The sequence below is a fragment of the Nycticebus coucang genome, chromosome 12 (genome assembly GCF_027406575.1).
Source record: "Nycticebus coucang isolate mNycCou1 chromosome 12, mNycCou1.pri, whole genome shotgun sequence".
Taxonomy (NCBI): Eukaryota; Metazoa; Chordata; class Mammalia; order Primates; family Lorisidae; genus Nycticebus; species Nycticebus coucang.
In genome coordinates this window covers 80,144,187-80,268,352 of record NC_069791.1, presented here as the reverse complement: position 1 = coordinate 80,268,352, position 124,166 = coordinate 80,144,187, and the positions used below count along the sequence as shown (strand labels likewise).

Below are 124,166 nucleotides of genomic sequence, written 5' to 3'. Positions count from 1 at the left end.
CCCCTGATGCCCCAGGAGGTACCCGGACAGAGTGGGGGGGGGGGCGCGTGGGAAGGGCGCGGGGAGATGCAGGTGCCGGACAGAGCTCACGTTGGGAGGGGAGTATCTGGGCTGGGGGCCGAGGTCGCGGGTCGGCGCGAGCAGCTTTGCTCCCCCACCCGCACCCCTGTAAATGTGTAAAATGCACCGAGTGTGTCTCCCCTGACCCAAGGGACAACTGGCCTCCCATCTCCCTCCTTCCAGCACCCACTGCCTGCAGGGTTGATTTGCGCCCTTCCCTATGTTTACCAACTGAAGGAGGGCAGGCCATGGGAGACCCCGGAGTCCCAAGACATGATGGTGCTTTCTAGAGAACACAAAAGGAGCCCTAGTGGTTACTCATACCCAATCTCCAGCTGCCCAAGCAATGGGAGAAGGAGCCATCTGCAGATGAGGAGCAAGCCAAATAATAAATAAACGTGTCCACACTCACTGACAGCCGTGGGTCTTCCACTCACTAGCGAGGTGCTGTGATGCACTGTGGCTTCCACTGCTCTTATTTAATGTGTGATATTATCATGTTATCACCCGAAATGACCCTAAATATGAAGGAAGATGGGGCCTTCTGGACACTGAAGAAGAAATCTAGGAGGTGGGGGCTAAGGTAGTGATGGGTCCTGGAGCATGTGATGTATGGAGTCCCAGGACAGTGGACAGAGAGGCTCAGGGAAGCTGGGCTGTGTGAGGATCTTGTGTAATGGTTGGAAACCCTATACTCCAGCATCCTAGGAAACTTGTAAAAATGAGCAAAATTCTAGAAATAGTCTCTGCAATTGAAAGAAAGAGATCCAGTGGTGCTATTCTTTGTGTAGTTTGAGAGAGACACTGCAGGCCAGGGCTCCAGGGCCACGTTCCCCAGCAATTACATGGCTCTGTGTGAGCTCTAAAACTCTGTGTTTTTGATGACTTTTGTCCTTTCTGCTTCAATCTTCTAATTTCTAGTATGGAGCAAACACTTGGTTTGGTATGAAATATCCAGGGAAAAGGATATTTTTCCAAAGCTCCAGAAATGTAAAGTATTATTATTACAAAACAATAGTTGAGTCCTTGATATACACATAGAATGGTTTTTGAGGACCTATGGAATAAACAGAAGGCATTTCCACGTGCTCTAGGTGCAGAAGAGTAACAGTGCTTTTGTACACAGAGCTGTAAACACCTATTTCATTCATTCATTTAATAATTTTGGGTCTTTACTGTGATCCCAACAGTGCACAAGGCCCTGGGTAAGTTCATGTATCTGTATCCTACTTTCTTTCACAAAGGGTTTGAAAGTTGGGAAAAGGCATTGTCTAAATAAAAATACATAGACTTCCACTGGAGTGGAAGAGATGTAATATTGAAAAGTATGCACTGGGAAGACTGGACGTGGTGGCTCCTACCGGTGATCCTAGCACTCTGGGAGGCCAAGGAGGGTGGATTTCCAGACCTCAAGAATTCAAGACCAGCCTGAGCAAGAGTGAGACCTCCGTCTCTGAAAATAGCCAGGTGTTGTGGTGGGCACCTGTAGTCCAAGCTACTTGGGAGGCTGAGGGAAGAGAATTGCTTGAGCCCAAGAGTTTGAGGTTGCTGTCAGCTGTGATGCCATGGTACTCTACTGAGGTTGACAAAGTGAGACTCTGTCTCAAAAAAAAAAAAAAATTTTTATATTTTTATAAAAATTTTTATATTTTTATTTTTTTTATCCCAGTATGTACTGGGATAAAATTTTAGTTGATCTGGAAGAAGTTTGTAGGAAAATTAGAGAGAACTGAAACTGACCTCATTTCTTTCAGATGCAGTTTGATAGAAACCATAATCTGCGAAAGACATTAAGAAAAAAAGCTCAAGCATTTTAGGGGAAACCTTAAGCTTCTTAGGGCACATCTATATCATCATTTTCCTGGTTCTCAGCCAGCCTTGCCTCCAGAACCTTAGCTGGACTAAAGACTAACCTTCACACTTTGCAGATGAAATAGGAGAGGACTAGGTACCTGGAAACTTTAACACACATCTACTGAGCTCTGCTATGGCAGCCCTATGATTGGCGAACATACTTTACCTGCCTGTAGGGGTTTGGGGCCTAGTGGAGTGTGTGTTGACAGAGGAAAATAACTACCAATGTATTGTGCTAGGTGCTATAATAAAGTGTGGCACACCATGAAGGCATGATGAAGGAATATGTCATTAGAATATCTTGGGGGCAAGTAAGGGACAAAGTCACAGAGGAGGGGAACTTGAGTGGAAGCTTCTAGAATTAGTGGATGCTGCTAACCTATATGGTGCCTTGGTGTGAATTAGAAACAGGGCACATAGCTGGGTTAGAGATCACTGTCATCCAATTTCCCTTATACAGTAAACAACCTACACCACCACATTGGGTGACTCTTTGTTTAATGAGCAGAGGGAGAGTGGTAAGCACATGCTGAGCAGAGAAGACAGCAAGGACAAAAAGGTGGTCAGTTCAGGAAGTGGAAGGAGAATGATGAAGGCTGGAATCATGTGACTTAAGAGCTATCAGGGGAAGAATGGGCAGAACTTGGCAATTGATGAGTATGGGAGGAGGAAGGAGAGGGACGATAAAGTGTTCAGTGGGTTCCTAGGGCTTGGGTGACTGAGCAAGTGGTTGGCACCAAACAGACCCAGGAAGACTGAAGATGGAGCAGCCTGCCTCTCATTCCCCTCTGCCTGCCTGAGAGCCGCATGGTTCCTTTCCAGTTTCCTGAGGTTGTCCCCCTTAACATTGGAGGAGCTCACTTCACTACACGCCTGTCAACCCTGAGGCGCTATGAAGACACCATGCTGGCAGCCATGTTCAGTGGGCGGCATTACATCCCCACGGACTCTGAGGGCCGGTACTTCATTGACCGAGATGGTACACACTTTGGGTATGTCTCTCGCTTTACCATCAGCTTTGTAGTCCTAGCCTGGGGTTGGGTATGGAACTTTGGCATCTTCCCTTGTACCTAGAAGAAGAGATAACATATTGATACAATTTACTAAATGTACTTGTTGAACTGGGAAATGTTTATTTTCTTTGCCACAGGTGACAAGGACAGCCAGAAAAATCACAGTTCCACACTGGCTGGGTATTGGCTGGGTACGATGAAATTGCTTCTATCCTAGGCAGTTTTTAAATTTTTACTGGTATTTATTTATTTATTTTTAATTTTTTTTAAATTTATTTTTATTTTTTAGAGATAAGGTCTCATTACACAGCCTCAAACTCCTAGACACCAGTGATCCTCCTGCCTCAGCCTCACAAATAGCTAGTTGCATACCACCATACCCAGCTATCCTAGGCAATTTGAGATCAATAAGTTATCATCTGTGTGGAGAGAAATAGGTGTGATCCCGTCTAGAAGTAGAAGATAGTGTAAAACAGCTTCTCAGAGGAAACCTTCAAATCTAGATTCTGGGGCTCAACATTGCCATGGGGAGGAAGAAAGGCATATAGCAGTGTTTCCCAGACTTACTTCAGTAATTTAAAACACTAACCAAAAGAAGATGAGGGAAGGGCTGACATAGGGTTGCCATCCTTTAATTTGTCAAGAAAAGCCTCTTTTTAGAAAATCCTTCTGGGCTGGGCACAGTGGCTCATACCTGTAATCCTAACACTCTGGGAGGCTGAGGTGAGTGGATTGCTCAGGAGTTCCAGACCAGCCTGAGCCAGAGTAAGACTGCATCTCTGAAAAAATAGCCAGGGTTATGGCAGGGGCCTGTGGTCCCAGCTACTTGGGAGGCTGAGGCAAGAGGATCACTTGAGAACAAGAGTTTGAGGTAGCTGTGAGCTATGATGCCACATCACTCTACCGAGGGCAACAAAATAAGACTCTATCTCAAAAAATAAAATAAAATAAAGAGTTAAAAAAAACTTTTTTTTTAGATTAAACAATCCTTCTGTTCCTGTCATTTTAACAAAAAAAATATGGGAAAACAAGAAGGAAAAAAAATGCAGTCTGGCATAGTGGCATATGCCTGTAGTCCCAGCTACTCTGGAGGCTGAGGCAGGAGGATAACTTGAGTCCAGGAGTTCAAGGTTGGAGTGTGCTTTAATGGCACCTGTGAATAGCCACCATGCTCTATCCTGGACAACACAGTGAGATTCATCTCTAAATATAATGATAATAATAACCTTTCCCAAGAAAGGACTTTTGATATAGGGTGTCCAACCTGTGGCCTCATGCAAACTTTGTGAGGACTGTTTTGCTTATCTGTGGTATTGGATATTACGGAAATTATGCACAGAATTTTTTTTTTTTTTTTTTTTTGCTCATCAGCTTTCATTAATATTTGTGTATTTAATGTGTGACCTAAGATAGCTCTTCTTTCAATGTGGTACAAAGAAGCTAAAAGGTTAGACACCCGTGAATGATCTAAAGATTTTATGTCTCAGTTTCCTTGCTTATAAAATGAAAATAGCTATAGCTGCCTCACAGGCCTATCAATGAGTTTTAAATATAGAGCCTTGGTGTGACTCTGGCCAGGTCGTTTCCCTTCCAGGTGTGTGGCTGGAACTCCAGGCTTCTTAAGTCTAAATTTGGAGATGAAAAAAGAACTTACATTGTCTTTGACCTTCAAATAAATGCCCAGGGAAGCAGAAATTCTCAACTACTACATCTCTGTGCTGACCTCCAAGTAGGACTGCCCACATTATGGGAAAGGGTCATTTTTATCCTCAGAAAGGAGCTTCAGGTCAAATAATTTGCTGTGAAGCATCTGGGTTGCCCCAATGTGCTGTCAGCTGCCTCCAATGCTGAGAAAACAAAAGTGTCACATCGTTCTGCAGAACTATAAAAAGATTCTTGTTTGCAGGCTGTTTGGGGGAGGAAAGTGCTGGACCCAGCTGGCAGCTCCCACAGCACTCCCAGCTGAGCCTTATCCCAGAATCTTGATTTTTAGAGCTCATCAAGGTTTCCTGAAGATCCTAAAGGACTAATTTTAGGAGGGGCCATAGGAAGAGGGAACAGGGTTTGACTCAAGACTGATTGATGTCACCTATGCCCAGGTGACACAGAGGGGAGAGTAACAAAACAGGCAAGGGTGTGGCAGACAGCAGGATATGGTAGCATTCAGACTCAGACCTCTAGATTCCAATGGCCTATGATTCATCCTCAGCAGATGAAGTTGTTGAAGGACTCATAAAATAGGGGTGCGGGGAAATTGGTGCTGTGCATTTCTCTACTGGTACAGTTCATGTATACCCAGCACCTACCATGGACGCTGCTTGGGCCTCCACCTGGGGCAGTATTATGATCAGCGTAACCACACTTTGGTCTGAACACTTCTGCTGAAGCCTGGATCATTGTGGGTATGGGCTTAGAGTCAGCCATGTCTGAATCTGAGCCTCTGGCAGCTGTGGTTGCTTGAGAAAAGCTGTTTCTTAACCTCTCTGGGCTCCATTTATAAAACAGAGATAAGATAACTCATGCTATATAATGTTGAAAGGATGAACTGGGATAACATACATATGGTCGCTGACCCAGATTAATACTTAGACCATGTTTGCTAATATCTTTTTATGGTCGTAGGCTAAGCTATTGTTCCATCAGCAACAGCTTGATCTTAGAGTTTATTCCCTTCCTAGAGCTACCAGTGATGGGTCTGATTACCCTTAGCACTAAAGAATCTGAAAAGTGAGTTAGAAAGACTGAATTTTTATTTTAAGAAAATGCAGTATGGCTCAGCGCCTGTAGCAACAGTGGTTACGGTGCCAGCCACATACACTGAGGCTGGCCGGTTCAAAACCGGCCCCGGGCCAGATAGACAACAATGATAACTGCAACAAAAAATAACTGGGCGTTGTGGCAGGTGCCTGTAGTCCCAGCTACTTGGGAGGCTGAGGCAAGAGAATCGCTTAAGCCCAAGAGTTTAAGGTTGCTGTGAGCTGTGACGCCACGGCACTCTGCCGAGGGCGACATAATGAGACTCTGTCTCAAAAAAAAAAAGAAAGAAAGAAAAATAAAAGAAAATGCAGTATGTGCTTTTATTCAGTCCTGGAGTCAACTTGTTCGGACATTATAGTTAGATGTTAATCTTTTCCATATAGCTACAGAATAATGCTAGTGACAAAGATGTGGAACAGTTAGAACTCTTTCACATAGCTGATGGAAGTGCAGAAATGATACAACCACTTTGTTAAACATGTACCCATCCTGGCTTGGCGCCTGTAGTTCAGCGGCTAGGGCGCCAGCCACATGCACCGGAGGTGGAAGGTTCAAACTCAGCCCAGGCTTGCCAAACAACAATGACAATTACAACAACAAAACAGCCAGGCGTTGTGGTGGGCGCCTGTAGTCCCAGCTACTTGGGAGGCTGAGGCAAGAGAATCGCTTAAGCCCAAGAGTTTGAGGTTGCTATGAGCTATGATGCCACGGCACTCTACCAAGGGCAACATAATGAGACTCTGTCTCAAAAACAAACAAACGAAAAAAGAACCACATGTACTCGTCATCCTATGACTGAACAGTTCTACCCCTAGTACTTACCCAAGTGAAATTGGTGCTTGTGTTCACACAAGGTTTTTTGGTTGTTTTGTTAGAGAGAGGGTCTCACTCTGTCACCCAGGCTAAAGTGCTGTGGCATGATCAAATGAACCTTGAACTCCTGGGCCCTGGGCTCAAGTGATCCTCCTGTCTCAGACTTCCAAGTAGCTGAGACTATAGGTGTGCACCTGTAGTGTGCACACACCTGGCTAACTTTTAATTTTTTGTAGAGAAAAGGTCCGCTGTGTTGCATAAGCTGGTCTCAAACTCCTGGCCTCAAGTAATCCTTCTGCCTTGCCTTCTCAAAGTACTAGTATTATAGGCTATGCCTATATAATACACAAAAAGATTTATATAGGAATGTTCATTGCAGCTATTCATAATAGCCAAAAATGGAAATAACTCAAATGTCCATCAATAGGAGAATGGGTACTTATAGTATATTCATACAATGGTATACTACTTATGTAATAAACAATAAAAATAAATAAGAAACAAACTGTTGTTACATACAACATGGTGGCTAAATCTCAAAAGCATTATGGCTTGGGGGTTTTATTTTGTTTTAATATTTTTTGAAATACAGTCTCACTCTGTCACCTTGGTGACATCCTCTTGCCTCCTCCTCTCTAGTAGCTGGACTACCAGCACCCACCACAGAATCCGACTAGTATTTCTATTTTTGATGGAGATGGGTTCTTGTTCCTGCTCAGATCGGTCTCAAACTCCTAATCTCAAGCAATCCACCTGCCTCGGCATCCTAAAGTGCAAGGATTACACACGTTTGCCACAATGCCTGGCTGTAAAAGCATTATGTTTAAGGAAGTAGCCAGGTAAAAAAAAAACTTAAGAAAGAAAGCAGAGGTATGGAAGAGAATGTACTGTATGATTCTATTAATATGAGTTTCAAGAAAAGGCAAATTTTTGTTGTAGAAGGAAAAAGTTAGAGCTTGGTCAGGGAGTGGTTAGGTGAGTATATTCACACTTAAGTAATTGAACTATATGATTAAGATTTGTACATTTATTGCTGGAGGTGGTGGCTCACATCTATAATCCTAGCACTCTGGGAGGCCAAGGTGGGTGGATTGCTTGAGCTCGGGAGTTTGAGACCAGCCTAAGCAAGAACAAGACCTCATATCTACTAAAATAGAAAAACTTGGCTCAGTGCCTATAGTATAGTGGTTACAGCACCAGCCATGTACACCAAAGCTGGCAGGTTTGAGCCCGGCCCGGGTCAGCTAAATAATAATGACAATTGCAACAAAAAATAGCCAATGGCCAAATGGGAGGCTAAGGCAAGAGAATCACTTAAGCCTAAGAGTTGGAGGTTGCTGTGAGCTGTGATGCCACTGCACTCTACCAAGGGCGACACAGTGAGATTCGGTCTCAAAAAAAAGAAGAAAGAAAAGAAAGAAGGAAGGAAGGAGGGAAGGAAGGAAAGAGAGAGAAAGAGAGAAACAGAAAGAAAGAAAGTTGAGTGTCATGGCAGACACCTGTAGTCCCAGCTACTTGGGAGGCTGAGGCAAGAGGATCACCTGAGCCCAAGAGTTTGAGTTTGCTGTGAGCTGTGATGTTGCCATGGCACTCAGGGTGACAGAATGAGACTCTGTCTCAAAAAAGAAAAAAAGATTTTCCCATGTATTGAATATTAAAAATATATATAAAGGAGCTAGATGTCATATCTTTCCATTATGCCTATAAATACCTATTGATAATATACATAACATTATAGTAGTAATAATAATCATTGATAATAGCAACTATAACACTTATTGAGGGCTTACTCTGTGCTGGGAATTTCCTTAGCTCTTAATTCCCTCATAACATTATGCAACAGTTTTATTATTTTCTCCCATTTTACAGGTGCGGTAACTGAGGCACTGAGGGTTAAGTTCACCTATGCGTGCTTACACAGCTGGCAGTCTGGTTCCAGATTCTGTTTAACCATTATGTGGCATCACCCAGGTCCATTAGCTCCTTCTCACCCACCCTCTTTCCTTCCTGCTCAGAGATGTACTCAATTTCCTGCGCTCAGGGGACCTGCCTCCCTGGGAGCGAGTGCGGGCTGTGTACAAAGAGGCCCAGTACTATGCCATCGGACCCCTTCTGGAACAGCTGGAGAACATGCAGCCGCTGAAGGGGGAGAAGGTGCGCCAGGCGTTTCTGGGACTCATGCCCTATTACAAAGGTGAGGACTCAACTGCCCAGGACAATTGGGATATGAGGGAGGAAGGTTGCAAAGTATCTATCAGGTCTTGGTCTCCATTAGAATATGTCCAGGGTCTGGGATTAATCCAAATTACTCAAGATAGGAGAAAACGTTCTCCCTTCTGAATCACATTGGGAAGATTCAGGTCAAGCTAGACTCACTTTGTCTATGACAGTCAACAAATCTCACTTTCAAAAGGACAGTTCTCATCTTTTTGGTTTCTTTTTGCGCTAGACAACGGGATCATTGTTTAAGTTTGTGCGTTTCATAGACCCACTGAGTGCTTCTCCAGGAAATCTGTCTTATCCCTCCTGTGTCCTGCTGTCAATAGGACTCTCTGTGTATCCTCCCACTACCTTGTCCCACCTCTCCGCCCCAGTGATGGGTGCTGTGTTCACCCCTCCTAGACCATTTGGAGCGGATTGTGGAGATTGCCCGTCTGCGTGCGGTACAGCGGAAGGCCCGATTTGCCAAGCTCAAGGTCTGTGTCTTCAAGGAGGAGATGCCCATCACCCCCTACGAATGTCCACTCCTTAACTCTCTGCGCTTCGAGCGGAGTGAGAGTGATGGGCAGCTCTTTGAGCACCACTGTGAAGTGGACGTGTCTTTCGGGCCCTGGGAGGCCGTGGCTGATGTTTATGACCTGCTGCACTGCCTGGTCACGGACCTCTCGGCCCAGGGTCTCACTGTGGACCACCAGTGCATTGGGGTATGTGACAAGCACCTTGTCAACCACTACTACTGCAAGCGCCCCATCTATGAGTTCAAGATCACATGGTGGTGAGTAGCCCTTAGGCAGCAGAGGCCTGTCAGGGAGGGTGTCCATTCCCCTTGGTGGCTCTGGGAATAAGATCCCTGGAGGGGTGGCTGGCTGCCCCAGAGCTTGCTGAGGTGAGGACAGAGTCCTGAGGCACAGCTCCAAGGGGACAGAGGTCCAGTTGCAGTCTGCCAGCTGTACCTCAGGGTTAGGCCCAGGGCTTGTGGCCCACAGGGACATGGGGCCTGTGCTCAATTGGTCTTTCCTTGAGGCATGGCCATCTTTACTTGAGGCTGATGGGGTCTAGTTAGAGCTTGACCAGAAAATCCAGAGTAGAGCCATTACCAAACTGATGTAGGCGTAATCACTTCCTTAGTTCTGTTCAAGCCCCCTTCCCTGTGCTCAGTATATTGGTATGAACATGGAATATGATGGATGGGGGATTTTCCTGAGTAGCCATCCACAGCCTCTGGCAGAAGAAAAAAGTTCTCTCCCAGTGCACCCTTTCTCCTCCAAGGATGGTCCACCACATTCTTAGGATGTGGAAAGATATCTTTTCCTCTTGGAACATGTTTTTCACCACCTTTTGGGGATTTAACCGTAGTTGCCAAAGCCATGTACCAGGTTGGCCTTAGAAAACCACAATGTTTACAGCCCCGTCTTAGGGCCACAGCTCCCTTGCTTGCAGGGTATCTTCTCACAGGTCTAGAATGCAAATTTCCAAGGCTCCTTTTGAAGATTCCCTAAGTCAAACAGGCAAGATGCCTCCATCTTTTACCTTTGAAATGTAACATCCTTTCTAGAGGCGCAAAACACTTTCTTGGCTGCTATTTCATGTGTTAGAATCCAATTTGTGGTGAACCTCATTGGAAGGGGACCCTCTTTTTAACCCCCATTGCTTTATCCTGCTAACATTCTCCTTCTAGGAGAGTGCTTACCCTGGGAAAGTAAAGGAAGGGCTGGCTGAGAGGCACAGCTATCGTAGGGCTGTAGGAAGACCGCAGCAAACCTCCGTTATATTTTACTCCCCACATTTCAGAAAATGAAAAAGATCCACAAAGATCTGTTCCCACTGCATTTCCTTCTTGTTCTGTCTGCATCCTGGGCCAACTAATCAGGGTATGGACCTGCATCTCCTAAAGGAAGAGCTATGCAACACCACTGACCACAACATCATATTTGTGGGCTGCATTAAGGGTATCTCTCTATAATTAGAATTCCTGGGTATTCTTGAAAGGAGATTTTTTTTCTATGTAAAGAATTAGTGAGAGCTGGGCGTGGTGGCTTGTGCCTGTAGTCCCACCTACTCAGGAGGCTGAGGCAAGCTGATCACTTGAGCCCAGGAATTTGAGGTTACATAGTGTACTGTTTGAGGCTGTGGTATGCTATAATTGTGGCTATGAATAGCCACTGCACTCCAGCCTGGGTAACATAGTGAGACCCCATCTATTAAAAAGAGAGAGAGATAGATGAGGACAGATTCATGGGTCTCTGATCTTCAGGACCAGATAGGTGAGGTAGGGGCAAGGAGTTTGCTGAACACATCTTTGTCTATTTGAGGAAGAGACGGCCAGGCCCTGAGACCTTGGCTGAATTTCTCCATTGACTGAAGGATGGGGAGTCACTGCCCTCTGAGTGGAAACAGAGTCTAGGGTTTGGTTTTGCACTTATGTTACACTTTCATGGGTAGAACAGAGTGGTGGCTGAGGTCTAAGAGGACAGTCATTCATGTTCTATAATACGTACTCTCTCTGTCATTCTCCCATACAAATAAATGGGCTCTCTTCTGGTCCTATAGACCCTGCCTGGAGCTTAGTCCAACAGCTTGGCTCTTGCCTTATTCTAACAGAAAAGCCTTTCATTTAAGTTGTTGTGATTGATGTTACCTACTGCCTAACATGTGTTCATTTTTGACAGCTAATGAGGCAAACTATTGAGGAGGAAGTGCGTGTGCGTAGAGAGCGGATTATTAAGCCCAGCACTTTCAGTGATCTGGCCTCAACCCCTTCTCCTCACCCCTGCTATGGAACATCACAGCCTCTGCTTGTTTAGAGTCCATACCTTAAACAGGGAGAAACTTATTTGCTCAAATGCAAGTCTGCTCATGAACAGGTCTTGAAGGCTTGCCTGGGGTTACTGGGATGCTGTAGGATTCAATATGACACTGTCCCTGTGCCTCTTGCTGGAGACAACTGTGTTTCTCTGTTCCTGGGTGTTGGCCTCACAGTGGTGTGTTCTGTGCCACTGTGGGAGACAAGGCTCTGGGCCAGTAGAGCAGGCAGAGAAAGAACACCGGACAGCCAGCTTAGAGCTCTTTCTGAACGGAGTAAAAACATTCAGTGGCCTAGTTTGGCCATTCACTGATGAGAAGCCAAGGACGGGTTGAAAAGTGCAATTGGTGGTTTGTGGTAATGGCCTTCAAATAAAGGGGTCATCCCCATGGAAGTAGCTTCTCCCACTCTGATCCCTTTCCAGCTCTGAATTTCCAGGCCCAGAGCATCAGAAAGGTTGTGTATGGAAGGAAGGCTCCAAAGGATGAACACTTCTTCCTGATTAAAAGGAAGTATATTTTTCATAGAGTTGTTATGGATAATGACAATAAATGCCTCTCATCTTGACAAGGGGCTAGATGTATTTTGCTTTGAGTCAGACCAGTAGTTATTGATCACACCAAAATGCATGTCTTTGGAGCTTCCTATTCATTTGACCTTTTCCCCTGGCACCATGCTCACTGGTTGGGAAGGTAAAAGTTTTAGGAGATAGGACCACATGATGTAATGCTAGGCATAACAAAATTCAATAAAAATAAATAACTTAATAGTAACTCATAAGACTGAAACAAAACTATTCTGAAACATGTCCCATTCCAGGGAGAGGAATTCTCTTGGTGATGCTCTAAATAGAAGAAAGCCATTGTCATCCTCCTTACTCTACCTCTACCTTATTCGCTAGGTATACCATGCAGAAAGCAGACAGCTGTGTTCTGGAAGTTTCTATTCTTTTTTTCCTAGAGCTCAGGGTATACTTGCAGTTGTCTGAGCCTTGTGCCTCCGGCTAAGTGATACAATCTTCCTGTTCCATATTGCTCACTGGAGGTGTAGGAAATAGATATTTGCAAGACATGGAGTGGGGTGGACATCTGTGATGTGATCTAGGTCTGGGCTGGATCCTACAGAAGTTAAGACAAACAGCTATAACAAAAGAAATACTACTCATGCAGAGCGTTTGATCCCAGTAAGAATTTCAAATATTGTTGTTCCGCATACCTTCTGTCCATATTTGATTCTAATATAAGTGATTAAGCTTTCTTGGGTGCTGTTTTGCTGGGGGTCTTGGTGGGGCTCTTGCATGAAGAACCTGTCTCATGGTCCTTAAAGGAGAGAGGCTTTCTTCATCTGAAGCTGGAGTGTTAGAAACCCGAGTGGGAGAGTCACTTCCTGGAATTCTGGACAAAGCACATATGTGTGTATATATTGGGTGTTGTAATATTAATTGGGGGTTGGAGGTGGAAATGAAAATTGGGTGTAGAAATAGCAGTCACTGCTGGAGTGTGGGAGGTCACCTGGGTCCGTTGTCTTCCTTCTGTACAGTGTTGGTTTCTGTACACAATATAATACTTCCTGTGTTGGTTCATGTACCTGTCTGTGAGCCCTTTTGCACGTGAAACCTCAGTACCCTCAGAGGGCATTAAAGTCAAGAACTAGAACCTTGGTGCTGTGCTTTTCTTTTTTGGAGACTTGCTCTGCCCCCCATTTTGCCAGCAAATATGTTTTAATTTCTGCTTAAAATGTGATATGTTTGAGGAGGTCACACTAAATATAACAGGCTCTTACCTGAGACCAGCAGCTGAACTTCTGCCCTAACTTGATATTAAAGAGAGGTGGGCCCCGTGAAGACCCTTCTGGGGTTACTCTAGCCTTGTCTTTGTTTCAGGTAGGAGTATGCCCACCCCAGCCTAGACAAACAACTCTGGCCTCTTCTGTTAAGAGTTCTCTGAGAGAAGGGACCACAATTGCACAGTCACTTGTGTGGCTCACAACTACGTCAGGAAGTTCTGAAAGAAACCGTTCCTGTCCTATTGCCACTTTTTCAATGGGGAGATGAGTAGCTGTAAACTTAGCCAAAATGGTTAAGACCCTTTCTTCAGCGGGCACCTGTACCCACCTACTTGGGAGGCAGAGGCAGGAGAATCGCTTGAGCCCAGGATTTGGAGGTTGCTGTGAGCTGTGATGCTACAGCACTCTACCCAGGTGACAGCTTGAGGCTCTGTCTTAAAAAAAAAAAAAAAAAAAAAAAAAACCCTTCCTTGAGGAAAATGGGCATAAGTTGCCCTTCCTCTAAAAGCAGAGTTTGATGCTTTCCTGGCTCATGAGCATACTCATCAAGAAACCCTTTGGAGTCACTTCATGAATTAACCCACAACGTTGACTTCTAAAGCACTGGGTAGCTACACCACTCTCCAGTTGCTGCCGTAAGTCTCTCATTATTCTGGCTTTCAAACAAAACACTGCATCATCTGTGCCAAATGTATTTCCTGACCTAATTATTAAGCACACAGTCACACATAATAATAATACGCTAATAGAACATCACAAGTTGAAAACTGAAGGTCAGAGGTGCAATTTCTCCAGGAGTATATAGCTGGTAAGTGGCAGATCCGAGATTTGAGCCCAGAGCCCTTTTCTGAAATCCTCAGGGGTGTTCAGGAGCAGTGTCTTTTTTCCTTTTGGCAGGTCAGTATCCTACCTCTGAAGCTCAGGGTTTCCCCTGCCTAACCTGAAAATATATATATATATTTTTTTTAAGAGACAGGGTCTCACTATGTTACCCAGGCTGGTCTCAAACTCCTAGCCTCAAGCAATCCTCCCTTCTTGGCCTCCCAGATAGCTTGTATTACAGGTGCAAGCTACCACACTTGGGTCTCCTGTGAAGATTTGAAAGGCAGATATTCTAAGAAGGAGTATTAGAAAGTCTTTCCTTAGATGTATGGGCCTTAAGTTGCCCCTAAATGTTAAGGAGATAGATGGTGTCCCAAATGTATTGCCCTCCTTAGTGAGGGATACATGTCTACTAGGTAGAGAAGGGCTCTGTGATGAGTGTTGATAACTGAACAGGTGAGTAATGGGTCCCTGGCTGGACCCTGGGTATGGCAGGATGGTCTGGGATAGCCCAAGTTAATGAGACTCCCACAGTTCTGAAGGTCTAACTGTACAAACATGCTGTGCAGACTGACCATGTGGGGGTGTCTGCCTAGTCCACAACCCTCCTCCAGGGACCCCTGGCCTCAGAAGCATAATAGAATAGAAGGCTCTTTAGTTTAGCTCCGGGGATGCCAGGTGCCTGGCTTGGGGCTCATGACCCTTGGACTCCAGATTGTTATACTGCTAAGTGTCCCTTCTGCATCTTTGTGGCTGACCTCTTAGTTGGCTTTATTTACATTCGATTTTGATTTGCTAAACTTATGCTCCTTTACCTTTTATTTATTTACTTTTAAAGTATTTTGTATCCTTTTATTCCTTACCATTTTTTTGTCATGTACTTTAGCTTAATTTCTCTATTTTTTAAACATAATTTTAAACTTTATTTCTAATATAACTTCTGAATAAAGGATGAATAGGACAACAATGAAGGTAATCATTGCTCTAAGCAAGGGTAATTATGTTCTGTTTTCCCTTCTCCAGTCATCTTTCTGTTTTTTTTGAGACAGAGTCTCATTTTGTCACCCTCGGTAGAGTGCTGTGGTGTTGCAGCTCACAGCAACCTCAAACTCTTGGGCTTAAGCTACTCTGTTGCTTCAGCCTCCCAAGTAGCTGGGACTAAAGGCGCCTGCCACAATGCCTGGCTATTTTTTCTTGCAGTTGTCATTGTTGTTTAGTGGCCTGGACCAGGTTCAAACCTGCCAGCCTTGGCGTATGTGGCTGGTGCCATAACCACTGTGCTAGAGGCCCTGAGCCTCTTCTCCAGTCATCTTTACAGTGACCCTATTAGCTGTGAATTTAGGTACCTCACATTCTTCCTTAGATGAAGACCTGCTTCTGAAATCTAAATGCAAGGGATGGCAGAAAGTATTACTATAAAATTCATAGATCTGGGTTATCTATGTGTAGTATATCCAATGGCCAAAATGTACCCTCTCGCCCCACCACGCACACAAAATAATGATAAGAGTAGCCTTAGAAACAGAGCATTCAATTCCTGGACTGTGGAAGGCTTCTTCCCTCACACACTTGTTCTTCCCGAGGAATGACATGACCTAGACATCCTGGGAATCCACTCCATCCAACCACTTGACACCAAGGGGAGACAGGACTATTGTGCACTGGAAAATAATCCAAACAACTGAGGAGTTTGAACCATACAGAAACACTCCATAACAAGGTCCTGTAATCAGATTATGATGTCAGCCTTCTTTGACTTCTGTATTAACTTGATGTGACCTTCAACAAACCATGACTTATAGAGAATTCTTCTAATTCTTCTAAACCATGACTTACAGAGAAACCTGATTTATTTCCTGAATCATGTGATCTTGGCAGATGGCCCAGCCCCTGTAGAATTTTGAAGTTACCCATACTTTTCTCAGTTATTACCAAAATTGATGTATATCAACCCCAAAGCACCACAAAACCAGGAGTTTGACCCTTATTTTACAAATTCAAAGCCCAGTTGAAGAAATTCTTTAGTTTTTTTGTAAAGGGGGCAGGATGGTATCATGAATAGACTTAAGTCCCTAGAATGTATATCAACCTCTATAAATGCCTTCAGTACAGAGTTTCTCAGCATAACATCCTGATCACCAGTTGTACCTCAGCTGACTCTCCCCCAAAGGCCCATCTGCATGTGCACCTAATGTGTTTACTGTCCCTACTGTCACGATGTCAGCTCCACCTCTCCCCTCTGTTCATGACTGTCCTGTCTTTGACACTTAAAAGCTCTTGGCCATGCCTTGTCTGGCACCTGGGAGCCAGCTGCAGTAGTGGCACAGTGCCCAGAGCTGCCTCTTATTCTCAGGCAGGTGCTCTTTTAACTGACATCCCTAGTTTTCCCAGTCAGATTTCATATCTGGCCTGCTAGGACTTGGAGAACATCTTCAGCTGCTCTTCACAGCAGTAGCAGAGGATCTGTCAGGATCTGTATCCACCTAAGCTCTGGATCTGTATCCATCCTGTAAGCTCTATCTCTACCTCCACAGCAGCAGAGGATGCCTATAGGACTCCACTGAACAAGTTTAGCTTCCTCCTGCTCCACCACAATAAGGGAGAATCTAAATATTTTCCTTGGAAACCATGTTCACAAAAGCTTCCTAACAAGAATATGAACTTCCCTGGTAAGCTGACCACATCACTATTAGCTGAAATGCAGGCTATCATTTTTCACTTGTCATTCCCAGGAGTCAAGGCAGGATGGAATGGCTTCTAGACATATTCAGGGCATGTTTCATCCAGTTGCCCAATTATTTTCTTCAAAGGCAGCTCTCAAAGGAAACTCTCACTGGTCCAGAGAGGCAGAACCACAAGAACTCCTCTCCACAGTCAACTGCAGGAATATCCTCCATCCTACCACTTCTGTAGACTGAGCCTTCAAGCTAGAGAATTCCATAGGAATGGAGTTTATGACTTGATTTTGAACACTAGTCAGTGCTGTTTCCTATTGGGGTGGGAATTTTGACACTTTTTTGGCAGCAGCATGCCTGGTACACTGAATTTATGGATTCAGATCCAAAGGTAGACTTCCCAGACAGTCCAACCAAGGTATCCACATGATAATGGACAATAAAGTGATGTTTCTCAAGTGGAATGTTTTCCAGGTACTCACCTAGGATTTCTGAGATTTATAAGCAGTATTTCCCATTTGTTCATGACCGGATTTCCTTATTTGATCATTCTATCTTTTTGGGAAATGGGCCCACCTGGTCCCTAGTGAAGGACCCAGCATTCCAAAACCTGTGTTTTTTTCCTCCTATCCTGGCCTTACACCAAGATACATTTCAACACCTTGGTAGGGTCACAAGAAGGCACAAACAAGGACAGCCTCTTCCTTGTTTCTGCGTCTCGGTGATGCTGGTATTGGCTGAGGCCAACAACTCTTACAGGTGTGACATTTGCTTCAGGGTCTAGAGGTAGCATTTGAAAGAACCTCTTCAAGGATCTGTATTCACAGTAACCTGGAGCAACTTAGAAGCTTGGCCCACCCAGTAGGGCATGCCACGATTTTCAAACTTTTTAGCTTTAGAAGACCCTGTGTTACATATGTTAGACTCTTGACAGACCAACAGAAATGCTAGCTCTGATTGTGGCTGATGGAGAGAAGCCACAGCAGTTGCAGGTAGGTGCCCATGTGCATCAGAGGCCAGCCAAAACCCGAGCCTCCCAAAGTGGACACTAGAGGGGATTGTGTCTGGTGTCCCAAGAGGGGAAGCTGAACTTAGGTGCTCCTGCTTCACGCATAGGTCATCCCACGTGCCTTTACAACAGAGCTATTCAAAGTAAAAGATGATAGAGTTTAGGTGTAGTGGCTCACGTCTGTAATCCCAGCACTTTGGGAGGCTAGGAGTTGAGTGGAGACCAACCTAGGCAACATAGTGAGACCCCTATCACTACAAAAAAAAAATTAAAAATCAAAAGAATAGCTGGGTGTAGTGCAGGCACCTGTAGTCCCAGCTACTCAGAAGTTTGAGGGAGGAGGATCGATTTGCTTGATCTCAGGAGCCCAAGAATGCAGTGAGCTATGATTACTCACTATATTCCAGCCTGGGTAACAGATCAAAACCCTGTCTCAATAAATAAATAAATAAATAGACATAGACTTCCTGGGACCTTACCTTTGAAATGTAAGATCAATTTATACCATCTCTTTGGGGGATCTTGCTTGTTTTGCATTTGTATTAGAAGAAAGAAACCACACAATAATTTGAATACTTTATATCTTTAATATAAAGAACTGTTCATTCTAATGGTATTGGAGAAATGAGGGACCAGATAATAAAGATAACTATAAAGAATATAGGGGCTGAGCGCAGTGGCTCACGCCTGTAATCTTAGCACTCTGGGAGGTCAAGGCAGGTGGATCACTTGAGCTCAGGAGTTTGAGAACAACCTGAGCAAGAGTGAGACCCTGTCTCTACTAAAAATAGAAAAAACTGGCAGGGTGTTGTGGTGCATGCCTGCAGTCCCAGCTGCTCGGGAGGCTGAGGCAAGAGGATCACTTGAGCCCAAGAATTTGAGGTTGCTGTGAGCTGTGACACCATGGCACTCTACCCAGGGTGACAAAGTGAGACTGTCTCAAAAAAATTATATATATTTATATTTATAGAGGAATATCAGCTATTAGGAATATCAGCTATAAGGAACAGCCACTACTAAGGTTGAGATAGAAGACCCAAGGAATATCTTCCCTCTCTCTCCACAACTGAGATTTAAACCTTGTTGGAGAGAGCATGTCTGTGCTTACAGAATGGCAAAAATGTCAGCAGGGTTCTTAGTTGGAGACGTTTTGTCAGAAGCATTTCACTACAAACCCATCTGAGAGTACTGGGGAAGCCTGCTGGGCACTCTGTGCTGCTGACTACCATGTATTGCAGGAGTTGGGTACTGGACAAGCCGTGTGCACCGAGGGCTTGCACACTGGAACCACCAAGGAAGATGTCTTCCCTCCAACAGTGTCTTACTAGGGCCCTCTACTGACAAAGCCGAGTATCATATCCACTGGCAAAGGAAAAACCATTGAGAGGTCCCAACTCAATTTTTGCAAAGCAGGCAATGAAGAGTGGGAGAATTTGGAGCTGAAATGTAATCACCTAATAACTGTCACATTTATATGCTGATTAATCCCAAATTTATACTCCTTCCCAAGTCTTTCTTTGGCCTCAAGTTATATATATACCCAATCACTTATTAAATATTGCTACTTAAATGTGTACTTGTCATCACAAACTTTATATAGCCAACTAGAACTCTATTTCTGGCAGTGCCTGTAGCTCAGTCAGTAGGGTGCCGGCCACATACACTGAGGCTAGCGGGTTCGAACCCAACCCGGGCCAACTAAAACAACAATGACAGCTGCAACAAAAAAATAGCTGGGTGTTGTGACAGGTACCTGTAGTCCCAGCTACTTGGGAGGCTAAGGCAAGAGAATCACTTAAGCCCAAGAGTTTGAGGTTGCTGTGAGCTATGATGCTATGGCACTCTACCCAGGGTGACAGCTTGAGACTCTGTCTCAAAAAAAAAAAAAAGAACTCTTTATTTCCCCTCCCTTCCCTAAACACCTTCCTCATTCCATCTTCCTATCTCAGGAAACGGTACCACCACTCACCCAGTCAGCAAACACCTTCTCACCTCACCTTTTATTTTTTTGAGACAAGAGTCTCACTATGCCACTTGGGTAGAGTGCTGTGGCATCACAGTTCACAGCAACCTCAAACTCTTGGCTTAAGTGATTCTCTTGCCTTAGCCTCCCGAGTAGCTGGGACTACAGGCACCCTCACCTTTTCTTTTGTAAACAGAGTCTCTCTCTGTGGCCCTGGGTAGAGTGCTATGGCATCATAGCTCATAGCAACCTCAAACTCTCAGTCTCAAGAGCTCCTCTTTCCTCACTCTCCTTTGTAGGTGGGACTACAACCACCTACCACTGAGGTGGCTAGTTTTTCTTTCTTTTTCTTTTTCTTTTTTTTGGCCAGGTTTCAACCCATCATCTCTGGTATATGGAGCCAGTACCCTACTCCTTTGAGCCACAGGCGCCACCCTAAGTTTTTCTATTTTTAGTAGAAATGGGTCTTGCTTTTTTGCTCAGCTGGTCTTGAACTCCTGAGCTCAAGAGTTCCACCTGCCTCAGCCTCCCAGAATACTAGGATTATAGGCATGAGCCACCATGCCTGGCCTCATCTTCTACATATATCACCAAGTACTACTGATTCTATCTTCAAGTTGTATCTTGAATTAATTCACATCTTTGCTTGTCCAAATCACTGTCATCTCCCATTCTGCATTGCTACAAACGCCTCTTGGTTTACTTGGGTCCTTGATGACATCCTCTAACCTATTTTCTAGTACAGTCTTTGAAAGGGGTTAACAATATCCCTATTTAAAGCTCTCTTCTTTTAGATTGGAAGCAGACTTAACCATGTCTACCTCTCCAGCCCATGACACACTTCACTCCGCCTTCCTATCCTCCATGCTAGCCTACAGTTTCTATCTCATGCTTTTATGATTGACATTCCCTCTGCTGGAATGCCCTTCCCCAGCCCTTTTCCCTCACTGTTGGCTTATGTTCTCTTGTGTTCTCTCTCTCTCTCTCCTCCCTCCTTCCTTTCCCTTTCTTTTCTTTCGTTGCACTCTGTCACCCAGGTAGAATATAGTGGCATCATCGTAGCTCACAGCAACCTCAAATGATTGGGCTCAAGCAATCCTCCTGCTTCAGCCTCCTGAGTATCTGGGACTACAGAGCATGACCCCACACCTGGCTACTTTTTTCTATTTTATTTTTTTTCAATATTTATGGTTTTATTTAAACACAAATAGAATGTGCACATGAGCTATCTATTCATTTTCTTCACTGCATAGCCTGGCATTGGGATTGATGACTCTGATGGCCAGCTGGGCTGCTCTCTCCATAATGGCTTTACAGTTCTTGCAGGAAACGCTGTGAGCAGTCTCTGCACATAAGATTGGTTGCACATCAGCAGCACTTCCAGCTCCTTGACATTGTGGATGAAGAACTTCTGGAAACTACTGGGCAGCATATGCTTTGTTTTCTTGTTGCTCCCATAACCAGTGTTGGGCATCAAGATCTGGCCCTTGAATCTTCTCCAAACCCTGTTGTCAATACCTCTGGGTTTCCGCCAGTTACGATTAATTTCGACATATATCGGTCTGACTGGTGCTAGATAAACTTCTTGGTCCTCTTTTTTTTTTTTTTTTTTGTAGAGACAGAGTCTCACTTTATGGCCCTCGGTAGAATGTTGGTAGAGTGCCGTGGCGTCACACAGCTCACAGCAACCTCCAACTCCTGGGCTCAAGCGATTCTCTTGCCTCAGCCTCCCGAGTAGCTGGGACTACAGGCGCCCGCCACAATGCCCGGCTATTTTTTGGTTGCAGTTTGGCCGGGGCCAGGCTTGAACCCGCCACCCTTGGTATATGGGGCTGGCGCCTTACCGACTGAGCCACAGGCACCGCCCTTGGTCCTCTTTTTGACGATCTTCGGCTTCACAAGGTCTGAGGGCGGCCATGATGCCAAATAGGAGATGGCTGCCACCTCTGTAGGTAGCACCAAGGAAGAGCTTTTTTCTATTTTTAGTAGAGACAGGATCTCACTCACTGGCTCAGGCTGGTCTTAAACTCCGGAGTTCAGGCAGTCCTCCTACCTGGGCTTTCCGGAGTGCTAAGATTAGGGGCATGAGCCTGGCTCAATTTCATATACAAGTCCCAGCTCAAATGTCGCATACTCAGGCCTCTGACTACACTATCTCCTTGTACTACCAGATCTCTCAGGAACAAAAAATAGAAAGTACACTTCTTTTTTTTTTTTTTTTTTTTTTTTAAGAGACAGAGTCTCACTTTATGGTCCTCGGTAAAGTGCCGTGGCATCACAGCTCACAGCAACCTCTAACTCCTGGGCTGAAGCGATTCTCTTGCCTCAGCCTTCCAAGTAGCTGGGACTACAGGCGCCCGCCACAACGCCTGGCTATTTTTTGGTTGCAGTTCAGCCGGGGCCGGGTTTGAACCCGCCACCCTCGGTATATGGGGCCGGCGCCTTACCGATTGAGCCACAGGCGCCGCCCAGAAAGTACACTTCTATTACTGTGTATTGCCTCACCCCATCTATTTCCTTCATAGTGTTCATTACTAATAGTAATTATTTGGCTGGGCATGGTAGCTCATGCCTCTAATCCCAGCACTCTGGGAGGCCAAGTAGCTGAGACTACAGGTACCTGCCACAACACCCAGCTATTTTTTTGTTGCAGTTGTTTAGCTGGACTGGGCCAGGTTCAAGCCCACCACCCTTGGTGTATGTGGCTGGTGCCGTAACTGCTGTGCTATGGGCACCAAGCCAACAAATGCATAAAATATTAATATAACTCTATGTTAATGGGCACACATTGTACAGCAATATAATCGTAGCTGAGTCCTGCTACCTGAATTTTTTTGTAATATCATTTACAACAATTACAACAGTAGGAGGGACAAAGATGTAGAGGAGCAGAGTCTTTATATATTATTTTGAATAAATTACCATTATTCAAAATAGGTCTTGTATCAGTTTTTTTTATTGCAGTTCTTGGCCGGGCGAAGTTTGAACCCGCCACCTCCAGTATATGGGGCCGGCACCCTACAGCTTGAGCCACAAGCGCCACCTCTTGTATCAGTTTAAGATGTTTATTGTAGGGCGGTGCCTGTGGCTCAGTTGGTAAGGCGCCGGCCCCATATACCGAGGGTGGCGGGTTCAAACCCGGCCCCGGCTGAACTGCAACCAAAAAACAGCCGGGCGTTGTGGCGGGTGCCTGTAGTCCCAGCTGTTCGGGAGGCTGAGGCAAGAGAATCACTTAAGCCCAGGAGTTGGAGGTTGCTGTGAGCTGTGTGAGGCCACGGCACTCTACAGAGGGCCATAAAGTGGCCCTCTACAAAAAAGACAAAAAAAAGGATGTTAATTGTAATCCCAAAAGTAACCACTAAGAAAATCATTTAAAAGTATACAGAAAAAGAGCAGTGCCCATAGCTCAGTGGGTAGGGCACCAGCCACATACACTGAGGCAGCAGGTATCAACCTGGCCAGGGCGAGCTAAAACAACAATGCCAACTGCAATGACAACAAAAAAATAGCCAGGCATTCTGGCAGGCATCTGTAGTCCCAACTACTTGAGAGGCTGAGACAAGAGAATCTCTTAAGCCCAGGAGTTGGAGGTTGCTGTGAGCTGTGATGCTACAGCACTCTACTGAGGGTGACATAGTGAGACTCTGTCTCAAAAAAAAAAAAAAAAAAGCAAACAAACATATAAAGCCAGAAACAATAGCATGTACCTATAGTCTCCGCTACTTAGGAGGCTGAGACAGGAGTATTGCTTGCAGCCAGAAGTTTAAGGCCACGGTGTGCTATGATCATGTCTGTGAATAGCCACTGCATACTCCAAGCTAGGCAACATAGTGAGACCCCTGTCTCAAAAGTAAATAAATAATTAACTAATAAATTAAAAAGTCCCAAAGCTGGGGTTAGTGGCACTTGCCTGTAGTTCCAGCTACTTAGGAGGCTACAGCAGGAGGATCACTTGAGCTCATAAGTTCAAATTCAGTCTGGGCAACAAAGTAAGGCCCCCATCTCTAAAAAGACAAAAACATGGGTGGCACCTGTGGCTCAGTGAGTAGGGCGCCAGCCCCATATACCGAGGGTGGCGGGTTCAAACCTGGCCCCAGCCAAAATGCAACAACAACAACAACAAAATAGCCACCTTGATTGCACTAATGTACACAGCTATGATTTAAAAATAAAAAAATATTTTTTTCTAAAAAAAAAAAAAAAAAGCCAGATATTGTGATGGGCACCTGTAATCCCAGCTACTTGGGAGGCTGAGGCAAGAGAATCATCTAAGCCCATGAGCTGGAGGTTACTGTGAGCTGTGATGCCACAGCACTCTACCAAGGGTGACAAATTGAGATTCTATCTCTAAAAATAAATAAATAAATAAACAAAAACATATGAGACATATGGAAAACAATTAGCAAAATGGCAGAAGTCTTTCCTTATCAGTAATTATACTAAATGTAAAGGGATTCAATTCTCCAGTTAAGGCAGAGATCAGCAGAAGGTATTAAAAGAAAAAAAAAACATGATTTATCTATATACTGTCTTTATAAGAGATTTGCTTTAGATAAAAAGACCCAAAGATAGGCCAGGCATGGTGGCTCACACCTGTAATCCTAGCACTCTGGGAGGCTGAGGTGGGTGGATTGCCTGAGCTCACAGGTTTAAGACTAGGTCTCGCCTGAGCCAGAGCGAGACCTAGTCTCTAAAGATAGCTGGGTCTTGTGGCGGGCGCCTGTAGTCCCAGCTACTCCAGAGGCTGAGGCAGGAGTTTGAGTTGCTGTGAGCTAGGCTGGTGCCACAACACTCCAGCCTGGGTGACAGAGTGAGATTCTGTCTCAAAAAAAAAAAATCTTAAATTATACAAGACTGAAATCATGCAAAGCATTTTTTATAATCACAAGGGAATGAAACTAGAAATCAATAACAGAGGGAAAACTCAAAAACACACGTAAATATGTGGAAATTAAACACATTCTTAACTAATGGTCAACAATGAAATCACAAGAGAAATTGGAAAATACTTTAAGATTAATGAAAGCAGAAACATGACATACCAAATCATATAGGATGCTGTTAAAGCATGCTCAGAGAGAAATTTATAGCTATAAATATCTACATTAAAAAAGAAGAAAACGGGTGGTGCCTATGGCTCAAGGAGTAGGGCGCCAGTCCCACATGCCGGAGGTGGCAGGTTCAAACCCAGCCCCGGCCAAAAAAAAAAACCACAAAAAAAAAAAAAAAGAAGAAAAGGGGCGGCCCTCTATACCGAGGGTGGCGAGTTTGAACCCAGCCCCAGCCAAACTGCAACAAAAAAATAGCCAGGCATTGTGGCAGGTGCCTGTAGCCCCAGCTACTCGGGAGGCTGAGGCAAGAGAATTGCCTAAGCCCAGGAGTTGGAGATTGCTGTGAGCTGTGACGCCACGGTACTCTACCGAGGGTGAGAAAGTGAGACTCTGTCTCTAAAAAAAAAAAGAAGAAGAAGAAAGGAGCCAGGCATGATGGCTCATTCCTGTAATCACAGCAGTTGGGAGGAGTGCTTGAGGCCAGGAGTATAAGACAAGACTGGGAAACATAGGGAAGTCCCATTTCTTTAAAAAAAAAAAAAGAAGAAGAAGAAAAAGATCTCAAATCTAACAACACAGGCTCGGCACCCGTAGCTCAGTGAGTAGGGCACGGGCCACGTACACTGAAGCTGGCAGGTTTGAGCCCAGCCCCAGCCTGCTAAACAACAATGACAATTGCAACCAAAAAATAGCCAAGCATTGTAGCAGACACCTGTAGTCCCAGCTACTTGGAAGGCTGAGGCAAGAGAATTGCTTAAGCCCAAGAGTTTGAGATTGCTGTGAGCTGTGACTCCACAGTACTCTACCCAGAGCGACATAGTGAGACTCTGTCTCAAAAAAAAAAAAACTAACAATACACATCGAAAATCTAGAAAAAAGAGTAACTGAACAGAAGGCAGTAAATAAAGATTAGAGTGGCAGTAAAGGAAATAAAGAACAGGAAAACAAGAAACTAGAGAAAATCAAAACCAAAAGTTGTTTTTTATAAAGGTCAGGAAAATTGACAAATCTTTAGCTAGATTAACCATGAAAAAAAGAGCAAAGACTCAAATAACTAAAATCAGAAATGAAAATGGGAGCATTACTATGAATTTTACAGAAATGAAATGTCTTATAAGAGACTACTAGGAACATATGTACACCAACAAATCGAATAACCAAATAAAATGACAAATCCCTAGAAACACAAAACATACCAAGGCTAAATCACAAAGAAATAGAAAAACTAGATAGATCTGTAACTAGTAAGGAGAGTAAATCAATAATTAAAAAAACCTCCCAACAAATAAATGCTCTTGACCAGATAGCTTCACTAATGAATTTTGTTAGTCATTTAAAGGAGAACTAATGCCAATCTTTTCTAAGTTCTTTCAAAAAATTAAAGAGGAGGTCAGGCACAGTGGCTCATGCCAGTAATCCTAGCACTCTGGGAGGCCGAGGTGGGCAGATCTCTTGAGCTCAGAAGTTCAAGACCAGCCTGACCAAGATTAAGTCCCCCATCTCTAAAAAATAGAAAAACTAGCCAGGCATGGTGGCACACCTGTAATCCCAGCTACTCAGGAGGCTGAGGCAAGAGGATTGTTTAGCCCAAGAGTTTGAGGTTTCTGTGAGCTATGATGCCCTGGCACTCTACCCAGGGTGACAGAGTAAGACTCTATCTCAAAAAACAAGAAAAAAGAAAGATAGAAAAATCCTCAAGAAAATACTAGTACACTGAATTCAGCAGTCCGGGATTATACACTGTGACCAAGTAGGATTCCTGGAATGCAAGGATAGTTCAACCTACAAAACTCAATTAATGTAATACATAATATTCTCAGAATGAAGGAGGAAAAAAACATGATCTGTATTGGCGCAGTATTATTTGACAAAATTCAACACCTTTTTTTTTTTTGAGACAGAGTCTCACTATGTTGCCCTCAGTAGAGTTGCTATGGCATCACAGGTCACAGCAACTTCAAACTCTTGGGCTTAAGTGATTCTCTTGCCTCAGCCTCCCAAGTAACTGGGACTACAGATGCCTGCTACATCACCTGGCTTTCTTTTTTTTTGGTTGTAGCTGTTATTGTTGTTTGGCAAGCCTGGGCTGGGTTCAAACCCATCAGCTCTGGTATGTGTGGCTGGTGCCCTAGCCGCTGAGCACCAAGCCACCCTTTTTTTTCTTTGAGACAGAGTCTTCACTATGTCGCCCTCGGTAGAGTGCTTTGACATCATAGCTCACAGCAACCTCAAACTGCTGGGCTCAAGTGATTCTCTTGCCTCAGCCCCCAAGTAGCTGGGACTACAGGCACCTGCCATAACACCTGGCTATTTTGTTGTTGTTGTCATTGTTGTTTAGCAGGCCCAAGCTGGATTCAAACCCTCAAAGCCCCAGTGCATGTGGCTGGCTCCCTAACCACTGAGCTACAGGCGCCGGGCCTCAATACCTTTTTGTCAATCAAAAGAATTCAACAAACTAGAACAAAAGGAAACTGCCTCAATATAAGAAAGACCCTATGTGAAAAACCTACAACTAATATACTCAATGGTGAAAAACTGGAAGCCTTTTAACCAAGATCAAGAACAAAACAAGAGGCTCCATGCCTGTGTCTGGTGGCTGAGGGGCCAGCCACATACACCAGAGCTGGCAGGTTCAAATCTAGCCTGGGCCTGCCAAACAACAATGACAACTACAACCAAAAAATAGCTGGTCATTGTGATGGGTGCCTGTAGTCCCAGCTACTTGGGAGGCTGAGGCAAGAGAATTGCTTACGCCCAGGAGTTTGAGGTTGCTGTGAGCTGTGATGCCATGTCATTCTACCCCGGGTGACACCTTGAGGCTCTGTCTCAAAAAAAAAAACAAAACAGAGGGGCGGCGCCTGTGGCTCAAAGGAGTAGGGCACCAGCCCCATATGCCATATTAATCTGAAATTAAAAAAGCAGGGTGGCGCCTGTGGCTCAGTCGGTAAGGCGCCGGCCCCATATACCGAGGGTGGCGGGTTCAAACCCGGCTCCGGCTGAACTGCAACCAAAAAATAGCTGGGTGTTGTGGCGGGCGCCTGTAGTCCCAGTTACTCGGGAGGCTGAGGCAAGAGAATCGCTTAAGCCCAGGAGTTGGAGGTTGCTGCGAGCTGTGTGATGCCACGGCCCTCTACCGAGGGCCATAAAGTGAGACTCTGTCTCTACAAAAAAAAAAAAAAGAAATAAAAAAAGCAAAACAAAACATAAAAATAATTTTTTATATTTTAAAAATTAAAAAAATTAATACCTATTTATGATTTAAAAAATCCAATAAACTAGGAATAGCAGGTAACTTCCTTGACATGATAAAGGCCATGTATGAAAACCTATAGCTAGCATCATACTCAGTTGTGAAAGACTGAAAGCCTTTCCACTAAGATTAAAAACAAGACAAGGTGGCTTGCTTTACCACTACTATTCAACATAACCCTGGACATTTCTAGCCAGATTAAGTAAGCAAGGAAAATAAATAAAATGCATCCAAATTGGAAAGGAAGAAGTAAAATCATCGCTTCTTGCAGATGACATGAAATATTTATCTATGTAGAGAATCCTAAAGAATTCACAAAAAAAGTTAGTGTTAATACACATATTCAGCAAAGTTGAGGATACAAAATCCACACAGAAAAATATGTTGTGCTTTTATACACTATTGATGAGCAATCTTTTTTGTTGTTGTTGTTGTTGCAGTTTTTGGCCGGGTCTGGGTTTGAACCCGCCACCTCCAACATATGGAGCCGGCACCCTACTCCTTGAGCCACAGGCACCGCCCACCCAGCTATTTTTAGAAATGGGGTCTTGCTTTTGCTCAGGCTTGTATTGAACCCATAAGCTCAAGCAATCCACCTACCTTAGCCTCCCAGAGTGCTAGGATTACAACTGTGAGCCACCGTGCCCAGCCTACTATGTAGGCCACCCAGCCCTGGCCAAAAAAATAAATAAATAAAAATAGCTGGGTGTTGTGGTAGGCACCTGTAGTCCCAGCTACTTGGGAGGCTGAGGCAAGAGGATTGCTTGAGCCTAAGAGTTTGAGGTTGCTGTAAGCTATGATGCCACGGCACTCTACTGAGTGCAAAAAAGTGAGACTCTGTCTCAAAAAAAAAAAAAAAGAAAAGAAAAAAGACTTGAACACAGATACTCTGTAATATTGTTGGACAAAATTGAGGAATACACAAGGAAATGGGACGCTTTCCATTGTTCATAGATTGGAAGACTTATTGTTAAATTGTCAGTACTACCCAAAAGTGATCTACAGATTCAGCATAATTCTTGTCAAAATCCCAATGACTTTTCCACAGAACTGAAAAAAAATCCTAAAATTTATATACAATTTTAAGGGACCCAGATTCGCCAAAACAATCTTGAAAAAGAAGAACAATAGCCGGGCGTTGTGGCGGGCGCCTGTAGTCCCAGCTGCTCGGGAGGCTGAGGCAAGAGAATCGCGTAAGCCCAAGAGTTAGAGGTTGCTGTGAGCCGTGTGATGCCACGGCACTCTACCCGAGGGCGGTACAGTGAGACTCTGTCTCTACAAAAAAAAAAAAAAGAAAGAAAAAGAAGAACAAAATCAAAGAACTCACACTTCTCAATTTCAAAATGTATTAGAAAGGTACATTAACAAAAGCAGGGTACTGCTGGCATAAGAATAGACACATTAGGCTCAGCGCCTGTAGTTCAGTGGCTCAAAAAAAAAAAAAAGGAATAGACACATTAATTGTTGTATTATAATTATAATAGAATTGAGAGTCCAGAAATAAACCCACATGGCTATAACCAATGTCAGTGCAACTTCATGCAAATGAATAACACCTACTCAGTTCATTTGCATTGAACTGAGGGATCTGGGGAGGCCAACACCAGCAAGCACTCCTGAAGGAGAAACAAGGGTGCAGGCCTTCCCAATGTTCAACACTGGCTTTTATTGCCATCTCAGGCATGAGAAAATGCAGTACAGTGGCAAGCTTCAAAGAGAGAGTAAAGGTTGAAAAACAAGTAGTTTTTTGTTGGGTTTTTCTTGAGACAGAGTCTTACTATGCCACCCTTGGTAGAGTGCCACAGCGTCACAGCTCACAGCAACCTCAAACTCTTGGGCTTAAGTGATTCTCTTGGCTCAGCCTCCCAAGTAGCTGGGACTTTGGGCACCTGCCACGATGTTTGGCTATTTTATTGTTGTTGTAGTTGTCCTTGTTGTTTAGCAGGCCCAGGCTAGGTTGGAACCTGCCAGCCCCAGTGTATGTGGCCAGCGCTGCCAACAAGTAGTTTTTTTAACTGCATGATAGAGCCTAACTCATCCTGTTTAGTGCACTTCTGTTTTGCCTTAATCTTACCATTGCTAATACATGACTTAGGGTTGGGACAGTATGCTGTGGCTAGTGAGTATTGTTTTCAGTATTCATGGACAACAGTGATTCTTGGCTCTTCCCCAGATTACTCTGTCCCTAGTGCCTAGCACTTTTAACCCTATGCTCTGTCTTACAAGCCAACTGATGTTTGACGGGATGCCAAGACCATTCAATGGGGAAAATAACTCTCTTCAACAAATGGTGTTGGGGAAGCTAGATAATCACATACTAAAGAATGAAGTTGGGGGCGGCGCCTGTGGCTCAGCGGGTAGGGCGCCGAGGGTGGCGGGTTCAAACCCAGCCCCTGCCAAACTGCAACAAAAAAAATAGCCGGGCGTTGTGGCGGGCGCCTGTAGTCCCAGCTGCTCTGGAGGCTGAGGCAAGAGAATCACGTAAGCCCAAGGATTTGGAGGTTGCTGTGAGCTGTGTGACGCCACGGCACTCTACCGAGGGCGATAAGGTGAGACTCTGTCTCTACAAAAAAAAAAAAAAAAGAATGAAGTTGGATGCTTACCTTATGCTATATACAAAAATCAATGCAAAAGGATCAAAAACCTAAGTGTAAGAACTAAAATTGTAAAACTCTTAGATGAAGATATTGCAGGGGTCCTCAAACTTTTTAAACAAGGGGCCAGTTCACTGTCCCTCAGACCGTTGGAGGGCTGGACTATAATTTAAAAAAAAAACTATGAACAAATTCCTATGCACACTGCACATATCTTATTTTGAAGTAAAAAAACAAAACAGGAACAAATACAATCACACGGCTGCATGTGGCCCGTGGCCGTAGTTTGAGGACCCCTGAATAGAGTTAAATTTTTATGACTGAAGATTTGATAATTGTTTCTTACATATGACAACAAAAACCACAGACAACATCCTTGGTGCCTATAGCTCAGCAGCTAGGGCACCAGCCACATACACTGGAACTGGCAGGTTTGAACCCAGCCTGGGCCTGCCAAACAACAATGACTACTACAACGAAAAAATAGCCAGGCATTGTGGTGGGTGCCTGTAGTCCCAGCTACTTTGGAGGCTGAGTCAAAAGAATCACTTAAGCTCAAGAGTTTGAGGTTCCTGTGAGCTGTGACGCCGTGGCACTCTACTGAGAGCAACATAGTGAGACTTTGTCTCAAAAAAAAAAAAAAAAACAGACAACAAAAGAAAACATAAATTAAGACTTCATCAAAATTAAAAACTTAGTGCATCAAAAACACTGTCAAAAGAGCTAGCCAATGGAGTGGGAGAAAATATTTACAAATCATATATCTGATAAGGATTTAATATTCAGAATACATAAGGCTGGTCAACGTGGCTCACACCTGTAATCCTAGCACTTTGGGAGGATGAGGTGGGAGGATGCTTAAGCTCAGAAGTTCAAGACCAGCCTGGGCAAGAGCAAGACCTCATCTCTAAAAATTTTTTTTTAAAAAGGAAAAAATATCTTCAACTCAACAAACAACATAAACACAACAACAAACAACCCAGTTTAAAAGTCAGGAAAGTTTCTGGGTGTGGTGATGTGCACCTGTAGTTCCAACTACTTGGCAAACTGAGGTGAGACAATACCTTGAACCTAGGAGTATGAGACTACCCTTGGTAACATAGTGAGACCCCATCTCTGTTTTTTTTTTAAGTGGGGAAAATATGTGCTATCATCTGAATGTTTACATCACCCCATATTCAATGATTGAAATCCTAACTCCTAAGGTGATGATATCAGAAGGTGGGGCCTTTAGTAGGTCATTAAATCATAAAGGCAGAGCCCTTATGAACGAAATCAATTCTGTTACAAAAGAGGTGTAAGAGAGAGACAGATAGTGTGACAGCACATGAGTGAGTGCACTCTCTGCCTCTTTTCATGAAGTATGAGGGGGACTCAGCAAAAAAAATGCCCGTATCTGGACCTGAGAGTGTGCCTTCATTAGACATGGAATCTGCTGGCTCCTTGGTCTTGGACTTCCCAACCTCCAGGACTCAGAGAAATTTCTGTTGTTTATACTAAGCGACCTAGTATATGGTATTTTGTTATAGCAGCCTGAACAAGCCAAGAAAGGATGTGGATAGATATTTTTCCAAAGAAGATATACAAATGGCCAATAAACATGAAAAAATACCCAACACCAGTTGTTAAGGAAATGCAAATCAAAACACAAAGAGATACTTCATACTTTCTAGGATAGGTATATTTAAAAAATGGAAAATAACAAGTGCTGGAGTCAGGGCCAGGCAGGGTGGCTCACGCCTATAATCCTAGCACTGTGGGAGGCCAAGGCGGGTGGATTTTCTGAGCTCACAGGGGTGAGACAGCCTGAGCAAGAGCAAAACTCCATCTCTAAAAATAGCCAGGCGTTGTGGCTGGCACTTTTAGTCTCAGCTACTTGGGAGGCTGAGACAAGAGAATCGCTTGAGCCCAAGAGTTTGAGGTTACTGTGAGCTGTGACGCCAGAGCACTCTACCAAGGGCAACAAAGTGAGACTCTGTCTCAAAAAATAAATAAATAAATAGTTGGGCATTGTACAGGGAGCCTGTACTCACAGCTACTTGGGAGGCTGAGGCAAGAGGCTCGCTTGAGCCCACAAGTTTGAGGTTGCTATGAGCTATCGAGTCACAGCATTCTACCGAGGGTGACAAAGTCTCAAAAAAAAAAAAAAAAATGCTGCATCTGAGTCACAGCACCAAAAAAAAAAAAGTTCTGGTGAGGATATGGAGTAACAGAACACTTGTACATTCCTGTTGGGAATGTAAAATGGTGACGCCACTTTGGAAAATAGTTCGGCAGTTTCTTTGAAAACTAAACGTAAATTTACCATATGACGCAGCATTTTCTCTCCTAGGTATATTCCCAAAATAATTGAAAATGGGACTTAAATAGATACTTGTATGTGAACGTTCATTGCAGTATATTCACAATATCCAAAAGGTGGGAAAAAATGCAAGCACTTGTTAATGGATGAATGGATGAACAAAATATGGTTCATACATACATAAAATGGAATTTTATTGAGCCATGAGAAGAAATGAAGTTCTTTTTTTTTAATCTAATTTTTTAAACGACTTTTTTTTTGAAACAGTCTCACTCTGATGACCAGGCTAGATTGCTGTGGCATTAGGCTAACTCACTGCAACCTCAAACTCCTGGGTCAAGCAATCCTCCTGTCTCAGCCTCCCATGTGGTTAGGACTATAGATGCCCAGCACAATGCCCAGCTAATTTTTCTATTTTTTAGAGACAGGGTGTTGCTCTTGCTTAGGCTGTTCTCCAACTTCTGAGCTCAAGTGAGCCTCCTGCCTCAGCCTCCCAGAGTGCTGGGATTACAGGCACAAGCCACCAAGCCCAGTCAAAAGGAATGAAGGTTTGATAAATTATACAATATGGATGAATCTTGAAAACATATGTGCTAAGTTAAATATGCCAGACATGAAAGGACAAATGCATGATTTCACCTATATGAAATATGTGGAATATACTAATTTATAGAGACTGAAAGTGGATTCGAGGTTACTAGAGACTAGGGGAAGGGAAGAATGAAGAGTTTTTATTTAACAGGTGCATCGTTTCTGTTTGGGATGATGATAAAACGTTTAGGATGGGTAGTTATGATGATTGGACAGCACTGTGAATGTACTTAATGCTATCGCCCTGTACACTTAAACTTGGTTGCAATGGCAAATGTTGTATTAAATACATACACACATACACATATATATGGTTTATACATATGAAAAAATGTAAAATGATGAGTACTCTATAAGTCTAGGAAGCAGTTCAAGTTTAGGCAGAAATGATAGGAGGCTGTGTAGGATCACTGGTACATGAGTGAGATTTTTCTATGTCTGAGTGGAGCAAATGAGACCAAAAGCCTCTCTGTGCTTAATATTATGGGATTCTGTTAAGTACTCAAGTACTTAAGGGAATCTAAAAATAGTCAAAACTAAAAAAGGCGGTGGGGCGGAGGAAGATTATAATAAAGCCATATAGAAAAATACAAAGAGAAAATAACCATTGCTAACTTTAAAGAGTGCTGTTCCAGATCTCTCTCTGTCTCTCTCTTTGAATTCATACACACAAATAGATAAATCGGCACACACAGTGATTTGCTGACCAACAGATCATCCCCTTCTTATACCTTTTCTGATCAGGTATAAACAGCCCTGTGATTCAGGGTATGCTGATCCATCTTGATTTGGCTAAAGCGAGTAAGATCATCATCATCATCACATCTTTTTCTTTTTAATGGCAAGGGATAAGAATTCATATGCTTGATTTCCACAAAGACCCTCTGGAGTATATCCAGGAACCTAATGTGATTATCTGGGCGGGGAAATGGAAAACAGCAAGTGTTTGGGAGGAGAGAGAGAACAAGATTTGGATGAGCCTTTTCCTCAAAAACAGAAGGGGCACTGTTTTTATAGCATCTGCAAAGAGCTAAACAGACAGAAAGGAAATGTAAATTTTTAGACATATTGACTAAAAACTGCCTTTTAGAATTCCCAACGGACAGGGGTGGGGATGGGGTGCAAGCTACAGACTTCAGTTTCTGCTCAAAAAACCGCATCTGTAGGGCAGAATCACTGACAAAATCATGATCGCCAGTGATAATTCTGTCTGCTGCTTCTGTTATTGGCCTGCGTTTAAGATGAGAGAAGAGGATGCAACAATTTTCAAGTACTCTGTTAATCTGGCTATCGCCAAAAATCTTCTTCACCCCTTCTACAACCCCTAAATAAGCCTGAGTACCTAATTCAATCTGCAGACAGTCTCTACCCCTTTCACTTCTGTGTTGGCCCTTTTTCATCTGGAAAAGTAAAATAAATTTTTTGGTCATTCTATCTTAATCTTTGGAGAAATCTTTCTAAAAACCCACATCCACTAGCTCACACCCTAGCATAAACCAACCTCCTCCACTCAGATCACTCATTCTGTTTTATAGAATGAGGTGTGCTTTATTCTAGAATCACAAAAGCCAATTAAGATCTTTACTTTTTTTTTTTTGAGAGTCTCTCTTTGCCACCCTTGGTAGAGTGCTGTGACGTCACAGCTCACAGCAACCTCAGGCTCCTGGGCTCAAGTGATTCTCTTGCTTCAGCCTCTGGAGTAGCTTGAATTACAGGTACCTGCCACAACGCCTGGCTATTTTTAGAGGCAGGGACTCACTGTAGCTCAGGCTGGTCTCAGAACTCCTGAGCTCATGCAATCCTCTTGCCTCAGCCTCCCAGAGTGCTAAGTTTACTGGCGTAAGTCACCACTGCCAGTCTGTAAATTTATTAATTGGCTCCTTCACCTCTCGTCTAGAACGTAAACTCTTTAGCACAGGTACTTTTGTTTTATGCTGTTATATTCTCAGCCTAGCAGACATTAGGAAGATTTTGAGGAAAGAATCCATTTTTTTTTAACTTTTTTTTTTTTGAGACAAGGTCTCACTCTATTGCCTGGGCTGCAGTGCTGTGGCATCATCATAACTTGCTGCAACTCCTGGGTTCAAGTGATCTTACCACTTCAGCCTCTCATAGCTAGGACTACAGGTCCAAGCCCCTAGACCTCCTAAGAATTAATCCCCACTTTGCAAATAATGAACAAAGACTGAGCTATTAGGCATCCTCATCCATGATCACGAGGCAACAATAAGAAGAAGCAGAGGAGCAAGGACCCCTCTGAGGGGCCTGTGGGAAGCCCCCAATCATGGAAATAAAGGAAAATATTTTTCTTTTTTTTTTGACACAGAGTCTCAAGCTGTTGCCCTGGGTGGAGTGCTGTGAATTCATAGCTCACAGCAACCTCCAATTCTTGGGCTCAAGTGATTCTCTTGCCTCAATTTTTCTATTTTAGTAGAGATGGGTTCTCACTTTTTTGTTGTTGTTTTTTGTTTTTAGCAGGACCAGGCCAGGTTTGAATCCACCAACTGAGGTACATGTGGCTGGCACTCTAACCACTGAGCACTGGTGCCCAGCCAATAAAGGAACATCTTGAATTCCTTCAGGGAACGTTCCAGGTGCTTATCTAACCTTGAAAAGTGATTAGGCAACTTGATAAACAGAAAGATAGTAGTAACAATGGACCTCCAAGCAAGCCAGAGTTATGAGGTATTTTGGTTCCCTATGGAAACTAAAATATGGTATTTTAACATGTGTTCTTGGGTTGTTTTTCAGAAACTCCCACTGGATAGAAAACTATAGATAGGGGATGAACTCTGACCACCATACTTCTCTCTAAATTTCTACCTGAGGGGGGCAAGAGAGTCACATTCATCTTAACATTCCTTTCTGCTAATTCAAGAGTCCCTGAATACACCTCTGACCCTTAGGCCCCTGCTTCAGGATTTCCCACCTTTTGGGGTCAGGCCAATATATAACCTCTGTGTACTGGTTTACACTTTTTTTCTACAACTGCTTTCCTGAAATGTATCCCTGACTTTAAAAACCCTTGCTAGTAAAGGAAATTCATGTCTTAAATGTTAGCAGCCTATTCTCCTTGCATGACATGCCATACAATAAAAACAGCTCCTTCTCCCACTGCAGTTTCCAGCTTCAGTGTCTGGCTTTGCTGTGTTGTTGAAACCTCAAGGGTATTTTGGCCTAGGTTGCACATGGCACAGAGATCTAATTATCCAGACAGGGATTGTCAAGGAAAGGAATTTTTAATACGATAGACTCAAAAGAAGCTGCCTCAAATCTCTCTAAGGGAGATCTGAGTCTTTTAAAGGAAGGGTCACAAGCCCTAGGTCAGGTATGGTAGTAGCTACTACACATACTGGGGCAGGTGGTGGGGCACTGTGAATACTGGCCTTGGGAAGTCTGCCCAAAGGCCTTCAGAATCTTAGCCCTTCGTCTTGCAGAAAATTCACCGTTTCTGTCTGGAAAATTCAAAGGATCAAGTAACTAGTTAAGGGAGAGATTATAAAAAACATAGGGGTCACTGAAATGTGTTCATGGGCCAGTTACAGGTGCCCTGGGTAAGTAGACTCTAGTTCTGTAACAATTAGCAAAGTTAGGATTCTAATTCAGGTCTGCCTCCCAGACACAGTATATTAATTACTTCTCCCTCTTGTGATTACATCTTATGCCACAGAGATGGCATTCAGGATGGAGAGCAGTCGGTGTTTAGCTACGTTTTTAGCATTCCTGAAATGTGAATCAGGAGAACTGGATTCCATTTGTGGCACAACCATTAATACTATGTGACACTTATTTAACTTCTGAGTCTGTTGCGCTCAGCTATAAACATTGCTTTGGATCAACCAATCTCTTTAAGACCCTTTAACTCGAACACTTGTAAATCCCTAAGATCCGTGAAGCGACAGGAGCCATAGTTTGTCATGAGGCCTCCTTCCCACGCGGGCCCAGTGACTCCTACAGGCTTTTCGCTGCCCAGTCTCCCAGCAGCCCGAGGCCAGGGGGGCAGCGAAAGGTAGTGCTGTCCTCGGGCTACTGAGAGTCGGAACCCGAAGTAGGCACTGAGGAAAAGACCGGGAAACGCCGGTTTGTCCGAGGCTCCTGCGTGCCCAAGGTCAGCACCCAGAGTCAGCCTGGAGGCCAACCTCCAACCTCAGTCCGCGGGCGCTGGGAACCGCCGGTAGGAATCAGCCGGCACCCTTCCTCAAGAAGCAAAAGCTCCGGAAGTGACGTCGTGCGGGTGCGCGGCGTGCGTGGCCGGCGGCGGGGCGGGGCGGGGCGTGAGAGGGAGGGCGGGTGTGAGGGCGGGCGTGAGGGCGGGAGCCGACTGTCCAAGCCTAGGACTACACGAGCGACGTGGGGAGGTCGGCGGTCCCGACGCGGTGGAGCCGCTCACCAGGTACGGAGCAGAAGGATCGGGGTTGAGGGAGGCGCCGTTCTCAGCTCCGAGGGCGGGGCCGCAGCGGCGTCTTGGCCGGGGGCTGCGGGGTCTCCCGTCAGCGCCGTCCACCTGGCCGGGGCCGTTTCGCGTCGGTGCCTCCTCCGGTCCTTCGTCCCACTCCCGGACCTCGGCAGCGCGGCCCTAGGCCGTCGCCGGCTCCCCTAATCCTCTTAGTGCCCAGTCTCCCCATGTTAGACACTCGTTGCCAAGTTCTCCACGGCCGGGTCGAACTCCGACGTACTGACGCTTGTCATTTCCTGGCCGCCTCCTGCCACCGGTCCACCCTCCCGGGATGCCTCTTCTGTGTCCTTCCCTACCTCGTCGTCCAGTACGCCGAATCCAAAGGGACAACCTATGGTTGTGGCCGGTTGGGTCGTGCCCGGGGCTGCTCCGAGGACCCCACCAGAACGCATCTGGATTGAAGGCTCGACCCAAACCACAACTGGCTGTGGCAGGAGCGCCGGGAGTTCACTCCCCGGCGTCGGTCTTGGAGTACAGAAACGTCCTGGAGTTGGGAGGGTCCTGGCTTTCGCGGCGCGGGGATTTGAAGATGATTGTTCTAACTTCTCGGTGGCTGAGGGCGAAGTCGTGGGCTAGGATTAGAAGCAGAAGTCCCTGCTTCCAAACCATCTTGGAGGAAAACCGAGGTGATGTCCATTACGGAAGTTTGGGAGGGAGAAAGAGGAAAGAACTCAGCCCGTTTGGAGACGAGGTCATAGGCAGCTGGTGGTGTCTCAGCGTTGGTGACCAATTTCCGTGGTTGGAAAATGTGTTAGTGGCACCACTGGACTCGTTTTGCCTTTTAGATAAGATGTGAAATTTTGCCAGGATGAGTTTACAGCATCACCTGGCGAGTAGGCTTTTTGGCGGAAGAGTTTTTTATTTTTTAGGTTAAAAAAGAGTGCTATTTTTCCCCCTGTATATGAAACACTGCTAGAGAAAAAGTCGGTTCATTAAAACTGTACCGTGAAAGCTTGCCGGTGATGCAAGAAGATTTGTTTATATTAATTCATTTAATAATAAATGACATTTAGCTTTTAAGAGTTACTGGTTCTTTTGCAGAGCATTAAGAAGTAAAGTATTTGAATTTTTTATTTTTATTTTTTTATTTTTAAGGATCTGAATTCGTATTGACCTCCGAAGCAGTCTTGTTTCTTTCTGGTCTCTAGTTAGCTGATGCAGGTGAGGGCAACAGCAAAGATACTTTCAAAACAATGTTAAGTGGTGTGAGCTATGTTAGAGCACTGAAAAGCTGGCCGTTTAGGCCATACTGTTGTGTGTGGAGGGTGGAGGAAGAGATCAGGGAACATTTTCTGAAAGTGTTTTGAAGAGTGAGTAGCCTACAGACTAACAAAGTGGGGTGGGATTGTGGGAGAGGGGAAGAACTATAGGAGAAAAGGCCAATTTACAAGGAGATGTGTATCCTGTTTAATTTACTGTCAGTCTTTGGTCAGAAACATTGAATTTCAAACTTGGCTGTGAGTTTCTGGTTTATGTGTTTATATTAGCTGCAAAGAAAACATCTAGCAGAGAGGACCCATCCCTAAAATGTAGGAAATACCTGTGTAACCTAACACCTGTGATTCAGAATAGAAATGCTACTAATGGCATCTTAGCCCATCAAGAAAGTTATCATGGGCTTGGTGCCTGTAGCTCAACAGCTAGGATGTCTTCCACATACACCAGAGCTGGTGGGTTCGAACTCAAACCGGGCCTGCCAAACAGTGACAACTACAGCCAAAAAATATATATAGCCAGACATTGTGGTGATCTCCTGTAGTCCCAGCTACTTGAGAGGCTGAGGCAAGAGTATCACTTGAGGTTGCTGTGAGCTTTTGTCGCTTTTGTTTTTTTTTTAAGACAAAGTGAAACTCTGTCTTAAAAAAAAAAAATTATCACATTAGAAAGCAGAATTTCACAGTAGCAACAAAACATTTTGAGACTCTTAATAAATGCTCACTTCTATCATAAAGCACTGTAGGAACATTATGTTATTTCATATAACTGAAATGCCTTTATATTAAAGGCAGTTATATTAAATAAACTTGGGAAACAACAGTTAAGTTCTGTTTATCCCACTTATATAAACGTATGTTTTATTTGTTTGGTGTTTAGATGAAGCTGCTAAAGTGCTTTAGAAACAGGTTGTACTTTTATGGCATGATTTTCAAGTTCCCTGTGGAACTCTTGTTTTTGATGACGTTATTGTTAGTAAGACGGGAAGTGTAATATTTATTGTATAGTAGAACATTTTTACTTGTTTCTGCTAGCATAGCTCACTTATTTATAGTTACAAGGAAAGCCAAGAACTGTGATTATGATCAATTAATTGGACATTAAAAGTCAGAAGTTATCAGAAAATATTTGTTCATGAATGGGTAAAATATTACTGAAGAATTTTTTTTTTCTTGAAGGAATATTAACCTTTTTATTTTCCCCAAGTCATAGCAAGGAGATTGCTGAAATTCTAAAGCAAGAATTTTGGGGACTCTAAATTTTGTGCTATCTATGGTGGTGCCTGTGGCTCAAAGGGGAAGGGCACCGGTCCCATATGCCGGAGGTGGCAGATTCAAACCCAGCCCCGGCCAAAAACCACACACACACAAAAATAAATAAATAAATTTTGTGCTGTCTCACCTTAAAGAATGGTTGGCAGTATCCTCTATTCTAGGTACAGAACAACTCATGAGGGGTAATACAAAAATCTTTTTTGGCTTTTTTTGAGACAGTCTCAAGCTGTTGCCCTTGGTAGAGTGCCGTGGCGTCACAGCTTACAGCAACCTCAAACTCTTAGGCTTAAGCTATTCTCTTGTCTTAGCCTCCCAAGTAGCTGGGACTACAGGTGCCTGCCCCAATGCCTAGCTTTTTGTTGTTTTTGTTGTTGTTGTTGTTGCCGCCATTCTTGTTTAGCAGGCCCGGGCTGAGTTCGAACCCGCCAGCCTGGGTGTATGTAGCCAGCGCCCTAGCTGCTGAGCTATGGGCGCTGTCCAGTATAAAAATCTTAAGAACCACTTTTGAAACTAGTATGTGTATATTCAGTTCCCATTCAAAATAAATATTCAACTGTAACTACATTTATGTATTTTAAAATTTAAAATGGCTTTGGGGGGGATTTTTACATAGGGACATATTTATAATTTTCTATATGTTCCATAGTTAAAAATATATAATGAAAGTGTTTTATTTTGGTAGTTCCTCTGTTAGAATTTTCTAATTTTAGGCATAGTGTTTGTTAGAACAAGTTCAGTTTTCCTTTAGAAGGCACTTTTAAACAGAAAAGAAAATGCCTTTAGTAATTGAGCTCATAAAATGTTTATTAATTGAAGAAAATACCTTCTTATTGTTCTATATATTTTTATTTTCTGAGACACGGTCTCACTCTCTTGCCCCAGGCTAGTGTGCCATGGTGTCAGCCTGGCTCACAGCAACCTCAAACTCTTTGGTTCAGGCTGGGCCAGGTGGCTCACACCTGTAATCCTAGCATTCTGGGAGGCCAAGGTGGGTGGGTTGCCTGAGCTCACAGGTTTGAGACCAGCCTGAGCCAGAGTGAAACCTTGTCTCTAAAAAAATAGCCAGCCTTGTGGCAGACGCCTGTAGTACCAGCTACTTGGGAGGCTGAGGCAAGAGAATCACTTGAGCCCAAGACTTTGAGGTTGCTTTGAGCTGTGACGCCACGGCACTTTACTGAGGGCAACAAAGTGAGACTCTGTCTCAAAAAAAAACTCTTTGGTCCAAGTGATCCTACTGCCTTGGCCTCCTGAGTAGCTGGGAGTACAATACTACTATAACACCTGGCTAATTTTTCTATTTTTAGTAGAGTTGGGGTCTGGTTTTTGTTCAGGCTAGTCTTGAGCTCCTGAGCTCAAGGTATCTTCCTGCCTTGACCTCCCAGAGTACTAGGATTACAGGTGTGACCCACCTTGCCAGGCTTATGCTATAATTTTTTAAGTGGAACATATCATTTACTTAGGCCACATCTTGTTCCAGAAAGGAGTCATAATGACTTACACAGATACATGCAACATGCTGTTGGTAATATACAGAGATAAGTGGATGATGAATTCAGAACTGTGACTGAAAAATTGAGATAGAAACAGGAATGAGCTCTGTACACAGAGTACTTGGACTGAAGTCTTGAGTGTTTGCTAGAGAGCCATAAATTTGGCTTTGCTTTTTAGGAGCCAATTCAGAGAGAAATGTCAATTACATGGTTCGGTGACATGTGATATAAGATACCCAGTTTCTCCTTTGGATTCCCAAAGACTCCTTGTTGTAAGAAACTCCTCATCTACATCCTTGGGTAAATACAGCATGCATTCCAAAGGGTTGTGTGTTGAGTTTTACTTTATGTTTTAGTTAAACTCCTCCTTGCCTTATTGTGTAGGTTGGTGACATAAAGTCAAAACATAATTCAGTAAAAGGTTCTGGTGCTAGCAAAATAATGTGATACAAGTACTTAGATCTCTGGATTGATTTAATTTAAGGATATGTTTTAGATTATCTAGATAAGTAGGTGGATTGCACATTCTTCAGGCTGCCTTCCATAAATACTTCTCAGTAGACCTTTTGTAATGAATTTATCATTAGTGGGGCTTGAGTTTGTGCTTCTTGACAGGTTTTCAAGTACATCTATTTTATATTGTTGATTAATCACAAAGCCATGTTTTAACAGGCATGCTTTATCATGAGTAGGGAAATATAAAAATGGAAGAATCTCACAAGGGTACAGATGTGAATGAAAGCCACCTCACCTGCACACAGAGGTGGGTGGAGGGATTACCAAGTAACAGACCTGAGATTCATTTCCAGAAAAAAAGTTTTTGGGATATGAACTCCAGCCCAGAGAGCATTGGCTTGAAAAGCTCATGCACATAACTTTGTTTTGTTTTTTCGAGGAGACAGGGCAGTCTCACTCTCTTGTCTAGGCTAGAGTATAATGGCATCATCACAGCTCAGTGCAACCTAAAACTTGTATGCTCAAACCATCCTCCTGCCTCAGACTCCTGAGTAGGTCAGATTACAGGCACGTGCCACCACATCTGGTAATTTTTTTTTTTTTTTTTTTTTTGAGACAGAGTCTTGCTTTGTCTCTCTCAGTACAGTGCTGTGGCATCACAGCTCACAGCAACCTCAAATTCTTGGACTCAGCAATTCTCTTGCCTCAATCTCCCAAGTAGCTGGGACTACAGGTGCCCACCCAGCTATTTTTTTTGTTGCCATTGTTGTTTTAGCTGGCCCGGGTCAGGTTGACCAGCCTCGGTGTATGTGGCCCATGCCCTACCCACTGAGCTATGGGTGCCACCACCTTCTTTATTCTGCATACTTTAATTCCAGAACAAAATAAACAGAAAAACACAATGTGCAACATCCAGTCCCTGTGGCCAAATTAGGGAAGGAATAGGGCTTGAAGCCTGTGTTTCCTGCCTCAGACACAAGGACAGGCAAGAAAAGAAAAAAAACTAGACATCAACACAGGAAGCCAAGTGGGACAGGGCCACTCAAGGCTGTTGTGGGAACCTTGGGGGCACTAAAAAATGTTTCTAAATAAAAACTCCTAATCTACTTCATGCGAGGTGCATCCTCACATCATCACCCTCAAGAAGTGGCTTCTCATCAGGAAGAGCAGCACTGGGTTCCTCTGCTGTCACTTCAAGCCCTAATTTTTCTGTTTTTTTTTTTTTTTTTGAAAAGATGAACTCTCTCTGTGTTGCTGACTTTGCTCTCCAAGACTTGGCCTCAAGCAGTCTTTCCACCTTGGCTTCCCAAAGTGCTAAGATTACAGGTGTAAGCCATCACATCTGGCTTGTAATTTATTTTTAAGATGGGACCAGATCCACTTATCTTACATGAAATGTCTTGTAAATTATGTCTGTATTTGGCTCAAAGTAAAGTTGTCCGTTCAAAAAAAAATGGTTCAAATTTGTCAAATAACTAGCACAGGCCAGGGATTATACTAATAGAGGGAAAACATCCTTATTCATCCTTACTCAGTAAACAGTGGGTGGAACTGTCCTTGCCTAAATATAGTTGTGTAATGTTGTGGTTCCTTAATTGCATTTCCATAAAGCTTTTGATGTTGTTTTTTAAATGTGTTCCTGAAAAATGAGCTGGGCTAGTGACCAAAGTTTTGAATAGGATGTTATAAGAAGAACACAAATAAGTATAAAAAACAAAAAACACAGCCAGACTTGGCTGCTCTGGAGGCTGAGGTAGGAGGATTACTGTAAGGCTGCAGTGAGCTGTGATTGTATCACTGCATTCTGGCTTGGGCAACACAGCAAGACCCCATCTTTAAAAAAATTGTAAAATATAAAACTATAGCTTAATGAAATAAGATGTCTAAAATTCATCATAGTTGGTATCTCAGGAGATAGTATGCTCAGCTTCTAGATTATATTTGGGTAAATTTATTAGTCATTGCAATAGGGGTTGTATGATAAGCATTTAGATTTTTTCTACAGTTTAAAATGTATGGTTATGAATGAACACACTTTAATACTATTTATGAGAAATAATAAGTTGGCAAAGTACTTTCATACCCATACGTTAACTGCTGATGCTTTTACAAAACTTCCTTATGATGTTACCAAGCTCAGGAAAAAGGATGTTTTATGACAGAGACGATATTGAAATTCAGTGTTTAAGTCCTTTAATATCAGCCGTATTAAGGATACTTTTAACAATTTTCTACCAAGAGCTTGCTTCTGTTTTTAGACATTTTTGGAAGAAGTAGGTAACACAGTGTTTGTTACCTATCAGAGTACTTGTAGGTTGTCTCCTTAAAGAATTTTTGCCTTTGGGCGGCGCCTGTGGCTCAGTCGGTAAGGCGCCAGCCCCATATACCGAGGGTGGTGGGTTCAAACCCGGCCCCGGCCAAACTGCAACCAAAAAATAGCCAGGCGTTGTGGTGGGCGCCTGTAGTCCCAGCTACTCGGGAGGCTGAGGCAAGAGAATCACTTAAGCCCAGGAATTGGAGGTTGCTGTGAGCTGTGTGAGGCCACAGCACTCTACCAAGGGCATAAAGTGAGACTCTTGTCTCTCCAAAAAAAAAGAAAAAAAGAATTTTTGCCTTTTCAGTATTTCAGTCTAGTGACTGAACAAGTTAAAAATAGATGAATGTGTATTTTTCAAGCACTATTATATATATAATATTGATATATTTGTACATATACACATAAAATGGTGCTTGAGAAATAAGTTGGGATTCTCTTGAAGTTAAAAGTTATAGATTCTCACAGAAAAAGTGATCAGCTGGTAGGATTCCAGGCCCAACCAGTTGCAGTCCCAAACATAGCCAAAAATGGTTGTGATAGTGGTTCTGCCATTAGGTCAGTGGAATGCAAAGATTTCAATTTCATTCTTCAATGAATGCTTTACCTGTATTTGGAGAAGAATTTGAATACTAGAAAATACTTTAAAAAAGGGTTTAGAGCCGGGTGCAGTGGCTCATGCCTATAATCCTAGCCCTCTGGGAGGCTAAGGCAGGAGGATTGCTTGAGCTTAGGAGTTTGAGACCAGCCTGAGCAAGAGGGAGACCCCATCTCTACTAAAAATAGAAAAACCGAAGTAGAGGTTTCGCTCTTGCTCAGGCTGGTCTCAAACTCCTGAGCTCAAATAGTCCACTCGACTCAGGCCCCCAGAGTGGTAGGATTACAGACGTGAACCAGCTGGTCCAGCCAGACTCTTAAAGTCTTGATTTAATTTTTTTGTTCCAAAAGCTCTTTCTCATGGTTTCTCTGCCTTAGCAAAGTGTGGCTTCTTAGCCTTTTACTTGAGAATCAGCAAATGTACTTGGGGAAATCATGGCTGTAGACTATCATTTCATTTTTCTATAGTTCCTTCCTCTTTTCAGAATTTAGACCCATTTAGAGTTGGTTACTTCAGTAGCTAATACCTTTAAACAAAGATTTTTTAAAATGAATCTAGAGTTTTCCTAGTTCTCAGCAGAAGTGTTGGTCTGCCACAAGCTACTCTGTCATATTCAGAAAAGGGAATCTCCCACTAGAAATGAAGTCATGAGAAGAAATGAATCTTTTCACAATTGTGGCACTTTCTTTATAGTACTAGTTCTCAAAGGTGGTTTCCATCAGTGTCACCTGGGAACTTGTTACATTCTCAGGTGTTTCCACAAATCTACTGAAATGGAAACTGGAGAGAGACCCAGTACTTTGTGCTTAAACAAGTCTGCTGAGTGGTATTGATATATGCTAAAGTTTGAGAACTGCTTTGTAAGTTTTATGAATATATATATATATTTTAGAGATAGAGTCTCTCACTTTGTCACCCTTGGTAGAGTGCTGTAGCGTAACAGCTCACAGCAACCTCCAGCTCTTGGGCTTAGCCGATTCTTTTGCCTCAGCCTCCCGATTAGCTGGGACTACAGGCGCCTGCCACAACGCCCGGCTATTTTTTTGTTGCAGTTTTGCTGGACGGGTTCAACCCCACCATCCTCGGTACATGAGGCCAGCGCCCTACTCACTGAGCCACAGGTGCTGCCCCCATGCTTTATAAGTTAATTGTTCGCTATTTAATATTTTCCTCGTACCTTCACTGGGCCCTGTGGAGTATATAAGGGGCAAAAGTGAAAGAAACTTTGTCTCTGCAGGTACTTTGTCAGTGGTCTGAATAATTATTTGATTATTGGAAGACATTTTTTGAGTGCCCACTCTTCTGGCACTGTGCTTAGTGCCTGGGAACATGGAGTGGACATGTGAGCAAGTAATTATAAAAGAACATGAGAGTTATAATAGCTATATTTATAAAATGCTGTAGGTACTAGAGAGAATTATTTAGTCAGGGGGAAAATGGAGTCAGATGTTATTTGAAAATGAACAAACAGGAAGGATATAGTAGGTGTGTTCATAAGCAGGATGACCATGCAACCTATTATCCAAAAGAGGCCACTTTTAAGAATCAAAGAGGGGTAGTTTTATGCCAGGATAACAGGCATAGGCTAGGACTGTTACTAATTGGGTTATATGATCGCTCTGTTTGTAAAGGACAAGTCATGCTGTGAACCCAGAGTTTTTTGTCAATTTTTGGAAAATTCATCTCTTTTAATTATTTGTAGAGTTTACAATATTCTGACTGGATAGTGTATTTGCTTCGTAGGGCCATCATAAAAAATGACAGGCATACTGCAGAGATATGGCAAGTAACATGAATTTGTTTTCTAGCACATATAAAAGTTCTCTTTACGTTGTAATCTATGAAGTGTGATAGCATTATGTCTAAAAAACTAGGTACATACCTTAATTAATTTATTTTTTGAGACAGAATCTCAAGCTGCTGCCCTGGGTAGAGTGTCGTGGCATCATAGTTCACAACAACCACAAACTCTTGGGTTCAAGCAATCCTCTTGCCTCAGTTTTTCTATTTTTAGTAGAGACAGGGGTCTTGTTTTTGCTCAGGCTAGTCTTGAACTCGTGAGCTCACGCAATCCCTCTGCTTCACCCTCACAGAGTGCTAGGATTATAGGCATGAGCTACTGAGTCTGGCCTCGTACCTTAATTTAAAAATAACTTTATTGTTAAAAAATGCTGACACTCACCTGAGCCTTTAGTGAATTGTAGTCATTTGCTGGTAGATGGTCTTGTCTTAATGTTGATATCTGCTGACTTTCCATGATGGTGATTGCTGAAGGTTGGGGTGGCTGTGTCTTAAAACAACAATGAAGTTTGCTCCACCAATTGACTCTTCCTTTCACAGAAGGTTTTAGTATAGCACGTGATACTGTTTGATAGCATTTTAACCCACAGTAGAACTTCTATCAAAATTAGAGAAGTCCTCTCAAACCTTGCTGCTGTTTTATCAACTAAGTTTATCACTTTCACTTTTATCAACAGTGTTCACAGCATCTTCACCAGGAGTAGATTCCATCTCAAGAAACTCCTTTCTTTATTCATCCCTGAGAACCATTTCCTCATGCATCAAGTTTGATCATGAGATTGCAATAATTTAGGCCCATCTTCAGGCTTTACATCTAGCTTGGGTTTTTTTTCTTGGTGTTTTGGGTGGGGGGTTGTTTGTTTTTTTGTTTTGGGGGAGGTTTGTATACTATTTCCATCACATCTGAAGATCCTTCCTCCACTGAAGCCTTGCCCTCATCCATGAGGGTTGGAATCAACTTCTCCCAAACTTATGTTAATGTTGATAGTTTGGCCTTCTCAGGAATCAAGAATGTTCTTAATGGCATTTAGAATGGTAAATCCTTTCCAGAAAATTTTCAATTCACTTTGCCCAGATCTGTCAGAGAATCACTGGCAGCTATTGCCTTACAAATATGTATTTCTTTAATAATAAGACTTGAAAGTCAAAATTACTCCAACTATGGGCTACAGAGTGGATGTTGTGTTAATGGCATGAAAACAACATTCATTTCCTTGTACAGCTGCCTTGGAGTTCTTGGCAGACTAAGTGCATTGTTTATGAGTAGTAATATTTTGAAAGGAAGTATTTTCTTTTTTTTGAGCACTAGTTTTTTTTTGTTTGTTTGCTTATTTGTTTGGGGTTTTTGCATTGCTGTGAGATGAGACCACAAGAGCACTAGTTCTTTTTTTTTTTTTTTTGAGACAGAGCCTCAAGCTGTCACCCTGAGTAGAGTGCTGTGGCATCACAGCTCACAGCAACTTCCCACTCCTGGGCTCAAGAGATTCTCTCCCAAGTAGCGGGGACTACAGGCGCCCACCACAACGCCCAGCTATTTTTTTTGGTTGCAGCTGTCGTTGTTTGCCAGGTCCGGCTGGATTCATACCAGCTCAGGTATGTGGCTGGTGCCTTAGCTGCTTGAGCCACAGGCGCTGAGCCAAGAGCACTAGTTCTTAACAGTGGGCTTAAAATATTGTGTCAGCCATGCTAGAGATGTGCTGTCATTCACGTTTGTTGTTCCACCTCTGGAGCACAGGTAGAGTAGTTTTAGCATAATTCTGACAGGCCCAAGGACTTCAGAATGGTAGATGAGCATTGGCTTCAATTTAAAGTCACCAGCTTCTTTAGCCCCTAACAAGAGTCAGCCTGGTCCTTTGAAGCTTTGAAGTCAGGCATTGCCTTCACCTCTATGTGAGGGTCCTAGATGGCATCTTATTTCCAATGGAAGGCTGTTTTGTCTGTGGTGAAAATCTGTTATTTAATGCAGCCTTCAATGATCGTAGCTAGATCTTATGGCTCACAACTTGTGTAGCTTGTAGCAGTGAGTGCTTCACCTTGCACTTTTATGTTATGGAGATTACTTCTTTCCTTAAACCCAATAAACCAATGTCTGTTAGCTTCCAGCTTTTCTTCAGCAACTTCCTTATCTCTCTCAGCCTTCATAGAATTTAAGAGAGTTAGGGCCTTGTTCTGGATTACTCTGGTTTAGGCTTTGGCTTAAGGGAATGTTGTGGCTGAGTTGACCACTCAGACTTTCTCTATGTCAGCAATGCAGTCATTTCACTTTCTTAGCATTCATGTGTTCAGTGGAGTAGTGCTTCAATTTCTTTTAAGAACTTTTCCTGTGCATTCACAACTTTGCTAACTATTTTGGCACAAGAGATCTTGCTTTCAGCCTATCTTGATTTTTGATACGCCTTTCTCCCTAAATCATTTCTAGCTTTTTATTTCAACGCAGAGAAATGTGCCTCTTCCTTTCACTTGAACACTTAAGAGGCCATTATAGTGTTATCAATTGCCCTAATTTCAATATTGTAGTTTAGGGATAGGAAGGCCTGCTGAGAAGGAGTAAGATAGAGCAAAGGCCGATTGGTGGAGTAGTTAGCACACAGACATCTATGGATTAAGTTTGCCATATTATATGGGTGCTGCTCCTGGTGCCTCAAAACGATTATAGTAATAACACCAAAGATCACAGATCATCATAACAAATATAATAATAACAGAAAAGTTTGAAATAGTACAAGAATTATAAAAATGTGACACAGGCACGAAGTGAGTACTTGGTGTTGGAAAATGGCACTCATAAGACCTGTTTGACATGATGGTACCACAAACCTTCAATTTGTAAAAAGTGCAGTATCTGTGAAGAGGTATGCCTGTGCCACAAACTGTATGGCTTAAAACAACACGAATTTATTTTTTCATAAATCTAGAGGCTAGAAGTCTGAAATCAAGGTATCATTTAGGGCCATGCTCCCTCGCTGACAATCCTTGGCATTTCTTGGCTTGCAGCTCTATCACTTCGTTATCTGCCTCCCTGGCCACATGGCCTTCTCCTCTCTGTGTCTGCGTATCTGGGTACCTCTGATGGCCTTCTGATAGATACCTGTAATTAGATTTAGGGCTGACTCTAATCCAGCATGAGCTCATCTTAACTAATTGCATCTGCAAAGGGCTTATTTCTAAATATTAGTAATATGTCATTCACATGTAATGGGGTTAGCACTTCATTCTATTTTTGAGACAGAGTCTCAACTATGTCACCCCTGGTAGAGTGCTGTGGCGTTACAGCTCACAGCAACCTCAAACTCTTGGGCTTAAGTGATTCTCTTGCCTCATCGTCCCAAGTAGCTGGGACTACAGGCACCTGCCACAACGCCCAAATATTTTTTGTGTTGCAGTTGTCATGGTGGTTTAGCAGGTCCAACTCAGGTTTGAACCTGCCAGCTTTGGTGTATGTGGCCAGCGCCCTAACCACCGAGCTATGGGCACTGGGTCTTCAGCCTATATTTTGAAGGGGACACAATTCAACCCACAACAGGTGGGATGATTTTGGTAGCTATTGAAAGGTTCTGGAGTTTAATTGGCTTAAAATTTCATTACTTCATACCGTTTAAGTAATGTTCATTTTGTTGAAAGCTGGAGTAGAGTGATTTATCTCATCTTATGAATATATTTAATATTCAGGAAAATATGTTTATCAGTAACCAGAGTTTCAGTAGGTCATGCAAATTGCTTTTTATTAATAATTTTTACTGTTTTTGATTGTATCACTTTGTTATGGTGTTTTTGGGTTTCAGTTTCCCTGTTCTTTCTTTTCCTTTTCCTCTCTTTTCCCTCTCCTCTTCCATCTTCTCTTGCATCTCTTCTTCCCTCTCCTCCCTTCCTTCCCTTCCTTCCTCCTTCCTTTCTTGAGACAAGGTCTTGCTCTGTCCTCCAGGCTGGAGTGTAGTACAATCAAAGCTCTCTGAAGCCTCAGATTCCTGAGCTCAGAAACGATCCTCCCACCTCACCTTCCTGAAGAGCTGAGACTATAGGCATGTAAAGACAGGGTCTTGCTATGTTGCCCAGGCTGGTCTCAAACTCCTGGGCGCACCAATCCTCCTGCCCCGGCCTCCCAAAGTGCTGGCATTATAGGCCTAAGCTAGCATACTTGGCCAGTTTTTCAAATAGTACATCAGCCTTAGTTTTTTATGTCTAATAGTCAGATGTTCACAAGTAATGTGGTTGATATGGATTCTGATTTTGTTTTAGTCTTTTGGTAGCTGTTTTTTAGTATCATTACTAGTCCAGCTCAGCTATCATTTAATCTTACGTTTTAGATATAAGACACTTCTCAAAAGCTCAAAAACATAATATAAATATTTATTTGATTGTTCCATCTAACAAATCTAAATAATACACTTTCAACCCAGGCAATTGCCTTTTGTTTCTCTTTTTGTGTGTGGCGTATGTGTGTATCACTTTGCTCAGCCACAGCAAATAGTTAAGAGTAAAATGGCTGCAGCAGAGCTAAAACTAAAATTTAACCATTGAAAAAATCAAACCTTTAATGGTAGAGACTACTTTATGTATTGCAATTTGCCATTACTGTAGGTAGAGTTAAGAGAAATTATTTTTGATCAGTTATTTGTCAGATAAATTAACCATTTGGGCAATTGGCTGCTTCCCCAAAAGAGGGGAAGAGAATGGGACCAAACAGACTAGACTAGCCAGATTATGTTTCATGTAATTTTAAGCTATTAGTTTGGATAATAACACGCTAAGATTAGAGTTGTAATTTTGTGCAACTGAAGAGGGTGTGATTTAGTACAATAGACGATTGTTGCCTGGAACTTATTCCTTAAGAATGTTGCACTGCTGGCTCTGCTCATTCCACCAACTATAAACTCTACATTGTATTCCATTGGGTTGATTATCATTTGGAATTATTTGGGCAGGCTGATGTTTGGATACTTTGTTTTGTCAAATTTAACATTGAAACTCTGACAGCAATTCTCTCTGACATTCAAGTTCATTTTGGAAGCAGTATATTTAATTAAATGAAAGTTGGTGAAATTATAATTGCAGATTAGATGCTAAGTCTTGACTGTGTTTTTTTTAATAACATATGAAGTTGAGTACTAAAACATGTTTTTAAAAGTATAGCTATAAATCAAGAGAAAAATATTAATAATGTAGAAGAATGAGGAAATAACATAGACAATAAGTTAACCTTTTTTTTTTTTTTTTTCTAGTTTTTTTTGGCCAGGGCTGGGCTTGAACACACCACCTCTGGCATGTGGGGCCGGTGCCCTACTATTTTGAGCCACAGGCACCACCCAATAAGTTAACCTTCTTAGGAAAATACACATTAAAATAAAAAATGATTTCTCTTTGCCTGTCAGATTGGGAAAAATTAAAGTATAATAACGCTAAATTTTTGAGGATGTGGGAAAATAGGTTCTCTCATGCACTGTAGGTGGGCACTTATAAATAGGTACAACCTTTAGATCAGGTTAGTTTGGTAGTTATATGTCAAAAATTTAAATGCACATACACTTTGGCATCCCATTTCTGTTTCTAGGAAACAAGTCATCTTTTAAGAATGCTCTGCTCATATTCTTCTCCTGCATAGCCATCAAAGATTTACAAATTCTTTGTTAGTATTATTTCTAAATGTAATAAAATACCTCATTGTTCTATTTACTTTATTTTTTCCAAGCCAAACTGTATCCAGCTTTATTAAAGATACTTTTCATAAACAATCATGGCATTTCAGGCAGGACATGGGCAGACAATCGTTAACAGTATACAACAACTTTTAAACTCCCTTCTTCAATGGTCTACCAAAAATCCGAGAGCCACTATAAAAACCAATGAAGTCTTCATTTGATGCTCTGAACAGGAAATGTTTAGAGTGAGGGTTGACATTTCACACTTAGGATGTTGTTTAACAACTTTTTACAAGCCGACCCTGACTTTCAGGAAATGAAATGAAAATGGCAGAAGTTATCTGAAGATCCAACAATCTACAAATGGAACCGCTGCTCTTTTAAGGGGATGCCATCTCAGTGGTATAAATTATTGAAAAAGTGCAGATTCCTTGACATACTACTAACCAATTATTTGGGGTCAGGTCCCAAAAGGTGACTGGGTTTAAGGGAGTTAAGACTATGCTGAAGGCAGAGGGAGACTGGGACATAAAAACAAATTAGTTTTTTCATACCTCGAGGCATTTGTGCCAAGGTGGCTGTGTGTCAACATGAGGGAATCCTTCCTCTTGAGAGCTGAGAGGAAGTCTCTCAAAACTAAAGGGGAAAGACATTTTCCCTCATACCAGTCTAGCCTTGGAGATATTCTATTAATGACATGCCCCTTCCCCCCAAAACAATGAAGTGTTCTGTGTGTTAACAACATAGCTTAAAAAAAAAAAAAGTAAGACAAAATTCTACATTTTTATTAAACTTGATAAAAAGTAGTATTTCAAATTGTACAGTCACCAGAAGTACAGTTACCACAAATGCACACACTTCCCTTGGCATCCAGCACCTGCAGCTTTCTGTGCCTGGTCTGTTTTGGCATCTCCGTTTTCTGCAGGGTTGTTCCCCTCCTTGCCAGCGTCAGCTTTTCCCTTCTTCCCTTTGGGGACCTTCACTCCCTTCTTTGCAGGGGTCTTTTTAGGCTTGGGCTCTGGCTTTGAAGGAGCAGGTTTAGCAGACAACTTTGTGGCTCTTCTCTGTGGTTCATCCTTTCCCTTGACTTTATCTCCTTTGGCTTCTCCTTCAGCCTTTCTCTTGGGCATGGTGGCAACTGCAGCAGGACGTAGGCGCTAGACGCGGGGATGTGGTGATGAGCAGGTTTTGGTTGGTCCAAGGGTTGTTCTCACCTCCTCTTCTTCACATTGCTCCTTTCCTATTTACTTTAAATCCCTTTTTTCTAGTCCTTTATTAGCCTTTTTATTTTAGCTACAGTTGAGACCTTAAAATTTTTTTTTCTGCTTGCCGCCCGTACCTCAGTGGTTAGAGCACTGGCCACATATGCCAGGGCTGGCGGGTTCAAACCCAGCTCGGGCCTGCTAAACAACAGTGACAACTACAACAAAAAAAATAGCCAGGCATTGTGGCAGGCGCCTGTAATCCCAGTTACTTGGGTTAAGCCGAAGAGTTTGAGGTTGCTGTGAGTTGTGACGCTACAGCACTCTACCAAGTGTGCAACATAGGAAGACTCCGTCTCAAAATAAATAAATAAACAAATAAATAATAAAAATTAGCTAATTTTAGTTTCTTCCATTTTTTTGTGTGTTTCTTTAAAAACTTACTTGTTTGAGATACCTATAATTGGCTCGGCACCCATAGCTCAGTAGTTAGGGCACTGGCCCATACACCAGGGTTTGGTGGGTTCAAACCCAGCCCAAGCCTGTTAACAACAATGACAACTACCACAAAAAAATAGCCGGGCGTTGTGTCAGGCACCTGTAGTCCCAGCTACTTAAGAAGCTGAGGCAAGAGAATTGCTTAAGCCCAAGAGTTTGAGGTTAGGGGCAGTGCCTGTGGCTCACTGAGTAGGGCGCTGGCCCCATATACCAAGGGTGGCAGGTTCAAACCTGGCCCCGGCCAAACTGCAACAAAAAATAGCCAGGCGTTGTGGTGGGCGCCTGTGGTCCCAGCTACTCAGGAGGCTGAGGCAAGAGAATCGCTTAAGCCCAAGTGCTGGAGGTTGCTGTGAGTTGTGATGCCATAGCACTCTGCCGAGTGTGACGAAGTGAGACTCTGTCTCTAAAAAAAAAAAAAAAAAGCATAAAAAAAAAAAAAAGACCAAGAGTTTGAGGTTGCTGTGAGCTGTGATGCTACAGCACTCTACTGAGGGTGACAGAGTGAGACTCTGTCTGAAAAAAAAGGTACCTATAATTAATTTTGGTGCTGTCAGATTATGGACCAGATATTCCAATAATGTTTATCAAAAATTTTCCCTTCTTCTCTTCCTAATGTTAAATTATATTGTATATTATGTTAGAATTGTTTTTGGGGGGTCACGGTATCCCACAGTAATTCACCAGGTATGTTACTAAATTTATACCTTTTCCCAAGATGATCTTGTTTTCTTGCCTTTGCATTATCATAGCTCACTGTAACCTTGAACTCCTGGGTTCAAGTGATCTTCCTGCCTTGGCCTTTCAAAGTGTTAGGATTATAGGCATGAATCACTGCACCTGGTCCACACTTTTTTTTTTTTTTTTGAGACAGAGTCTCACTATGTCACCCTTGGTAGAGTGCTGTGACATCACAGCTCACAGCAACCTCAAACTCTTGGGCTTAAGCAATTCTCTTGCTTCAGCCTCCCAAGTAGCTGGAACTACAGGTGCCCGCTACAATGCATGCCTATTTTTTTTTATCGTTGTTGTCATTGTTGTTTAGCAGGTCCTGGCCAGGTTTGAACCCACCAGCCCCGGTGCATGTGGCCAGTGTCCTAACCACTGAGCTACAGGCACCGAGCCCTGATCCACACTTTTAACTAGTTTGTTTCCAAATAAAAATTCAGACAATTAATTTAGGAAATTCAAACTTGCAAATGTTGTAACATTTGTTATTTTTATAATTTATTTTCTCATACTGTGTTATGGTATGTCTTACCACTTATTCAAACCTTTATATCAGTATTCTTAAGTTAGATTGTGTGATTTTCTCATTAAAATATTTCCTGGGTGTTTTTATATATTGATGTCATTGTGAATGTGATCTCTTTTTTGTATTTTTGAACTTGTTATTGTTTGGCTATTGTAAGAGTTGTATTGGTTGGGCACAGTGACTCAACCTGTAATCCTAGCACTTTGGGAGGCTGAGGACCTCTTGAGGTCAGGAGTTTGAGACCAGCCTGGGCAACATATCATAAACTCATCTCTACAAAATGTAAAAAAATTAACCATATGTGATGGTATACTCCTACATTCCCAGCTACTCGGGAGGCTAAGGTAGGAGGATCACTGGAACCAAGGAGTTCAAGGTTATAGTGAGCTATGATTATACCACTGCACTCTAGCTGGGGTGACAGAAGCAATAGAAGGATCTCAGTAGAACATTAAAGTGTCTGGTACACATTGGTCTAATTATAGATGTTTGTTTTATTAAAAATCATTTTTAGGTCTTAAGCAATTCTTGAGCAAAGGAAAAAAAATCATTTTTAGGGGCCAGGTGTGTGGCTCATGCCTGTAATCCTAGCACTTCAGGAGGCCGAGGTGAGAGGATCCCTTGAGCTCAGGAGTTCAAGACCAGAGTGAGAGCAAGAGTGAGACCCCATTTTTACTAAAAATAGAGAAAAAATAAGGCAGGTTTTGTGGCAGGCGCCTATATTCCTAGCTACTCAAGAGGCTGGGGCAGGAGGATCGCTTGAGGCCAGGAAGTTTGAGGTTGCTGTGAGTTAGGCTGAGACCATGGTACTCTAGCCCAGGCAACAGAGTGAGACTCTATCTCAAAAATCATTTTTAGGTGAGACTTCCAATAAAACTTGGGATAATTGCAGATTCTTATGAAGTTACAAAGATAGTACAGAAAGAGACTGTCAAGATATTAAACTATTCCATTACCACAAATACCTCCCTCATGTCAATCTTGTATAATCTTTTTTTTTTTTTGTAGAGACAGAGTCTCACTCTATGGCCCTCTGTAGAGTGCCATGGCGTCACACGGCTCACAGCAACCTCCAACTCCTGGGCTTAAGCGATTCTCTTGCCTCAGCCTCCCCAGTAGCTGGGACTACAGGTGCCCACGACAACACCCAGCTGTTTTTTTGATTGCAGTTCAGCCGGGGCCGGCGCCTTACTGACTGAGCCACAGGCATCACCCAATCTCTTATAATCTTACCCTGCGTTGGTAGTCCCCAAGACTGCCCCAGATTTGATAATTCTCTAGAATGTCTCACAGGATTTATATAATCCCAGCTATGGTTTATTGTGGTGAAAGGATACCCGGTAGGATCAATAAAGGATGATTGTGCGTTGAACAGAGTCTGGAAGACACCAGTGTGAAATTAGAAGAGTCATTTCCCAGTGGAAGTATACAGGATCCTCTGTAACAACATGTAAAGTGTTTTTTGTTAGAGGAGCTCACTGCAGCATAAGAATCCAGAGGGTCTTTTTTTTTTTTTTTTAACTGGAGGCTGGTCACATAGTGCCTTCATGACTAAATACCATTATTGCAACTTCAGAACCTCCAGAAGGAAAGCATGTATTCACCATAAGTCACACTGTTTACATAAAATGTCTAGACAAGCTGGGACAGTGTGGTTCAATACTCCAACCAAGCTTGTATCAGTGGAAGAGATATTCTAAGACCTCAGTTCCTAGGAGCCAGCCAAGGGCCAGTCACACAAGCAGGCCCTTCTGAAAATGTGCATGATTTGAACAAGCCTGCCGTGTATCCAAGTTGTTTTGTGTATTAGTACTTCACTCCTTTTTACTGCCAAGTATTCTGTTGTGTAATTGTACCACAATTTATTTAACCATCTAATAGATATTTATTTTTTGTTATAAAGTTATTCACATATATAATTATATATAAAATTTTAAAATAATGGTTGATCAATCATAGGAAGGAGTTTTTATATTTATTATTTGTTATGTATTGTTTCTTTATCATTTAAATATTTGATCTCTTCAACAACCTTACTGATTCAATTATTCGTTGTTCCCCTCAATGAATATTTGAGCACCTGTGGCATGCCGGGTACTATTTAAATCAATAGTAATATAGCAGTAAAGAAGGAGAACAAGGTCTCTGTCCTTAGCAAATAGCATTCTAGTGGTATTTGTAAACTTGGAAGTCCTTTCTAATTAGATTTTCCTCTCCCTGCCATGTCTTACTAATTAACTCTTACAGATCCCACCTCTAAAGTGGATTACCATCCCTCTTTTCATTCCTACTGTATTATTTCAATTATTATCACAACCCTTTATTATAGTTGTTTCTTGGTCAGTATCCCTGCCTTCTGTTTTGCACTTCTTCCCAATCTAGCATAGAAATTACCTCTCAAGTTTTTTTTAAATAATCATAGAATTAAATTGATTTGGGAGGAGTGTAAAATTCATACAGTCATATGAATTTTAAAGTATCTGTACATGTATATAAATGCATCCACAATCAACACAGAATATCTGTATTACCTCTAACCCCCAAGATCATGAGATTAGAAGGTGGGGCTTTGGGGGAGGTGATTAGGTCATGAGGATGGAGCCCTTGTAATCAGGTGTAGTGCTTATATAAAAGAGACCCCAGAAAGCCAGTTTCCCCCTTTCACTGTGTAAGGATACAGTGCGACGGTACCTTCAGTGAATCAGAAGGCATGTTCTCACCAGACACCACGTCTGGGTTGACATCTTAATCTTAGACTTCCCTGTCTCCAGAACTGTGAGAAATAAATTCTTGGGCGGTGCCTGTGGCTCAGTTGGTAAGGCGCCGGCCCCATATACCGAGGGTGGCGGGTTCAAAACCTGGCCCCGGCTGAACTGCAAACCAAAAAATAGCTGGGCGTTGGGCGGCGCCTGTGGCTCAGTCGGTAAGGCACCGGCCCCATATGCCGAGGGTGGCGGGTTCAAACCCAGCCCCGGCCAAACTGCAACAAAAAATAAAAATAGCCGGGCGTTGTGGCGGGCGCCTGTAGTTCCAGCTACTCGGGAGGCTGAGGCAAGAGAATCGCTTGGGCCCAGGAGTTGGAGGTTGCTGTGAGCTGTGTGAGGCCACGGCACTCTACCGAGGGCCATAAAGTGAGACTCTGTCTCTACAAAAAAAAAAAAAAAAAAAAAAATAGCTGGGCGTTGTGGCGGGCGCCTGTAGTCCCAGCTGCTCCGAAGACTGAGGCAAGAGAATCACTTAGGCCCAGGAGTTGGAGGTTGCTGTGAGCTGTGTGAGGCCACGGCACTCTACCGAGGGCTATAAAGTGAGACTCTGTCTCTACAAAAAAAAAAAAAAAAGAAAGAAAGAGAAATAAATTCTTTTTTTTTTTTTTAATTTTTTTTTATTTTTTTTAATTTTTTTTATTTTATTATTATTTTTTTTTTTGTAGAGACAGAGTCTCACTGTACCGCCCTTGAGTAGAGTGCCGTGGCGTCACACAGCTCACAGCAACCTCTAACTCTTGGGCTTACGCGATTATCTTGCCTCAGCCTCCCGAGCAGCTGGGACCACAGGCGCCCGCCACAACGCCCGGCTATTTTTTTGTTGCGGTTTGGCCGGGGCTGGGTTTGAACCCGCCACCCTCGGCATATGGGGCCGGCGCCCTACTCACTGAGCCACAGGCGCCGCCCTTTTTTTTTTTATTTTTAATTTCAGTGTGCTTGTTCATGTTTGTTTGAAGTACTCCTTTTCTGGTGATTTTCTTCTTTCTCCTGCAGTGCTGGCTGTTTTTGATGTTGTTGGTAGAGACGGGGTCTTACTCTGGCTGACTGCTGCTCATATGGGTTTTGAACCTCTGAGCTCAGGCAATCCACCCGCCTCGGCCTCCCACAGCGCTGGGACTACAGGCGTGAGCCACCACGCCTGGCCGAGAAATAAATTCTTGTTTATAACCTACCCGGTTTATGGTATTTTATTCTAACAGTCCAAGGGGACTAAGATAATGTCTTCTTGTGCTCGGTGTAAAGCTTTTGAGATTCATCCAAGTTGTTAAGTATATTAATACTTTGTTATATATATATATATATATACACACAAACACACACACATACATATAGCATTCTGTTGTATGGGTGTACCATAATTTATTTATTCCACATACCTGTTAATGAATATTTTGGTTGTTTCCAGTTTTTGATGATCATGACTAAACATTTGTGTACAGAAGTTTGAGTAAGCATCAGTTTTTATTTCTCTAAAGGAAATACCCAGGAGTTGGATTTCTGGATTACATGATAATGTATATTTTACTCTTTTTTTTAGCTTCTTAGTATAACTATCAAACTGTTTTTTATAGTGGCTGTACTATTGCATTCCACTAGGAATGCATGAGAATTGTAGTTAGTCTGCATCCTTACCACCACCTGGTGTTGTTGGCATTTTTAATTTTAGCCGTTCTAATAGGTGTGAGTAATGGTAGTTTTAATTTGCATTACTGTAATGACTGAGGGTGGTGAACAACTTTGCATGTGCGTATTTGCCACTGTGTTGTCAAGAACTGAGAAGGACCTGAGTTTTTACTCTACTTAGAAATAGTAAGTTAGCCTACCATACTTTCATGGATACTGGCCGAAGACCTGGGACTCCTGGGTTAGAGAAAAAAGACTTTACTATTCATAGGACATTAGCGGAACAAGTTCACATGGATTAGCTTTGCCCCACAAATCCCATGGGTGCACTTCTAAGGAATCTAAGCTCAGGGAACCCAAGTCTCAATGGGTGGCAGACAGATTTTCTGTTTGATGTGGACGGAAACATTGTATTTATTGTACTGGATCATAAACAAACTTGTCCTGTGCTCTGGAAGGTTGTCTTTTGTCTTGTAAGGTTGTTTAGTATACAAACATCCTTGAGGAGACAGTCTGTAGCAAAGGTGTCTCTTTACAGAAATGTGAGATACCAATGTGTATCTTCTTTGATGAAGTATCTGTTCAAGTTTTTTGCCCATTTTTTAATTGACTGATTTGTTTTCCTAAAATTGAGTTTTGAGGCTCGGCACCCATAGCTCAGTGGTTAGGACTGAGCTAATATACACCAGGGCTGTGGCTTTGAACCTGGCCCGGGCCTGCTAAACAACAATGATGACTACAACAACAACAACAACAAATAGCCAGGCATTGTGATGGGTGCCTGTAGTCCCAGCTACTTGGAAGGATGAAGCAAGAGAATTGCTTAAGTCCAGGAGTTTGAGGTTGCTATGAGTTGTGATGCCATAGCACTCTACCCAGGGCGACATGGTGAGACTCTCTCTCCAAAAAAAAAGAAAAAATGAGTTTTGAGAAAGTTACATATATTCTGTATATGTAAGCTCTTTCAAATAACGTGATTTTTCTCCCAGTCTATACCTGTCCTTTCATTTCCTTAGCAGTGTCATAACAGTGACAGCAAAAGTTTTCTGTTTTGTTGTCAAGTTTGGGATGATGCAAGTTCTGTGGTACTGATGGTTCTAATGTCAGTTCATTTTTCAAAGCTTTTGCAGTGCTGTTTTCTGTCAGTTTCATGCTCATGTATGCACTAGTCACATATGTGCTGGTCTGAGAGCTGTATGGTGTTCTCTCAGTTTCGATCTAAAAATCTTTGATACTGGCTGGGCGCAGTGGCTCACATCTGTAATCCTGGTGCTCTGGGAAGTCAAGGCGGATGGATTGCCCTGAGCTCAGGAGTTTGAGACCAGCCTGAGCCAGACGAGACATCGTCTCTACAAAAAAACAAAAAAGCCAGACATTGAGCCCAAGAGTTGGAGGTTGCTGTGAACTATGATGCCATGGCATTCTACCAAGGGCCACAAAGTGAGACTCTGTCTCAATAAAATAAATAAATAAAGGTCAGGCATGGTGGCTCATGCCTGTAATCCTAGCACTCTGGAAGGCCGAGGCAAGTGGATAGCTTGCTCACAGGTTTGAGACTAGCCTAAGCAAAAAAGCAAGACCCCATCTGTACTAAAAAAAGAAAAAACTGGCTTGGCGCCTATAACTCAGTGGTTAGAGTGCCGGCCACATACACTGGGGCTGGCGGGTTCAAACCCAGCCTGGGCCTGCTAAACAACAATGACAACAACAACAACAACAAAAGATAGTTGGGCATTGTGGCAGGCACCTGTAGTCCCAGCTACTTGGGAGGCTGAGGCAAGAGAATCACTTAAGCCCAAGAGTTTGAGTTTGCTGTGAGCCATTATGACGCCATGGCACTCTATTGAGGGCAACATAGTGAGACTCTGTCTCAAAAAAAAAAGAAAACTAAAGAAAATAAAAATAGAAAAAAACTGAGGCAAGAGGATTACTTGAGCCCAAGAGGTTGAGGAGGCTAAGGCAAGAGAATCACTTAAGTCCAAGAGTTTGAGGTTGGTGTGAGTAATGACGCCATGACACTCTACCCAGGATGACAGCTAGAAAAAAATTAAAAATAAATAAATAAAAATATTTGATACTATATAACATCAGATCCACACATGCACAGCTTAGGGGTGAGCCCAGAAATTGCCTTCTTGAGTTTTTATTCTCAGCCATTTCCTTTTGTTCCCTAAGGGCTCATCTTTTCTTTCCTGTGTCCAGAAAACCATGGATGTAGTTATGTCACTCAGCCATGTACTTCCACCACTGTCTGCATATTTGAGGCTAAGCAGTTGGAGCATAGAGAGTGAGGGAAAAATCGATAGTTCTCCTTGCTTAGAGTTTGGCTCCTGAAGTCTGTCATTCCAGTCTTTGCTGCAGATACACCACATGGTTGCTTGGGCACCATATCTCAAGAGAAGGGAGAAAGACAGTAAAATGGAGGAATCCCCGTATTGTCTCTGATAGTTAGGAATTTCCTTTCTCATGCCTTGAGCCCAAACTAGAACTCTCTCCCTTTGTTCCCATTTCTGAGTTGGTTCCATGATGCTAAAGGGGAAAAGATGATAATCTCAGCAAGGATTCAATGATACTTTGAATTCTGATCTTCTCGCCCAATTCTTCTTCTTCTTTTTTTTTTTTTGGTAGAGACAGAGTCTCACACCATCGCCCTTTGTAGAGTGCTGTGGCATCACAGCTCATAGCAACCTCCAACTCCTGGGCTCAGGCGATTCTCTTGCCTCAGCCTCCTGAGTAGCTGGGACTACAGGCGCCCACTGCTACACCCAGCTATTTTTTTGTTGCAGTTTGGCTGGAGCTGGGTTTGAACCCGCCACTCTCAGTGTATGAGGCCGGCACCCTACCCACTGAGCCACGGGCACTGCCCAGCCCAATTCTTTTGCTTTTCAGAATTCTCAAAAGTGGTGTTCCCTGTGTACTGTCCAGGTTTTATAGCTGAAAGAAATCTGCAACGGGGCGGCGCCTGTGGCTCAGTGAATAGGGCACCGGCCCCATATGCCGAAGGTGGCGGGTTCAAACCCAGCCCCGGCCAAAATGCAACAAAAAAATAGCCGGGCGTTGTGGCGGGCGCCTGTAGTCCCAGCTACTCGGGAGGCTGAGGCAAGAGAATCGCGTAAGCCCAAGAGTTAGAGGTTGCTATGAGCCGTGTGACGCCACGGCACTCTACCGAGGGCGGTACAGTGAGACTCTGTCTCTACAAAAAAAAAAAGAAAAAGAAAAGAAATCTGCAACGTTTCTTTCCTTGACTACTGCAGCCACTGATGTCTCTGCTCAATTTTTCTTCCTTGTCTTTATTTTATGGCTGCCATTCTTCTAGGAGTCTGCATACCTTAATATTTACCCAAAGAGTATTGTTTGTTCAAAGATTGAGATTGTCTTCAAACACCTCTAACCAGTTAGGCTTTGGCTGTGACCAGAAGAGCCTGTGCTACACACAGAGGAGACACAAGAGAGCCTTGCAGAAAGTGGGGGATAGGGGAGGGTGCTGAAGTTTGAGTGCCTTTATTGGCTCAAACATTTAACCGGTCAGCAGAAAGTGGAAGTTTTGACCATCGTGATAGTTGCTTTTGGAGGAGAGGATTTATTGCTTTCCTCACTTCATCATGCTAGAAGACAGAACTCTGTCTCTCAAGTTTTATTGCTTAAAGTAGAGATCTTATGCTTTCCCCTTTTCAGGAGCTCTCCTGAATATAGATTTCTGTGGTGTCATAGCTCACAGCACCTCATTCTCTTGGGCTCAGGCAATCCTCTTGCCTCAGCCTCCCAAGTAACTGGGACTACAGCTTCAACTCCTAAACTCAAGCAAACCACCTGCCTCAGTTTCCCAGAGTGCTAGGATTACAGGCATGAACCACCGTGCCTGGCTTCTAGAAGTTTTAATTGGTGCTTCAATCCAGACTCTATAGCCTGGAGTTTTAAAAAATCATCATAATTTCACTTTGCACCCAACTTTTTCAGTTTACCTCCTGTTTACAACACATCATGTATGTTCTACATTGTTTTCTTGTCTCTTAGCAATTGCATAGGAGGAGACCACTTGGGGGTGGGGATGAGTTGAACCTTGAAGGGTCTTAGAAAGACAACATGAAGAGGCAGGACATGCTGGACAGGAAGAGCATTTTTCACAAGTAGCTTACCATGCCTTCTTTTTCCCCTTCTGCCCCCCATTTACTTAAATACTTTCTCTTTCTTCATTTTTCAGTCTACCTGTATTTTGGTTATGAGCTTCATGAGGTCAAGGATAAGTTCTGTCAGTTGCATCACCAATGGCATCGAGCTCAATTCTCAGGACACAGGTGGCACTTAGTAAATGATCAAGTTGAATTAATGTTAGGATCCCCAACGTGTAGGGCTTAATTCTGTCTGCATATTTGAGCTTGTTGAACGATCAAAGTGCTGCTTTTTTTCTGTGCTTGTTCGGCAGTTTGTTTATGTGGAAAAGAATGAGACCATGTGGTTTCAATTTGAATGGAAATTGTTGCATGGCACTTTACCATACAATTGTGATGCTATGAACAAATAAGCTTAAATATGATATAGTAGAAAAGAAAACTGACTTTGGGCGGCGCCTGCGGCTCAGTCGGTAAGGCGCCGGCCCCATATACCGAGGGTGACAGGTTCAAACCCGGCCCTGGCCAAACTGCAACCAAAAAATAGCCGGGTGTTGTGGCGGGCGCCTGTAGTCCCAGCTACTCGGGAGGCTGAGGCAAGAGAATTGCTTAAGCCCAGGAGTTGGAGGTTGCTATGAGCTGTGTGAGGCCACGGCACTCTACCGAGGGCCATAAAGTGAGACTCTGTCTCTACAAAAAAAAAAAAAGAAAACTAACTTTGGAACTTGCTTTTTTGTTTGTTTGTTTTGAGACAAGAGTCTCACTATGTCGCCCTTGGTAGAGTGCTATGGCGTCACAGCTCACAGCAACCTCAAGCTCTTGGGCTTCAGTGATTCTCTTGCCCCAGCCTCCCAAGTACCTGGGACTAGAGGCATCTGCCACAACACCCGGCTGTTTTTTGTTGCAGTTGTCATTGTTGTTTAGCTGGCCTGGCTGGGTTCGAACCCATCAGCCTTGATGCATGTGGCCAGCGCTGTAACCACTGTTCTGTAGGCTCTGAGTCAACTTTGGAACTTGTTAAGATATTATTTCAAGGGCGGCGCTTGTGGCTCAGTGAGGAGGGTGCCGGCCCCATATACCGAGGGTGGCAGGTTCAAACACAGCCCCAGCCAAACTGCAACCAAAAAATAGCCAGGCGTTGTGGCAGGCGCCTGTAGTCCCAGGTACACGGGAGGCTGAGGCAGGAGAATCGCTTAAGCCCAGGAGTTGGAGGTTGCTGTGAGCTGTGTGACGCCACAGCACTCTACCGAGGGCGATAAAGTCAAACTCTGTCTCTACAAAAAAATAAAAAATAATTAAAAAAAAGATATTATTTCAAGTTTTAGCTCAATCATGTATGACCTTAGACGCAAACCTGACCTCTTTGTGTTTTTTCCTTCAATTTTGAAATGGGGATACTAACTTATTAGTTTTTGTGTTTTGTTTTGTTTTAAAACAGGGGGTCTTGCTGTCATTCAGGCAGTAAGTAGTACAGTGGCCCAGTCATAGCTCACTGCAGCCTCGAGCTCTTGAACTCAAGTGATCCTCCCACCTCAGCCTCCCAAGTAGCTCCAATTATAGACACAAAGCACTGGACCCAGCTTGTAGAGTATCTTTTCATATGTTTGTTGGGCATTTGCAGGTCTTTGGAGAATTGTCTATTCAAGTCTTTTGCTCATTTTTAAATTCAATTATTTGGGGGGTGTTGTTGCTGAGTTGTAGGAATTTATATTCTGGATATTAACTCCTTATCTGATATATGGTTTGCAAATATCTTCTCCATTCTGTAGTTTGCCTTTTCACTGTGTTGATTGTTTCCTTTGCTGTGCAAAAGTTTTAAAGTTTGACGTGGTTCCATTGATCTGTTTTGCTTTTGTTGCCTGTATTTTTGATGTCATATCCAAGAAGTCATTGCCAAATTCAACGTCAGGAAGCTTTTCCTCTATATTTTCTTCTAGGATTTTATAGTTTGTTTTGTTTTTTTTTTATAGTTTCTGGCCTTACTTTTACATCTTTAATACAATAATAGCCCTTATAAAATGTGTTCTTTATAGCCGGGCGTTGTGGCGGACGCCTGTAATCCCAGCTGCTCAGGAGGCTGAGGCAAGAGAATCGCTTAAGCCCAAGAGTTGGAGGTTACTGTGAGCTGTGTGAGGCCACGGCACTCTACCGAGGGCCATAAAGTGAGACTCTGTCTCTACAAAAAACAAAAAAATGTGTTCTTTATGTTTGAACCAGGGAATAAGTTTTTTCTTTGATATAACTGTCAGGAATTTGCCGTATTTAAGTTTTCTTCCTTCCTTTCTTCTTTCTTTCTCTCCTTCCCTCTTTTCTTTCCTCCCTCTCTCCTTCCTTCTTTCCTTGTCTCCTTTATAGATTGAAGATAATGGACTCACTCATTTTTTGGTTTTGGTTAGAAGAATGATAATGAATTCATTTTCAAGAACACTTTCTTGTTTGTTCCTTTTTAGCAGGAGGAAGATGAGCCTTAAGTCTGAACGCAGAGGAATTCATGTGGATCAATCAGAGCTCCTATGCAAGAAAGGATGTGGTTACTATGGCAACCCTGCTTGGCAGGGTTTCTGCTCCAAGTGCTGGAGGGAGGAGTACCACAAAGCCAGGCAGAAGCAGATTCAGGAGGATTGGGAACTGGCAGAGCGGTAAAAGGACTTAACTGGGGGTGGTTTAATAGTGACATTATTGAATATATAATCCTGTCTTTGACCAGATACGTCTTTCTTTTCCATTTTGAGCTATTAGCAAGTCAGTTTACTTATTTTTTATTTTATTCATTTATTTTTTTGAGACAGGGTCTCGCTGTATCACCCTTGGTAGAGTACTGTGGCATCATATCTCACAGCAACCTCAAACTCTTGAGCACAAGAGATCCTCTTGCCTCAGCCTCCCAAGTAGCTGAGAGTACAGGTGCCTGCCACAACGCCCAGCTATTTTTAGAGATGGGCTCTCACTCTTGCTCAGGCTGGTCTTGAACTCCTGAGCTCAGGCAATCCACCCACCTCGGCATCTCAGAGTGCTAGGATTACAGGTGTGAGCCACTGCTCCTGGTCAGCAAGTCAATTTAATATGAGAAAGGATTTTTTTTCTTTTCTACTGAGTCAACATTTAATAAATAGCTTTTAGTGATTTCTTCATTTTATGTTTGTCTTCTGATTATTTTATATTTGGTTTGTGTTAGTCTTAGTTCTCAAATTTAAACAATAAACTCTTTGGAAAAAAATAAAAATAAAAAACTCTTTGGAGTAGAAGCATGGAGGAGATAAGCATACTTAAGTAAAGATTAAATTAGGGGTACTATATATGATGTACGTAGCTCAAGCATTGCATATGGCTCTAATCAAGCATTATTTCCCTCATTTTTTTATTTTTGATAATTATAGTTGGAGACTATATATATTATATATATTTATATATTTTGGGGAGGTGGGGCAGAGTGTCACTTTATTGCCCTTGGTAGAGTGCTGTGGCATCACAGTTCACAGCAACCTCAAACTTTTGGGCTAAAGTGATTCTCTTGCCTCAACCTCCCAAGTAGCTGGAACTACAGGTGCCTGCTATAATGCCTGGCATTTTACAGACAGGGTCTTGCCCTTGCTCAGGCTGGTCTCAAACTCCTGAGCTCAAGCAATCCACCTGCCTTAGCCTTCCAGAGTGCTAGTATTACAGGTGTGAACCACCAGGCCCAGCCGAGACTATTTTTAATTCATTAATTAACGAAATGAGATTTCCCTCTGTTTCCCAGGCTGGAGGGCAATGGCTATTCACAGGTAGAATTACAGTGCACTACAACCTCAATTTCCTGGCTTTAAGCAATCCTGTTCAGCCTCCTAAGTAGCTAGGACTATAGGCACATGCCACCATGACCAGCCTAACACCTCCACCTGTGATTTTTGTTTCTATTTCTCACTGCTTCCAATTGTGACTTCACTTGAGATTTCTTACACGAGTATTTCTCAAATTTGAACAGACATCAGAATCACCTGGAAAGCTTGTAAAACCAGTGATTGCTGGACCTCACCCTCAGAGTCTCTAATTTTAGTTGTTTAGGAGTGGTACCAGAGAATTTTCATTTCTAACAAGTTCCCAGGTGATGCTGGCGCTCCTGGGAAGTCTGGGGAATCACACTTTGAGAACCATTGTTTTATAGATAGTGGATGTTCTCCTTCACTTCCCTTCTCACCTAACCTACGTGTATTTGACCAAGCTCTACCTTATTTTAACTTAGGAAAGTCTTTTGAATTTCATCCTTTCTACTCCTATTTTCCAGGTCTTTTTTTTTTTTTTTTACTTAAACCTTTGTAATATATTTTTAATTATTATCTATGTCTTTAGTCTCTCTATCCCTCAGGTCATTCACATAGCTACCTGTATTATCTTTCTAAAGCACAGATTTCATAATGATAACTTTTTTTTTTTTTTTAAGACAGAGTCACTTTGTCCCCCTGGGTAGTGTGCTGTGGTGTCATACCCCCCAGCAGCCTCAAACTCTTGGGCTCAAGCGATCTTCTGGCCTCAGCCCCCTAAGTAGCTGGGACTACAGGCGCCTGCCACAATGCCCGGCTATTTTTGGTTTTTAGAGACGGGGGTCTCACTCTTGCTAAGGCTGGTCTCAAATTTGTGAGCTCAAGCAAGCCACCCACCTTGGCCTCCCCGAGTGCTAGGATTATAGGCATGAGCCACCATGACCGTCCTGTAACTTTTTGTGTTTACAATCTTTTTTGTTTCCCCACTGCATGATAAAATTCAAAATAATAGTGGACTTAGCAGTCAAGGTCCTTCTGGTGCTTTTTTGTATATCCAGTACATCACGCCATCAGTGCTCTGATTACATTAAACTTGTTCTAAGATAAACTATTTGCCTTCACATTTGGAAGGCAGCTATGCTCACTGCTATACCAACAACACCAGCGCCATATTTTCACATTTATATAATAGTTCCCTCTCCCTGGAATGTCCTTTCACTTAGTAGAATCCTGTTTATCTTTTTAAAACCCAACCCAAATTTCCCCTTTTTAAAGCCTTCTCAGACTCCGGTAGCAAATTTAGTTGCCTGTGTTCTTGTAGAACTTGACTTTTACTCTGTACTATAGAAACTGTCCCATTATGTATTAATTACTTATTTATCTCTTTCTCCATTTCATCATTGTACTTATTAGGGAAAAGGACTTTATTTCTTTCATGTAATCCTAGAATGATTGCTAAGTGAGCATGATCCCTAGAGGAGGTCCCTTTTGGAGTCTGTAATAGCATGGAGACAGGTTTAGCCTGTAGTTATCTGTCAGATACTGCAGTCTTATTTGGTGTATTTAGCGTCTAGTTAGAAAAACTTTAGATCCTCCTCAATTACATAATAACCTTTAGATACAAGGAAACTGTGGATCATTTTTATTTCTCTCTTAAATTACAGACTTCAACGAGAGGAGGAAGAAGCCTTTGCCAGCAGTCAGAGCAGCCAGGGTGCCCAATCCCTGACATTTTCCAAATTTGAAGAAAAGAAAACCAATGAGAAGACCCGCAAAGTTACCACAGTGAAGAAGTTCTTCAGTGCTTCCTCCAGGGTTGGATCAAAGAAGGGTAATTTTGTGATTCTCTTTTTTTCCATCTGTGCCTGAGAGAGATACATACAGAGAGGATCCATAGTGGATGTGGGCTCAGCGGTCTAATTTCCATAAGCTTTTAGAGAATACCAACCCAGGTGAGGATCAGATAGTATATGAAACCAGTACTCTCTTTGGCTGAAGGACATTGCAGGGTTTTTGTTTTGTTTTGTTTTTGTTTTGAGACAGAGGTAGAGTGCCGTGGCGTCATAGCTCACGAAAACCTCAAACTTTTGGGCTCAAGCGATCTTCTGGCCTCAGCCTCCTAAGTAGCTGGGACTATAGGCACCTGCCACAACGCCCAGCTATTTTGTAGAGACGAGGGTCTCACTTTTGCTCAGGCTGGTCTCGAACTCGTAAGCTCAAGCAATCCACCTACCTTGGCCTCCCAAGAGTGCTGGGATTACAGGTGTGAGCCACCTGGCCCAGGACGTTAGGTTTTAGAGATGCATGTCTACTATATAGGAGGAATAAAGACATTTGAAATACAGAGTTTTGTTTATAAAATTCATTCCCATCCAAACGATCATCTCTTTGGATGTCTTTTCTGCCTTTATTTTATTTTTGGGATTCTAGTTTGTTCTTATTTGTGTAATACCCTCACTGTCAATGGCTTATCAGAAATGGCTATTTTCTAGACTTCATAGTCATCTGAGAGAAATTTTCTCTTTCTGAGAGCTCATATGAGAAATTTTCTCTTTCTGAGAGCTCCTAGTGTCTTGAGGAGATAGATAGAAAACATAGGAAGGGGGACAAAGTAACCAATAGTAGGTGTTTTCTAGCATGTGGATTTGTACATAGATGATTTTCTTTTTTTTTTGAGCCTCAAGCTGTCGCCCTGGGAAGAGTGCTGTGGCATCACAGTTCACAGCAACCTCCAACTCCTGGACTTAAGCGATTCTCTTGCCTAAGCCTCCCAAGTAGCTGGGATTACAGGCACAATGCCCAGCTATTTTTTGGTTGTAGTTGTCATTGTTGCTTGGCAGGCCCGGGTTGGATTCGAACCCACCAGCTCTGGTGTATGTGGCTGGTGCCTTAGCTGCTTGAGCTACAAGCACTGAGCCAGATGATCTTACTCATCCTATTTAAACAAAATGCATGGCTTGGTGCTGTAGCACAGTAGTTATGGTGCCAGCCATATGCACCAAGGGTGACAGGGTTTGAACCTGCCCAGGCCAGCTAAACAACAATGACAACTGCAACAAAAACGTAGGTGGATGTTGTGGCAGGCACCTGTAGTCCCAGGTACTTGGGAGGCTGAGGCAAGAGAATCACCGAAGCCCAGGAGTTTGAGTTTGCTGTGATCTCTGACACCACGGCACTCTTCCAAGGGCGAGATAGTGAGACTCTAAAAAAAAAAAAAAAAAAAAAAATTTAACATGCTGTGTAACCAGCAAGAGGATTATCATAAAATCACAGTTTTACCAGTAAAGAGGCAAGCTAGGTGAAGTGGCCTAGCATGAAGTGAGAAAGAATCTCTATTGTTAGACCTTAGCCTCAGAGCCTTCTTGTTGATACTCAGAGTTACATAGTAAATTTGAAATGATAAGAGAGACTATGAACCAGTACTGATATTCTCAGAGGTCCCATTCCCTTGGAGCCACCCCTTCTCTTAGCCCACCCTGGGGTAATTGTGATGAGGGTTTTTGGTCTGCCTAAAGACAGGGGAATGAATAATAATACTGTATTATTCCTTAAGATCCCTGCTGGTCTTCCCCATTTGTGACCTTGGCTGTTTTCTTTTGTTTTACTAAAAAGAGAGGTTGTTTATAACCCCCAAACACAGCACTTCTCTTTAAGAAATGCACACTTTTAAATGAAAAGCACAATATTTGTCTTTAAGAAGTTTACGCCTTTCAATAATCTTTTTGTTTGCATGATTAATTTGAAATTGTTCCTTGGTCAGCTACCAGTAGTAGCAGTTTTGTCTCTGCTAAATAAGAAGGGGAATGCTCAGTACCTGCCAGACATTAAATAAGAATATATTTGGTTCATGACTCATTTATTAGGAGGTGATGTAGCAGGTTGCTTAGTTAGGGTATATTTGGAGTTACTCCTGGTTTGAGTCCCAGCTATGTCATGTATCAGCTGTATGACCTTAGACAAGCTAATCTCCCTGAGCCCTATCTACGTGCAGAGGGACAAGTAATACTTGCCAGAGGCATGTGATGAGGATTATGTGAGTTGATGTGTATGAAGAGCTCAGTACAGTGCCTGACACACATGAAGTGTTAGCTATTTTAAAATACAGGTTAGTCTTCTGATAGAATAATCTCTTCTGGCAAGGAGCTCAAGGGCATTGATCAAGGCCATTCATTCCTGTTGATTAAATTCTATTTCCTACTTTGGGAGGGTAAACTTTAAATTCTCCATTAAACTTATGTAGTGAAATGTTACATATTTATGTCAACAGATGAAATAGTAAAAAAAAAAAAAATTATCTGCTCCAACTGCCTCATTTTATAGATGACAGTATAAAAGTCCATAGAGGTTGACTAATTTACTGAAGGTCACAATGAGTTGGTATATTAGAACTGAGGTCTCCTTAACTCCTGGTTCAATTTTTTCCCATTATACCCCTTTACCTTAAAATAAAGAAAAGAAATATATATATATATACACACACACACACACAAACCTTAGAAACAAAAAAACAAGGTTTTTGTATAGATATATAATAAGTATTAAATATATGTAAACTAAATGATATTTCTATTATTTAAGTGCTTAACAGTTATGCACATTCTCTCCTGCCCTTGGTGGTTTTTAAAAGCATCTGTACAGTGTGGATTATATTATGGAAAGAAGTTTTGTAATCTAATGCAAATTATTAATTATAGAGAAATGGTAACTACAAAGTAGCAGGGGGAGGATAGACATCAGGTACCTCCAGATACGATGCTTTGAGAACACAACCTCACTTCTAAAATACTGAAGCAGAGGGGCAGCACCTGTGGCTCAAAGGAGTAGGGCGCCGGCCCCATATGCCAGAGGTGGTGGGTTCAAACCCAGCCCTGGCCAAAGACTGCAAAAAAAAAAATACTGAAGCAAAAAAATTATTACCTGAAACAGCAGGGAAACCCAAATTGAGAGGGTTATTCAATAAAATAACTGGCTTGTACTCTTCAAAAATGTCATGTGATTGAAAAAAAAAAGGAAGGTTGGGGACCAGGCACGGTGGCTTATGCCTGTAATCCTAGCACTCTGGGAGACCAAGCAGGAAGGATCCCTTGAGCTCTGGAGTTTGAGACCAGCCTCAGGGAAAGTAAAACCTGTCTCTACTAAAAATAGAAATATTAGCTGAGTGTTGTGGTGGGTGCCTGTAGTCCAGCTATTTGGGAGGCTGAGGCCGGAAGATCTCTTGAGCCCAGGACTTCGATGTTCCTGTGAGCTAGGCTGATACTGCCGAGCAATAGAGTGAGACTCTGTCTCAAAATTAAAAAAAAAGAGGGCGGCGCCTGTGGCTCAGTCAGTAAGGCGCCAGCCCCATATACCGAGGGTGGCGGGTTCAAACCCAGCCCCGGCTGAACTGCAACCAAAAAAGAAGAGAAAGGAGACTGGGGAACATTTCCAAGTTAAAGGAGACCAAAGATTTATAACCACTAAATTCAATGTGTGACCCTAAATTGGGTTCTATACCAGGAAAACAACCCCACCTATTTTAGAACAAATAACAAAATTGGAATGTAGATTTTAAATGAAGTAAAAGTATTGTGTTGATGTAAATTTTCCTGAATTTGATAACTACACAGTAGTTACATTAAAGAACATCTTTGTTATTAGGAAATATGTCATATTAAGGGACAAAGAATATGCTATATGCTGTTGACTGAAAAGGTTTATAAAAAATAATACATGTAGCAAAATGGTAAAACTTTGTGAAATTTTGTTATAAATAAAAGGGTATAGGCTTGGCGCCCTTCACTCAGTTGTTAGGGAGCCAGCCACATGCACCAGGGTTGGTGGGTTCGAACTCAGCCAGGGCCTGCTGATCAACAATGACAATAATTTTAAAAAAAGAAATAGCTGGGTGTTGTGGTGGACATCTGTAGTCCCAGTTGTTGGGAGGCTGAGGTAAGACAATCACTTAAGCCCAAAAGTTCAAGTGCTGTGATGCTGCTGCGGCACTCAACTGAGAGCAACATAGTGAGACTCTTATCTCAAAAAAAGGGCGGAAAGGGGTATAAAGGAGCTCTGTAATAATCTTGTAGCTTAGAAGTTAAAATTTAAAAAATCAAAACTATAATTCTCTAATATTAAAGTGCTGTCCCAAGAGCTAAATTTCAATTGTAGAATAGAAGCATAGGGTTAATTACATCCTTTGAAAAATCATTAATGAATTACTACTTTAATCATTAGGGCTTCTGGCACTTAGATGAAACTGTTGGTTCCAATTTGAATTTGGAACCAATTTCATAATCCCATTTTTACATTTGTTTCTTTAGTAAACTCTGCTTGGTTGTATTTTCCTTTTGACTCTGAACATTATCTCCTAAAATCACCTTTTATAACATATCAAATATGATGTGCTTGGAACATCTGTTTCTGATCTTCATTGCTGAGGACTAAGAGAGGTTTGTTCCTTGACATCACCTATATTGTGGAGTCTTCTGTTCTCCAACACCAACCGACTGGGTGTTCCAATTCAATCCTATTCTGATGCTATGAGGAGTTAGTGTAGACCCCATAGGTTAAGGGCTCAGTCTCACAAGACTGTCCCAACTTCAGGCACCCAGGAGAGGGGAGCACCCATTGGCTGTGAACTGGGGGTTCCTGCAACACCCCCCCCCTTTCAGACTTGGTAATTTGCTACAAGGACTCCCAGAATTCAGGAAAACACTTTACTTACTGTTGTCCATTTATTATAAAGGATACAACTCAAGAACAACCAAATGAAGAGATGTATAGGCCAAGCGAGGTAGGAAAGGGGCCCTGGAGCTTCCATGCCACCCTCCAGGCACCTCACTATGTTTACCCTGGAAGCTCCCTGAGCCTTGTCACTGAAGAGTTTTTATGGATGTTTCATTGTATAGGCATGGCTGATAGTTCATTAGCCATTAATGATTGACAATCTTTAGCCTGTCTCCCTTCCCTGAAGGTTGAGGATGCAGAGCTAAAATTTCCAACCCTCCAATAACATGCATGGCCACTTCTGTTGCAAACCTCCCCGCCCTCCATCCTGAAGGACCCACTAGAGCCATGTGTAAATTTCGGTATGATTGGGAAGGGACTTATTATGAAAAACAAAAGGTGCTTCTGTCACTCAGGCTGTTCCTAGGGTTTTAGAAGAAAACGCTTTGTCCCTTTGAATTTAGGGACAAAGACCAAATACGCATTTCTTATGATGCTTATAACAGAAGAATTGAAAAAGTCAGAAAACTATAATATTCTACTGAGTTGCCCTTTGTTCATTAGATAATCTAAGAAATATATGAGGTTTTTATAAACTTTAAAAAATTGACATATATGTTTTTATTTGACTAGAAGTGATGTTAATCATCTCATTTTTTATTTGATATTGATAATTTGATCCTGTTCTTTTTTGATATAAACCTTTCAGGTTATCTTGACTCTTTTTCAGACTATTCTTCTAATAAACTTATTTGTGAAGGTTCTGCTTTCACAGGCTTAATTTGAATATAAAAGATTTAACTTGATTTAATATGTGATCAGCCTTTCAGACAGCCTTCCATAGTAGGTGCTCAACTGATACTCATTCTCTGATTTAAATAGGAATAATTAGATGCTATAGTAATAAGTGGACATTATGGTCTAATTGTGAAGAACTTTTTAGTTTGGGTGTCAAACAGTTCTGGATTCATATCTCAGTTCTTTCCTTTTACTAGTGCGTCATTTGAGGCATATAGGTGACTTAACCTCTGTAACTTGTTCATTGGTGTATAAAATGATAGATAATACCACCTACCTAGCCAAATAGTTAAGGATTCTTTTTTTTTTTTTTTTTTTTTTTTTGTAGAGACAGAGTCTCACTTTATGGCCCTCGGTAGAGTGCCGTGGCCTCACACAGCTCACAGCAACCTCCAACTCCTGGGCTTAAGTGATTCTCTTGCCTCAGCCTCCCGAGTAGCTGGGATTACAGGCGCCCGCCACAACGCCCGGCTATTTTTTGGTTGCAGTTTGGCCGGGGCCGGGCTTGAACCCGCCACTTTCGGTATATGGGGCCGGCGCCCTACTGACTGAGCCACAGGCGCCGCCCAAGGATTCTTAAGAATGTATAGTGAAGCACAGTGTCTGGCATATAGAAAATTCTCTTTGAATGACAGCTGTAAACATTATTATAATTCAAGGGCATATTTTGTTCTGCTATGAGGGCTTTTTAAATTGAGTGTTTAGATTGGGGAATGGAAAGCTTGATAGTCATGGTTGACTGGCTATACTTGAAATACAGCTTTGTTTCTGTATTAAAAACACAAGATAAGAGCAAGAGCAAGCAATTGCCCTTTGGGTCCTAGCCAAAACTACAATTAGTGTCAGTGAAGTTCTTCTCCATTTTTCTTGTAGGCCTAAGGCGTGTGCCACCATTTCTTTTTGTAGAGACAGGCTCTTGCTGTGTTGCCAAGATTGGTCTTGAACTCCTGGCCTCGATCAAGGAATCCTCCTGTTTTGGCCTCCGAAAGTGCTAGGATTGTAGGCCTGAGCCACTGCACTTGGCCTGCTGTTTTCTTATAATGTGATTGAATTTGTTTCTTTTAGGGTTTCTAGATTTTGAATCATATTTAGGAAGTCCTAATGACTTAGAAGATAGGCAAATACTTGATTTGGAGAGATAACTATAAATTTATAGTTTATATCATGTTCTACTGATATTTTTAGTACAGTTCCGGAAAAAATTATGTATTTGCTTTTATTGGAACTTAAGTCAAGCAGATAAGTGTCACATTAATTTAATAACCAGCTATGTAATAAGTTAGAAGCGAACTGTTTAGTTTGCCATAGTTCTTTTAGGTAATTTGCATGTCTTTATCCCACTTGAATAAACCAGTCACTCTTAATAGGAATATTGCTTTTCTCTGAGAACTTTATTGTAACCTCGTTGTTAAAATGTGCCTCTGGAATAAAATAGGGAGTTTAAGTCCTAAAGTTTAAGAAATAATAAGGTTACAGCTCAGCGCCTATAGCTCCAGCAGCTAAGGCGCCAGCCACATATACCAGAGCTGGTGGGTTCAAATCCAGGCCTGGGCCTGTCAAACAACAATGACAACTATAACCAAAAAATAGCCGGGTTTTGTGGCAGGCACTTGTACTCCCAACTACTTGGGAGACTAAGGCAAGAGAATCACTTAAGCCCAAGAGTTGGAGGTGGCTGTGAGCTGTGATGCCACGGCACTCTACCCAGGGTGACAGCTTGAGGCTCTGTCTCCAAAAAAAAAAAAAAAAAAAAATAGAAAAGAACGAAGAAGGTTATAAGAAGTTACTCTGGGGCGGCACCTGTGGCTCGGTGGGTAGGGAGTGGGCCCCCCTATACCAAGGGTGAGTTCAAACCCGGCCCTGGCCAAACTGCAACAAAAAAAAAAAGAAAGAAAGAAAAAAAGAAATTACTCTGAAAAAGCATGGAATATTTAATATCATTAAAAGATAATTTTTATGGCCGGGCATGGTGGCTCACACTTGTAATCTTAGCACTCTGGAAGGCCAACCTAGAAGGATCACTTGAGCTCAGGAGTTTGAGATCGTCCTGAGCAAAGCCAAGACCCCCATCTCTACTAAAAAGAGAAAAATTAGCCTATTATTATGGCAGGTGCCTATAGTGCCAGCTACTCAGGAGGCTGAGGCAAGAGGATCACTTGAACCCAGGAGTTTGAGGTTACAGAGTGAGACTCTGTCTCAAAAAAAAAAAAAAAGGAATGGAGACTACATCTTTTGTGTTAACCTGAATGAAGTTGGAGAACATTGTACTTAGTAAAGTATCACAAGAATGGAAAGGCAAGTATCTGATGTATACTTGCCTGATCAATACTAATATGAAACTGGTAGATGAAGGAATGTATACCCACACAAGAGAAAAACACAATTAAACTCAGAAAAACAATTAAATTTGGCAGTGGTGGGGGAAGGAGAGGAGGGAAGGAGATTGGTGTGTTTTCACCTAACAGGTACAATGTAAGGGTTTATGGCACACCTCCTGAGTGAAGGGCACAACTACAACTTGACTTTACCTAACAAACAATGTAACCTGATCATCTGTGCCCTCATCTTAATCTGAAATTTAAAAAAAGACACTTTTTCTTTTTAATTATCTTTCTTTTGTATATAAAAGAAAGTCATGGGAGTATAAGGTACTTTAATTCCTTATAGATATTCAGTTAGAGAGCGTAGTTTAAAATCAGAAGATTTAGGGCGGTGCCTGTGGCTCAGTGAGTAGGGCGCCAGCCCCATATGCTGAGGGTAGCGGGTTCAAACCCAGCCCCGGCCAAACTGCAACAAAAAAATAGCCGGGCGTTGTGGCGGGCGCCTGTAGTCCCAGCTACTCGGGAGGCTGAGGCAAGAGAATCGCGTAAGCCCGAGAGTTAGAGGTTGCTGTGAGCCGTGTGACGCCACGGCACTCTACCAAGGGCGGTACAGTGAGACTCTGTCTCTACGAAAAAAATCAGAAGATTTAGAATGTGATCAGAGATCCAGTGATAGTTCATACTTTCTGAAAGTACTTACTGTTCCTACATCCTTATCTCTGTTCTGTAAAGGTCCTCTTTTTTTTTTTTTCAGTGTATTTATTTGTAAAGGGGAAAGGACTGTACATTGAACCAATTAGATGGTGGTGTTATTTGCTTCCATTGTCTCACTAGTGAATAGTCTGTCACCTTCAGTGCTACTTTGACCAGTGTGACTCAGAAAATAAATGGTGTCTCCACACAAATTAGCTTTTGCCTTTTTGGCAAATAAAATGGGATTTGGAAAGGTAGTCTAAAATTTTTTTGATAAGTCATCTAACATTTTTGTGCTTTTACTATTGTTATTTTACTTGTTAACTATTTTTATAAATTCAGACAATCTTTGAGAACGTTGTTCAAGATAGTGCCATTTCTGTACTAATGATTAAATTTATAGATCAAAGCATGATATATTTTGGCTAAGAAAATAATAATAGAGCAACTTTTATTTGAATGGGAATATCTTTTAGGTCATGTTGTTTGTCTATTTGAAAATTGATTTAGCTTACTTTTAAGAAAGTTGTCTAAATATTTAAACATAAAATGATTTAAATTTAAGCTTAACTTTGATTAAACATAATTTAAATAATCCTAAGTTAGATATTTAAAGTAATTCCATGCGTGGATCTTTTTTATAATGAAACTTACTATGTTTAATTTTCTCAGCAGAAATTCAGGAAGCAAAAGCTCCCAGTCCTTCCATAAATCGGCAAACCAGCATTGAAACGGATAGAGTATCTAAGGAGTTCATAGAATTTCTCAAGACCTTCCACAAGACAGGCCAAGAAATCTATAAACAGACCAAGCTGTTTTTGGAAGGAATGCATTACAAAAGGGTAGGTTGAATATAATCATTTAGAAACATAGAGTGTTAATGTTTAAATTTTATTTGGTAGGATCAAAACCCTAAAACATTTATTTTCCAAAAAAAGTTATTGAAGGCAGAGAAATTATTAGTAATATGTGTACAAAAATAATGGCCATCAAAGCTAAAATGTAGATTAAATAGTTAACAGCAATACAAACAGAACTTAATGACAACCTTAACTCTAACATGCTAATTCTAATCCTAACACTATAACAACAAAGGAACTAATTTAATGAACCCGGAAAATAGATCACGAAAATCCAAATTCTCATGATAGAAGCCCAAGTGAAATACATGGAAAATGTAGTGGAGGTAGGAAAAGACTTCAGCCAGACAGTTAAGATGGTAGTCCATCTTTTATTTATTTAAGCCCATTCTGCTTATTGTAAGGATTTTAAATCATTATTTAAAATAAGTATAGACTAGGGTAATAATTTGATGATATTTAGAGTTCACAAACATGTCTTATGGACATGTTCTTCATGTAGCTTCTGCTGTTCTTCACATAAAAGTCCAGACATAATACTAAAATTAGTCCTCTGAAGAAATATTTCCAACAGACCTAAAGTTTAGTTCATGGTGGTATTTGGTAATCTAATTTAGGACAGAGACGAAGCTTAGAGAACTTACAGTATAAATTTCCCTATCAGTTTGTAAGTAGAGTCTAAATAGAAGTCTCACTGGAAAACTAGAAATGGGTATCAGGTGCTGGTATTATAGTTGAAAAGAAAGCCACGTATTCATGCTCAGATTGTAGCCCATCCTGCCTTCATACAGGCAGCAGCAATAGGGTATGATTAGGAATTTTCTCATAGAGTGGCTACAGGTCTACTTGGGTTCACGCCACAGAGCAGGAAGGAGACAACCTTTCTCACAAGCATCACTAGAAACATCTCATCACCATCATCTCATATAAGTATTAGTATAAAGAAAGGACATTTAACTGCTGCGACCACAATACATATTTAGAAGTGGTTGATAGATATTTGGAAGAAGTAGTGAAAGATTTATGATATGCCCATGGCATTTTGTTCTTCTTGCTCATAATTATAGAATATTATAATTACTTGTATTCAGTCTTCCCATTTAAACTGAACCCCCTCCCACAAGCATTTTATTAGCCTTTTTATATCACTGGTATAGTGGCTGGCAGTTCTAACTAATCATGTAAGGAGTGTTTTCAGATAGATAGAAATGTAATTTTTAGAAATCCAAGAAAAAATATTATCAGGAAAATCCAAGAGAAAACAGAACAGTAACAGAGATATAGCAACATGGCAAGATAAATCCACAATATCAGGCTATATAGTGCATATACCAGTGATAAAGAGCCTAGCATAGTTTCAAAAAATAGCAGTTTTTAGGCTCAGTGCCTGTAGTTCAGTGGTTAGGACACCGAACACATACACCGGGGCTGGCAGGTTCAAACCCAGCCTGGGCCTGCTGAAAACAACAGTGCAACTACAACAATAGCAACAAAATAGCCAGGCATTGTGATGGGCACCTGTAGTCCCAGCTACTTAAGAGGCTGAGGCAAGAGAATCGCTTTAGCCCAAGAGTTGGAGGTTACTGTGAGCTGTGACGCCATGGCACTCTACCAAGTGTGACATAGTGAGACTCTGTCTCAGAAAAATATACAGTGTTACATTGTTTTAAAAAACCAGGGAAAGAAATATATAATATTTTTATGAAAGGGAGAATTTGTGGAGGGGGGGCTTCTAAATCTAGCAGACTTTAAACTACAGGAGAACCTCTATAAATAGACCACCCTCTGTAAATTGACTAACAAATGGAGGTGGTCAACATAAGGAACTAGGGGTGGCACCTGTGGCTCAGTGGGTAGGGCGCCGGCCCCATATACCGAGGGTGGTGGGTTCAAACCCGGCCCCAGCCAAATTGCAACAAAAAAATAGCCAGGCGTTGTGGTGGGTGTTGTAGTCCCAGCTACTCGGGAGGCTGAGGCAGGAGAATCCCCTAAGCCTAGGAGTGGGAGGTTGCTGTGAGCGGTGTGACACCACGGCACTCTACCAAGGGTGACAAAGTAAGACTCTGTCTCTACAAAAAAAAAAAAAAACAAAAACATAAGGAACTAGGCCTGCTGTACTGATAAGTACATGTGGTGCATATCTGGTCTTTGAAAATTAGGTCAACTTAAGGAGATGGTCAATGTAGGGAGGTGGTCAACTATGGAGGTTCTACTGTATATTCTAAAGTGAAAGTCATTGCTAGATTAGATTTTGGTAAAAAATAAAAGTACAGAACAGCAAAATAAACCAGGGATCTGAGAGATATTTAATTTCTCAGGAAGAAATTACATGATAGCCTAGAGAGTAGGAAGGGTGAGGGCTGCTTTTTACCATTTGCTGCTAGAGGAGACAGGTAAGCTTGAATATAGTATATATTTTAGGTCTGTCGTTCATGCTACACACCTTACATTCCAGCCCAATCAAAGACCTACACATGAAAAAATTCAGTAGGGAGTAGATTAGGATGTTTATTTCAGCTGTGGAGAGGACCTGAACTCGCTCTATTAAAGAATAATTGTTTTTAATGACCAGGTAAAAGGTTTAATGGTATTAACTATTTAAAAATATGTGCAATGAAAGATAAAACATAGGTAAAGTGTAATAGAAGGCAACCAGGGGAAATTGTAAGAGCTTATTATTATAGAATGTATAAAATTTACTAAGGGTAGTACCTAGGCTTTTCTAGATGAGAGACATTTTATTATTTATTTATTTAATTTGAGGGTGGGTGCGCAGGGTCTCACTCTGTTTTCCAGGCTATACTGCAGTGCAGTGGTGCCGTAATATCCTACTACAACTTCAAACTCCTGGGTTCAGGCAATCCTCCTGCCCTAGCCTTCTGAGTAGATGAGACTACGGGCACCTGCTGCTACACCCAGCTAATTTATTTTAAAATTTTTTGTTGAAACAGGGTCTCACTATGTTGACCGGGCTGGTCTAGAACTCCTGGTCTCAAGTGATTATTCCACCTCCTAAAGAAAGTGCTGAGATTACAGGCATGAGCCACCAGAGCTGGCTAAAGGATCAATTTTAATTTAATCAAATGACACACATAGATAGGTAATTAAGAAAGTAATAAGAGCTATAGTCAAGATGATCACAAAATACTCTGAAGTGCTTGGACTTACAAAATTATTTTGACTAAGACAGTGGGTGAGGCCAGGTGCCCTGGCTCACACCTGTAGTCCTAGCACTCTGGGAGGCTGAGGCGGGTGGATCCCTTGCACTCAGGCATTAAAGACCAGGCTGAGCAAGAGCAAGACCCTGTCTACTAAAGTAGAGAACTAGCCAGGCAGTGTGGCGAGCGCCTATAGTCCCAGCTACTCAGAAGGCTGAAGAAACAGGATCACTTTAGATGAAGAGACTGAGGTTGCTGTGAGCTATGATGTGACAGCACTCTATCCAAGGTGACAGAGTGAGACTCTGTCTCAAATTAAAAAAAAAAAAAGACAATGAATGACAAACTTTTCAGAGGATGTAAAATGTGAACTGAGCTTTAAAGGATGTTTTGCCTTGGATGGCTGTTAGATGATTGGAGAGATAAAGGTATTCAGGTCAGAGAAAATAATTTAAGTGTTAGGGAGGTGGAACACTAAAAGCAAATTCTCAGAACAGCAGGAGAATTTGGCAGGTCAGTGGGAAGGGGGAGGGACAGTTTGCACTGAGTGTATCTTCAGCATACTGTTGACAGAAAACCACTGGAGGTTTGAGGCACACTGTGACCAGATCACAATCGGAGATGATCAGTTTGACCATGGTATGTGAAATGACTTAAAAAGTAGAGAATAACAGTGGTTACTAGGGGTGATGTGGGGAAGAGGAAATGGGACATATAGTATTTCACAGAACACAAAATAGCAGATATGTAGGATGAATAAAGAGAGATCTAATGCATAGCATGAGGACTACAGTTAATAAAATTGTATGATATTAGGGAATTTAAATACGTGGATTATAGCTGCTCTTGTCACAAAATAAAAGTAACTGTGAGATAATAAATATGTTAATTTGCTCCACTCTGATAACTGTTTTTTTACCCATAGTTGGTCTATAGTATCATGTTTTAAACCTCAAATATACACAATATACAAAAAATTAAAAATTTGTTTTTAGAAAAAATTAAAAGTAAGAAAGGTCAAAGGTTGGGAGAGGAGCTAAACTCCAGGTGAGAGGCAGTAAGGGTCCAAACCAGGAAAGGATAAGTGGGAAAGACATTGTGGAGCCAGATAGGCGTGGTTTGCTGATGGCCCCTTTCCCGAGCGTTCTGCCATCCTTTCAGAATGAAGCCAGAGCGTCAGGCTGCCTCATGTTTAAACAGGGCTTTCTCAACCCTTGGTAGGCGAAGTCTCTGGCCTGTGTAGATGAAGTCTGTGAGAAACAGTCCTGTGGAATTTGTCCTGGGCCTTATTCCTGGCCTTCTACTGTGACATCTTTATAAAAACCCTTGAGAGAAATTTCTTATTTGGGTTTCAAAATTTCACCTGAAGAATTTGTTTGCTTTTATCTTTTGAATGCTGTATTATATAACTATTTTCATCTTAGAGATGACTGCTAGAAAGTTTAATTGGAGACAGTTTTATGGACTGACTCTTGACTATCTTAACACATCTTGAAGGAATAAGTTTTTGTGTCATTCCTGGCTCTTGCTATTTTTTTTTTATTTTTTGAGACAGAGTCTCACTATGCCACCCTTGGTACAGTGCCATGGTGTCACAGCTCACAGCAACCTCAAACTCTTGGGCTTAAGCAATTCTCTTGCCTCAGCCTCTCAAGTAGCTGGGACTACAGGCACCTGCCACAATGCCCGGCCATTTTGTGTTGCAATTGTTGTGGTTGTTTAGCAGGCCCAGGCTGCGTTTGAACCCACCACTCTTGGTATATGTGGCTGGTGCCATAACCACTGTGCTACGGGAGTGGCTATGTTTTATTTTTACTTATTCGTTCTTTTTACTTTCTAGTCTATTCTGCTGAACTGTTTTCATCTTGTTTTGTTTGTTTTTTTTGTAGAGACAGAGTCTCACTTTATAGCCCTCGGTAGAGTGCTGTGATGTCATAGCTCACAGCAACCTCCAGCTCTCGGGCTTAGGCCATTCTCTTCGCTCAGCCTCCTGAGTAGCTGGGACTACAGGCGCCCACCACAACACCAGCCTATTTTTTTGTTGCAGTTTGGCCGAGGATGGGTTTGAACCCGCCACCCTCAGTATATGGGGCCGGTGCCCTACTCACTGAGCCACTGGTGCCACCCTGTTTTTATCTTTTATAGAGACTTTAAATATTCTTTGTTACCTTACAAATGCAAGCAATATAACCTGATCATATATACCCTCATATTAATCCAAAAATTTAAAAAAATTCCTTAGAGGGGTGGCGCCTGTGGCTCAGTCGGTAAGGCGCCAGCCCCATATTCCGAGGGTGACGGGTTCAAACCCGGCCCCAGCCAAACTGCAACAAAAAAATAGCCAGGTGTTGTGGCGGGTGCCTGTAGTCTCAGCTACTCGGGAGGCTGAGGCAAGAGAATCGCTTAAGCCCAGGAGTTGGAGGTTGCTGTGATCTGTGTGATGCCACGGCACTCTACCGAGGGCCATAAAGTGAGACTCTGTCTCTACAAAAAAAAAAAAAAAAAAAAATTCTTTGGAAGAAAGTGGGAAAGAAATACATATATTATACTTATAAAATCTGTAAAACCAAATAAAAATTATAAAGCTCAATGTTGTAGGGGCCATGGAGAAATAAGCATACACATGGCTAATGACTGTCCACTGGAGTCTCTGAGGATTGTATCAATAAATAGATACCTGGAGCTACAAAGTTGTTTATAATTATTAAACTATTAATGATATTTTTGGAAATGGAGCAAAAAGAAATAACCCAAAAGAAAACAGTCTTCACTAAACTGTCATAGCTATAAGACGTAATAGTAAGAAAAAGGGAAACAATCCAAATGCACAATGGTAGAGTATAGTTAAAAATACTCTACTTAAGCTCAGTGCCTGTAGCACAATGGTTACGGCACCAGCCACATACACTGAAGCTGGCAGGTTTGAAACCAGCCCAGGCCATCTAAACAGCAATGACAACTGCAACAAAAAATAGGCAGGCGTTATGGCAGGCACCTGTAGTCCCAGCTACTTGGGAGGCTCCTGAGGCAGGAGAATCACTTAAGCCCAAGAGTTTGAGGTTGCTGTGAGCTGGGAAACCAAAGCACTCTACTGAGGGCGACATCATGAGACTCTGTCAAAAAATATATATATATTCTACTGAATACCCATGTCGATTAAAGTTCGTTAATATAATGAAATATTATAAAGCCACCAAATTGATTAGATTATTAGATAAATTAAAATGTACATTAACCATGTAAATCATCACAGCATGCATTATAATTCTGTAAGACTATAGACTTAGCGAAAGAATTAAAAGGTCTTGGGATGTTACAAATGATATTAATGGATAGGTTTTCCTTCCCTACAGTATTATATAATTTGTAAGTAATTTTAGGCTTGCCACCAATATAAGGAGTGTATTTGGAAACTTCTTAAAATTTAGACTATATCTATTTATGAAGTTTCTTCAGCTACCAAGCAGCCTCTTTGTCTTTCTCTTTCAGGATTTAAGCATTGAGGAACAGTCAGAGTGTACTCAGGATTTTTACCAGAATGTGGCTGAAAGAATGCAAACTCGTGGAAAAGGTAATACTTCGTCAGCAAACATGGAAAGACTGCTTAGCTTAGCAATTTCTCAGTCTCCAAGCAATTTCTCTTTCTCTGATGGCCTGGCTAGTTTATCTACTCCGTTCTCTAAAGTGCTCCAAACCAAAATTCTTGTTACTGGTCTTATTCTTAGCAGTTCCTTTGAATAATACCATGTATGAATATTATTTGAATTTCCAAGAGCAATTAGATAATTTATTGAGTAATGTTCAATAACTGCCTTAGGGGTAAGGGTCAAGCAGATTAAGGGCGGCGCCTGTGGCTCAGTGAGTAGGGCGCCGGCCCCATATGCCGAGGGTGGCAGGTTCAAACCCGGCCCCGGCCAAACTGCAACGGAAAAATAGCCGGGCGTTGTGGCGGGCGCCTGTGGTCCCAGCTACTCGGGAGGCTGAGGCAAGAGAATCGCGTAAGCCCGAGAGTTGGAGGTTGCTGTGAGCCGTGTGACGCCACGGCACTCTACCGGAGGGCGGTACAGTGAGACTCTGTCTCTACAAAAAAAAAAAAAAAAAAAAACCGGCTGAACTGCAACCAAAAAATTGCCGGGTGTTGTGGCGGGCACCTGTAGCCCCAGCTGCTCGGGAGGCTGAGGCAAGAGAATTGCGGAAGCCCAAGAGCTAGAGGTTGCTGTGAGTCCTGTGACATCATGGCACTCTACCGAAGGTGGTAAAGTGAGACTCTGTCTCCACCAAAAAAAAGAAAAAAAACTCGTAAGAGGCTTTCCTTTTTTCTTTCTTTTTTTTGAGACAGAGTCTCACTGTGTCACCCTTGGTAGAGTGCTGTGACATCACCGCTCACAGCAACCTCAAACTCTTGGGCTCAAGTGATTCTCTTGCCTCAGCCTCCCAAGTAGTTGGGTATATAGGTGCTCGCCACAATGCCCGGCTATTTTTTTGTTGCAGGCCTGGGTCAGGTTTGAACCCGTGAGCCTTGGTGCATGTGGGCAGCCTTGTAACTACTATGCTACGGGCACCGAGCCAGAAGGGTTTTCTAAATGAATTCTCCATATTGTAATCACTATCTTAGTGAATCATTGCAGTAAAAAAATTTGACTTAGAGCTTTGGGTTTTTAGGGGTTCTTAAGTTCAACCCCCATCAATTTTAGACTTTTAGATGTCTTAGAAACCTTAGATCTCTATGGTTTTATGGTAAACCTCAGAAAAATGAAAGGGTTAGTCCTGCCAACATTCATCAGTCTTGAGAATTTCATATACTTCTCTAATGTAGCAATAGGGAGTGATGTACGCTGAGGTATTCCCACTCGGCAGGGTGTATACCTGTTAGGTCTTGACAAAACAATTTAAGTTAGAAGCCTGGATTCTATAAAAGGCCAAAAGTTGAGGTAATATTTTAAACAGTCTTTTTTTTTTTTTTTCAGTTTTTGGCCCGGGCTGAATTTGAACTCGCCCCTCCAGTATATGGGGCCAGCGTCCTACTCCTTTGAGCCTCAGGCGCCACCCAGTCTTTGTTGTTGTTGTTTTTTGTTTTTTTGAGACAGAGTCTCACTATTGCCCTCAGTAGAGTGCAATGGCATCACAGCTCACAGCAACCTAAAACTCTTGGGCTTAAGCAATTCTCTAGCCTCAACCTCCCAAGTAGCCAGGACTACAGGTGCTCGCCACAACACCCAGCTATTTTTGGTTGTAGTTGTCATTGTTTGGCAGGCCCAGGCTGGATTCAAACCTGCCAGCTTCAGTGTATGTGGCTGGTGCCCTAGCCACTGAGCTACAGGCACCAAGCCTAAACAGTATTTTTTAATGTGACATCTTATAGTTTTGTTTGTGCGTGTTTAATGTATTTCTAGTAAATTTATGTTTTTTGCTGTATAGAAAGAACTATGAAAACATACTCTTGATTTAAAATGTCTGTCCTTTTCTTGAGATTTTATATCCATTTGGGTATTTCAGTGCCTCCAGAAAAAGTTGAGAAGATAATGGATCAAATTGAAAAGTACATCATGACTCGTCTCTATAAATACGTGTTCTGTCCAGAAACTACTGATGATGAGAAGAAAGATCTTGCTATTCAAAAGAGGATCAGGTAGTTGTTTTGCTTTATCTTGTATTGGCTGTGTACTTGTGGAAACACATTGTGGAAAAACAAGCCACTTGAGTTTTAAACCTTAAGAGAAAGTAACAGCTAGTATACCTGCTAACCTTAGCTTAAGTTTCTCTGTGGTATAAAAAGGAAAAGGAATGTGGTGATCTTGCTCATCCTTCTGACTCCAGGCAGCTTTAGAGAAGAACCAAGTTTAGTGTTTTGAGATTGTTTCAAATATCCAAAATGTCCAAGGAACAGGAGGACTTGGGCTTTTTTGGTTTATTGTACTGTGGTATTAGATAGGAAGCTGTGAATACCCATGTCAACGTAGTGGGTGTCAGCTTTCCTGATCCCCACCAGGAGTGCACATTATTCAGCCATTCCTCCAGTCAGAGCTTTCACTAGCACTGGATTGGTGGCACTTCCCACAGCACCCAGTGTTCTAGGACCAGAAGAGTGAACTCTAGGGCCATGGGATGCGAGGGAAGAGGCCATCCACGTGGCCTAGATCTGTGGCTGAGTTTGATAAGGCATCTCTGGAGGAAAGGGGTCTGCAAGTCCCAGGTGAGCTAGCTCTAAGCAAGGGGCTAGTGTTTAGCAGGCCTGTGCTTGGAGGTGTCACACAAGAAGTGACGGATTAAGGCTGGGCCCGCTGGCTCATGCCTGTAATCCTAACACTCTGAGAGGCTGAGGCGGTTGGATTGCCTGAGCTCACAAGTTCAAGACCAGCCTGAGCCAGAGTGAGACCCCCCATCTCTAAAATAGCTGGGCATTGTGGCGGGCACCTGTAGTCCCAGTTACTTGGGAGACTGAGATAAAAGAATCACTTGAGCCCAAGAGTTTTAGGTTGCTGTGATTTGTGACACCACAGCACTCTACCAAGGGCAACAAATGAAACTGTCTCAAAAAAAAAGTGAGGAGTTGATGCTGGGAAAATGAAACACTGAGCCTGAGATCAGGAGCCTGATGTAAACAGATGGGGCCCCTGACCAAGATGCAGAAGCTTTGAGGTGAATTAGGGTGTAACGAGGAAACACATTGTGATTCCAACTGAGGGGCATATGCTTGGTGTCCTTTTAACAGGGTCCAGTGTATCTTAAAAGGATAATAAGGGCAGCAGACAGTGAGACACCGTATTCTCCTCAAATCTCCACTCTCAGTTACCTGCTTTATGCTATATAATTTCATTGCAACCGGTAAAATTGTCCTCTATTCTTCTCCTAATAAATGCAGAAGAATAATTTAGGATTCTAGTTACTTTGTCATATCAATTGAGCTCTTAACATGTGCAGGGGTCATGTGCTTGGGCCTAGTCACGTTAGTCGCATTTTTCCATAACTGAAGGAAACGACAACATGAAGGACCACAGTGCATTCTTAGCACTCTTCTTTATTGTCTGTCTCTGTAGAGCCCTGCACTGGGTTACACCTCAGATGCTTTGTGTCCCTGTGAATGAAGAAATTCCAGAAGTGTCTGATATGGTGGTGAAAGCAATTACAGGTCAGTGAAACTGAGAGCTTTTTTATTTGGATGTTTTCCCCCTGAGGTTAACATTTTGCTATACTACTACTCCATACTTCTTTCAGTGAGCAAAAAGTCATTAAAATATTTCTAAAATGCAGACTGCCAGAGATACATTATAAAGTAGTGAAAGTGATTTTTGCGAGAGTATTAGTTTTAGGAATTGGATGCATTCAGAATAGCATTTTAACTCCTTTTCCCTTGCATTTTCAGTGATCTAGGTCTTATTTCTTGGGCATTGAATTAGACTAAGGACAAACATAGCTGGAATAAATTTCTTAAGACCCATTTGCATTTACATATTCCAAATAATTTTGGATAGAAGCAGGGAATTGATGAGGCAAGGTAATTCCCAAGTTAGACTAACAGATTAAAATGACACCTCTGATTGGTTAATTAGAGATATGCTTTGAATTATGTTTCTGGTTTAATTAGGAAGTAAACGTAATACCCCAAATTGATATGGAACTGCCATTCTGAACAGGTCCAGATTCCTAATAAGGCTTCTTTTTCTTATGGAAATAACCTAACAGAAGTGCAACAAAGAAGTTTAAGTTTAAAAAAAAAAAATCCTGGGCAGCACTGTGGCTCAAAGGAGTGGGGCGCTGATCCCATATGCTGGAGGTGGTGGGTTCAAGCCCAGTCCTGGCCAAAACTGAAAAAAAAAAAATCCTAATGGGGAGGGTGTCCAGCTTTGACCAGCTTCTTCACTAGGGAGGGGAGCAGCTGGAAAGACCTGTTTGTTTAGAAATTGTTAATGAAATTCCACTGGGAAGGAAAGTGGGTTAGCTGATGTTCGCAAAGTTGGAGGCAGGCCCTTAAATTAAGTAGGCTCTTTTGGTTATAGAAACCAGAGAGTTACTCAAGGTACAGGAAAAAGTGAGGGTTTGCTGGAGCTATTATCAGGGTTGTAAAGAGGCAAGATGCTCACAGGAACTTAGCAGTTCCTCTAAGGACACCCGCCTCTACTACAGCAAGAGGGGGGCTTTGCTCCAAGCATTTTGCTGTTAATGTGATTCTTCTATCTTTTGAGGTTCTCTTTCTCTCTGTATATGTTTGCATTTTAACTCCTTTTATTAAGTAAATTATTCTCTGTAATTTCCCCTGCAAGTTCTGCAGGCAGAATGAATATTGTTTTGTTTGTTATTCCAAACTTTTCTGCTAAGCTGTGGCATTAGGCTCATGAATTGACTCCTTTGGGTCAAAGCCTACCCTTCCCGAACCTTTGCTCAAAGCCTACCCTTCCCGAACCTTTGCTCAAAGACTACCCTCCCGAACCTTTGCTCAGAGAACCTCATAAGCGGTACTTTCAATTTCTCCAAAGATTCTTTTTTTTTTTCGTTCCTCCGTAAAGTGCTGTTACATCACAGCTCACAGAAACCTCCAGCTCTTGGGCTTAGGCGATTGATTCTCTTGCCTCAGCCTCCGGAGTAGCTGGAACTAAAGGCGCCCGCCACAATGCCCAGCTATTTTTTGTTATTGTTGTTGCAGTTTGACTGGAGCTTGGTTTGAACCCACCACCCTCGGTATATGGGTCCGGCGCCGTATTCACTGAGCCACAGGCACCGCCCCACAGATTCTTACTAGAAAGTTCAAGATCAACTGGTTTATTTTTTATAAATTCCATAGGGGTTTTTATTGACGACCCTTTTTTTTTTTTTTTTTTGGCCGAGGCTGGGTTTGAACCCGCCACCTCTGGCATATGGGACCGGCACCCTATTCCTTGAGCCACAGGCGCCGCCCATGACAACCCTTTTCTAAAAGCTGCAGGGCAGACCTTGTAAAAGCAGAAATTATAAGCACTAGACCATTATTTACTTAAAAATGGAATTTAAAAAGAGTATTTCAATACATTAGGAATTTATTAGTAGAACTTGAGTAATGAAACTTTTCTCTCAAGGCAGCTGAGATGAAGCTTCAAGAAATTCAGCGACATAATTTTTAAAGTTTTTTTACTCTTTCTCTCCCATCTTAGCCCCCACGTCTTGTCAGGCAAAGCCTGGACACATTCTGGCTCTGTTAAGACTAAAGGTTACAAGACCACTTACTTTCTAATCTAAAAATGTCAGTCTAAGAGTAATCAGAGAGGATACTTGCCTGTAACAATGTTCTAAATATGGAGCTATCAGTCAAATATTTCCAAACCATCCCATGTGCTACTTATTAGCACTCTGTTTTGTTTATAAATGTACTGAAGGAGGCATTTACTATTGAAAGTTGAATTCTATCTCTAGAGGAAAGACCTACAGGGAAAGAGTCATCCTGTTTCCTCTTGGTTCCAAGAGTGGCTTCAGTCTTGGCATTTTTTGGTGTTTCAGAAATTATCACCTCTTTTATGGGAGACATAAAGTGAATAAGGATTTTGAGACATTTAAGCTTAAGTAAGGCGGGGGATATAGCCATATAGGTCAACGCAGATCACATGTAGCATACGTAGGCTGGAATCAAAACTTGAAGAAGCAAATTCCCACTGGAGGAGGGAGGGGGACCCCTGAAGTTACAGAAAAATGGCCAGTCTAACCTTGTATTTTTTTATTTTTTTTTTGCAGTTTTTTTTGCTGGGGCTGGGTTCAAACGTGCCACATCCGGCATATGGGGCCGGTGCCCTACTCCTTTGAGCCACAGGAGCCCTTGTATTTTTTTCTCTGATGGATAGAGGAAAGAGGGTCTAAAACCTTGAATATAGAAAAATGTATTTTTTTTTTAAAAGATATATTTTCTAAATCCTTGCCTACCCCTAAGGGCTTTTTGTCTTTTGTCCCTGATGGGCTGTTAAAGCACAAAGACCCTGAGGTGTATACTTAAGAGAGGAAAAGCATATTTTTGAATTTATCTTAAAAATCCCTAGGCAGCACCTGTGGCTCAGTGAGTAGGGTGCCAGCCCCATATGCCGAGGGTGGCGGGTTCAAACCCAGCCCCGGCCAAACAAAAAAAAATAGCCAGGCGTTGTGGCGGGCGCCTGTAGTCCCAGCTGCTCGGGAGGCTGAGACAAGAGAATCGCGTAAGCCCAAGAGTTAGAGGTTGCTGTGAGCCATGTGACGCCGCGGCACTCTACCCGAGGGTGGTACAGTGAGACTGTGTCTCTACAAAAAAAAAATCCTTGAGAGATGCTAAAACAATAAATTAACCTTTCAGTTATATTTAGGGAGAAAAAAACTTATTTATTGGAAGACACTTCCCAAGGAAGCTACCAAACTTGAGTCTAAAAAACCTGTTTTCTCCCAGCCAAAATAGCCTTTATGGCCAAGTCTTGGTAATAGGGAAGTCAGGGTGTCTGGACTCTGGCCTGTACAGGTCACAGTTCACTGGGGCATCAGCTGTTTGCATGGCCCTTTGGTGGTGACAGTAGGGTGAACAGTGAATGTTGTCAGCCTAGTGGATCAGGGAAATGTAGTTGGCTATGTTCAGTGAACAGTGGGACTAGATAGGAGATGCAGCCAGACAAGTTGTGCAGCGTAGTAATTCTAGGGCAGTGGACTCATTTTTTAGACTGACAAGTACCAAACATGAGGTCTATTAAAGGGAACTGCATAAAATTGTGCAGATCACCAAGGCCTTTGCTCTGAGGTTGAAAGAGCCTATTCTTCAGGGCTTATAAAAAGAGACAGGAGATCAGAGAGTTCCGTCATTAGCTTCTCCTAGAGATTAGGTGCAGAAGCTCTGTGGGCCAATGGTGAAGGTTTCCCTTTCCCATTTGGCTCCACCCACAAGTCTATCTGGCCGAGGGGAGCCATCTACCTAGAATAGTGGTTCTCAGCCATGTGCTAGCTGTCCTCCAGGGGAAAGTTGGCAAAGTCTGGAGATATTTTTTAATGTCATACCTATCCCCATAGAACATCTAGTGGGGAGATGTCAGGGATGCTGGTGAACATCTGGTCAATAATGTCACTGTTGAGAAAACATGACGTAGAGGTAAAAATTACTTTTTGTCAAAATTCTATTAAAGATAAGCCTAGACCACTGGATCTAGCTAAGATAGAAAATACATACTTGGCTCAGCGCCTGTGGCTAAGGTGCCTTTATCCCGCAAAGCCCCCTTCCTAAGCGGCTAAGGCGCCAGCCACATACACCTGCAACCAAAAAATGCCGGGCATTGTAGCGGGCGCCTGTAGTCCCAGCTACTTGGGAGGCAGAGGCAAGAGAATCGCTTGAGCCCAGGAGTTAGAGATTGCTGTGATCTGTGCTGCCACGGCACTCTACCCAGGGTGAAAGCTTGAGGCTCTGTCTCCAAAAAAAAAAAGAAAGAAAGAAAGAAAGAAAGAAAATACATACTTAACCCTGTCTTTCCTACTGGTTATAAGTAAAAGCCTTAGACAGAAGACATAAAGCAGTTATCTCAGGCTCTGAAAAGTAAATAGTAGGCAAATTGGGGAGGGAAATTATTACTGGAAGAACAACTAATACAGCAAGGAGTTTTCTAGTTTCTCTTATGTCCTAGTTTACAGACTTTGGGGCCAGTGTCAGTTCCAGAACTGCACGTGTAAATGAAGGTCTGAAAGAGTTCTAGAAAATGTCTTTCAGGTGAAAAGATATTAGGAAGGGGGCTTTGGGGGATAAAGAGTGTCGGAGAAATCCTGGGACTTTTTTTTTCTTCCTTTAGTCTCCATCTCCTTCCTTTCTCGCCCTTTTTATCTGATAGCCCTGTCCTATGGCAGTGGCAGACACACACACCTCCAGATGAAAAGTAAGTCACTTTTTACTCACTTGAAAAACAGAAAATGAAGATTAATGAGAAAATGGTTAAAAATTTAGAGAATAAAAAACAAAGGTAGAAGGCTAAGAAGAATAGATGAAAGTAGCACAAGTTTGGTAAAAACAAAAAAACTTACCCAATTTCTTTCTGTAATAAGTTCTTTAAGAAGAAAAAGAAACAGATTGAGACATAGTAACAATTTTAAAGATTTATAAGATTTAAAAGATTAAAGGAACCAAACAATAAAATAAAACAAAAGTTACATAATTCATACTCATAACTAGGGGAAAACTCATTAGTGAATTAAAATAAGGCCTCTTCACTGTCCAGCATATCTGTCCTCCACACAGGTGTCTTCATGGCAGATGGTCTTAGGAGGTTCCCCAGGCAGCTGACCTCAGGAAGGAGAGCTGAGAGCAGAAAGAACCCTTTGGTAGCACTACCAGTTGGTCTGTGTCTGAAACTTGTATTCCTATTAGCAATAAGAATTTGCTGTCAAATTAAGCTGCCTCAGCTATTTTCTTTCATGGTGTTCCTGATTGCAAGCTGATATGTTCACCTAAAGCCACATTCCCTCCATTTGTGTTGTCTGGCAGTGCTGATAGTTTGTAATTAACCTTTCGTCACTATCTCCCAGTCTTTGATAAAGGGTGTACATTATGGGAGCCCTCTAGTTGGATATAGTGATGATCTAGGGCAGCAAAAAAATTGTTCTCTGAGATATAAAATATTATTTTGAGATTGAATTTCTATCCTTGCTTTATCCCCTTGCTAACCAGCAGGTTATAAGTATAATAAAGGTAAGGCCAGGCATGGTGACTCATGCCTCTAATCATAGGACTCTGGGAGGCCAAGGCAGATGAATTGCTTGAGCTCAGGAGTTTGAGACCAACTTGAGCAAGAGCAAGACCCTGTTTCTACTAAAAATAGAAAAACTAGCCAGGCATGGTGGTGTGTACCTATAATCCAGCTATTCGGGAGGCTGGGAAGAACTCTTGAGCCCAAGAGTTCAAGGTTCCTTTGAGCTATGATGTGACAGCACTCTACCCAGGGCAACAGAATAAGATTCTGTCTCAGAAAAGAAAAAAAAGATTCTATAGATGTTCGTACCTGGTAGAGATTTACATGCTATGAGGATTGGCCACTGTAGACTTAAGTATTGGATTTCTTTGGCTGTATTCTGGTGCACAATACAAAGATGCTTTGTGTAGTAGCCATAAGAGTCTCAACCTGTTGCCCAGGGTAGGGTGCTGTGAAATCATAGCTCACAGCAACCTCAGTCTCTTGGGCTTAAGCAATCCTCTTGCCTCATTTTTTCCCTAATTTTTAATAGAGACAGGGTCTTGCTTTTGCTCAGGCTGGTTTCGAACGTGTGAGCTCAAGCCATCTACCCACTTCAGTCTCCCAAAGTGCTAGGATTTCTAAAAAGAAGTGTATAAATTAGAATTTTCTAATAAACCTCAATTCCTTTATCTATAAAATGGGTAGGAATAGTATTCCTGAGGATGAAAAGAAATATGCAAGGCACACTGTGGAATGCTGGCTCATGGTCATGTCTGAGTATGATAGTATTTACTGTTTGGGGGTTTCAGTTTTTCATACACTAAGTTAACTACTGGGGAAGTAGTAAGGGTCACTTTGTAAACTAATGGATTAAAAATAATTATCCTGGCTCAGCACCCATAGCACAGCGGTTACCGTGCCAGCCATGTACACCGAGGTTGGTGGGTTTGAACCCGGCCCAGGCCAGCTAAACAACAATGACAACTGCAACAAAAAATAGCCAGGCATTGTGACGGGTGCCTGTAGTCCCAGCTACTTGGGAGGCTGAGGCAAGAGAATTGCTTAAGCCCAAGAGTTTGAGATTGCTGTGAGCTGTGACATCACAGCACTCTACAAGGGTGATGTAGTAAGACTCTCAAAACAAAGAAACAAAAAAACAATAATAATTATCCTATTGTTTCTCTTATGTGATAACTGGAAGCATTATCTTTTCTTCTTTATAGATATCATTGAAATGGATTCAAAGCGTGTGCCTCGAGATAAGTTGGCCTGCATCACCAAGTGCAGCAAGCACATCTTCAATGCCATCAAGATCACTAAGAACGAGCCAGCTTCAGCAGATGACTTCTTACCCACTCTCATCTACATTGTTTTGAAGGGTAACCCTCCACGCCTACAGTCCAATATCCAATATATCACTCGCTTCTGCAATCCCAGCCGCCTGATGACGGGAGAGGACGGCTACTATTTTACCAATCTGGTGAGTACTTGAGTTCTTAGTGCTGAGGAGAAGAACCAGATAGAATTTATTTCAGGGATGTGACAGGTCACTGAGGCCTGTGACAGGTTAATGCTCCTGAGGAATGAATCAGCATGGCTGAAGATTCTGCTTTGTCACAGAGCAAATGTGACCAGGTCATGCAAACACTCCTCCTTCTAGTACTTGACCAGAGATCATGGAACTGTCATGGGAAGCAGGTGACACATCTCTGTGGCTGTTAGGAAGCACTGCCTAGGCTCCTGGGTATAAGAGTTACTCACTTAACTGGGCCATTTCAACTATGAATGAGTCAAATCTTTGGAGTTGGGTTCATTTTTAAATGACTGGAAATTTTTCGTTTTATTTTTACAAGTTACTTCTAAGAACTAAATACTCAGATATTTTAAGAAAGGGTCAGTTCAGAGGATGTGAAATGATTTTCAGCTGTTTTGTTACAGTGGTAATTGAAGACCAAATAATTCCTTTTTCTGACTGGCAAACATCTAAGCCCAGGAGTTTACTATAGACTAGATTTATTATGAAGCTAATGAATTTTGAGCCCCAGGGGACCTTCTGTGCTACAGGAAGGAAAGCCAGATGCACAGGGAGCATTTCTGGTACATACATTGCCTAAAAAGGTCTCAAAACAGATACTTGAATCTCCAAGCCTCCAGAAGTTTATTGTGATTTATTTCTACATTTCTACATTTTGTCACCCTGGGTAGAGTGTTATGGCATTATAGCTCGCAGCAACCTCAAACTCTTGGACTTGAGCAATCCTATTGCCTCAGCCTCCCGAATAGCTGGGACTACAGGCTTTAGCACAACTGGCTAGTTTTTCCATGTTTAGTAGAGACGGGGCTCACTCTTGCTCAGGCAGGTCTCGAACTCCTGACCTGAAGCCATTCTCCCTCTTTGGCCTATATTCACTTTTATACTTAATTTTGTATTTGTCTTTTTTTTTTTTTTTTCTTTTTCAAAACTGCATAAGCCTCAAGTCCCTCCAAACCTGGCACTGCCAGTGTCTACAGCCATCATGTTCAGCTGCTTGTTATAGTAGTTGCCAGCATCTTGGGAGTGTAGTTTGCAAGTGGGGGGACCAGGAATGCTCCTTATCAAAACAGTGCTTGCTCCATTATTTGCAATTTTTTTTTGTTTGTTTTTTTGAAGACTGAGTCTCACTTTATCGCCCTTGGTAGAGTGCTGTCGCATCATAACTCACAGCAACCTCAAACTCTTGGGCTCAAGCGAGTCTCTTGCCTCAGCCTCCCAAGTAGCTGGGACTGCAGGTGCCCACCACAACACCCGGCTATTTTTTTTTTTTTTTGTAGAGACAGAGTCTCACTGTACCGCCCTCGGTAGAGTGCCGTGGCATCACACGGCTCACAGCAACCTCTAACTCTTGGGCTTACGCGATTCTCTTGCCTCAGCCTCCCAAGCAGCTGGGACTATAGGCGCCCGCCACAACACCTGGCTATTTTTTTGTTGCAGTTTGGCCAGGCCTGGGTTTGAACCTGCCACCCTCTGCACATGGGGCTGGCGCCCTACTCACTGAGCCACAGGCGCCGCCCCCTTTTTTTTTTTTTTTTTTTTTAAGTTTTTTTTTTGTTTGTTTGTTTATGGTTTTTGGCCAGGGCTGGGCTTGAACCCACCACCTCCAGCATATGGGGCCAGCACCCTACTCCTTTGAGCCACAGGCACCACCCAACACCAGCTATTTTTAAAGACGAGGTCTCGCTCTACTCAGGCTGGTCTCGAATCTGTGAGTTCAGACAATCCACTTGCCTCAGCCTCCCAGAGTGCTGGGATTATAGGCATGAGCCACTACACCTGGCCTATTTGCAGTATTTTCCATCCTCTTGGGCACATGGTTTTTTAAACTGTAATCCTTAAAATAGTTTAGGTGGCCTGAATAGGATGATAGGATGAGATGAGAAATACTCATATTTCTTTTTTCCTTTTTTATTTATTTATTTTTTTTTCATTCTGTTGCTCAGGCTAGAATGCTGTGGCATCATAATAGCTCACAGCAACCTCAAAATCCTGGGCTCAAGCGATCTTCTTTGCCTCAGCCTCCTTAGTAGTATGGACTATAGGTGTTGCCACCACACCTGGCTAGTTTTTCTGTTTTTAGTAGAGACAGGGTCTTGCTCTTGCAGAGGCTGGTCTTGAATTCCTGAGCTCAAGAGATCTACCTGCCTCAGCATCCCGGAGTGCTGGATTACAGACATGAACCACCGTGCCCACCCTGTACTCATGTTTCAAAATAAATGAAACATTATTTTGGGAATAACTCTGAAACCATATTTTCCTTTCTTTATTGCCACAACAATCATGAAAGACTTCTGTGACCAGATGTAGGAGGTGGGAGTTCCTACATACCAAGTATCCAACACCATCTAGGTATCCTCTGATTCTGATGGTATCTTCTTGGAAATGTCATCAGATCCCACAGGATGAGGGCTCAGTCCTCAAAACTGTCCCTGCACCCTCCTTTGGACACCGGTCACAAGTCCAAGAGAACTTCTGACCAACTAGCTTCAAGTTGGGGTTCCTACAACCCCCTCTTTGGGTTCAGTTAATTTGCTGGAGTGGCTCACAGAATTCAGGGAAACACATTTGCTGGTTTATTATAAAAGATATTATAAAGGATCCACATGAAGAGATGCATAGGGTGAGGGATAGGAAAAAAATGCGGAGTTTCATACCCCCTGGGCACCACCACCCTCCAGGAACCGCCACATGTTCAGCTGTCTGGAAACTCTCTGAGTCCTGTCTTAGGTTTTTATGGAGACTTCATTACATAAGTATGATTGATTACACCATTGGCTATTGGTGATTGATTTGACCTTCAGCCTTTTCCCCTCCCCAGAGGTTGGGGAGTAGGGCTGAAACTCCCAGCCCTCTAACCATGCCTTTGTGAACAGCTCCATCCTGAAGCTATAAGACAACACTGGCAAACAAAAAGGCAAGGATTTTTGGAGTTCTGTGTTAAGAAACAGAGATGGAGACCAGATATATATTTCACAATATCACAAACATGCAGTAAATTGCCAGGGAAGAGCCTTTTGGATTCAGTTTTTAACCAGAGACAGTAGACAATCTGAGAAATATGGAAGTGGAGACCTGGAAGAGAGTAGAAAAATGAAAGACCAGAAAGTGTTAGAGGTTTGCCAGAGCTGTTGACAGTGGAGGCATCTGGGTCACCCAAACTTGCAGGTTTCCCAGCACCTTTGGACCTGCAGCCTTAACAACGTTTGTGCTTTCATTGTTTATCTCTTCTTGGCCTGAGTCAGAGTCTGTCTTCTATTCTATCACTCCAATGAGACTGTTCTGGAGAAAGCAGGAAAAAAAAATCTATCATTTACCAAATCCCATGGGAACTCTTAAGTTTTCGTCTTTCATTCCTCTTAACATTCTTGATTATTCCTTTCTTCTTTCTTGAACTTTTTGTTCCTTGACTTCTGCAGTTCCACTTCTTCCTTGTTGCTTTATAAACTCTCTGTCCTCTACTCCTCCCTTGAATAATGTTGTTCCCTGGGGTTCTGTCCTCTGTGTCTCTCTCCCTCCACTGTCTCTACCAAGGCTGACAAGATGAGACCCTGTCTCGGAAAAACGTGTGTGTGTGTCTTTGAGGGATGGCATCTATAGCTCAGTGGGTAGGGCGCCACATACACCAAGGCTGGCAGGTTCGAACCTGGCCTCGGCCAGCTAAAACAACAATGACAACTGCAACAACAACAACATAGCCGGGGCTTGGCACCTATAGCACAGTGGTTATGGTGCCAACCACATACACTGAGGGTGGCAGGTTCAAACCCGGCCCATCCCAGCTAAAAACAACAATGACAACTGCAACAAAAATAGCTGGTCCCAGCTACTTGGGAGGCTGAGGCAAGAGAATCGCTTAAGCCCTAGACTTGGAGGTTGCTGTGAGCTATGATGCCACGGCACTCTATCAGGGGCAACACAGTGAGCTCTGTCTCCAAAAAAAAAAAATAGCTGGGCATTATGGCAGGCACCTGTAGTCCTAGCTACTTGGGAGGCTGAGGCAAGAGAATCGCTTGAGCCCAAGAGTTTGAGATTACTGTGAGCTATGACACTACAGCACTCTACCCAGGGAAACAGCTTGAGACTCTATCTCAAAAAAAAAAACCTCTTTGAGGACCAGAGGTGTGTATGTCACACCAGAACCTTGAGGGCCCACACCCCCTTACTGATAATGTCCTGAGTGGGGAAAGTGGATCTGGCAAGACCTCTGCAGGGAGTATCTTTGTGGTGGGCTCCTGGGAGTATAAAGGAAACATGATTGGCTATGAGTTGGTAATTTTTGAGGCTGAAATACATGGAAGTTCATTAGCCTATTTTGTGTACTTTTGCTTCCATTTTAAATTCTCTATAATGAAAAGATTTTTAAAAATCTACTTGAATGTTTGTAGGTTTCCTAATATGACTATATTAACATTCTCTTCTTTCTGTAGTGCTGTGCTGTGGCTTTCATTGAGAAATTAGATGCCCAGTCTTTGAATTTAAGTCAGGAGGATTTTGATCGCTACATGTCTGGCCAGACCTCTCCTAGGAAGCAAGAATCTGAGAGTTGGTCTCCTGATGCTTGCTTAGGTGTTAAGCAAATGTATAAGAACTTGGATCTCCTGTCTCAATTGAATGAACGGCAAGAAAGAATCATGAATGAAGCCAAGAAACTTGAAAAAGACCTAATAGATTGGACAGATGGAATTGCAAAAGAAGTTCAAGACATTGTTGAAAAATATCCACTTGAAATTAAGCCCCCAAATCAACCATTAGCAGCAATTGACTCTGAAAATGTTGAAAATGATAAACTTCCTCCACCTTTGCAACCTCAAGTTTATGCAGGATGATAAAAATTTACATGGATAGTATTTATTTGAACCTAAATTATAGGTAGCCCTTACTACAGTCCACTGATTGGGATCTAGAATATAACTTAATTGCTTACAGATATCGATCATTTTTAAAGGTACAGTTTGTGGGAATTGTTTTGTTTTCTTATTTCTGGCAGGGGAAACTTAGTTAATAATAAAATACTATTTATTTGAGTTATTGAAATAGATTCATTTAAGGCTTACGTGAAAATTTTGTTTAAATCTTTCTTTCCTTCATGATTTTCCTATATGCTTCCTCTGTGGTATTCACTATGGTTTGGTTTGGGGTACATAATTGCCTTTTAAAGGATATAGCAAATGAATGCTACAAAGTATATGTTTAAAGGAATTCAATGGTACCACTTGTTCCACAGTTTGAAATAATTTTATAAATGTAAAGATAGACGATATATTGAGAAGTAAATATGTAAAATTGTAAATATGTAAAAAAAAAAACAAAAAAAGGAATGGTGTCTGCTGTGCATGGCATTTTATTTTATTTTTTTAGTTTAAAATGAAGTATATTGAATGTTTGCCTTTAGCACCATTTTATTTGGTTTGCCCCATTAAATGAATCTAAAGTGTTTAGACATACTCCCCTTAAAATGTGGACTCTATTTTTTTTTTGTAGAGACAGAGTCTCACTTTACTGCCCTCGGTAGAGTGCCGTGGCATCACACAGCTCACAGCAACCTCCAGCTCTTGGGCTTACGCGATTCTCTTGCCTCAGCCTCCCGAGCAGCTGGGACTACAGGCGCCCGCCACAACGCCCAGCTATTTTTCATTGCAGTTTGGCCTGGGCTGGGTTTGAACCCGCCACCCTTGGTATATGGGGCCGGCGCCTACTCACTGAGCCACAGGCGCCGCCCATGTGGACTCTATTTTTAAACATATATTAGCTCTAACTTTGAGGTCCTGTATAGTCAGAGACAGTAACACAGTCAAGGTTCGGAGTAATTTTTAGGTCACTTAAAGTTGCTGTTAGGTAAAGTCAGTGGAAGACTGGGAAGCCATACCTCTAGCATCTTGTTCCTGCATTAATTTAGCAAATCTTTGTGGAGTTCTTTGTGGAGAACTGGCCCTGGGTATGGAAGACGGGAATGAATGGGACTGTGGTGGTGAGAACTGACAGGGGTATCCCTCAGAGCTATAACCTGCGGGACATGCCTTACAGCCTCCATCCCCTCCATTGTGCACTTTCGCCTTATGGATGGCCAGACACACGTTGTATAGACCTCTGCCAGGGTTTTTCAGTCTTGGTACTATTGACGTTTGTGGCCTGAGATTGTTTTGTCCTGGGAGCCATAGGGAATGCAGTGTAGGATGTTGAGCAGCATCTGCCCTTTATACCCACTAGATCAGCGGTTTTCAACCTGTGGGTCGAGACCCACAGGAACTGTATTAAAGGCTCGCAGCATTAGGAAGGTTGAGAACCACTGTACTAGATGCAAGCAGAACCCCCCACAGCTATGAAAAATTATCTCCAGACATTGCCAAATGTCCCCAGGGGGCAAAATCACCCCCCATTTAAGCCACTGATCTCTTTTGTAAGATAAGGAGTTATCCTCCTAGTGGTTAATATGATGTAAACAAAGAACATTGCATTGAATGCACAGTACATACATATGTAATGTTAACTAATGAGTAAAACGACTCATTCCGTGAGGCTCCATAACTGCTGGCCTTGTAAAACCTTTTCTAATACTAACAGGTCCTTTCACAACTCAAATATACCATTGGTGAGTCTTCTTCCAGCCCGTGACTTCACTTGTGATTCCCCAAGGGCACATTCATGAACAATGTCACTTTACACAAGGGGTTGAGAAAGGTTCTCTTGTTTTTCCCATCTTGTCCTAAGGGTGTGCCACAAAATTGGAGATTGTAATTTTGGAATAAAAACGAGGATGGATGTAAATGTTTTTGTCTTTTAAGTTTACATATCAAATCTATTAAGCTTGACATCTCTAATATAAAGCACTGAAGACACAAAGCCGTTAACTGAGTCAGCTGGTCACCAAGCTCATGTGGAAGGTAAAGAATTACCACCAAATGCCGGGGAGAATCTTCTTCCAGAATAACTGGGGCCCAAGTGATTTTAATAGAAAGGTCTCCTCTCCTTTTTTATTTCCTATGTACTTTATAGGTGCTAATCCAGGTATATATAATCGTAATTCTCCTGAGAATACACAATTCTTTTAGTTGTACATTATGTTTGTTAAATAAAATATGCATATCAGCCTCCCACAAAAGCTGACTTCTTGAGTTTCTTACATATCTTTAAAGAAGGGTGTTAAATTGATTTTTTGTAGTTAACTCATACCGGTTGAATTCCTCAGGGACTCTGGCCTTAATGTAGAGGCTTCTGTTTAAGTCAGCATCAATACAATGGCCAGAGTTTCTGTATTCTTAACAAGAAAGTGATGGTATTTTATGTACTGTAAATGTGATTGGAATAAACCTTTGGACCAGAAGTCCTTGTTAATAAAGTTTTACACTCCATCCCTCTTCCAAGTACATTGGTTTTTGGTTCTTTATTCAAAGAATATACATTGTTACCTATGTTCTCAGGCTACAAAGATTTCTCTTTTAATGTATAGCTATCCTTATACCTAAAAATGAAATATTAGAGACAATTTCCAGTTAACATGAAGAACAGGACAAGAATATTTGCTATCACCACAATTAACATTGTTCTGGAAGCTCTATCTAAGGTACTAACTCTTCAAACAGAAATAAAGATACAGAAAAAAGGAGTTAATCAATATGGAGATAGTCTAGTGGAGGACTTGGATCTGGTTTTCAATTTTTATTCTGCTTCTTAGTAGCTCTTTGGCCTTAGGTCTCTCATGTTCACATACCTCAGCTATGGAATGGAGATACTATTACTCGCTTCAAGGGCTGGTCAGGATTAAGTGACCTAAACAAGTGATAGGTATTTGTAGATAATTTTACTGTGTACAAAACCTAAGCAAATTGATATTAAAACTATTAAATGTTAGCATTTCATCTCACTGAATTGATGAGAGGTGAAATTGTAAAATAGCCATAAAAAGTAACTATACAGGGCAGTGCCTGTGGCTCAAGGAGTAGGGCGCCGGTCCCATATGCCAGAGGTGGCGGATTCAAACCCAGCCCCAGCCAAAAACCACATACACACACAAAAAAGTAACTATACAAAGTGACTTTCACATAGACCATTACTGACCACTTACCAAATTGTGACTGGAAAATAAAAATCTCAGGGCAACCCACCCCAACTCCATATACAAAAAAGCCTGGAGCCAGGCAACAGCTATTCCTACATGCATTAGCCAGATCCCCAGGGAAGGTAAAAGGGCTCAACGCATCTACAAGGACTGCACCACAGATCATAAGGAAATTGCTTGCTGGCCTCCCATCAACAAGGACATGCAAATTGTAACTTGTCTAAGTCTAGCTTTTGAAACTAAAGTCTGTTCAATTTTGCAGTAATATTGATTAAAAGTTTATCTTCCCAGGTGCAGAAGAGAGACAAGATCAATCATGCTTTCACCTACCTATGGACAGCGGCCTAATTGATTCTTCCTTCACTCCCTTTTTCTCTTCAAACATTCACCATATCTTATGTAAAATGTAGCCTCCCAAGAATGTCACTGTTTGTCTAACTGCCCAACATCCTCCTCTTTTTTCTTTCTGTGTGCCCTCTCCCCAGTTTCCAAATTCCTCTTGAGAAAAAACCATCACAGATGCGGCTGTGCTTTTGTGTTTTTCCTGAGCATGTTCTCAAACTTTGGCTTAATAAACCTCCATTGATTCAGACCTTTACCTCAGTCACTTATTTTGGGTTGTCAAAATATAGGGAAAAATTTTATTTACAACAGAAGCTAATAATAATAAGAGCTTTTGGGATCTATATGAATAAAACCATAAAATTAAGTAAGAAACACAGAAGTGTGGCTGCACAGGGCCCTGTGCATGGACTTTAATATTCTGTGGTAGCCATCCTGAAATTCTTCATAATTTTCTTTGAGGTAGTGTTTTGTCAGTGAAGGCAGATGGGATAATAGTGCATGCACTGGGGGCTTAGTGCCTTGATTCGGGCACAGTACTGCCTCCTGGCACCTCCCCAGGACAGGTTCTTGGTCTTTCTGTTTGTACCCTATGATCACTCTAGCCAGAGCCTGGGCACTCAGTAATAATTGGGTCTGGGTGTGCATGCCTGTGGTGTTTAGGGGCAGGGTGCGATGTTGGCCACCCCTGCCCTGGCCAGTGGCATCATGGCATGGCTGGTGGTGTTGCAGGAAGACAGGCCCTATGGAGAGAAAGAGCACCCAAACACCATTTTTATAAGAGGAAGGGCTTTATTTCAGCCTGCAGGGTGAGGCTCAGAAGAATTTAAAATGGCCACCCTCCCCAACTGGCTCAGTCTTCTTTTCATTGCCAGTCAAAAAGTTCCAGCCTATGGAACTGGTTTCTCATTGGTTGGTTTGAATCAAGCTGGAAAAGTGGGCTCCAGCTTTTACAGAATCTTGGTCTTTCACAGGAGAGAAAGCAAGCGTCAGCCTCCAAGTCCCAGGAAAATAAGTTTTTACAAATTCCTGAGAGCTGAGTCACTATGGGGAGGACCTTGCAGCTGTATCCTTGGGTTCTCCTTGAGAAGACCTCTATTCTCTTTGATCTTATTTTTTCTGGGGCTCCTCTCTCACCAGGAAGTTGAGTTTCTATAAATTCCTAAGAGCTGAGTCACCACAGGGAGGACCTCGCACATTTATCTTCGGGACCTCCTCGAGAAGACCTCTTTTCTCTTAGACCTCACTTTTTTGGGGTATCCTCTCTCAGTGTGAGGCTGCCTGTGAGCTGCCCATCAACTATCAACTACAGGAAGTTAGGGGTGGAACTGAAAGTTCCAACCCTCTAATCACTTGATCTTTCTGGTGACCAAGTGCCATCCTAAGTCACCTTATTAGCATAAATGCAGGTGTGATCATGGAGGTTGTTATGAATAACAAAAAACTATCAGGAAGTTTCTACTGGTTCTAGGGATTCTTATTAGGAACTGGGGACTAAGACCTAGAAGGTTGACAGAGAAAGGAACTTAAAAGGGCGTGGGAGGAAAGCCTGGCCTGTTGAATAAGGAAATCTGGAGGACCCACAGAAACATTCAATAGCCTAGCCAAAAAAGAGGAAAAGAATGTGGCTATGAGGTAATCCAGGTAACTAATGACCAATAGAAGAGGATGATAATCAATGACCAACAGAAAAGAACAGTGGTGCCTGGGGGTGCAGAGAGACCCATGAAAAAGTTACAATTTCAAATGGAGAGAAAGAGGATGTTCATATGCCCACACTGCCTTCGTGCCTCCATCTGTCTCTTCTCACTGTGAGAAGGGCCCACTTCCGACTCTCTTTGGAAGTGCTAAGCTTTCTCTTGCTTTCTAATTTATGCTGCCGGTGCTGCTCCATTTTCACCTTTTTTTTTGAGCCAGAGTCTCACTTGCTTTGGGTAGAGTGCTGTGACATAATAGCTCACGGCAACCTCAAACTCGGGCTCAACCAATCTTCCTGCCTCAGCCTCCCTCCATAGGCATGAAAGAGACCATAGGCATGCACCACCATGCCTGGCTAGTTTTTCTATTTTAGTAAAGATAGGGGCTCACTCTTGCTCAGGCTGGTCTCAAACTCCTGAGCTCAAGCAATCCATCCTCCTTGGCCTCCCAGAGTGCTGGGATTACAGGTGTGAGCCACAGCACCCAGTCCATGCTTTGCTTTTAAATTTACAAACACCTAGATCATAAACACTTTGGAGTTAATTAGTTGTATCCTGTAAACTCCACGGTAGTAATTCTCAAACCTTGTTGAGGTGCCAAAACAACATAAAATAGTAATATATTAAAGTTATTTATTTTTTTATTTTGAGACGAAGTCTCACTCTGCGGCCCTGGGTAGAATGCTATGGCGTCATAGTTCACAGCAACCTCAAAGTCCTGGGCTCAAGCGATCCTCTTGCCTTAGCCTCCCAAGCAGCTGGAACTACAGGAGACCACCACCACATCTGGCTAATTTTTCTATTTTTAGTAGTGACAGTGTCTCCCTCTTGCTCAGGCTGGTCTCAACCTTCTGAGCGTAGGTGATCCACCTGCCTTAGCCTCCCAGAGGACTAGGATTACAGGCATGTAAGATTTGATGACCAGAACTTGGTAACTTTCAATTGCACTAATGCATTCCCTTTTAAGGTTATTTCCCCTCAGGGATGGTAAAAATTCCTTGCAGCCAGGAGATAACTACAAAGCTGTAACACCACCTGTATGTCCAGCAAAGACAAGGTAAGTGACACCCCATCACAGATGGTGCCCAAGGACCTACTGAGCAACCTACTCCCAGGATCCCACTTGCCCACAAGACTGAAAGAATGACCAATATTAACCCCTAAGTCATTGTACTACTAAAATCCCTGCCTAGGGAGAGACTTATCTGCTATTTTTCTGGTCATGCTATGTATTTAATAGCATGATTTCTCACTACTCTTGGGTGCCCTGCACCCTACACAAAATGTATAATAATGACCACTCTCTCCCCTCATGCATTATTCATTTCTCCTCCAGAAAACGTCCTGACCCTGTTGGTCAGGGAGGTGGATTTGAGGTAGTCCATTCCTCCCACCTCCCCGCTGACTTGTTCTCCACGATAAACGTCCTTGTTCCTTGGTAATCTTAGTTGGCTCACTGCCTGGTTTTCTGTGCAGCCAGCAACGGAGGAAACCCCCCACCTTGTGGCTTCAGGGCGGGTGGCTCAGTCTGTAATCCTAGCACTCTGGGAGGCCAAGGGGTTCAATACCAGTCTGAGCAAGACTGAGACCCTGTCTCTACTAAAAATAGAAAAACTGAGGCAAGAGGATTGATTGAGCCCAAGAGTTGGAGGTTCCTGTGAGCTATGATGATGCAATGGCACTCTACCCAGGATAAGTAACAGTTTGAGATTCTGTCTTTAAAAAAAAAACAAAAAAGAAAGGGCGGCGCCTGTAGCTCAGTGAGTAGGGCGCCGGCCCCATATGCCGAGGGTGGCGGGTTCAAACCCAGCCCCGGCCAAACTGCAAAAAAAAAATAGCCGGGCATTGTGGCGGGCGCCTGTAGTCCCAGCTGCTTGGGAGGCTGAGGCAAGAGAATCGCGTAAGCCCAAGAGTTAGAGGTTGCTGTGAGCCGTGTGACGCCACGGCACTCTACCTGAGGACAGTACAGTGAGACTCTGTCTCTATAAAAAAAAAAAGAAAGAAAGAAAGAAAAATGCTACAAAATGGGTGAAACTTGAGGAGGACATTATTTTAAGTGATATAATAAGCTATATAAGGTATGTATGATTCCACTTCTCTGAGGTACCTGGGCTAATGAAATTTATAGACAAAGGAAGAATGGTGGTTGTCAGGGACTGAGGTGATCCTGCCTCAGCTTCTCAGAATGCTCAGATTACAGGCGTGAGCCACTGCGCCTGACTAAACTGTACTCTTGAAAATGGCTAAGATGGGGCGGCGCCTGTGGCTCAGTGAGCAGGGCGCCGGCCCCATATGCCAAGGGTGGCAGGTTCAAACCCAGCCCCGGCCAAACTGCAACCAAAAAATAGCCGGGCGTTGTGGCGGGCGCCTGTAGTCCCAGCTACTTGGGAGGCTGAGGCAGGAGAATTGCCTAAGCCCAAGAGCTGGAGGTTGCTGTGAGCTGTGTGACGCCACGGCACTCTACCGAGGGCCATAAAGTGAAACTCTGTCTCTACAAAAAAAAAAAAGAAAATGGCTAAGATGGTACATTTTATATTATGTGTATTCATGACAATAAGATTTTTTAATGAATCATAGTTTGGCAACCTCCAATGAAGTTGATTTGAATGAAGATGCAAGCAAGGGATTCTAAGGTGCAAAGTTGTTACAAAATGAGATATTACAAGTATTCCCCACAGGTCACATGATAAATTTAAAAGGGAAAATCATTCTTTTATAATGGCCAACTGTTGGTCATCCCTTTCAGTCTATAATCAAACTTCATACAGGTTGAGTATCCTTCATCTGAAATGCGTGGGACCAAAAGTGTTTCATATTTTGGAATTTTTCAGATTTGGAATATTTGCACATACATCATGATATATTGTGGGGACACAAATCCAAACATAAAATTTATTTGTGTTTCATACACACCTTATACACATAGACTGATGGTGAGTCTATACAATTTTCTTTTTTTTTTTTTGAGATGTGGTCTCACTTTGTCACCTCCATAGAGTGCTGTGGCATCATAGTTCACAGTAACCTCAGACTCCTGGGCTCAAGCAAGTCTCTTGCCTCAGCCTTCCAAGTAGCTGGGACTATAGGTGTCCGCCACAATGCCCAGCTATTTTTAGAGACGGGGTGTCCCTCTTTCTCAGGCTGGTCTTGAACCTCTGAGGCTCAGGCGAACCGCCTGCATTGGTGTCCCAGAGTGCTGGGATTACAGGCGTGAGCCACTGCACCCAGTCTTTTTTTTTTTTTTTTTGTCCAGAGACAAAGTCTCAAACTATCGCCCTTGGTAGAGTGCTGTGCCATCACAGCTCACAGCAACCTCCAACTCTTGGGCTTAAACGATTCTCTTGCCTTATCCTCCCAAGTAGCTGGGAATATAGACACCTGCCACAACACCCAGCTATTTTCTTTTGTTGTTGTAATTGTCATTGTTGTTTTTAGCTGGCTGGGGACAGGTTTGAACCCACCACCCTCGGTGTATGTGGCTGGTGCCCTGCTGACTCAGCTACTGGCACCACCAATGCACCCAGTCTCATACAATTTTTAAAATAATTTTCTGTATGTTGGAATTACCTGACAAGGTACTAAGAGTTTGACAAGGATATGCACCAATGAGCAAAGACCAACACTCGAAACAAATGAAAAAGTGCCAGTAAAACCAATGAAGATAAAAAGAACCAAATGGAAATTCTGTAACTAAAAACTGAACTGAGCAGGCAGCCTGTGCCTGTAGTCCCAGCTGCTTAGGAGGCTGAGGCCAGAGGATCACTTGAACCCAGGAGTTTGAGGCTGCAGTGACCTATGATGATGCCATGGCACTTCATCCTGGGCAGCAGAGAGAGGACCTCATCAAAAAAAAAAAAAAAAAAAATTATAATTAAAAAGTGCTGGAAAGAAAACTGCAATGAATTAAGTGGAAAAAATAAAACCCTCACTGATGGTCTCCATATCAGGGTGGCAATGATGGAGGAATAGATTTATGAACTGGGAGATAGAGCAACATTATTTCAATTTTATTTTATTTATTTATTTAGAAACAGAGTCTCACTATGTCCCCTTTTGTAGAGTGCTTTGTTGTCACAGCTCACAGCAACCTCAAACTCTTGGGCTTAAGTGATTCTCTTGCTTCAGTCTCCCAAGTAGCTGGGACTACAGGCGCCCACCACAACGTCTGGCTATTACTTTTTTTTGTGGTTGTTGTTGTGTGGCAGGCCTGGGTTGGGTTCAAACCTGCCAGCTCCTGTGTATGTGGCCAGCGCCCTAGCTGCTGAGCTACAGGCGCTGAGCCCATTATTTAAATTTTAAATTTTAAGATCTTGAATGTAGATTCAGGGATCTGAAGGACAATTAAAAAAAGACATTTTTACCACCGGAATCCCAAGCGAGAAAAAGCATATGGGCAAAAAAAAAATTAAATAGCAGCTGAAAATATCTCCCAAATTTTTCCAAAGGCAGATAGCTACAGACTGGAGAAGCTAAGTGTAACACAAACAGCATAAAATCAAAGAACTCCACACCAGGACATGTTATAAGCCTCTCCATATTAAAGACAAAAAATCTTGAAGGTAGTTAGATGGCAAAGGACACATTTCCTACAGTGCAACAATGATTTGAATGACAGTGGATTTCTCTCTAGAAACCTTGGAGACATGAATAGAACGGCCTAACATTTTTTTCAAGTGCTCAATAAAACAACTCCCACCAAAAATGGCCTTTAGGAATGAAAATGAACTAGACATAAAAACCAAGAGGACCTGTCACCAGCAGGGCTGCCCAGAAAGGGCTGCAGGGAGTTCTTCAAACAGAAAGGAGATGATAAATAGAGGAAACCTGGATGTTCATAATGAAGAATAACAAGGGGAAAGGACAAGCTTGGTAAATACAACAAACTACTCTCTTCAGTTTTTAAATTATGCTTCACAATTGAAGTAAACATTATAACACTGGACGATGTGGTTATCTGAGCAGGTACAGCCGAATTTCTCACCTCATCATTATCAACATTTGATCAGTTAATCATCCGTTAGGCATGTGGAGTGGATGTCTGTGAAATAAGAGGGTACTAAGCAGCATCCCTTCACCAATATGTGGCAGTAGTATTTCCCCTCCCCCCCCAGCTATGACAATCAATTTTATCTCCAGACAAATGCTGACAAGGGTGTGGAGAAAGTGGATCACTTGTTAGATCCTGATGGGAATGTAGTAGGGTACAGCTACCTGCAAAATACTTTGGCAGCTTCTTCTAAAAAGAAGTATGGGGCGGCACCTGTGGCTCAGTGAGTAGGGCGCCGGTCCCATATGCCGAGGGTGGCGGGTTCAAACCCAGCCCCGGCCAAACTGCAACCAAAAAAAAAAGAATAGCCGGGCGTTGTGGCGGGCGCCTGTAGTCCCAGCTGCTCGGGAGGCTGAGGCAAGAGAATCGCGTAGGCCCAGGAGTTGGAGGTTGCTGTGAGCTGTGTGACGCCACGGCACTCTACCTGAGGGCGGTACAGTGAGACTCTATCTCTACAAAAAAAAAAGAAGTATGCAATTACCCTACAACCTAGATATTGCATTCTTGGGTATTTATCCCAGAGATATAAAAACCTATGTTCACACACGTTTATTCATCTTAACCTCAAATTGGAAACAACCCAAATGTCCTTTAACTAGTGAATAAACTGTGATATCTTCATTCATACAATGGGATATCACTCAATAATACCAGTAATGAGCTATTGATACACAATTTGAATGGATCTCGAGGGATATATGCTGACTGAAAAAATCTAATACAACAATGTTACAGATAGTATGATTCTGTTTATATCTTAACCCCCAGGTCTTGGACAGTTACTGGTAGGTCTGTCAGGAACAAAGCCACATGGGCGGTGCCCGTAACTCAGTGGGTAGGGCGCCGGCCACATACACTGAGGCTGGCATTTTTGAACCTGGCCCAGTCCAGCTAAAACAACAATGACAACTGCAAAAAAAGAAAAAAGAACCAAGCCACAGGCAGGTGAGGTGCTAATGCCTGTAATCCTAACACTCTGAGAGTGAGGCGGGTGGATTGCCTCAGCTCACAGACTCGAGACCAGCCTGAGCCAGAGCAAGACCCCCCCGTCTCTAAAATTAGCTGGGCATTGTGGCAGGTGCCTGTAGTCCAGCTACTTGGGAGGCTGTGAGCTATGATGCTACGGCACTCTACCAAGGGTGACAAAGGGTAAGACTCTGTCTCAAAAAAAAAAAAAAAAAGAACCAGGCCATACTGCATCACTGCCTGAACTCTGCCTCCTGCCTCATTCCCTGCGCTCCCCCCTCCCATGGAAAAAGTGTCTTCCATGAAATCAGTCTCTGGTGACAAAAAGCTTGGGGACAGCTGATATAATTGTATATATATTATTATATTATTACATATTAATTATATAATTAATAATTATATAATATTCTTGAAATTACAAGATTACGGAGATGGAGCACAGTGGTGGTTTACAGGGATTCAGGAAAGGGTGGGGAGGGAGCCACTGGGTGTGGTTATAAATGTCAGTTTATAAATATAAACTGGGGAGGGGCCCGTAGCTCAGTGGGTAGGGCACCAGCCACATACACTGAGGGTAGCGGCTTCGAGCCCAGACTGGACCAGCTAGAGTAATGGTGACAACTGCAACAACAACAACAGAAATAGCCGGGCATTGTGGTGAATGCCTGTAGTCCCAGCTACTTGGGAGGCTGAGGCAAGAGAACTGCTTATGCCCATGAATTGGAGGTTGCTGTGAGCTGTGGCACCATGGCACTCTACCCAGAGCAACAGCTTGAGACTCTGTCTCAAAAAAAAAAAAAAGAAAAAACAATGTGTAAAACTAAAGCCACACAAAAGTGATTGTAAGTAAAACTGTTCAAATATATGCAAAAAATCAATGTATTTAATCAGTATAAATTTCCTAATTTTGATATTGTTCCATAATTACATAAGATGTTACCCTTAGAGGAAACTGGATGAAAGGTAGATGGGATCTCTCTATATATTATTTCTTACTCCTGCAGGTCAATCTACAAATATTTCAAAAGAAAAAACTGTGGGGCTGGGTGCAGTAGCTCATACCTGTAAACCCAGCACTTTGGGAGGCTGAGGTGGGCGGATCGCCTGAGCTCATGAGTTCAAGACCAGCCTGAGCTAGAGAGAGATCCCATCTCTCAAAATAGTTGGGGGCAACACCTGTGACTCAGTGAGTAGGGCGCCAGCCCCATATACTGAGGGTGGTGGGTTCGAACCCAGCCCCAGCCAAACTGCAACAAAAAAATAGCTGGGAATTGTGGTGGGTGCCTATAGTCCCAGCAACTCAGGGAGGCTAAGGCAAGAGAATCGCCTAAGCCTAAGAGCTGGAGGTTGCTGTGAGCTGTAACACCATAGCACTCTAGGGTGACAGAGTGAGACTCTGTCTCTAAAAAGAAAGAAATAAATAAAAATAATATTGTTTTTTATACTTAAAAACAATAAGTATGTTTTATACTTAAAAACAATAAGTATGTGCCCACCACAATAAGGTGTTGTGGCGGGCGCCTATAGTCCCAGCTACTCAGAAGGCTGAGGCAAGAGAATCTCTTGAGCCCAAGAGTTTGAGGTTGCTGTGAGCTATGATGCCAGAGCACTCTACCAGGGGTGACAAAGTGAGACTCTGTCTCAAAAAAACAGTTTGATTTAAAAAATGTATTAAATCATTTTGAAACAACCCAAATACCCAACACATGATAAACAAAATGTGGTATATCCATACAGTTGAATATTATTGAGCCATGAAAAGGTGTGAAGTACTGATGGGGTCAGACATTACAAACGCATCCTAGAAAAACAACCCTCATTGCTAAATATCGAGCACCTTTGAAATACTCCCCCTGGGAAGCTATGCACTGATGCCAGCACTTAGTCCCTCCTTCAAAGCACTTTTGGAACTCTTTTTCTGGAACAGCCATCAGAACTACCATCATACAAGGGCTGACAATTAAGTTTGTGAACTCATCCTAGAAATATTGCTTTATACCTCGTTGCCAAGTATCACTATGGTCACCAGATGGCCTAGGGAAGTACTTCAAAGGTGATAGTAGTGATATTTGACAATGAGGTATGTAGCACTTTTTCTAGGATGAGTTTGCAAACTTACTTGTCTGATGCATTCCTCAGAACATCCTTGGTTCAGATTTGTATGTAACTTAGTTCCATGATGAGCTGTGCACATGTTAATAATAATAATTACAATGCTATAATGGCCCATATGTGGTAATAATAATACAGTGTAATACTATAATAATAATAATAATACCTCTGTGGGTGGTGCCCATAGCTCAGTGGGTAGGGCACCAGCCACATACACGGAGGATGGTGGGTTCGAACCCAGCCTGGGCCAGCTAAAGCAACAATGACAGCTGCAACAAAATAATAGTCGGGCATTGTGGCGGGTGCCTGTAGTCCCATCTACTTGGGAGGCTGAGGCAAGAGACTTGCTTAAGCCCAAGAGTTTGAGATTGCTGTGAGCTGTGACGCCACGGCACTCTACCCAGGGTGACAGCTTTAGATTCTGCCTCAAATAATAATAATAATAATCATAATACCCCTGTGCTATAATAATGAGCAACAGGAACTGTTGGGCTCTTTCTTTTAATCCAAACAGAACATAAAAACAAACGCATACAAAATATTTAGATAGCAGACAGGAAAAATTTCAAAAAGGAATATTTAAGTTAACACGCACCTAATGTTGTATCAATGTCTTGCCTCCTGGAAAGGGCGATTTTAAGGCAAGAGGGAGGCTGACATTAATCAGAAGATGAGGGCGGCGCCTGTGGCTCAAGGAGTAGGGCGCCGGTCCCATATGCTGGAGGTGGTGGGTTCAGATCCAGCCCCGGCCAAAAAAAAAACATGACAGAATCAGAAGATGAAGCTGGAGATGGTGCTGGAGAGATGGAGTGGGTGCTGGAGAATCAGGATTTGATTCTGCTGCTGGAGGAGGGCGCTTACCACTGACGTTGGTTTCTTGAAAAATGTACAGAAAGTCCAGCCACAGAATGCTGGTGACCTTTGGAAGGGGAAAAGTTGAGGAGAAAGGGATGCAAACCTTGATTTTAGCTCACTGAGACCCATTTTGGACTTCTGGTCTCCAGACCTGTAACTAAATTGTCATTTTTTTTAAAGCCACTCTTTATGGTAAGTTGTTAACAGCAGCAATAGTAAGCGCAAAAACTGACTGTATCGGAAAAAAAGCACTTCTGTACATCAAATTAGTGTCAAGTTAAAAGGCTAATAGGTCACAACGCTGCTAGTCCCTGGAGCCCAGCCCTGCATTTTGACTGGTGGGCCCATGAGGGGACCATGCCCTGGCTACTTGCTGCTACATGTGGGTCATTGGCAGGGGCAGCTAAGGGAAGGGGACACTTGTGTGACATCCTTGTGACAGCGAGCAGTGTGGCATCAAAAACCGAAACTCCGAGATTCCTCCTACTGAGTAGGAAGCTGAGCTCTTGTTCATCAGATGCTCCCTGATATTGTCACCTGCAAGGAGTTGCAGGAGAAAGGGGAACAGTCTGCTCTAACATCCTCCTCAGCTTTTGCAAAGGAGGTGACTGTACCAAAAGCTCAAGGAGCAGAGAGGCAGAGGTCACAGAGGTTTTTCATGTCACCATGGCTGAGCCCTGTATACATGAAAGACACATCTGTCACTGAGATCTGAAAGCTCCAACTGTCTTCCTAACAAGAACAAACCTGCCATTAGAGCAAGTGTACGGTTAAAGAGGAGGGTGAACTGGAGAGAGGGGTACTTTTGCTGAGCCATATAGATAAAAAGCATAAAACGACAGCATGAAAGTTCGTTAGTTTTTCGAGAGAAATGTGAATTTTTGAGACTTTGTTCTGATCTGCTGCCACAACTAAGGACCTATTCGCAAAGGTTTGGGGGGCTTAAAAAACAAAAAACAAACCCCTAAAAATGGCTTGGAGGCCATTCACCATCTTTATATTGTATTTCTTTGTATATTTCTTAGTGGAAAACATTGGACAGAATAGAGTAACACCAAGTAAGCTCACAAGAGAAAGAAAAGAAAAAACTTTGCCTATCATATTCTCTTTGCCAATATCTGTTATAAGGAGCTTGTTGGTTACTATTTCCTGAGTCTTTTTTTTTTTTTTTTTGTAGAGACAGAGTCTCACCCTATGGCCCTCGGTAGAGTGCCGTGGCCTCACACAGCTCACAGCAACCTCCAACTCCTGGGCTTAGGCGATTCTCTTGCCTCAGCCTCCCAAGTAGCTGGGACTACAGGTGCCCGCCACAACGCCCGGCTATTTTTTTTGTTGTTGTTGCAGTTTGGCCGGGGCTGGGTTTGAACCCGCCACCCTCGGCATATGGGGCCGGCACCTTACCCGCTGAGCCACAGGCGCCGCCCTATTTCCTGAGTCTTAAGCCACTAACTTTGTATCTCAAACTTTATTATTTATTTATTTGGAGACAGAGCCTCAAGCTATTGCCCTGGGTAGAGTGCTATGGCGTCACAGTTCACAGCAACCTCTAACTCCTGGGCTTAAGCAATTCTCTTGCTTCAGCCTCCCAAGTAGCTGGGACTACAGGTGCCCGCCACAACGCCCGGCTATTTTTTGGTTGTTGTTGTCATTGTTGTTTGGCGGCCTGGGCTGCATTCGAACCTGCCAGCTCTGGTGTATGTGGCTGGTGCTTTAGCCGCTTGAGATACAGGTGCCGAGCCTCAAACCTTATTTTTTAAGGTACTACTAGTTAGCTTGAAAACATGGCCATAAAACATTGGATTGGAAGTCTTATATTGTGCTGTAGAGATAAAAGCAATAGCAGAAATAAATGACATATGTTCAGTAATAATGTTATTATCATTAGTAACACTAGTACCTTATAAATTATAAAAAATGAATATGAAGTTGTATCTAGTACTTAAACAATTAAATTCTCTTTTCACACACCAATGGGCATTTAACATTTTTCTTTTCTTTTTTTTTTTTTTTGGTTGCAGATTGGCCGGGGTCGGGTTTGAACCCGCCACCCTCTGTATATGGGGCCGGCGCCTTACTGACTGAGCCACAGGCGCCGCCCAACATTTTTATTTTCATATAATGAGAACCTCGTTTAGGATATATGATAAATGAGAGTAAGAGACACTTTGGCTTTGTTAATCGATGTTTTTACATACTGCTGTTGTTACATTTATTTTTCCATCGGTGAAAGCACTTCTTTTTTTTATCTCAGATTATTGGGAGGGTGCAAATGATTCGGTTACAACGTTTGCATTTGTTAGGTAAGGTTCCTGCGGTAGTTGTGTCCCCCACCCTGGAGGTGTGCCATGTACCCTAACATTGTGCCTATTAGGTGAGAACTCACCAATCCCCTCTCTCTCTTCTCTTCTCCCCTCTTCCTCCAACTTAATTCATTGATGTTTTCTCTTGTGTGGGCGTCTGTTAGTTTGTCTATGGGCCTCATATTAGCATTAAATACATTGGATACTTGCTTTTCCATTCTTGTGATACTTTCCTAACGAGAATATGCTCCAACTCCATCCAGGTTAATACAAAAGATGTAAAGTCTCCATCTTTGCATAGCTGAATAGGATTCCATGGTATATATATACACCACAGTTTATTAATCCATTCTGGGTTGATGGGCACTTCGGTTGGTGATTATAAATTGATCTGCAATAAACAATCTAGTGCAAATGTCCTTAATGATAAAAAGATTTTTTTCTTCTGGGTAGATGCCTAGTAATGGGACTGTAGAATCAAATGGAAGGCCTATTTTGAGATCTTTGAGGATTTTCCATACTTCTTAGTGAAAGCATTTCTTAAATGCTAATTCTTGGCCAGGCTCAGTGGCTCACGCCTGTAATTCTAGCTGTAATCCTAGCACTCTGGGAGGCTGAGGCTGGTGGGTTGCTTGAGCTCACAAGTTGGAGACCAGCCTGAGTCAGAGCCAGACCTTATCTCTACTAAAAATACAAAAACCTGAGGCAAGAGGACCCCTTGAGTCCAAGAGTTGGAGATTTCTGTGAGCTATGATGTCGCCATGACACTCTACCCAGAGCAACAGCTGGAGAAAAAAAAATTTTTTTTTTAATTAAAAAACAGCCACTAAGGGATGCAAGGCTGGTTTAACATACGCAAGTCCATAAACATTATCCACCATATTAACAGAGGCAAAAATAAAGATCATATGATCCTCTCAATAGATGCAGAAAAAGCATTTGATAAAATCCAGCATCCTTTTCTAATTAGAACACTGAAGAGTATAGGCATAGGTGGCACATTTCTAAAACTGATTGAAGCTATCTATGACAAACCCACAGCCAATATTTTACTGAATGGAGTAAAACTGAAAGCTTTTCCTCTTAGAACCGGAACCAGACAAGGTTGTCCTCTGTCACCTTTACTATTCAACATAGTGCTGGAAGTTCTAGCCAATACAATTAGGCAAGACAAGGAAATAAAGGGAATCCAAATGGGAGCAGAGGAGGTCAAACTCTCCCTCTTTGCTGATGACACGATCTTATACTTAGAGAACCCCAAAGACTCAACCACAAGACTCCTAGAAGTCATCAAAAAATACAGTAATGTTTCAGGATATAAAATCAATGTCCACAAGTCAGTAGCCTTTGTATACACCAATAACAGTCAAGATGAGAAGCTAATTAAGGACACAACTCCCTTCACCATAGTTTCAAAGAAAATGAAATACCTAGGAATATACCTAACGAAGGAGGTGAAGGACCTCTATAAAGAAAACTATGAAATCCTCAGAAAGGAAATAGCAGAGGATATTAACAAATGGAAGAACATACCATGCTCATGGATGGGAAGAATTAACATTGTTAAAATGTCTATACTTCCCAAAGCAATCTACCTATTCAATGCCATTCCTATCAAAGTACCTACATCGTACTTTCAAGATTTGGAAAAAATGATTCTGCGTTTTGTATGGAACCAGAAAAAAACCCGTATAGCTAAGGCAGTTCTTAGTAACAAAAATAAAGCTGGGGGCATCAGCATACCAGATTTTAGTCGGTACTACAAAGCCATAGTGGTCAAGACAGCATGGTACTGGCACAAAAACAGAGACATAGACACTTGGAATCGAATTGAACACCAAGAAATGAAACTAACATCTTACAACCATCTAATCTTTGATAAACCAAACAAGAACTTACCTTGGGGGAAAGACTCCCTATTCAATAAATGGTGTTGGGAGAACTGGATGTCTACATGTAAAAGACTGAAACTGGACCCACACCTTTCCCCACTCACAAAAATTGATTCAAGATGGATAAAGGACTTAAACTTAAGGCATGAAACAATAAAAATCCTCCAAGAAAGCATAGGAAAAACACTGGAAGATATTGGCCTGGGGGAAGACTTCATGAAGAAGACTGCCATGGCAATTGCAACAACAACAAAAATAAACAAATGGGACTTCATTAAACTGAAAAGCTTCTGTACAGCTAAGGAGACAATAACCAAAGCAAAGAGACAACCTACACAATGGGAAAGGATATTTGCATATTTTCAATCAGACAAAAGCTTGATAACCAGGATCTATAGAGAACTCAAATTAATCCACATGAAAAAAGCCAACAATCCCTTATATCAATGGGCAAGAGACATGAATAGAACTTTCTCTAAAGACGACAGACGAATGGCTAACAAACACATGAAAAAATGTTCATCATCTCTATATATTAGAGAAATGCAAATCAAAACAACCCTGAGATATCATCTAACCCCAGTGAGAATGGCCCACATCACAAAATCTCAAAACTGCAGATGCTGGCGTGGATGCGGAGAGAAGGGAACACTTTTACACTGCTGGTGGGACTGCAAACTAGTACAACCTTTCTGGAAGGAAGTCTGGAGAAACCTCAAAGCACTCAACCTAGACCTCCCATTCGATCCTGCAATCCCATTACTGGGCATCTACCCAGAAGGAAAAAAATCCTTTTATCATAAGGACACTTGTACTAGACTGTTTATTGCAGCTCAATTTACCGTTGCCAAAATGTGGAAACAGCCTAAATGCCCACCAACCCAGGAATGGATTAACAAGCTGTGGTATATGTATACCATGGAATACTATTCAGCCATTAAAAAAAATGGAGACTTTACATCTTTCATATTAACCTGGATGAACGTGGAAGACATTATTCTTAGTAAAGCATCACAAAAATGGAGAAGCATGAATCCTATGTACTCAATCTTGATATGAGGACAATTAATGACAATTAAGGTTATGGGGGGGAAGCAGAAAGAGGGATGGAGGGAGGAGGGTGGGGCCTTAGTGTGTGTCACACTTTATGGGGGCAAGACATGATTGCAAGAGGGACTTTACCTAACAATTGCAATCAGTGTAACTGGCTTATTGTACCCTCAATGAATCCCCAACAATAAAAACAAAAAACAAACAAAAAAAAAAAAACAGCCACTAGGGCAGCACCTGTGGCTCAAAGGAGTAGGGCGCCAGCCCCATATACCGGATGTGGTGGGTTCAAATTTGGCCTTGGCCAAAAACTGCAAAAAACAAACAAACAAAAAACCCACTAAGGCTCAGCACCTGTAGCTCAGTGGTTAGGGCACCAGCCACATACACTGGGGCTGGCGGGTTTGAACCCAGCGTGGGCCTGCTAAACAACAATGACAATTACAACAAAAAAGTAGCTGGGTGTTGTGGTGGGCACCTGTACTCCCAACTACTTGGGAGGCTGAGACAAGAGAATCGCTTAAGCCCAAGAGTTGGAGGTTGCTGTGAGCTGTGACATCACGGCACTCTACCAAGAGCAACAACTTGAGACTCTGTCTCAAAAAACAAAAAACAAAAACAAAACAAAACATTAATTCCTTTTCCAACTGAGAAATCCATAAGTAAATTCCAGATCCTTTTAGTTATGTTGAATGCATTTAATGTTTGTCTGCTAGAGTTTGCCTTCACATACATCAAGATATTCGTTTCTTCCCATGCTTTAAATGTATGATTGTATATCACATATTTTATTAGTTGTTTAATAAGGAGTAATGCTCCTATAGGAATAGATGGTTTTATGAAATAAAAAACAAACAAAAAGAAAATAAAAACACACAAATGACAAACTGCAGGTGGTAAATAAAGGGTTAACAACTCTCACATATCAAGAACCTTTTCAAATATGCAAATAAAAACATTTATTTATTTATTTGTTTTTTAATTGAGACAGAGTCTCACTATGTCACCTTCAGGAGAGTGCCGTGACATCACAGCTCACAGCAACCTCAAACTCTTGGGCTTAAGTGAATCTCTTGCCTCAGCCTCCCAGGAGCTGGGACTATAGGTGCCTGCCAAAATGCCTGGCTACTTTTTGGTTGCAGTTGTCATTATTGTTTAGTAGGCCCGGCCAGGCTCAAACCTGCCAGCTTTGGTGTATGTGGCTGAAGCCCTACTCACTGAGCTACGGGCACTGCAAATAAAAACATTTAAAACATTAAAAAATACACAGAGGATGCAAACAATTCACTATTTAGATGTACAAAAGGACAATGATAGATAAAAATATTTCACCTCATTAGTAATCAAAGGAATGTAAAACAATTCAAAAACAAAATATAATTTCCCCTTTCTAAATTGGCAAAGATGAAAATTTAGAATAGTATTTTACGCCTGTGACCACCTACAGGGCTGTCCAATCTTTTTTTTCTCTGCCCCACATTGGAAGAATACAAGTTGTCTTGGGACACACATTAAATACATAAACACTAACAAAAGAGGATGAGCAAAAAAAAAAAGTCGATGCATAATTTTTGTGATATCCGCCACCACAGATAAGCAAAAAGTCCTCACATAATCCACATGTGGCCCACCGGCCATGGGTTGGATACCCCAGTGTACAGAAAAATGTTCTTCATTGATAGAAGCACAAATTGTAACATTTCCAGAGAACAATTCAGTACACTGTGGCATGAGCCTTAAAATTTTTATACTTTTTGGTATCATAATCTCATTTCTAGAAATTTACCCTAAGAAAATACCAAAAACACAATAAAAAGTGTATATAAAAAATATTGAGGCAGTGCCCATAGCTCAGTGGGTAGGGTGCTACCCACATACACCAAGGCTGGTGGGTTTGAACCCAGCCTGGGCCAGCTAAAACAATGATAGCTGCAACAATAACAACAAAAAATTGAAGCCACGTGGTGGCTCATCCCTGTGATCTTACCATTCTGGGAGGCTGAGGCTGGTGGATTGCTTGAGCTCAGGAGTTCAAGAATGCCCTGAGCAACACCCATCTCTAAAAACTAGCCAGGTTTTGTGGCAGGCACCTGTAGCCCCAGCTTCACGGGAGGCTGAGGCCAGAGAATCTCTTGAGCCCAGGAGTTTGAGGTTGCTGTGAGCTGTGACGCCACAGCACTCTACACAGGGTAACAAAAGTGAGACTCTGTCTCAAAAAAAAATTTTTTTTTTTTTTTACTACAGAGGTAAAGTATGTCCTAGCACTCTGGGTGGTCGAGGCGTGTGGATTGCCTGAGCTCACTGGTTCAAGACCAGCCCAAGCAAGAGCAAAACCCCTATCTCTAAAAATTGCCAGGCGTTGTGGCGGGTGCCTATAGTCCCAGCTACTTGAAAGGCTGAGGCAAGATAATCACTTGAGCCCAAGAGTTTGAGGTTGCTGTGAGTTATGACTCCATTGCACTCTACCAAGGGCAACGAAGTGAGACTCTTATCTCAAAAAAAAAAAAAAAAGAAAAAAGAAAAAGAAAAAAAGAAATTCAGTATGTTTAAATTGTTATATGGGGAATGTTTAAATTATGGTATACGTATTAGTGTTCCATAAAAAATTTAAAAAATTTTTTAAAGAATAATCAGTTATGTAGAAAACTGTCCTAGCATAATGTTAAACATTATGGTTCCAAATTTGTTTTAAAATCTCATGCAATGTATATAGAAAAAAAGAGGAAGGGAGGGAAGGAGAGAGAGAGAGGGAAAAAAAAAGCAAATCATAGGAGTGGTTACCATTGGGTTTGAGGGTTACAGGTGGGTTTAATTTTCCTTTTTAATATTTCCTTAATATTCCTAACTTTACACAGAATCATGATTGCTTCATAATCAGAAAATGGAAAAACTTATTCTGAGTATAAAAACAAAGTTATCCAAACCATGCATAACCCAGAATTGTGGGAGTATGCATTGGCACTTAGAGAAGTTTGTTTTAAATGTGACTCAGCTGCCTCTGAATCAGGTTTCCCAGGCAACCTCTCCATGGTTGCCAATACAGAATACTACCTAAGGGGTACAGTCACCCTCTTGGAAGTTTCTGAGACCTGCCCCTCTTTAAAAGAATAATGAGTTGTCTGCAGGGGTAGGTATCTGGTTTAAATTTCCTTTGCGGAACTACA

The 124,166-nt window shown here is 42.3% G+C and overlaps 2 protein-coding genes across 9 annotated transcripts in view; both read left to right on the top strand.

Moving 5' to 3' along the window:
• KCTD7 (potassium channel tetramerization domain containing 7) overlaps nt 1–13,506 on the top strand; it is a 13,887-nt gene extending 381 nt beyond the window's left edge. Inside the window, exons 1-5 of one of the 3 annotated variants that reach the window (XM_053555158.1) lie at nt 1–18; nt 2,737–2,906; nt 8,513–8,691; nt 9,120–9,492; nt 11,387–13,503. The exon at nt 1–18 is cut by the window's left edge and continues 381 nt beyond it. In XM_053555158.1, the coding sequence (XP_053411133.1) occupies nt 1–18; nt 2,737–2,906; nt 8,513–8,691; nt 9,120–9,492; nt 11,387–11,390 (744 nt within the window). In that variant the 3' untranslated portion in view covers nt 11,391–13,503. Of the gene's footprint in view, nt 19–1,814; nt 2,907–8,512; nt 8,692–9,119 lie in introns of all 3 variants that reach the window. The other 2 variants (XM_053555161.1, XM_053555159.1) reach the window with 2 other exon arrangements.
• Nucleotides 13,507–37,863: 24,357 nt separating this feature from the next.
• Nucleotides 37,864–105,324, top strand: RABGEF1 (RAB guanine nucleotide exchange factor 1). 6 transcript variants are annotated; one of them, XM_053555088.1, is made up of 9 exons: nt 37,864–37,955; nt 66,701–66,889; nt 69,655–69,821; nt 79,183–79,349; nt 86,015–86,096; nt 88,022–88,154; nt 89,563–89,654; nt 96,375–96,631; nt 101,113–101,709. In XM_053555088.1, exons 2-9 carry the CDS (start codon nt 66,711–66,713, stop codon nt 101,509–101,511), a joined length of 1,476 nt encoding a protein of 491 aa, XP_053411063.1. In that variant the 5' UTR covers nt 37,864–37,955; nt 66,701–66,710; the 3' UTR covers nt 101,512–101,709. The 6 variants fall into 6 exon arrangements, with proteins under 6 accessions (XP_053411063.1, XP_053411062.1, XP_053411060.1 ...); XM_053555087.1 differs by having other exon boundaries at nt 79,180–79,349; XM_053555085.1 differs by lacking the exon at nt 101,113–101,709 and adding an exon at nt 105,033–105,324 and having other exon boundaries at nt 37,868–37,955; nt 79,180–79,349.
• Nucleotides 105,325–124,166: the final 18,842 nt, after the last annotated feature.

Excerpts from the sequence above, each read along its gene's own strand:
- RABGEF1 (XM_053555089.1), top strand. The coding sequence starts at position 66,776 with ATGTGGTTACTATGGCAACCCTGCTTGGCAGGGTTTCTGCTCCAAGTG. Across the intron at positions 67,174-69,654 it reads GGTGCCTGCCACAACGCCCA|ACTTCAACGAGAGGAGGAAG; the intron begins GCTATTTTTAGA and ends CTTAAATTACAG. Across the intron at positions 79,350-86,014 it reads AAGGAATGCATTACAAAAGG|GATTTAAGCATTGAGGAACA; the intron begins GTAGGTTGAATA and ends TTTCTCTTTCAG.